This window comes from Ranitomeya imitator, chromosome 4, assembly GCF_032444005.1.
Source record: "Ranitomeya imitator isolate aRanImi1 chromosome 4, aRanImi1.pri, whole genome shotgun sequence".
Classification (NCBI taxonomy): Eukaryota; Metazoa; Chordata; class Amphibia; order Anura; family Dendrobatidae; genus Ranitomeya; species Ranitomeya imitator.
The window spans coordinates 626,377,119-626,521,297 of NC_091285.1; the positions used below are offsets into that span (position 1 = coordinate 626,377,119).

At 45.2% G+C, this 144,179-nt stretch overlaps 3 protein-coding genes across 4 annotated transcripts; 1 reads left to right on the plus strand and 2 right to left on the minus strand.

Annotated features, from left to right (window-relative positions):
• The first annotated feature begins 46,869 nt into the window (after window positions 1–46,869).
• LOC138676945 (pneumococcal serine-rich repeat protein-like) lies at window positions 46,870–51,006 on the plus strand. Of its 2 annotated transcripts, XM_069766662.1 has the most exons (6): window positions 46,870–47,356; window positions 48,182–48,243; window positions 48,330–48,416; window positions 48,572–48,767; window positions 48,914–49,073; window positions 49,846–51,006. In XM_069766662.1, the coding sequence occupies exons 2-6, from the start codon at window positions 48,199–48,201 to the stop codon at window positions 50,945–50,947; spliced, it is 1,590 nt and encodes a 529-aa protein (XP_069622763.1). In that variant the 5' UTR covers window positions 46,870–47,356; window positions 48,182–48,198; the 3' UTR covers window positions 50,948–51,006. The 2 variants fall into 2 exon arrangements, with proteins under 2 accessions (XP_069622763.1, XP_069622762.1); XM_069766661.1 differs by having other exon boundaries at window positions 46,870–48,243.
• A 1,851-nt stretch (window positions 51,007–52,857) lies between these two features.
• Window positions 52,858–54,823, minus strand: LOC138676946 (uncharacterized). Its single transcript, XM_069766663.1, has 2 exons — window positions 54,101–54,823; window positions 52,858–53,949 (listed from the first exon to the last, which is right to left on the minus strand). The coding sequence occupies exons 1-2, from the start codon at window positions 54,445–54,447 to the stop codon at window positions 53,064–53,066; spliced, it is 1,233 nt and encodes a 410-aa protein (XP_069622764.1). The 5' UTR covers window positions 54,448–54,823; the 3' UTR covers window positions 52,858–53,063.
• A 30,493-nt stretch (window positions 54,824–85,316) lies between these two features.
• SLC25A37 (solute carrier family 25 member 37) lies at window positions 85,317–120,081 on the minus strand. The gene is made up of 4 exons (XM_069766664.1): window positions 119,736–120,081; window positions 92,992–93,220; window positions 91,983–92,039; window positions 85,317–86,538 (listed from the first exon to the last, which is right to left on the minus strand). The coding sequence occupies exons 1-4, from the start codon at window positions 119,913–119,915 to the stop codon at window positions 86,036–86,038; spliced, it is 969 nt and encodes a 322-aa protein (XP_069622765.1). The 5' UTR covers window positions 119,916–120,081; the 3' UTR covers window positions 85,317–86,035.
• Window positions 120,082–144,179: the final 24,098 nt, after the last annotated feature.

The following is a 144,179-nucleotide window of genomic DNA, read 5'->3' on the forward strand; positions in this document are numbered from 1 at the left end:
ATGTGCTGTTAGCCGCTTGCCATGAGTGCCCACATCAGTAATCTCACGAGTTATGGTAGGAGAAGATATCCAACAGCTGGAACTCATAAGCTCATGCCAAACTGCTGCCCGCTGGCAATTTACCTTCTATTTGTGGAGGTAAAGGTCAGAAAATACAAAGACCTCTGTAGACTAATCCTGCCATATTTTTGTAGGCAATGCCTGCTGACAGAGATGGCAGAACAAGAGTGACACAGGGTGTGTCCAGAAAGAAAGTAACACAATGCCATCTGTGGATTCACGAGAACAGAATATACAGGACACATATATACTGAATCAATGAAATATATCTTTCAAAATGCTGCACTCAGAGGTGTTGCTAGGGTTTTGGTTCAGGGGGGCGAAACTTCTGAATGGGCCCCTAACCAGGTAACCTTAATTACAACTCAGTGACGCACCCTAATAGTGGATGTAGGAGATGACCGCGCAGTTACTGAAAATAATCTCAATATAAGGACCAACATGGATATTACCGCCATATGGTCAGTGGTAGATACCAGTCCTACAGAACATATAAGAGATCACAGCACAGTTACAGATAATGTCTTACCGCTGACGTCCTTTCTGATGGAATCGTTCACTTTTCCCGTCTTTTCCATCTGGCCCAGACCGACATGACAACTTCTTCCAGCCACGACTCGGCTGCAGAAAATACAACAAAGACATATTTCACTTCTCATATTCCAGCCCCATCACCATCTATCCCCAACCTGCACAAACTCCTCATCCTGCTGATACCCCAATACTGAGCCCCTGCTGCCGTATGTGTCCCTATTACTGCACCTATTTGTTGGTTCTCTGTGCCTTCTAAATTTTAAAACAGCCCTATAGAATATAGTAATGTCGGGTGTAAGTGCCTTAGAAAACAGTGCCCATATTTTGTCCCATATAAAGTAATATTGCCCTCTGTGTGCCCCTTTCACAGTCACAGAAATCTGAGTTCCCCTATAACAAGTGCCCACTTTACATTTAATAATGTCCTGAGTCTCCCCTCTGTACAGCTCCCCTATACACAGCATGATGCTCTCTTATATACAGTATAATGCCCCTTCTCTGTAATACATACTGACCCCTTAGTATCCCCCAAACTGATGGCTCCAACACTGTATGATGGCCCCCTCACTGTAATCTACACACTGTATGATGGCCTCCTAGATAGTCTCCATATAGTATAATACACCAGATGATCCTCAATATAGTATAATGCAGCCCCCATAGGCAGACTCTATATAGTATAAGGCAGCCCCCCCATGAGCAGACTCTACAGTATAATGCAGCACCCCCATAGGCACACTCTGCTGTATAGTGCAGCCCCCGTAGGCAGACTCTATAGTATAAAGCAGCCCCCCATAGGCAGACTCTATAGTATAAAGCAGCCTCTCATGAGCTGACTGTAATATAAGACAGTCCCCCATAGGCAGACTAATATAAGGCACCCCCAGGCAGACTGTAATGTAAGGCACCCCCATAACAGACTGTAATGTAAGGTAGCACCCCCCATAGGCAGACTAATGTAAGGTAGCATCCCCCATAGACAGACTGTAATGTAAGGCAGCACCCCCATAGGCAGACTGTAATGTAAGGCAGTACCCCCATAGGCAGACTGTAATGTAAGGCAGCACCCCCCATAGGCAGACTAATGTAAGGCAGCACCCCCCATAGGCAGACTGTAATGTAAGGCAACACCCCCATAGGCAGACTAATCTAAGGCAGCGCCCCCCATAGGCAGACTGTAATGTAAGGCAGCAATCCCCCATAGGCAGACTGTAATGTAAAGCAGCACCTCCCATAGGCATACTGTAATGTAAGGCACCCCCCATAGGCAGACTGTAATGTAATGTAATGCAGCAACCCCCCCTAGGCAGATTGTAATGTAAGGCAGCAACCCCCCCATTGGCAGACTGTAATGTAAAGCAGCACTCCCCATAGGCAGACTGTAATGTAAGGCAGCACCCCCCATAGGCAGACTCTATAGTATAAAGCAGCTTCTCATGAGCTGACTGTAATATAAGACAGTCCCCAATAGGCAGACTAATATAAGGCACCCCCAGGCAGACTGTAATGTAAGGCACCCCCCATAACAGACTGTAATGTAAGGTAGCACCCCCCATAGGCAGACTAATGTAAGGTAGCATCCCCCATAGACAGACTGTAATGTAAGGCAGCACCCCCATAGGCAGACTGTAATGTAAGGCAGTACCCCCATAGGCAGACTGTAATGTAAGGCAGTACCCCCATAGGCAGACTGTAATGTAAGGCAGCACCCCCCATAGGCAGACTGTAATGTAAGGCAGCACCCCCATAGGCAGACTGTAATGTAAGGCAACCCCCAAAGACAGACTGTAATGTAAGGTAGCACCCCCCATAGGCAGAATAATGTAAGGCAGCACCCCCCCATAGGCAGACTGTAATGTAAAGCATCACTCCCCAAAGGCAGACTGTAATGTAAGGCACCCCTCATAGGCAGACTGTAATGTAAGGCAGCACCCCCCCATAGGCAGACTGTAATGTAAGGCAGCAATCCCCCATAGGCAGACTGTAATGTAAAGCAGCACCCCCCATAGGCATACTGTAATGTAAGGCACCCCCCATAGGCAGACTGTAATGTAATGTAATGCAGCAACCCCCCTAGGCAGATTGTAATGTAAGGCAGCACCCCCCCATAGGCAGACTGTAATGTAAGGCAGCAATCCCCCATAGGCAGACTGTAATGTAAAGCAGCACCCCCCATAGGCATACTGTAATGTAAGGCACCCCCCATAGGCAGACTGTAATGTAATGTAATGCAGCACCCCCCATAGGCAGACTGTAATGTAAGGCAGCAATCCCCCATAGGCAGACTGTAATGTAAAGCAGCACCCCCCATAGGCATACTGTAATGTAAGGCACCCCCCATAGGCAGACTGTAATGTAATGTAATGCAGCAACCCCCCCTAGGCAGATTGTAATGTAAGGCAGCACCCCCCCATAGGCAGACTGTAATGTAAGGCAGCAATCCCCCATAGGCAGACTGTAATGTAAAGCAGCACCCCCCATAGGCATACTGTAATGTAAGGCACCCCCCATAGGCAGACTGTAATGTAATGTAATGCAGCAACCCCCCCTAGGCAGATTGTAATGTAAGGCAGCAACCCCCCCATTGGCAGACTGTAATGTAAAGCAGCACTCCCCATAGGCAGACTGTAACGTAAGGCACCACCTCCCATAGGCAGACTGTAATGTAAGGCAGCACCCCCATAGGCAGACTGTAATGTAAGGCACTCCCCATAGGCAGACTGTAATGTAAGGCAGCACCCCCATAGGCAGACTGTAATGTAAGGCAGCAATCCCCCATAGGCAGACTGTAATGTGAGGCAGCACCCCCCTATAGGCATACTGTAATGTAAGGCACCCCCCATAGGCAGACTATAATGTAAGGCAGCTCTCCCATAGGCAGACTGTAATGTAATGTAAGGCAGCACCCCCCATAGGCAGACTGTAATGTAAGGCAGCAGCCCCCATAGGCAGACTGTAATGTAGGGCACCCCTATAGGCAGAATGTAATGTAAGGCAGCAACCCCCCATAGGCAGACTGTAATGTAAGGTAGCAACCCCCCATAGGCAGACTGTAATGTAAGGCAGCAGCCCCCATAGGCAGACTGTAATGTAGGACACCCCCATAGGCAGACTGTAATGTAAGAAAGCACCCCCTCCCCCATAGGCAGAATGTAATGTAAGGCAGCAACCCCCCATAGGCAGACTGTAATGTGAGGCAGCACCCACTATAGGCAAACTGTAATGTAAGGCAGCCCATTAAAAAAAAATCCAATACTCACCTTTCTTCCTCCTGGCTCCTGCTCATCTCCTGACAGCAGGCCCCGGGTAGTGACATCATAGCACCCACTGTCAGTGTCTGCGACTGCGTCAGATGCTGACGCTGACAGGGGGATCATGGGAGAAGGAGCATAACGCTCCTTCTCTCATCAATTCGGTCAGCTGTATAGGCATGTAGCCAATACAGCTGAACCTGCGATGATGGGAGGGGGCCCACTGCCTGCACCGCCCCCCACCTGCTCAGGGGCCCCATAGAGGTCAGGCAGCAAATCAGGGAGATCGATTCTCCCTGCTCTGCAGCAGAATGTAACTGTATGGGCGCGCTGTGCTAGCCGATACACTTACAGTAGTGTAGCTCCGGGTGGGCCCCCACAGAGCGCGGGGCCCGTGGCCACTGTCCCCTTTGCCCCCTCCCGGTAGCTATGCTACTTGCTGCACTGATATTTAAAGGAGTTATCCAACACTATTTTAGTTTTTTTTTTTAGATGTGCATATAAACTAACAGACAGGTAGTTGCTAACTGCCTGTCTGTTCTACACGGCACCGACTCAGAGTGGTCACCGACTGCTCCTGCCGGTGATTCAGCGGTTCCAGGTCAACAGAACAACTCTTCTTCTTACTGGCTGCTTTGTCGACAGGGCGCGACTGTCGACGTCATGCTGATTGACAGCTGGCTCCCCGCAGTACATGTAGCAAGAAAATCTCATAGAATCCCATTAATTCCACTTTATACTTAATTTTGGGGCACCCTGTTCGGAGAGCTGCAGTAGAAAAGTCATCTATCTGGTGGACAGATAGAATAATTTGTCTCTTGGCTTATGGTGATATTTCAATATATTGTCTGTTTTTATTTTGTTCTTTTTTTTTGCATAGGACTGCGGATAAATGTTACAATATCCTAAGGAGCATGATCACTTTCAGTGGCGTAACTTGAAGGACATGGGCCCCAATGTAAAAGCTCCAATGAGGCTCCCAATTATTGCAAGTTTTTAATACCATTGGTCTTTTTATATAAGAAAAAGGACTTTTGGGGGACCTTAAACTCTGTGATTGCAACGCCTGCACCTATTGTAGTTACACCCCTGATCACTTTCAACCATATATATTGCTCTGATGCATGAAAAATTAAAAAAGAACCAACTCTAGAAATAGTCTGATTTAAAGAACCCCCCCCCCTCCCAGCGAAGTTTTCATCCTCTTAATATATTGATGTCATCATATTATATAGCACTGTGCACTTACAATTGCTCATCTTATCTTTCTACTCAGTTAATTCTTCTCTTTTCTCTGGTCTATGTAGAAACAGGAAGTCTCTTTTCCCTGCGTTTATCATTCCCCTGTTCAGCTGCTCATCCTCCCCTCCTGACAGGAACTTTTGCATTGATTTATGATACTACAGGGAAAATTTACTCCTGTTTCTGCATAAAGCTTAGAAGAAGTCAGCTAGTCAGTTTTCTTAATCATGTGATGTCATAAACCTAACGGAAAAAAGAAAACTTATCTGGGTAGAAAGGCAAAATGAGCAATTGTAAGTGCACACTTCTATGTAATATGATGACCGCAATATATTAAGAGGATAAAAACTTTGATGGGAAGATGAGGAGGACTGCTGCTTTAACATCTACTGTTTAGCATTTACAGCTCCTATGCAGACTTATGTGTTTCCTTAGAAAACATCTGTAAACAAACTGCATGCTATGACCCTGTAGTCCTAGTTTCTTTTATTTCATTTGTTCCCTGCCATCAGCTAACCTACCAACAGTAAAAAAAAACACACAAAGGGCACTGATTCATCATTTGAATTTTTAAGTCACTTTGCGTCTTTATCTTGTGATGTTCATTGCTGTTTTTTCAAACAAAAAAGGCAGCACTCCATAGTGCCAAAACTTGCAAACATGAAATATGAAAATTGAATTGCATTACTGCACTAGAAATATGAAAAATTGAGAAAGTTTAGTGCATAAATTGGCCAATTCATGTGTACCTGGAAGCCACGTTAAGGTATTTCTCGTTTCCAGGACCTATCAAAGCCTTTCTTCGCTTAGAATAAAGTCTTCATCTGTATGGGAGCATAAATCCCCTGTTAGACTAAAATCTCTCCCTCTGTGGAGGGGTAGTGGTCCTGCTGGGATTAAAAACACCTGTGGCTAAAAGGCGGAGTGTTCAGTCAGAAGGCTAATGAATACAAATTTCAAAAAAATGACTGTCACATCCAAACATAGACTAAGTGTGAACAGGTACTGAACCTAGAGTCACCAACTCATATAATCTCAAGCAAAAAAGGCAGCACTCTGTGGCGCCAAAACTTGCAAACATGAAATATGAAAATTAAATTGCATTACTGCACTAGAAATATGAAAAATTGAGAAAGTTTAGCGCATAAATTGGCCAATTCATGTGTACCTGGAAGCCACGTTAAGGCATTTCTCACTTCCAGGTACACATGAATATATATAGAACGGGGGCCCCGTTTATATATATATATATATATATATATATATATATATATATACCGTATATATATATATATATATATATATATATATATATATATATATATATAGCTGAATGTGTGTGTGTGTGTGTGTGTGTATGTATGTGTGTATGTCCGGGATTGGCATCTGCACCGTCGCAGCTACAGCCACAAAATTTTGCACAGTCACACTTCTGGACCCCGAGAGCTTCATAGGCTATGTTGTGAGGTGAAATTTTAACCCCGCACTTTCCAAACGTTTCACCAAACAATTTTGCCCCTATCTACATAATGGGGAAAAAGTGAAAGGAAAAGTGTTGGAGGCAAATTGACAGCTGCCAGATGTGAACAAGGGGGACTTAAAGAATGAAAGCGATGGCGCCAAAGAGTATATGCGATACAGTTGCTAAGGTGGGGCCCCGACATGGGATACTCACCACACACAAGGATATGAACACACACACACAAAATGCGCCATACACTACCACGTGCTTGAACACATATACCACCCTCAGCACACCTTTCACCACACATACACCAACCTCGCCACATAAAAGTCAAAGCACAAAAGTCACCGCTCAAAACTCGCCATGCGCAAAACTCACCACATGCAAAACTAGACTCATGCAAAACTAGCCACACATGCAAAACTCACCTCATGGAAAACTCGCCACATACACAAAAGTTGCAACACATGCAAAACTTTCCCTCACACAAAACTTGCACATACTCAAAACGCACCACACATAAAACTCGCCACGCGCAAAACTCACCTTGCACAAAACTTGCTGCACACAACTTGCTACACTAACCTGTCACATGCAACTCGACACACAAAATTTGCTACACACATGTCGCCATGCAAAACTCATCTCACAAAAGTCGCTACATGCATGTCGCCACACGCAACTCAACACACACAACTTGACACATGAAACTTGCCCTAAACACACACAAGTCTGGTATTATCCTTCAAAAATAAAAATCTGATTAATAAGCAGACAAACTACAAGAGCAACAAATGTACCATATAGGAAATACGGCAGCTGTCAGTCACATGACTGTCTATTATGTGTATGTGTGAGCTAATGTATACTGCCAGGGGGGAGGGCTTCCTGTTCGCTGGGGATTTATCAGGCTGCCAATTTAGCTTAAAAATACTGACCAAATAACGTTTGAACGAGGTCTAATACAGGAGGAGATGACATACAGGTACATACTATAAATAGGGGAGATGACACACACGTATATACTATATACAGGAGGAGATGACTTACAGGTATATACTATATACAGGAGGAGATGACATACAGGTATATATACTATATATAGGAGGAGATGACATACAGGTATATACTATATACAGGAGGAGATGACTTACAGGTATATACTATATACAGGAGCAGATGACACACAGGTATATACTATATACAGGAGGAGATGACTTACAGGTATATACTATATACAGGAGGAGATGACATACAGGTATATATACTATATATAGGAGGAGATGACATACAGGTATATACTATATAAAAGATGAGATGACATAGGTATATAGAGGAGGAGATCACATACAGCAGGTATATACTATATACAGGGGAGATGACATACAGGTATATACTATATACAGGAGTTGACAAACAGGTATATACTATATATAGGAGGAGATGGCATTTAGGTATATACTATATACAGAAGAGATGACATACAGGTCATACAAGGAGGGAGTGAGAGAGGGAGTGCAACAGGCAAGACGACGACAGCCGTTTCGCGCTAATACCGAGCGCTTCCACGGGACCCACTAGGGAATAAACAATGTAGTCCCTGGTCTCCTGGGCGTCACAATTGGCGTCACGAACAGGATACGAACCTGTGCGGGGAAACCCCATTGGGACCGGGGTACCCAGCACCGGACCAATGGGGTCTGTCTCTTGAGGGAGATGTCACGGGTGGCTTGACCTGGTGCTGTGGCCTCAGGCAATGCACAGTGTAAGGGGTATCATGAGGGAACAGGCACTTACTTGATCAGCAGCAGGTTCTCTCAGCGGTGATGATCCTGATCCTGGATAGATAGCTATTGTCCAAATGAAAGTCTGAGGCACTGAAACGTTTAACCAGTTTACTTCAACATAAAGGGATTTACAACCAGTCCTGTCACCGGAGTCTGTATGGGAACTCTGAGTTACTTTGACCCTGCCGGGGTCTTCGCCTCTTATTGTACGCAGTTTCTGTGTGGCCCTGCTGCTGTATGTGAACTGGCTGCCAGCCCAATCTGTCCCCTCCGGGTCCTGGTTCGACGGGCAACCCGAGTCCTTTTATCGGCTTACCCCCTCCAGGAGTACCGCTGAACTCTGTGTCTGTTGCTGCGTCCGGCCCTAGTGAAGCTGATATCACCTCACGTTTTTCCGGTTGCTGTATTATATATAATGAATACAGCCACGGATTCGGTATCCGTCTTTGCGCCTGTTCTGGGTAGTGATTAATGCTACCCGGTTCTCACAATGTCCTTTTTCTCTGTCCCTTTTCTCCTCAGGCCGGTGATTTGGGCCTGGAAACCGTCATAGGGCTGTTAGAAATTCAGCTGTATGACCTCTCACTTTCAGCTCCTTAGCCCAACTGCCCAACTGCCAGTTCTTCTCTCAGACCAGAATGGATCAAGGGGAGTCTCTGGAGCTCCCCCTTCTGGCCGGAGGTGGTAGTGCAGTCTTGCTATTTTAGTATTTGTATTCAGTGTCAGTAACTATATTTGTGGCAAATACCTCTAGGGGTGCCCCATTAGGGTTAGGGCTAGGGTTAGGGCTAGGGTTAGGGCTAGGGTTAGGGTTAGGGTTGGGGCTAGGGTTAAGGCTACAGTTAGGGTTGGGGCTAAAGTTAGGGTTAGGGTTTAGATTACATTTACGGTTGGGAATAGGGTTGGGATTAGGGTTAGGGGTGAGTCTGGGTTAGAGGTGTAGTTAGGGTTAATGTTGGGATTAGGGTTAGGGGTGTGTTTGGATTAGGGTTTTAGTTATAATTTGGGGGGTTTCCACTGTTTAGGCACATCATGGGCTCTCCAAATGGCGTCCGATCTCAATTCCAGCCAATTCTGAGTTGAAAAAGTAAAACAGTGCTCCTTCCCTTCAGAGCTCTCCCGTGTGCCCAAACAGGGGTTTACCCCAACATATGGGGTATCAGCGTACTCAGGACAAATAGGACAATAGCTTTTGGGGTTCAATTTCTCCTGTTACCCTTGGGAAAATACAAAACTGGGGGCTAAAACATAATTTTTGTGGGAAAAAAAAAGATTTTTTATTTTCACGGCTCTGCGTTATAAACTGTAGTGAAACACTTGGGGGTTCAAAGTTCTCACAACACATCTAGATAAGTTCCTTGTGGGGTCTAGTTTCCAATAAGGTGTCACTTGTGGGGGGTTTCTACTGTATAGGTACATTAGGGGCTCTGCAAACGCAATGTGACCCCTGCAGACCATTCCATCTAAGTCTGCATTCCAAATGGCGCTCCTTCCCTTCCGAGCCCTCCCATGCACCCAAACAGTGGTTCCCCCCCACATATGGGGTATCAGCGCACTCAGGACAAATTGGACAACAAATTTTGGGGTCCAATTTCTCCTGATACCCTCGGGAAAATACAAACCTGGGGGCTAAAAAATAATTTTTGTGGGAAAAAATGTTTGTTTTATTTTTACGGCTCTGCATTATATACTTCTGTGAAGCCCTTGGTGTGTCGAAGCGCTCACCACACATCTAGATAAGTTCCTTAGGGGGTCTACTTTCCAAAATGGTGTCACTTGTGGGGGGTTTCAATGTTTAGGCACATCCGTGGCTCTCCAAACGCAACATAGCGTCCCATCTCAATTCCTGTCAATTTTGCATTGAAAAGTCAAACGGCGCTCCTTCCCTTCCGAGCTCTCCCATGCGCCCAAACAGTGGTTTACCCCCACATATGGGGTATCAGCGTACTCAGGACAAATTGTACAACAACTCTTGGGGTCCAATTTCTTCTCTTACCTTTGGGAAAATAAAAAATTGGGGGCAAAAATATAATTTTTGTGAAAAAATATGATTTTTTTATTTTTATGGTTCTGCATTATAAACTTCTGTGAAGCACTTGGTGGGTCAAAGTGCTCACCACACATCTAGATAAGTTCCTTAGGGGGTCTACTTTCCAAAATGGAATCACTTGTGGGGGGTTTCAATGTTTAGGCACATCAGGGGCTCTCCAAACCCAACATGGTGTCCCATCTCAATTCCAGTCAATTTTGCATTGAAAAGTCAAATGGCGCTCCTTCGCTTCCGAGCTATCCCATGCGCCCAAACAGTGGTTTACCCCCACATATAGGGTATCGGTGTACTCAGGACAAATTGTACAACAACTTTTGGGGTCCATTTTCTCCTGTTACTCTTGGTAAAATAAAACAAATTGGAGCTGAATTAAATTTTTGAGAAAAAAAAGTTAAATGTTCATTTTTATTTAAACATTCCAAAAATTCCTGTGAAGCACAAGAAGGGTTAATAAGCTTCTTGAATATGGTTTTGAGCACCTTGAGAGGTGCAGTTTTTAGAATGGTGTCACACTTGGGTATTTTCTATCATATAGACCCCCCAAAATGACTTCAAATGAGATGTGGTCCCTAAAAAAAAATGGTGTTGTAAAAATGAGAAATTGCTGGTCAACTTTTAACCCTTATAACTCCCTAACAAAAAAAAATTGTGGTTCCAAAATTGTGCTGATGTAAAGTAGACATGTGGGAAATGTTACTTATTAAGTATTTTGTGTGACATATTTCTGTGATTTAATTGCATAAAAATTTGGAAAAATTGTGAAATTTTCAAAATTTTTGCCAAATTTCGTTTTTTTCACGAATAAACGCAGGTAATATCAAAGAAATTTTACCACTGTCATGAAGTACAATATGTCTCGAGAAAACAGTGTCAGAATCACTGGGATCCGTTGAAGCGTTCCAGAGTTATAACCTCATAAAGGGACAGTGGTCAGAATTGTAAAAATTGGCCCGGTCATTAACGTGCAAACCACCCTTGGGGGTAAAGGGGTTAAATAAAAAATAGATATATTGTTCCCATAAATACATTTCTTATCTAAATAATAAAAAAAAACAATAAAAGTAAACATATTTAGTATCACCGCGTCCGTAATGACCCCTCCTAAAAAACTGTCCAGCTAGTTAACCCCTTCAGTAAACGCAGTGAAAAAAAGCACAGCAAAAAACAACGCTTAATTATCGTACCGCCAAAGAAAAAGTGGAATAACACGCGATCAAAAAGATATAAATAAGCATGGTACCGCTGAAAACATCATCTTGTCCCGCAAAAAATGAGCCACCATACAGTATCATCAGCAAAAAAGTAAAAAAGTTATAGTCCTCAGAATAAAGCGATGCAAAAATAATTATTTTTTCCATAAAATAGTTTTTATCATATAAAAGCGCCAAAACATAGAAAAATGATATAAATGAGGTATCGCTGTAATCATACTGACCCGAACAATAAAACTGCTTTATCATTTTTACCAAATGTGGAATAGTGTAAACGCCTTCCCCCTCAAAAAGAAATTCATGAATAGCTGGTTTTTGGTCATTCTGCCTCACAAAAATTGGAATAAAAAGCGATCAAAAAATGTCAAGTGCCAAAAAAAAACGTCAACTCGTCCCGCAAATACAAGACGTCACATGACTCTGTGGACCAAAATATGGAAAAATTATAGCTCTCAAAATGTGGAGACGCAAAAACTATTTTTTGCAATAAAAAGAGTCTTTTAGTGTGTGACAGCTGCCAATCATAAAAATCTGCTAAAAAACCCGCTATAAAAGTAAATCAAACCCCCCTTCATCACCCCCTTAGTTAGGGAAAAATAATAAAATTTAAAAAATGTATTTATTTCCATTTTCCCATTAGGGTTAGTGCTAGGGTTAGGGCTAGGGTTAGGATTAGGATTAGGGCTAGGGTTAGGATTAGGGCTAGGGTTAGGATTAGGGCTACGGTTAGGGTTGGGGCTAGGGTTAGGGTTTCAGTTAGAATTGGGCATTTCCACTGTTTAGGCACATCAGGGGCTCTCCAAACGCGACATGGCGTCCGATCTCAATTCCAGCCAATTCTGCGTTGAAAAAGTAAAACAGTGCTCCTTCCCTTCCGAGCTCTCCCGTGTGCCCAAAGAGGGGTTTACCCCCACATATGGGGTATCAGCGTACTCAGGACAAATTGGACAACAACTTTTGGGGTCCAATTTCTCTTGTTACCTTTGGGAAAATAAAAATTTGGGGGGCTAAAAAAATAATTTTTGTGGGAAAAAAATTATTTTTTATTTTCATGGCTCTGCGTTATAAACTGTAGTGAAACACTTGAGGGTTCAAAGTTCTCACAACACATCTAGATAAGTTCCTTGGGGGGTCTAGTTTCCAATATGGGGTCACTTGTGGGGGGTTTCTACTGTTTAGTTACATAAGGGGCTCTGCAAACGCAATGTGACGCCTGCAGACCAATCCATCTAAGTCTGCATTCCAAATGGCGCTCCTTCCTTTCCGATCTCTGCCATGCGCCCAAACGGTGGTTCCCCCCACATATGGGGTATCAGTATACTCAGGACAAATTGGACAACAACTTTTGGGGTCCAATTTCTCCTGATACCCTTGGGAAAATACAAAACTGGGGGCTAAAAAATAATTTTTATGGGAAAAAATAGTTTTTATTTTCACGGCTCTGCGTTATAAACTGCAGTGAAACACTTGGGGGTTCAAAGCTCTCACAACACATCCAGATAAGTTCCTTAGGGGGTCTACTTTCCAAAATGGTGTCACTTTTGGGGGTTTCAATGTTTAGGCACATCAGTTACTCTCCAAACGCAACATGGCGTCCCATCTCAATTCCAGTAAATTATGCATTGAAAAGTCAAACGGCACTCCTTCCGTTCCGAGCTCTACCATGCGGCCAAACAGTGGTTTACCCCCACATATGGGGTATCAGCGTACTCAGGACAAATTGCACAACAACTTTTGGGGTCCATTTTTTTCTCTTACTCTTGGAAAAAAATTTGGGGGCGAAAAGATAATTTTTGTGAAAAAATATGAATTTTAATTTTACGGCTCTGCATTATAAACTTCTGTGAAGCATTTATTGGGTCAAAGTGCTCACCACACATCTAAATTGTACAACAACTTTTGTGGTTCATTTTCTCCTGTTACCCTTGGTAAAATAAATCAAATTGAAGCTGAATTAAATTTTGTGTGAAAAAAAGTTAAATGTTTATTTTTATTTAAACATTCAAAAAATTCCTGTGAAACACCTGAAGGGTAATAAACTTACCGTACCAATTGAATGTGGTTTTGAGCACCTTGAGGGGTGCAGTTTTTAGAATGGTGTCACACTTGGTTATTTTCTATCATATAGACCCCTCAAAATGACTTCAAATGAGATGTGGTCCCTAAAAAAAATGGTGTTGTAAAAATGAGAAATTGCTGGTCAACTTTTAACCCTTATAACTCCCTAACAAAAAAAATGTTGGTTCCAAAATTGTGCTGATGTAAAGTAGACATATAGGAAATATTACTTATTAAGTATTTTGTGTGACATATCTCTGTGATTTAAGGGCATAAAAATTCAAAGTTGGAAAACTGCAAAATTTTTAAAATTTTTGCCAAATTTCCATTTCTTTCACAAATAAACGCAAGTCTTATCGAAGAAGTTTTACAACTATCACGAAGTACAATATGTCGTGAGAAAACACTGTCAGAATCATCAGGATCCATTGAAGCGTTCCAGAGTTATAACCTCATAAAGGGACAGTGGTCAGAATTGTAAAAATCGGCCTGGTCATTAACGTGCAAACCACCCTTGGGGCTTAAGGGTTTAAGGGAATGAATTACATGCATTTACATTTTTTTAAAACAACTATTAATACCACATGCAAGGGACAAATATCACACCATGACCAGACCACATATTACCACCACATAGTGACCGAAAAATACCACACAAAAGGAACAAATACCGCCACACCTTATTACATATTACAACATATTACCACCACATAGTGACCGAATAATACCACATACATGGAACAAATAGCGCCACACCATGACCAGACAACATATTACCACCACATAGTGACTGAATACTACAATACCGATCATTTATTTAAAAAATGAAAAAAACACAATGCTAAGTGCCATTGTGTAGAGGAACTCTGTATTTACTGTCAGTGTACAGGTAATAAAGCGATCACTCGTGACATTATACACAGAAGCTCTGTATATAATGTCAGTATACAGGTAATACAAGGATCAACAGTGACATTATACACAGGACCTCTGTATATAGTCTCAGTGTACAGGTAATACAGTGATCACCAGTGACATACACAGGAGCTCTGTATATAGTGTATAGTGTACAGGTAATACAGTGATCACCAGTGACAATATACACAGGAGCTCTGAATATAGTATACAGTGTATAGTGTGAGTGTACAGGTAATACAGTGATCACCAGTGACAATATACACAGGAGCTCTGTATATAGTGTCAGTGTACAGGTAATACAGTGATCACCAGTGACATTATGCACAGAAGCTCTGTATAAAGTGTCAGTGTACAGGTAATATGGTGATCGCCGATGATAATGTACACAGGAGCTCTGTATATAGTATACAGTGTATAGTGTGAGTGTACAGGTAATACAGTGATCACCAGTGACAATATACACAGGAGCTCTGTATATAGTGTCAGTGTACAGGTAATACAGTGATCACCAGTGACATTATGCACAGAAGCTCTGTATAAAGTGTCAGTGTACAGGTAATATGGTGATCGCCGATGATAATGTACACAGGAGCTCTGTATATAGTGTCAGTGTACAGGTAATACAGTGATCACCACTGCCAGTGACACAGTGACATTATACACAGGAGCTCTGAATATAGGATACAGTGTATAGTATCAGTGTACAGGTAACACACTGACTCACCAGTGACAACTCTAGCTGAAGTCCTTCATCTTTGCTTTCCTTTTTCATCCAACACAGACCATCATCACTTCTTCCAGCCAGTACTCGTCTCTGCATAAAATAGCACAGTTACCTAGAGCACCACTTCCAGAGCACATTCCCCACTTTTTCCCTTTCTTCTACACTACTCATCTGAATATAAAGGTGCACCCAAATCAATATAATTGGTTATTATGCAACCCACCATTACAAATATAAATTATAATCCACCACTGTGCACCCACTAACTATAAATATCCACTTTCCCCATTTAATACATAAATTAATTCACACCTGTACTCTTTCCCTGAATTCATTACCAGTCACTTCATCCTCAACACCCCCCACTATGTACCTCCCGCTCTATCCCTAACCCCGATTCATTATATTTACATGCCCCTCCCACCCCAATTCATTGTCATGTCTTTCTCTCCCACCCTCTATTCATTATCAACTGCTCTACCCAACATTCAATACATCATTTACTCCCCCACCCTCAAAATTCATTATTTGTTACCCCTAGATCATCATTTGCTCTCCACAGTCCCCAAATTAAAATCATCATTTGCTCTCCCCACCCCTATCTTCAATTAAATTGCTGTGTCCCATCACTCACAAAGAATTCATCATTTGCAGTCCCCCGTCCTCTCCCCCACTTCAACATTTGCAGCGCAACTCCATCATGTGCAGCCCCACTCCCCCCACTCCATCATGTGCAGCCCCACTCCATCATGTGCAGGCAGCCCCACTCACCCTACTTCATCATGTGCAGCCCCACTCCCCCCACTTCATCATATGCAATCCCCCTTACTCCCCCCACTTCATCATGTGCAGCCCCACTCCCCCTTCATCATGCGCAGTCCCCTTTACCCCACACTTCATGTGCAGCCCACTCCCTCCACTTCATCATGAGCAGCCCCACTCCATCATGTACAGCCCCACTCTCCCCACTCCATCATGTGCAGCCCCACTCCCCCCACTCCATCATGTGCAGCCCCACTCCATCATGTGCAGCCCCACTCCCCCCACTCCATCATGTGCAGCCCCACTCCATCATGTGCAGCTCCACTCCCCCCACTCCATCATGTGCAGCCCCACTCCATCATGTGCAGCTCCACTCCCCCCACTCCATCATGTGCAGCCCCACTCCATCATGTGCAGCCCCACTCCCCCCACTTCATCATGTGCAGCCCCACTCGATCATGTTCAGCCCCACTCCCCCACTCCATCATGTGCAGTCCCACTCCATCATGCGCAGGCAGCCCCACTCACCCCACTTCATCATGTGCAGCCCCACTCCCCCCACTTCATCATGTGCAATCCCCCTTACTCCCCCCACTTCATCATGTGCAGTCCCCCTTATCCCCCACTTCGTGTGCAGCCCCACTCCCCTTCGTCATGTGCAGTCCCCTTTACCCCACACACTTCATGTGCAGCCCCACTCCCTCCACTTCATCATGTGCAGCCCCACTCCATCATGTTCAGCCCCACTCCCCCACTCCATCATGTGCAGCCCCACTCCATCATGTACAGGCAGCCCAAGTCCATCATGTGCAGCCCCACTCCCCCTACTCCATCATGTGCAGCCCCACTCGATCATGTTCAGCCCCACTCCCCCACTCCATCATGTGCAGTCCCACTCCATCATGCGCAGGCAGCCCCACTCACCCCACTTCAACATGTGCAATCCCCCTTACTCCCCCCACTTCATCATGTGGAGTCCCCTTTATCCCCCACTTCATGTGCAGTCCCACTCCCCTTCATCATGTGCAGTCCCCTTTACCCCACACACTTCATGTGCAGCCCCACTCCCTCCACTTCATCATGTGCAGCCCCACTCCATCATGTTCAGCCCCACTCCCCCACTCCATCATGTGCAGCCCCACTCCATCATGTGCAGCCTCACTCCCCCTACTCCATCATGTGCAGCCCCACTCCCTCCACTCCATCGTGTGCAGCCCCACTCCATCATGTGCAGCCCCACTCCCCCCACTCCATAATGTGCAGTCCACTCCATCATGTGCAGGCAGCCCCACTCCATCATGTGCAGCCCCACTCCCCCCACTCCATCATGTGCAATCCCCCTACCCCCCACTTCATCATGTGCAGTCCCCCTTATCCCCACACTTTGTGTGCAGCCCCACTCCCCCTTCATCATGTGCCATCCCCTTTACAAGTCCCCAAGCCTACAGTACAACCTGCAGTAACCACCGATCGACCAAACCACTGCACGACCAGCTCTATCCTCATCTACTGTATCCTCACCCATCCCTTGTAGATTGTGAGCCCTCAAGGGCAGGGTCCTCTCTCCTCCTGTACCAGCTGTGACTTGTATTGTTCAAAATTATTGTACTTGTTTTTATTATGTATACCTCTCCTCACATGTAAAGCACCATGGAATAAATGGAGCTATAATAATAATAAATAATAATAATAATAATGTGCAGCCCACTCCAACATGTGCCGGCTGCCCCACTCCATCATGTGCAGCCCACTCCATCATGTGCAGGCAGCCCCACTCCATCATGTGCAGCCCCAGTCCCACCACCCCATCATGTGCAACCCACTCCATCAAGTGCAGCCCCACTCCCCCACTCCATCATGTGCAGCCCCACTCCCCCCACTCCATCATGTGCAGCCCCACTCCATCATGTGCAGCCCCACTCTGTCATGTGCAGCCCCACTCCATCATGTGCAGCCACACTCCCACCACTCCATCACGTGCAGCCACACTCCACCCACTCCATCATGTGCATGCAGCCCCACTCCATCATGTGCAGCCCCACTCCCACCACTCCATCATGTGCAGCCCCACTCCATCATGTGCATGCAGCCCCACTCACCCACTCCATGATGTACAGCTCCACATTCCCCTCATTTCATCACGCGCAGCCCCACTCCCCGCACTTCATCATGTGCAGCCTCCTTTATGCCCCAAACCAAACTAAACAAAATGTGCAGTCCCCCACACACCTCCCACTTCATAACTTGCAGTTACCCTCACCCACTGAATTCATTTTATAAAAAAAGAAAAAAGTTTTCCATACTTACCTCACAGTCGCTCCCCAGCAGCGCCTCTCTGCTTTCAGAGTCCAGTACATGTCGGCACATGCACGATGAAATCACCTGACCCGGAAGGACTCTCTGTACATGGAGGGAGCGGAAGCTGCGCAGCCGTCAATATTAGATGGCCAGGCACAGCTCCCGGCCCCGACGTGTTAGGACTGTGATGCGGGCGGCTGTGTCTGCTGCCAGCCGCGTCACAGACTGTACAGTGGACACGGCCGCGTACAATTTGCTGTGCGGCCGGCCGTGTACAGCTGCAGGGGGAGCGGGCCAGGGGGCATTGTCCTCTCTGCCACCTGGCCCAGCCCGCCCCTGGAGTGATCTACTAGTGATCGTTCTATGCCCATCATTCCTCTTCAGCAGTGTAAAGAGGCCGGGAAGCAAGCGCCGAACGACTTCAATACTGTTGATTACGCTCGTTTAACTGCCTGAACTCAGCGTATGTAAATACAACCGAAATGTTTCTGTGTGATGGTGCAAAATGTTAGCATTTGGGGTCCCACTTTAAACTTTTGCCCAGGGTCCCACTTTGTCTAAAACCGACCCTGGTTGTTCAATAACAAGATTAATCATCAATAGTGCAAATTGTGCACAGAGTGTATATTTCATTTCCTTACTTTGACACAGACCAAAATGTGGCATCATTCAATGAAATAGACACAATTTGCCGATGCACTAGTCATTAAAAATAAATCACCTTTTTCCAATCTGCATTTAATAATCGGTAATTTGAACATTTTCATTAGGAAAAATGCTGCCGTTAGCTACAAGGAAACTAAGGAGTTTTCTCTTTTCCAGTTATGGCTCTCAGGAAAGCCACGCACTAGGCGGCGATTCCTATCGTACATGTCATTATGAACAATATTTGCCGATTGTGCCGTCAGTGGCTGTTCGATAAATATGGTGCAATCCATCAAATGCAATTTTTCAAAGTTTTCTCCTTTACTAATTCAGCGAATGCGGACATAATCCTAATCCTGGAGTGTAAGCTGTTCGATTCACATGCCCTGCGCCCCATTCTGTACCCAGAGTACATGTCATGTCACAGGTAACGTAACTATTGTACGCTGGTGTTAACTTAATGGCATCCTATTGTATTAATAGCCTTACAAGGGCCTAATTAGAGGGTATAAGTACATATCCTGCGCAAATATCATCACATCTCCTGCGTGGAATAAATATTGACCCCCCCTGTCTCAAGGATTAGTAAGTCATTCTCTGGTAAATGTGGCTGCTAATTGCACATTCATACGGTCTTGGGTTGAGTTACTCAGCCGGCTGAAGCTGCCAAGCACAACTGTACATTAAACAGGATTTGAATATTAACCTGAAGGCAAATATTGGCAAGAGGGAAATTCAAGTTAGTATAATATTTCCTTTTGACAGCTCACACATAGGATGGGTTAATTGAATCAACCTCAAACTGACATCCCCAGCACCGGATGGGAATTTATAGACAACTGTTTAATGGGAACTGGTTCAATAAGGGATTGGTGTTTGGACGACACCTGATTAGAGTGTATGACTTAGTCCATATCTGATATATAATACTGAGAAAATTGTTTTAGGCAGGTGGAGTCAAAATGCTGAAAAAAAAAAATCATAAATATCAGTGTTCACAGTTTATTTTTTATCGATTAACTAAAAAGTTAATAAACAAAAGAGAAATCTAAACCAGACCAATATTTTGTGACCACCCTTTTCCTTCAAAACAGCATCAATTCTTCAAGGTCCACTTGCACAGAGTTTTTGAAGGATCCCAGCAGGGAAGTTGTTCCAAACATGTTAGAGAACTAACCACAGATATTCTGTGGATGTAATTTGTGAAAATCCTTCTGTTTCTTCATTTAATCCCAGACAGACTGGATGATGTGGAGATCAGGGTTCTGTGGTGGCCGGATTGTCACTTCCAGGATTCCATGTTTTTCTTTACACTGAAGATAGTTCTTCATGATATTGGCTCTATGTATGGGGTCGTTGTCCTGCTGCTGAATATATTTGGAGTCAATCAGACACCCCACCTAATGGATAAGTATCTGTAGTTCTTAGCACTAAGCATACCAAGAAATGGGCAATGTTAAGGACCGCAGACCCAGTGGTCGGCCAAGGAGACTTAGTGCAGCAGATGGAAGACACATCATGCTTACTGGTCATCAATATCGGAGCATGTCCAGCAGTGCCATCAGCTCAAAACTTACAGCAACCAGTGGGATCAAACTACACCCATCGACCGTTTGAAGAATTCTGGCCAAAAGTGGTCATCATGAGAGAACGGTGTCCAAAATGCCATACCTTTGACATGGAAACAAGGCCAAACAACTATGCACAAAAGCATAGGAACTGGGGGGTGACATATGTGGCTGTAACAGAAGGCAGTTTGTTGCTGAAGAATGGTACAATATTGAGTGTCTGCAGACATCAGTGAGGCATGCTGGAGGCATCTTACAAGTTTGGGACTGCATTTTGGCAAAAGAAGTTGGGAATTTGGTCAAGACTAATATTGTCCTCAATAATAAATGGTCAACTTCAAATTACCATTCAGTTTGTTAATAACATGTTTCACTGTTGTTATGTCATGGGGAATACATGCCTTTACTATATAGACATGTCAAGGAATTTCACAGCTCCTTTTTTAATATCTTTATAAAAAATATTAAAAATTTAAAGAAATCTAAATGTATTAGGATCCACTTTGGTATGAACAGTGAGTCCCAGTTCGAGAATTTGGGTGAAAAGAATTTTTAGAATTTTGAGAATCTGTGTAATAATACACAAGATCACCAAAATAAGAACACATAACCGCTAAAAGTCAATGTGTACACTCTGTGCTGGATGATATGCACGGTGTATGACATTGTGCATAATATTTACAATGTGACCTGAAAACCTCAGTCCTTAACCCAAGAGAGGCAATGACAGTAGGCTGTACCGTTCTGCTGTGAAAATCCTAATTCCAGCTAAGCTCTTGAAAGGTCTCTGAGACTCTCATCTGGGCAGCAAATCACTGGGATAAAATGTGGTTGCACAACTGCTTCTATTTGAACCATTTTAAGGACAAGTACTTCTGTGACCTATAGCTGGCTTAACCCACACCCCAAAAACCAAAGATGATTGTCGAAACCCATCATAAAGACAAACAAACTACCAGAAGAACTACCGGGTTGGAAAATTGCAGTTTCATGAAGGCCCCATTCAATGTTAATTTTTATGATTGGGTTCTTATAAAGGTGCAAGCTGTAAGGTATATATGTAAAATTCTTTAACACGTTTTCTGGACTGGAGATATGTAAGATAATTAGTTCATAGAGTCTTGCAAGATATGAAATTGCATTTTTTGGCACGATCGCCCTGATCGCCCCAATGGTTATTAGTGATTTATAGTTAACTCATTCTTTACACAAGAGTGTGTATATGTGCTTATTTGTAGATATTGACTGTTGCATCATGTACATAAGCACTGGGCTAGAGAGGGTCAATGCCACTTTTATTGCATATAGCACATAAAAAAGTAGATCATGTTAACTGGGTTTCATTGCTAATTAGGATCTAAAAGCCCCTTTTGAGGCTTTGGACGCCAAGGGCTTGTTCCAAGCTAGAGAGGACTGTTTGGAAGGAAGATTTCTGTTGTCCTGGACTTGATGTAGTCTGGTTGGAACATGTTATGTGTTAATATTTGGGGGGGGGGGTGGCATGGGGGGTGGGGTTAGAACAGTTAAAAATTTAAGAAAGAATAGAGGTGCAGAGAGATACATAAAATGTATGTATACGAATGCCAGAAGCCTCGCCAACAAAATGGACGAATTAGAACTAATGTTGTTGGAGCATAATTATGACATGGTGGTTGATATCTAAGACATGGATGGATGAGAGCCATGACTGGGCTGTTAACTTTCAGGGCTATAGCCTGTTCAGAAATGACCGTACAGCTAAGCGAGGGGGAGGGGTGTGTCTATATGTAAAAACGCCCTTAAAACCCATCCTGCGTGATAATATAGGTGAATTTAATGAAAATGTACAATCCCTGTGGGTGGAGATAAGGGGAGGGGGAAAAAATAATAATTTTGTTTGTTATAAATCTCCAAAAATAATGGAAGCAATGGAGAATATCCTCATAAAGCAAATAGATGAAGCTGCAACTCAAGGAGAAGTTATTATTATGGGGGACTTCAACTACCCTGAAATAGATTGGGGAACAGAAACCTGCAGTTCCAGCAAAGGTAATCGGTTTTTGACAACTATGAGAGACAATTACCTTTCACAACTGGTTCAGGACCCAACAAGAAGGGGGGCACTGCTAGACCTAATATTAACCAACAGGCCAGACCGCATATCAAATATAAGGGTTGGGGGTCACTTGGGTAATAGCGATCACAAAATAATAAGTTTTCATGTATCCTTTAATAAGATGTGTAGTAGAGGGGTTACAAGGACACTAAACTTCAGGAGGGCAAATTTCCAACGGATGAGAGAGGATCTTGGTGCAATTAACTGGGAAGATATCCTGAGACACAAAAATACACAAAGAAAATGGGAGACATTTATTAGCATCCTGGATAGGACCTGTGCACAGTATATACCGTATGGGAATAAACATACCAGAAATAGGAGGAAACCAATATGGCTAAATAGAGCTGTAAGGGGCGCAATAAGTGACAAAAAGAAAGCATTTAGAGAATTAAAGGAAGTAGGTAGTGATGAGGCATTAAATAAATACAGAAAATTAAATAAATTCTGTAAAAAGCAAATCAAGGCAGCAAAAATTGAGACAGAGAGACTCATTGCCAGAGAGAGTAAAAATAATCCTAAAATATTCTTTAACTACATAAATAGTAAGAAACTAAAAAATGATAGTGTTGGCTGTTGTGAATTCTGTTGTCGAACTCCCTCCTGTGGTCGTGAATGGTACTTCGGCGAGTTCTGTCTATGGGCTCCCTCTGGTGGCTTTGAGTAAAGCAGCTGCTTCTGAGGTTCCTTACACAGGTGACGTGGGTTATCCTTTGGTTGGCTGCTCTATTTAACTCCTCTCAGATCGTTACTCCATGCCAGCTGTCAATGTTTTTGCATTCGTTCAGTTCGCTCCTGGATCTCTCTGTGACCTGCTTTCTCCTGCAGAAGCTAAGTTCCTTATAGTCTTATTTTGTTCTCTGTTTTCTTGTCCAGCTGGTTTTCATGATTTTGTCTTGCTAGCTGGAAGCTCTGGGATGCAGAGTGTCCCCTCCGCACCGTGAGTCGGTGCAGAGGTCTTTTTTGCACACTCTGCGTGGTCTTTTGTAGGTTTTTGTGCTGATCGCAAAGTTACCTTTCGTATCCTCTGTCTATTTAGTAAGTCTGGCCTCCCTTTGCTGAAACCTGTTTCATCTCTGCGTTTGTGACTTTCATCTTACTCACAGTCAATATATGTGGGGGGCTTCCTTTACCTTTGGGGAATTTCTCTGAGGCAAGGTAGGCTTTATTTTCTATCTCTAGGGCTAGATAGTTCTTAGGCTGTGACGAGGCGCCTAGGTCTGGTCAGGAGCGCTCCACGGCTATTTCTAGTGTGTGTGATAGGATTAGGGCTTGCGGTCAGCAGAGCTCCCACATCCCAGAGCTCGTCCTGTATGAGGTTTAATTATCAGGTCATTCCGGGTGCTCCTAACCACCAGGTCATAACAGTTGGCCCCCTTAAAAATAGTCTGGGTGAAATGGTGGATGAGGATGAGGAAAAAGCCAATGTGCTAAATGACTTTTTTTCATCAGTATTTACACAAGAAAATCCCATGGCAGACAAAATGACTAGTGATAAAAATTCCCCATTAAATGTCACCTGCTTAACCCAGCAGGAAGTGCGGCGGCGTCTAAAAATCACTTTAATTGACAAATCTCCCGGCCCGGATGGGATACACCCTCGAGTACTGCAGGAATTAAGTACAGTCATTGATAGACCATTATTTTTAATCTTTAAAGACTCCATAATAACAGGGTCTGTACCACAGGACTGGCGTATAGCAAATGTGGTGCCAATATTCAAAAAGGGGACAAAAACTGAACTCGGAAATTATAGGCCAGTAAGCTTAACCTCTACTGTGGGTAAAATCCTGGAGGGCATTCTAAGGGATGCTATACTGGAGTATCTGAAGAAGAATAACCTCATGACCCAGTATCAGCACGGGTTTACTAGGGACTGTTCATGTCAGACTAATTTGATCAGTTTCTATGAAGAGGTAAGTTCCGGATTGGACCAAGGGAACCCAGTAGATGTAGTGTATATGGACTTTTCAAAAGCTTTTGATACGGTGCCACACAAAAGGTTGATACATAAAATGAGAATAATGGGGATAGGGGAAAATATGTGCAAGTGGGTTGAGAGCTGGCTCAGGGATAGGAAACAAAGGGTGTTTATTAATGGAGCACACTCGGACTGGGTAGCGGTTAGCAGTGGGGTACCACAGGGGTCAGTATTGGGCCCTCTTCTTTTTAACATATTTATTAATGACCTTGTAGGGGGCATTCAGAGTAGAATTTCAATATTTGCAGATGACACTAAACTCTGCAGGGTAATCAATACAGAGGAGGACAATTTTATATTACAGGATGATTTATGTAAACTAGAAGCTTGGGCTGATAGATGGCAAATGAGCTTTAATGGGGATAAATGTAAGGTCATGCACTTGGGTAGAAGTAATAAGATGTATAATTATGAGCTTAATTCTAAAACTCTGGGCAAAACCGTCAATGAAAAAGACCTGGGTGTATGGGTGGATGACAAACTCATATTCAGTGGCCAGTATCAGGCAGCTGCTACAAAGGCAAATAAAATAATGGGATGCATTAAAAGAGGCATAGATGCTCATGAGGAGAACATAATTTTACCTCTATACAAGTCACTAGTTCGACCACACTTAGAATACTGTGCACAGTTCTGGTCTCTGCTGTATAAGAAAGACATAGCTGAACTAGAGCGGGTGCAGAGAAGAGCGACCAAGGTTATTAGAGGACTGGGGGGTCTGCAATACCAAGATAGGTTATTACACTTGGGGCCATTTAGTTTGGAAAAACGAAGACTAAGGGGTGATCTTATGTTAATGTATAAATATATGAGGGGACAGTACAAAGACCTTTCTGATGATCTTTTTAATCATAGACCTAAAACCAGGACAAGGGGGCATCCTCTGCGTTTGGAGGAAAAAAGGTTTAAGCATAATAACAGACGCGGGTTCTTTACTGTAAGAGCAGTGAGACTATGGAACTCTCTGCCGTATGATGTTGTAATGAGTGATTCATTACTTACATTTAAGAGGGGACTGGATACCTTTCTGGAAAAGTATAATGTTACAGGGTATATACACTAGATTCCTTGATAGGGCGTTGATCCAGGGAACTAGTCTGATTGCCATATGTGGAGTCGGGAAGGAATTTTTTTTTCCCCAATGTGGAGCTTACTATTTGCCACATGAGTTTTTTTTGCCTTCCTCTGGATCAACATGTTAGGGCATGTTAGGTTAGGGTATGGGTTGAACTAGATGGACTTATAGTCTTCCTTCAACCTTAATAACTATGTAACTATGTAACTAATATGTTCAAATAGATTGCTTCTTCTTTAAGAATTGTTTGTCTTGTACTAGTGGGACTGCAGTGGTACAAGGACAATCCAGTCCTGTGCACCATGTGTGCTGGAGGATGTAGTCTGGATGGAGCAGGACAGTATGACAATGGAGGTCTGATGCCACTATTGGATTTGGAAAAATTAATCGGAGGAGAAGTAGGCACTATTGAGGGGGATTTTGGCATGTTTCTATGTGGCACATCATCCACCTATTTTGTTGAGGGTGTGAGCCACCACTCAGAGACGAGAGTTAAGACCCAAATTCAAGATATTCCACATTTTCTTAAGATATTCATACACATTAGATGAAAATGGACTGACAAACATTCATCGATGACTGAAAAAAATGTATCTAAGACTGCATCATCAAATATTTTTGAACTTTTTCAGCTGATAATGCGACCAGTGCTGATCACCATTCAGAACATTAACATGCCAGAACAATGCTTTTAAAAAGTAACAAATGGTTGTGTGCCGCTAGTCACTACAATCAGACGGAAGTCAAGAGGTCAGAGGTCAAAAGCCAGGAGGGTGTCATAGACAAAGGGGTGAGACAAAGGTATAGTCAGGTCAAAGTCCGGGGTCAGAATTCCAAGTAGGTAGTGGATCACGAAAAAAGTGCTAGGCAAATGCAAGGTCAAAGGCAAATCCAAGGTGGAGCAACAAAGATCACAAATACAAGACTGGAAGCTCAGAGCACAAACACACCTCTTGAGCAAAGCTACAATTAGCAGTAATCTAGGGTAGAGAGCTTGCTAAGTAGCCAGGTAATTACTTAGAACAGGCGATACATGCATGTAGCCCCGGAACACCCTGCGTCTGATAGAACGGCTAAAGTGTCACACAAGATTCTGACAGCTCATCACGCCCCAGCATCCAATTGGATGGCTGAGCTGTCCATCACCATACTGACAGCTTAGCACACCCCTGTCCTAAATTGGATGGCAGACCTGTCATTCACGGCGCCCAGACACACTGATAGGAGGAAGTGTGACAGTACCCCCTTTTCTAGGGTTGCCACCAGACCCCAGGTTTCCGAAGAAGCTTACGATGGAAGGCCCTGACCAGACGATGAGCCTTTACTGAACAAGATGGAACTCAGGATCTCTTCTCAGGTTCCCTCTCCAGTGAACGAGATAATTAAGAGAATTTCGGACCCTCCTCTAGGCCTCGTACTCCAAACCTCCATTGACAGAAACCCGGAGGAGGCGGAGATAAGGCAGACAATATTGATGGGATAAACTCCTTGAACAGGGATTTGTGGAACATATTTGGGATGTGAAACAACAGAAGAAGTCTTAATCTAAAGGCCACCAGTCTAACTACCTCCAGAATTTCATACTGTCCAATACATTTGAGACACAACTGTGCTGATGGTACTTTCATCTTAATATTTTTGTATGATAATCAAACCTTACCACCTACATTGTAGATGGGATTACAGAATCCACAAAACCCTGCAGAAGAATGGAAGATCTAGGTTCTGGAGGAGAAACTGAATCAAGGCTGAGTGATAAGGCATCAGCGCTCACATTCTAGTACCCCAACCTGAACGTGATAGAAAAATGTAATCTTAAAAAAATTAAGGGCCAATTTTCCTGTATGGGGGTAACCTTTTAGCTGATTCAATAAAAGCTAAATTTTTATGATCCATCACCACAGTGACCTGATGAATAGTTTCCTCTAAAAAACGTCTCCACTCTTCAAAATTTAATTTGACAACGAGCAGCTTGTGATTCCCAATGTTATAATTTCTATTCAGGAGACAAAAATTTCCTAGAGAAAAATGCATAAGGACACACATTGGTCAGAGTTTTGGAACCTTGAGATAACACAGCTCTTGCCCCGACCTCTTAGATATCCACCTCTACGATGAATGGTTTCTGGAGATCGGGTTGGATTAAAACTTGAGTGGATATGAAATACTCTTCAATTTATAAAAGGCCCCAAAAGCGTCTAAAGACCAAACCTTAAAATCCAGCCCCCTTACGTGTGAGATCAGTAAGAGGTTTAATGATCTGCAAAAAAACCCTAATAAACTTTCTGTAGTGATTGGCGAATCCAATAAAATGTTGCAATGGTTTAAGGTCACGAGGTTGATCTCAATAAATTATGGCCTGCGCCTTCCCAGGATCCAACTTAAACAATTCAGCCGATATAGTGAATCCTAGGAAGGATATGTCTGGAACAGAAAAAGTACATTTCTCCAATTTAGCAACCAAAAGTTTCCCTTATGCCTTTGTAAAACAAACCACACAAGTTCATAGTGCAAACCCAGATTAGGGGAACAAAAAGAACGTGAACAACGTATACCACAATAAATTTTCCTAAAATATGAGAAAAGATATTGCTCATAACGTTTTGAAAAACTGCTGGTGCGTTGGTTAATCCAAAAGGCATGACAAGATTTTCAAATAGACCCTCAGACATTAAAAATGCTGTCTTCCACTCATCACCCTTCCGGATACGCATCAAATTATAAGCCCCTCTAAGATCTAGTTTAGAAAACCATTTATAGGTCGGGGATGAGTGGAAATGGGTATTTTTAACTGTAATTTTGTTTAACTCATGGAAAGCAAGGTAAGGACGGAGACCCCATCTTTCTTTTTAATAAAGAAAAACCCAGAAGCTGCAGGCGATAATAAAGGATGGAAATGACCCTTCCGTAAACTATCATTTACATATTCTTTCATGGTGGAGCTTTCAGGACTTGATAAACTATATAGGCGAAGTTTAGGTAATTTGAATTAGGGATAAGATTAATAGCGCAGCCATAAGGACAAAGGGAAGATAATATCTCTGCTTGTCTTTCCGAGAACACATCTCCAAAGTCTTTCAGGTGCCCCAGCAGACCCTCCAGACTTGGGCAGCAAACTTTTAAAGCCATGTAAACCCCAATACCAAGCCAGAAATCAAATTATTCAAAACACAGCAGGAGATGGACTCAAAGTGAAGTGTTCCCACTTTAAAGGGGATAACCGGGACTGTTGCACCCGACTCCGGGCATTAACTGCTCCTGCCAGAGACTCCTTGTCAACAGAGCAGCCGTTTCTCTCCCTGTTGACAGGACGAGACTACTGGTGTCATTCTGATTGACAGTCGGAGACCGCTGCCTAATTGGGGGAAGCCAGCTGTCAATCAGCATGACACCAGTAGTTTCGCCCTATGATGGTGTGGACCTAAACCTGTGAGATGCGCCGGAGTCAGCTAATGAGATGTTAGGTCCTCTCGCTTGATGACATTATGACAGTTATGTAACCTGCCATATCTGTTTGCTTTTTGGGGGCAACTCTTGGGAAAATGGCCGCCGCGATCTCCATCTGCGCACGCGCGGCATCCCGCGGCCATTTTCCTGAAACCCCAGGCAGCAAAGGACTCCATATGCGCACGTGCGGCCTCAGGAAGATGGCCGCCCCCACAGATCACCAGGGAAATAGCGCCGATCATGCGTTTTTTCTTCTACTGCCCAGTGGATTCAGAAGATGGGCATGCGCAAACCACTACGCCACCAACGGAAATATATGCAAGATCTGGGGGAAGATACAGCGATGTCGCCACGCCCATCTGACCTGACCAGCCTGATTGACAGGCGAAAACGGCGACTTTGGTAAGTTATTTCGGCAGCTTAGGGGTGGAATCAGGGTACACAAAATACACTATAGTAATGCACAGCTCAGGCCCTATTTAATAGTATTTTTATCTCGTACTGAAAAACCGGGGTGACAGGTTCCCTTTAAGAAGTGCAAACTAGAAAACTGTTCCCATATGTGTTGGGGATTTCCAGAAGATGAGCTGGAAAGCTACAAGTTTTCCTCTGATTCTCCACAGCAAATTATGTTTTAACTGCATCTTCCATTAACAAGTAAAAGATTCTGTTAACTACCTTAGCTCTTAGGCTGCCGTCACACTAGCAGTATTTGGTCAGTATTTTACCTCAGTATTTGTAAGCCAAAACCAGGAGTGGAACAATTAGAGGAAAAGAATAATAGAAACATATGCACCACTTCTGCATTTATCACCCACTCCTGGTTTTGGCTTACAAATACTGATGTAAAATACTGACCAAATACTGCTAGTGTGACCACGGCAGCCTTAAAGTGTTATTCCCATCTTCGTAGATGGGTATAATTGATTAGCACTCCCAAAAAAAACAAACTTGGCAAATAGCTTTGCATTAAAATGTTATCCAATTCTGGGCCCTGGTGCAAAATTTGGACCTGGGCACCCACTTGCATGTTTATCAGATAGTAACATAATTTTAAACCCCTTTACCCGCGAGGGTGGTTTGCACGTTAATGACCAGGTCAGTTTTTACAATTCTGACCACTGTCCCTTTATGAGGTTATAACTCTGGAACGCTTCAACGGATCCTGGTGATTCTGACACTGTTTTCTCATGACATATTGTACTTCATGTTAGTGGTAAAATTTCCTCAATATTACTTGCGTTTATTTCTGAAAAAAAAAAAAAGAAATTTGGCGCAAATTTTGAAAATTTCGCAATATTCCAACATTGAATTTTCATGCCCTTAAATCACAGAGATATGTCACACAAAATACTTAATTAGTAACATTTCCCACATGTCTACTTTACATCAGCACAATTTTGGAACCAAATTTTTGTTTGTTAGGAAGGTATAGGGGTTAAAAGCCAGCGATTTCTCATTTTTACAACTCCATTTTTTTTTAGGGACCACATCACATTTGAAGTCACTTTGAGGGGTCTATATAATAGAAAATACCCAAAAGTGACACCCTTCTAAAAACTGCACCCCTCAAGGTGCTCAAAACCACATTCAATAAGTTTATTAACCCTTCTGGTGCTTGACAGGAATGTTTGCAATGTTTAAACAAAAAATGAACATTTAACTTTTTTTCACAAAAAATGTACTTCAGATCCAATTTGTTTTATTTTACCAAGGGTAACAGGAGAAATTGGACCCCAAAAGTTGTTGTGCAATTTGTCCTGAGTACGCTGATACCCCATATGTGGGGGTAAACCACTGTTTGGGCGCATGGCAGAGCTCGGAAGGGAAGGAGCGCCGTTTGACTTTTTAATGCAAAATTGGCTGGAAGGGAGATAGGACTCCATGTTGCATTTGGAGAGCCCCTGATGTGCCTAAACAGTGGAAATCCCCCACAAATGACACCATTTTGGAAAGTAGACTCCCTAAGGAACTTATCTAGATGTGTGGTGAGAACTTTGAACCCCCAAATGCTTCACATAAGTTTATAATGTAGAGCTGTAAAAATAAAAATCATATTTTTTCACAAAAATGATCTTTTCACCCCCAATTTTTTATTTTCCCAAGGGCAACAGGAGAAATTGGATGCCAAAAGATGTTGTGCCATTTGTCCTGAGTACGCTAATATCCCATATGTGGGGGTAAATCACTGTTTGGGCGCATGGCAGAGCCCGGAAGGGAAGGAGCACCATTTGACTTTTCAATGCAAAATTGGCTGGAATTGAGGTGGGACGCGTTTGGAGAGCCCCTGATTTGCCTAAACAGTAGAAAACCCCCACAAGTGACACCATTTTAGAAAATATACCCCCTAAGGAACTTATCTAGATGTGTGGTGAGCACTTTGAACCCCCAAGTGCTTCACCGAAGTTTATAATGTAGAGTCGTAAAAATAAAAAATCATATTTTTTCACAAAAATGATCTTTTCGCCCCCAATTTTTTCCCAAGGGTAACAGGAGAAATTGGACCCCAAAAGTTGTTGTCCAATTTGTTCTGACTACGCTGATACCCCATATGTGGGGGGGAACCACCGTTTGGGCACATGGCATAGCTCGGATGGGAAGGAGCGCCGTTTGGTATGCAAACCAAGATGGAATGGTCTGCGTTCGTCACGGTGCATTTGCAGAGTCCCTGATGTACCTAAACAGTAGAAACCCTCCACAAGTGACCCCATATTGGAAACTAGACCCCCCAAGGAACTTATCTATATGTGTTGTGAGAACTTTGAACCCCCAAGTGTTTCACTACAGTTTATAATGCAGAGCCGTAAAAATAAAACATCTTTTTTTCCCACAAAAATGATTATTTTAGCCCCCCAATTTTTATTTTCCCAAGGGTAACAGGAGAAATTGGACAGCAAAAGTTGTTGTCCAATTTGTCCTGAGTACACTGTTACCCCATATGTAGGGTAAACAACTGTTTGGGCGCACAGCAGAGCTCAGAAGGGAAGGAGCACTGTTTTACTTTTTCAACGCAGAATTGTCTGGAATTGAAATCAGATGCCATGACGGGTTTGGAGAGCCCCCTGATGTGCCTAAACAGTGGAAACCCACTAATTCTAACTCCAACCCTAACCAGAACACACCCCTAACCCTAATCCCAACCCTAACCATAACCCTTACCACACCCCAAACACGACCCTAACCCTAATCCCAACCACACCCCAAACCCCAACACACCCCTAACCCTAATCCCAACCATAACCACACCCCCTAACACTGACACGCCCCTAACCCTAATCCAAACCCTAATCCCAACCGTAAACGTAATCCAAACCTTAACCCTGCCTCTAGCCCCAACCCTAATCCTAACTTTAGCCCCAACCCTAACCGTAACTTTAGCCCCAACCCTAACCCTAACTTTAGCCCCAACCCAAACCCTAACTTTAGCCCCATTCCTAACTTTAGCTCTAACCCTAATGGGAAAATAGAAATAAATACATTTTTCTATTTTATTATTTTTCCCTAACTAAGGGGGTGATGAAGGAGGGTTTGATTTATTATTTATAGTGGGGTTTATAGCGGGTTTTGTTTGGCAGCTGTCACACACTAAAAGACGCTTTTTATTGCAAAAAATAGTTTTTGCATCACCACATTTTGAGAGCTATAATTTTTCCATATTTTTGCCCACAGAGTCATGTGAGGACTTGTTTTTTGCGGGACGAGTTGACGTTTTTATTGGTATAATTTTTGGGCACATGACATTTTTTGATCGCTTTTTTATTATGATTTTTGGGAGGCAGAATGAACAAAAACCAGCAACTCATGAATTTCTTTTGGGTGGGGCGTTTATACTGCTTCACGTGTGGAAAAATTGATAAAGCAGTTTTATTCTTAGAGTTAGTACGATTACAGTGATGCCTCATTTATATTTTTTTAAGTTTTGGCGCTTTTATACAATAAAAACTATTTTATATAAAAAATAATTATTTTTGCATCGCTTTTTTCGCTATTCTGAGGGCTATAATTTTTTTTCTTTTTTTGCTGATGATGCTGTATGACGGCTCGTTATTTGCTAGACAAGATGACGTTTTCAGCGGTACCACGTTTATTTATATCCGTCTCTTCGTTTGCGTGTTATTCCACTTTTTGTTTGGCAGCATGATGATAAAGCATTGTTTTCTTTAACTAGTGGGACAGTTTTATAGGTCGGGTCGTTACGGACGCGGCGATACTAAATTTGTGTACTTTATTGTTTTTTTTTATTTACATAAAGAAATTTATTTTTTGGGAAAAATATTTTTTTTTTCTTTATTTAGGATTTTTTAAAAAAAATATTTTTACACGTTAATTTTTTCATTTTTTTAAACTTTTTTACATCACAGGGTGGGACATCACTGTATAAAGTCAGATCGCTGATCTGACACTTTGCAGAGCACTATGTCAGATTAGTGATCTGACAGGCAGTGCAGGAGGCTTCCCAGCGCCTGCTCTCAGCAGGCACTGACAAGCCACCTCCCTGCAAGACCGGAAGGACCCCGAGGCCATCTTGGAAACGGGGGCCTGCAGGGAGGAGACCGGAGGAAACCCTCGGAACAACGCGATCACATCACGTTGTTCTGAGGGTCTCAGGGAAGCACGTAGGGAGCACCCTCCCTGCGCGATGCTTCTCGAGGGTGCGGTGCGCTCCTGAAGATTATTAGTTCAGACTAGGGCTCAAAATTGGGCGCTGCAAGCACACGAAGCTTTGTTTCTTCAGTACCAGGAAGACTGAAGCTGCTCAGATCCAACACAGTCCTGCCATCTTCAGAGCAGCACTTGTAGGTTCCTAAAGATAGAGCGTGCACTCCCTGACTAGGAAACCGGCCACCTCCGAGACTGCTGCGGTGGCCAATAACTTATGCAGCAAGCAGTAAACTATACAATGTAAAATCTCTCTTTTCTTGAGAACAGAGGGATTTTAATAAATTGCAAAGGTGCTTGTTTTTAGAAGCCTCCGGTGGTCACATGCCCTGCCTCTCACTCCCAATACTTCAGTTCACCCCTGTGGTTTATGCATCTTTTTACATGCACAGACATACCACAAAAATCTCCACGCTGTGGCAATAAACATGTTTCAGATTCCACACAAATTACCACTGCCCCATAAACAGTGCCTGACACCCTGAACTAATCCTCTGATCACATGGCCACCTACAAAGCTGCTCTGTGACAGGTAATGGTGACCTACACCCATACAGCTAGTAGGAAGTTGGTGCCTAAGACTGGTGAGGCCAGGGGACATTTTTTTTAGAGAAAATTAGGACCTTAACAGCAAGCAAAGGAAAGCCCACTGCTACCCATTTTTTTGGACAATTTCTAAAGCTGCTATGGTCAGACTTGTGGCACTCTGCTCCACTTAGCAGAGTCCAGGGACTCCCTTTTTTTTACCCTTTATATGGAGATCTGATCTTTGCTGTAGGGAATTCTGGCACTGAATATGCGAAACTCAGAAACACCACTGTATGATCAGCAGTACAGACATATTGCAGAAATTGTTGGGGGCATCAATAGGTATTCATAGACAAGTATATAACCAGATATAAGGGCATAATACACAAAGAACAATACAGAAAGCACTATGTCGAAATTTAATCTCTCTGAGTTCTAAAAGTAGGGAGGTTACTTAAACTTACCCCTATAAGGTAACTCGGCCTTACCACAGAGGTTGGCACCCTAAATAAAATTAATAGGTGCCCCTGCTCAATGAAGCCCGATCCGTGACTGACCCTAGTGAGGGCCCTAACAAAAGCAATCACAATCCAAGAGGTAAAGAGTATACATAGTACTATTAATACTATCTCCCTCCAACCTCCAAGTGGGCATTATATACCGACCTCTGGGCCCGGCCACTGCCTTTATTAACCAATTCTCTACCTGGCTTCTTCACTTTCTTTCCACTGACATTCCAAATATCATCATGGGTGACTTCAGCATCCCTACTCATACCCTTCAGTCAACAGCCTCCACACTCCTGTCTTCATCTTTTGGACTTACTCAGTGGTCCTCCTCAGCCACCCACACAGGACATACATTAGACCTGATCTTCACCCGTCTCTGCTCTCTATCTAACTTCACAACCTCCCCTCTCCCTCTATCTGACCACCATCTACTCACTTTCTCATCCCTGTCCTCCTCACCTGTCACCCATGTCCAGCAACTGTGCACCCCCCGCAGAAACCTCGCACACCTAGACACCCACACGCTCTCTGACTCTATTCTACCACGACACAGACAGTGCCAATGTTTTATACAATGCCACTCTCACATCAGCTATTGACATGGCCGCCCCTCTCGTGCATGGCGTAGTGCGACGCATCAATAGACAACCCTGGCACAAAAACATCAATAAGAAGCTCCGGCAAGTGTTCGGAGGTTACAGAGCAGCGTTGGAAGAACACAAATTTGCAAGATGATTTCACTGCACTCAAACAAGCAACACTCGCTTTCAAATCTGCCCTCACTTCTGCTAAACAGGCCTACTTCACAACCCTTGTATCTTCCCTATCCTACAACAAACTCCCTCCTCCGTCAACCATTGCCCCCTCCATCCTCTCTCATCTCTGCTGAGGACTTTGCCACACACTTTAAAAATAAGATCGACCAATCAAGGAAAGTCTTTATTGTTCAACCACCACAACCCCTTTGTATACCAGACCAATGCCCTTCCACCATAACCTTCCTCTCCAACATCACTGAAGGGGAGCTTAATTGTCTCTTCTCCAAATCACACCTGACCACTTGTGCACTAGACCCCATCCCATCCCACACTTATCCCATCCCTAACCCATCTCTTCAACCTATCACTAACTTCTGGTACCTTCCCTTCTGCTTTCAAACATGCCACAATCACGCCTATCCTTAAATAGCCAACCATCGACCCAACCGCTATGTCCAGCTATCGCCCAATATCGCTGCTCCCATTCGCTTCCAAACTCCTGGAGCAGCACGTCCACGTTGAACTTTCCTCCCACCTCTCATCTAACTTGCTCTTTGACAAGCTGCAATCTGGTTTCCATCCCCATCATTCCACTAAGACTGCCCTGACCAAACTTTCTAACGACCTACTTACAGCCAAAGCTAACAGACAATACTCTACACTCCTCCTTCTATACCTGTCCACTGCTTTCAACACAGTTGACCACCGCTTCCTACTACAGATCCCCTCTTCCTTTGGCATCATAGACCTCACCCTATCCTGGATCTCCTCATACCTTTCCAACCGCACATTCAGTGTCTCCCAATTCCACACTACCTCCTCATCCCACCCTCTCTCTGTTGGAGTTCCCCAAGAATCCCTACTCTTTTCAATCTATACACTTGACCTGGGACAACTCACAGTCCCATGGATTCCAGTACCACCTTTATGCTGATGACACTCAGATCTACCTTTCTGGCCCAGATGTCACCTCTCTGCTGTCCAGAATCCCGGAGTACCTATCAGCCATATCCTCCTTCTTCTCCTCTCGCTTCCTCAAACTCAATGTTGACAAATCTGAACTCATCATCTTTCCTCCATCTCACAGATCTTCCTTACCTGATCTATCTATCACAATAAATTACATCACGCTTTCCCCCGTACCTGAAGTTTGTACCTCGGAGTAACCCTTGACTCTGCCCTGTCCTTCAAACTGCACATTCAAGCTCTTTCCACCTTCTGTCTCCTCCAGCTCAAAAATATTTCCAGCATCCGTCCTTTCCTCAACCCTCAATTTACTAAAATGCTTGTGAATGCCCTCATCATCTCCAACCTCAACTACTACAACATTCTTTTCTGTGTCCTCCCTGCTAACACTCTCGCACCTCTCCAGTCCATCCTTATCCCTGCTGCCCAACTAATTCATCTCTCTCCTCGCTACTCCCCTCTGCAAATCTCTTCACTGGCTCCCATTCCCTCAGCGTATCCAGTTCAAATGACTAATACTGACCTACAAAGCCATCCATAACCTGTCTCTTCCATATATCTCTGAATTAATCTCCCGATATCTTCCTTCACATAATCTCTGGTCCTCCCAAGACCTCCTTCTCTCCTCCACACTTATTCGCTCCTCACCTAATCGCCTCCAAGACTTCTCCCAAATATCCCCCATCCTCTGGAATTCTCTGCCCCAACATGTCTGACTATCAACCACATTCGGATCCTTCAGACGGAACCTGAAAACCCACCTCTTCAAGAAAGCTTACAGCCTGCAATGACCCTGCTGCCTCCTCCACCACTACTGGAGGTACAGCCTCACCAACACCGGAGCTGCTGCAACCTCCCAACCAACTGTCTTCTTCCCCACCATCCTGTAGAATGTAAGCCCGCAAGGGCAGGGTCCTCTCCCCTCTGTATCAGTCTGTCATTGTTAGTTTGCTTACTGTAAGTGATATATGTAATTTGTATGTAACCCCTTCTCATGTACAGCACCATGGAATCAATGGTGCTATATAAATAAATAATAATAATAATAATAATTATGCTGTGTCCCACATATTCAAATAGTCGATATGGTATCTACTGTACACAATTGGTACAATGTACACAATCTTGCAAATAAACTGAATGCTCATCTCCTAATCCAAATGGGCTGTATACCGACGCATTTCCCCTCAGACATGTGGAGATTCATCAGGGGTCAAGAAGCACTTTGTTGGTGAGTTTTTGATACAGACAAAGAGGACGACACATAAAAATGTTTATGGCAGAAACTGGCGTAAAACGCTTTGAATAGCAGAAAAATGTTTGTACAACTCAGAGCTGCTCAAAAATCTTTTTCGACATTTGTCATGTTCACCCAAGTTCCCAGGGGTCTAACAATTGCAGTTGGAGAGGGTGAGATTGGGTCCATTCTGCAGGGGTGGCCGACAACCCTAGCTCCTACTTCAGCTGGATGTGCATCCTCGCTGTTGGTGGTTTTTATATGCAGAATGGGGAACATATGTACCTGAAAAGGGTCCAAGATGGGGGACATATATACCAGGATATAACAGGATAGGAGGCATGTATACCAGGAAGGGGTCCAAGATGGGGAGCATACAGTGGTGTGAAAAAGTGTTTGCCCCATTCTTGATTTCCTATTCTTTTGCATGTTTGTCACACTTAAATGTTTCAGATCACCCAAAAAATGTAATTAGTAAACAAAGATAACACAAGTAACCACAAAATGCAGTTTTTAAATGAAGGTCTTTATTATTAAAGGAAAAAGAACCCCAAACATATAGGGCCCTGTGTGAAAACGTGATAGCGCCCCCTCCCCTGTTGTGAATTCTGTTGTCGAACTCCCTCCTGTGGTCGTGAGTGGTACTTCGGCGAGTTCTGTCTATGGGCTCCCTCTGGTGGCTATGAGTGAAGCTGCTGCTTCTGAGGTTCCTTACACAGGTGACGTGGGTTATCCTTTGGTTGGCTGCTCTATTTTACTCCTCTCAGATCGTTACTCCATCCCAGCTGTCAATGTTTTTTGCATTTGTTCAGTTCGCTCCTGGATCTCTCTGGGGACCTGCCTTCTCCTGCAGAAGCTAAGTTCCTGATAGTCATTATTTGTTCACTGTTTTCTTGTCCAGCTGGTTTTCATGATTTTGTCTTGCTAGCTGGAAGCTCTGGGATGCAGAGTGGCACCTCCGCACCGTGAGTCGGTGCGGAGGTCTTTTTTGCACAATCTGCGTGGTCTTTTGTAGGTTTTTGTGCTGATCGCAAACTTACCTTTCCTATCCTCTGTCTATTTAGTAAGTCTGGCCTCCCTTTGCTGAAACCTGTTTCATTTCTGCGTTTGTGACTTTCATCTTTACTCACAGTCAATATATGTGGGGGGCTTCCTTTACCTTTGGGGAATTTCTCTGAGGCAAGGTAGGCTTTATTTTCTATCTCTAGGGCTAGATAGTTCTTAGGCTGTGACGAGGCGCCTAGGTCTGGTCAGGAGCGCTCCACGGCTATTTCTAGTGTGTGTGATAGGATTAGGGCTTGCGGTCAGCAGAGCTCCCACATCCCAGAGCTCGTCCTGTATGAGGTTTAACTATCAGGTCATTCCGGGTGCTCCTAACCACCAGGTCATAACAGTACAGCTGGCCCAAAGTATTAATGCATCTCAATAGAGGGATAAGAGAACTTCTGAGACCATTTTTTTTTCTTTGCACTGTGTTTTGTCTTTCTTTTCCCCTAGACCTTTGGGTGGTTCAGGACACAGGTGTAGATATGGACATTCAAGGTCTGTCCTCTTGTGTGGATCATCTCACTGAAAGGGTACAAAACATTCAAGATTTTGTGGTTCAGAATCCTATGTTAGAGCCTAGAATTCCTATTCCTGACTTATTTTCTGGGGATAGATCTAGGTTCTTGAATTTCAAAAATAATTGTAAACTGTTTCTAGCTTTGAAACCCCGCTCCTCTGGTGACCCCGTTCAACAAGTAAAAATCATTATTTCTTTGTTGCGTGGTGACCCTCAAGACTGGGCATTTTCCCTTGCGTCAGGAGATCCTGCATTGCGTGATGTTGATGCGTTTTTTCTGGCGCTTGGATTGCTTTATGACGAACCAAATTCAGTGGATCAGGCAGAGAAAATCTTGCTGGCTTTGTGTCAGGGTCAGGATGAAGCGGAGGTGTACTGTCAGAAGTTTAGAAAGTGGTCTGTGCTTACTCAGTGAAATGAATGTGCCCTGGCAGCAATTTTCAGAAAGGGTCTTTCTGAAGCCCTTAAGGATGTCATGGTGGGATTTCCCACGCCTGCTGGTCTGAATGAGTCTATGTCTTTGGCCATTCAGATCGATCGGCGCATGCGTGAGCGCAAAGCTGTGCACCATCTGGCGGTATTCTCTGAGCATAGGCCTGAGCCTATGCAGTGTGATAGGACTTTGACCAGAGCTGAACGGCAAGAACACAGACGTCGGAATGGGCTGTGTTTTTACTGTGGTGAATCCACTCATGCTATCTCCGATTGTCCTAAGCGCACTAAGCAGTTCGCTAGGTCTGCCACCATTGGTACGGTACAGTCTAAATTTCTTTTGTCCGTTACTCTGATTTGCTCTGTCGTCCTATTCTGTAATGGCATTTGTGGATTCAGGCGCTGCCCTGAATTTGATGGACTTGGAGTTTGCCAGGCGCTGTGGTTTTTTCTTGGAGCCCTTGCAGCATCCTATTCCATTGAGAGGAATTGATGCTACGCCTTTGGCCAAGAATAAGCCTCAGTAATGGACTCAATTGACCATGTGCATGGCTCCTGCACATCAGGAGGATATTCGCTTTTTGGTGTTGCATAATCTGCATGATGTGGTCGTTTTGGGGTTGCCATGGCTACAGGTCCATAATCCAGTGTTGGATTGGAAATCTATGTCTGTGTCCAGCTGGGGTTGTCAGGCGGTACATGGTGATGTTCCATTGCTGTCAATTTCGCCTTCCACTCCTTCTGAAGTCCCTGAGTTTTTATCAGATTACCGGGATGTATTTGAAGAGCCCAAATCTGGTGCCCTACCTCCTCATAGGGATTGCGACTGTGCTATTAATTTGATTCCTGGTAGTAAGTTTCCTAAGGGCCGTCTGTTTAATTTATCTGTGCCAGAGCACGCCGCTATGCGGAGTTATATAAAGGAATCCTTGGAGAAGGGTCATATTCGCCCGTCGTCGTCACCATTGGGAGCAGGGTTCTTTTTTGTGGCCAAGAAGGATGGTTCTTTGAGACCTTGTATTGATTACCGCCTTCTTAATAAGATCACAGTCAAATTTCAGTATCCTTTGCCGCTGCTGTCTGATTTATTTGCTCGGATTAAGGGGGCTAGTTGGTTCACCAAGATAGATCTTCGTGGTGCGTATAATCTTGTGCGAATTAAACAGGGTGATGAATCGAAAACGGCATTTAATACGCCCGAGGGCCATTTTGAGTACCAGGTTATGCCATTCGGGCTTTCTAATGCTCCATCTGTGTTTCAGTCCTTTATGCATGACATCTTCCGAGAGTACCTGGATAGATTCATGATTGTATATTTGGATGACATTTTGGTCTTTTCGGATGAATGGGAGTCTCATGTGAAGCAGGTCAGAATGGTGTTCCAGGTCCTTCGTGCGAATTCCTTGTTTGTGAAGGGGTCAAAGTGTCTCTTTGGAGTTCAGAAGGTTTCATTTTTGGGTTTCATTTTTTCCCCTTCTACTATCGAGATGGACCCTGTTAAAGTTCAGGCCATTTACGATTGGACTCAGCCGACATCTGTGAAGAGCTTGCAGAAGTTCCTGGGCTTTGCTAATTTTTATCGTCGCTTCATCGCTAATTTTTCCAGTATTGCTAAACCGTTGACTGATTTGACCAAGAAAGGTGCTGATGTGATCAATTGGTCCTCTGCGGCTGTAGAGGCTTTTCAGGAGTTGAAGCGTCATTTTGCTTCTGCCCCTGTGTTGTGCCAGCCAGATGTTTCGCTCCCTTTTCAGGTTGAGGTTGATGCTTCTGAAATTGGAGCAGGGGCTGTTTTGTCACAAAGAAGTTCTGATGGCTCGGTGATGAAACCCTGTGCCTTCTTTTCTAGAAAATTCTCGCCTGCTGAGCGCAATTATGATGTGGGCAATCGGGAGTTGTTGGCCATGAAGTGGGCATTCGAGGAGTGGCGACATTGGCTTGAAGGAGCTAAACATCGCGTGATGGTCTTGACGGATTCCAAGAATTTGACTTATCTCGAGTCTGCCAAATGGTTGAATCCTAGACAGGCTCGATGGTCTTCTCCCGTTTTGATTTTGTGGTTTCATACCTTCCGGGATCTAAGAATGTGAAGGCTGACGCCCTGTCAAGGAGTTTTGTGCCTGACTCTCCGGGTGTTCCGGAGCCGGCGGGTATTCTTAAAGAAGGGGTAATTTTGTCTGCCATTTCCCCTGATTTGCGGCGTGTGCTGCAAAGGTTTCAGGCTGATAGACCTGACCGTTGTCCTACGGAGAAACTGTTTGTCCCTGATAGATGGACTAGTAGAGTTATCTCTGAGATTCATTGTTCAGTGTTGGCTGGTCATCCTGGAATCTTTGGAACCAGAGATTTGGTGGCTAGATCCTTTTGGTGGCCTTCTTTGTCCCGGGATGTGCGTTCTTTTGTGCAGTCCTGTGGGACTTGTGCTCGGGCTAAGCCCTGCTGTTCTCGTGCCAGTGGGTTGCTTTTGCCCTTGCTGATCCCGAAGAGGCCCTGGACGCATATTTCCATGGATTTTATTTCTGATCTCCCTGTTTCTCAAAAGATGTCGGTCATTTGGGTGGTTTGTGATCGCTTTTCTAAGATGGTCCATTTGGTACCCTTATCTAAATTGCCTTCCTCCTCTGATTTGGTGCCATTGTTTTTCCAGCATGTGGTTCGTTTGCATGGCATTCCAGAGAACATCGTCTCGGACAGAGGTTCCCAGTTTGTGTCGAGGTTTTGGCGGTCCTTTTGCGCTAAGATGGGCATTGATTTGTCTTTTTCTTCGGCTTTCCATCCTCAGACTAATGGCCAAACCAAACGAACTAATCAGACTTTGGAGACATATCTGAGATGCTTTGTTTCTGCTGATCAGGATGATTGGGTGTCCTTCTTGCCTTTGGCTGAGTTCGCCCTTAATAATCGGGCCAGCTCGGCTACTTTAGTTTCTCCATTTTTCTGCAATTCTGGTTTCCATCCTCGTTTCTCTTCAGGGCAGGTTGAGCCTTCGGACTGTCCTGGTGTGGATGCGGTGGTGGACAGGTTGCAGCAGATTTGGACTCATGTGGTGGACAATTTGACATTGTCCCAGGAGAAGGCTCAACGTTTCGCTAACCGCCGGCGTTGTGTTGGTCCCCGACTTCGTGTTGGGGATTTGGTTTGGTTGTCATCTCGTCACGTTCCTATGAAGGTTTCCTCTCCTAAGTTTAAGCCTCGTTTCATTGGGCCATATAAGATTTCTGAAGTTCTTAATCCTGTGTCATTTCGTTTGGACCTTCCGGCTTCTTTTGCCATCCATAATGTATTCCATAGGTCGTTGTTGCGGAGATACGTGGCGCCTATGGTTCCCTCCGTTGATCCTCCTGCCCCGGTGTTAGTCGAGGGGGAGTTGGAGTATGTGGTGGAGAAGATTTTGGATTCTCGTGTTTCGAGACGGACACTCCAGTACCTGGTCAAGTGGAAGGGTTATGGTCAGGAAGATAATTCCTGGGTTTTTGCCTCTGATGTTCATGCTGCCGATCTTGTTCGTGCCTTTCATTTGGCTCATCCTGATCGGCCTGGGGGCTCTAGTGAGGGTTCGGTGACCCCTCCTCAAGGGGGGGTACTGTTGTGAATTCTGTTGTCGAACTCCCTCCTGTGGTCGTGAGTGGTACTTCGGCGAGTTCTGTCTATGGGCTCCCTCTGGTGGCTATGAGTGATGCTGCTGCTTCTGAGGTTCCTTACACAGGTGACGTGGGTTATCCTTTGGTTGGCTGCTCTATTTAACTCCTGTCAGATCGTTACTCCATGCCAGCTGTCAATGTTTTTGCATTTGTTCAGTTCGCTCCTGGATCTCTCTGGTGACCTGCCTTCTCCTGCAGAAGCTAAGTTCCTGATAGTCATTATTTGTTCACTGTTTTCTTGTCCAGCTGGTTTTCATGAGGTTTTTTTTGCACAATCTGCGTGGTCTTTTGTAGGGTTTTGTGCTGATCGCAAAGTTACCTTTCCTATCCTCTGTCTATTTAGTAAGTCTGGCCTCCGTTTGCTGAAACCTGTTTCATTTCTGCGTTTGTGACTTTCATCTTTACTCACAGTCAATATATGTGGGGGGCTTCCTTTACCTTTGGGGAATTTCTCTGAGGCAAGGTAGGCTTTATTTTCTATCTCTAGGGCTAGATAGTTCTTAGGCTGTGACGAGGCGCCTAGGTCTGGTCAGGAGCGCTCCACGGCTATTTCTAGTGTGTGTGATAGGATTAGGGCTTGCGGTCAGCAGAGCTCCCACATCCCAGAGCTCGTCCTGTATGAGGTTTAACTATAAGGTCATTCCGGGTGCTCCTAACCACCAGGTCATAACACTCCCCCCCTTAAAACATAAATTAACTGTGGTTTATCACATCTTTGAGTTCAAATTCCCTAGCCGTACGTAGTAAACAAACAACTGTGACAGCCTATGGTGTTTTATAGAGATTATCAATTCACTCAAAGTTACATATGTATAAAGAAAGAGATTAGATACCATAGAGCCACAGTGATGTGCAGACTGATAAGTGGAACTCACTCAAAGGATAAGCTGTACGTAGGTCTGACTACTGCCACACCTGTTCTCAATCAAGAAATCACTTCAACAGGACCTGCCTCACAAAATGAAGTAGACCAAAAGATCCTCAAAAAATAGACATCATTCCGCAATCCAAAGAAATTCTGGAACAAATTAAAAACAAATTAATTGGGATCTATCAGCCTGGAAAAGATTATAAAGCTATTTCTAAATGTTTGGGACACCAGGGAACAACAATGAGAGCCATTATCCACAAATGGGAAAAATCATGGAACAGTGGTGAATCTTCCCAGGAGTGGCCGGCCGACCAAAATTACCCTAAGAGTGCAACAATGACTTATTCAAGACGTCACAAAAGACCCCACAACAACCAAAGAACAGCAGGCCTTACTTGCCTCGATTAAGGTCCGTGTTCATTACTGCACCATAAGAAAGAGACTGGACAAAAATGTCCTGTATGGCAGAGTTCCAAGACGAAAACAACTCCTGAGCAATAAGAACATAAAGGCTCACATCAATTTTGCTAGAAAACATCTTGATGATCCCCAAAACTTTTGGTGGAACACTCTGTGTACTGACGAGGCAAAAGTTGAATGGAACCCTGAATTGTGCTGTCTACCAAAAAATCCCAAAGGAGAATGTCCGGCCATCTGTTCATAATCTCAAGCTGGGTGCATCTGGTGAGTTGCGTCCAAGCTGTGTAGTGAGATAACGAAGAAGATTACAAGCTGGGTCAGAACCAGAGAGCCAGGCCTACAGATAAGATTGATGTAAATACATAGTCAGAAGTAGCCGGGTCACAGTTCAAAGGGTCAATCAGAGTTACCAGCCACAAATTGGGTTAGGGGCCCAGAAGTCAAACTAGTCAAGGCATCAAAGGGGAGGTCAAAAGGTACAGTTGGATCAGGAAACAGAACTTTGGACCAATGGTGCATCTGGCTAGTAGGTATACAATAAGCTGGCCCTTGTGACGGCACATAGGGGAGTGCCGGGAGCATGTCCTCTGACCAGATATTGCAATCGGCTGGGAAGCTGTAAGGATAAGGACATACTGCCCACATTTCCCTCTTAAAGGCACAAGTTTATTGCTGTAAATCTTATGTGATGCAATTTGAACTATGATGTATAATGTGACTTTTAATGTGGGACTAGCCCAGTGTGGAATGAGTAAGTTGCAGTAAAAGTGATAATTTCCTGTCAGACAGTCAGATAGGGCCTGGAGTGCATAGGATGTGGACCAAAAGGTCAAAGGTGAGCAGTGACACATTTTGGGGTGTCCCTAAGTGAGAGGAGACCAAAGTAAAACGATAGCGAGATTTGGAGCAGAAGTGATTAGGAGACGGAGTGTCCTTCTGGAGATGGGTCCTGGGAGAGGATGCCTAGCGGAAAGGCCTAGAGATTGCAGCTCACAAGGTAATGGGCCTGGTCAGAACTGAGTGTGAGATACGAACAGACTGCCCAGGCAGGAATTCCAGAGTGTCAGGGGTGAGTAAAGGACTCTCGTTAAGAAGGACTGTCAAGTTAAGGCTGGGTGGCGATGAAGTAGTGAGGAACAGTGGAAACAGAAGACCAGTAGCAAAAGCTTCCTTCATTGAACTGTAAAACATCTGGTCCTGGCAAAAAAACAATATTGGTTACATGTAGCGCCCTCACAGCACAAGTCTACACACCCACGGCTACCTCCCCGAACCACATTATACAGGAATATCACCTAATTAATTCAAACTACTGACAATTGTGTGAGCTAGACCACCGCTTTCACCTGACAGAGGTGATTACCGCCACATACAGTAGTAGCCATGTAATGCTGTACAAATTATACCCCAATACAATAACCCCATAATATCGCATATACAGATGACATAATACTGCCATATAGATCAGCCGATGCTGAAGCCTCAGGACGAGTAATGTATAACACTAATTATCATGCCTTGTAGCTCACTACTTTACTAAATTATAAGATCAAAGTAATAATTGCACTTTCAGGCAGTATACTAAAGTCAAGTTTCTTCTCCCCGGTAAACACATCGCTCAGGTCCCTTGCAGCATGACCTCATGTCTCTAACATGTTAAATGGTTTATTTGAGTAGGAGAGGACGCGTTTCACATGCTTCTGCTTTAAATCTGAGATTTGCACATTGTTTGACTATTTCTTATGCTAAGCTGATTAATACTCCATAAACTGCTGTCATTTCCATTCCACCATGACTTGCCTGGAGAGCACTGCCATTCCTCAGCTCATTATGTGACCCATGAAAAGGTTAAAGCAGACTTAAGATACAAAAAGAAATCATATTGTTTGTCTTAGAGCAAATTAGATTTGTTAAAAAGTTAATACCTGTGCCCCGTCCGTAAAGAGACAGAAATCACCAGATACACGTCTAATATAAGCTCTTTGGCTCAGAAATTCAATATACTGCATGGCAGACAGGGTTAAAAGGATTTTCCCGAGATGGACATTTATCCCCTGGGACCTCCATGATCTCTAGATAGAAGGCCCCATGCACCTTTCTTAGGCTACGTTCACATTAGCGTCATGCGACGCTGCGTCGCCGACGCACGACAACGCATGCGTCATGCGCCCCTATCTTTATCATTGGGGACGCATGCGTTGCGTTGTCGTGCGTTTTCAGTAAAACGCACGACGCATGCGTCGTAACACCGCACCTGGGTGGCGTCGGAGACGCTACATGTTGCATTTTCGGAGCGCCAAAAAAACGCGCGCGTCGCTCGTGCGTCGTCAATGCGTTACAATTTCCCATTGAAACGTATTGACGACGCACTTGCGTCGCGGGTGTGCGTCGTGCATGCGTTGTGCGACGCATGCGTCGTAACATAAAATGAAACAAAAAAGTGTCTAGACAGTGTCTAGACAGTGCAAACAGTGAGAAAAACATCCCCCATATATAAAGAAAATGTAGGATTGTTTGTCACTTCTGCTGCCGGCTACACAACAGGCAACATCAGACCAGACACATCAGAGCAACTGTCTTCTCATCCGCTGTCCAGAGATGTAAGTATAGAATGATTATGTGCATTTTCTACATGTTTTTACAATTATTTTTGCAAGTAGTGTTTTATATTCTGCACTGTGGCTAAAGATATTGTGGTCTTTTTGGTCTGGTTTTGATGTACGGCATTGTGTATAGGATGGCGTTTCATTGTCTGCGGCCTTGATTAGTGTTCTTTCCAAGATTGATTTTGAGTTTCCATTTTTTGGTTTGGTGTTGTTTTTGTATTCAGTTGTGCTGTTTTATTCTTCCGTTATATGATGGCGTTTCATTGTCTCTGGCCCTGTCGGTTGTTTTGTAAAGTATGGTAGTATAGAATGATTTTGCGGCCTTTTATTACATTTTTATTGCAATTTGTGTATTATTTTCAGCACTGTGGTTGTGTAAATACATAGTTGTATGTTTCTGGTTGCGATGTATGGCGTTGTATCCCCTTCTATTTTCTCCGGCACTGTTGGTTTCATTGTAAAGTATTTATGTTTCTGCCCTTATTTTTTTTCGTGTTGAAATATTTTTTATTACAACCACATATTGTGTTTTTTGTGTTGATCCGTGCATACTGTAATTTTTCTTTTTTAAAAAAATCTTTTGGGATTACTACATTGTGTACTTGTTAATTTTCTTATCTTTAGCCTTTTGTACTCTGGCATTGGGTTGTCTCTGCCATTGTTTCTTTAATCTAATCAATGTGGCAGTGTAGTTTGCTCATCGTTAGTTCAGTTGGAGTGCAATGTTATTTGTGGTTTAAATGCCTTTTTTTTTTAATATTATTTATTGCATGATAGTGCATAGGAGCATAGTCAATGTTATTTTTTTGTTAATTTCAGAACTGCTTTAATTAGTCATGGCCAGCGGCAGTGATTCCGGCACCCCACCGCTGAGGAGTCCGGTGAGTACATGATCTACTATTGCTTGCTATATTTTCGCTGTCATTTGTAGATGGGTCACTCAACTTTTTGTTAAACTATTTTGCAGGCTTCTTCAAGTGAGGAGGAGAACCAGGAGGAAGAGAGGGAGCAGCAGCAGGGACCACGGGGCCAAGCTGTGGTTGTAGGACGGAGCGTAAGTATTTATTTCAAACCTTTATTTTTTTTTTTTTTTTACGGGTATTGGGGGGGTGGTGGTAGGGTGTGGTGTTGTGTGTAGTAGGTGTTGGTGGAGGAGATAGGGACAATTTTTTTCTCTTTCAAACCTTCATATTTTCCATTCTTTTCTAGGTTTCACAACGGGCCCTGGATGAGCCACTTAACATTGACCTAATGGTGGCATCAATAGAAGCACGGGGCCCGTTGTGGGACAGCCGTGACCCCCAGCACGCGGACCAGGGCATATTGCGGCGTCTGTGGTTGGAGGTGGCACAAACGCTGTGGGATGGCTTCGACAGCGCTAACGCCAAGGCCAAAGCCAGTTTCCGTAAGTATTTAAAAAATAGTGCTGTGACCCATCATGCCAGGATTACACAACCGTCTGTGATGTCTTTGATTGGGATTGCACACGGTTGCGTAATCTTTTTCGATATATTATCTAAAACCTTTTTTTTTTTTTTTTTTAATACACAGTTAAACAATTGAGGACCAGATGGCGCTCCATGAAGGACCGTTTCAAGAGGGGCCTGAAAAAGGAGGGACAGGCTCGTAGTGGTGCTGGCGCTTCAAGGACCTCGGTGTACAAGCATAACCGTATACTGCAGTTCTTGCGACCGGTCCTTGAAAGCAGAGAGTAAGTATAGTGCCTATTCACACACCTAGTTTTCACAACATGCATATTCACATACTACATTCCAGTCACGTTGCTTATTGCCCAGCCATTTATTTTGCCAAGTACCAAGTATATAAATGAAGTAAAAAAAGGCTAGTTCACAGAGTTGTGCAAAAATACATACTTTTCTCCTCTTGAATCATAAGCAGAGGATCAAACATCAGCACAATACAATAGACTCTATCTACGTGTTTCAGGTGACAGGGAACATCAGACCTGAAACGCGTAGATAGTTTTTTTATTGTATTGTGCAGATGTTTCATCCTCTGCTTTTGATTGAAGTTAATAATTTTTTTTTTTTAAACTTTTCACCACTCGTTGACCTTGAATTTTTTATTCATTTCTTATCTTCTCACACTTGCCAGGTGTATCTACGATTTTTTATACATAATAAAGTTAAATATAATAGATACGGCATACATTCCACTGCAAAGCTGGTTAGGTTCCCATGGTTGCTCAGCTCGCAGGACCTGTGATGACGTCTCGTTCACATGACCGTGACGTCATGGCAGTTCCAACCTAAGCATAATTGTCTGGCGTTGCAAACTAAAAACATGGGTGACTCTTTAGAATTAAATAAATACCGTTTGTTTAATATTGATGGTGCATATGCAGTGTCAATATTAAAAATAGTGTAATATTAATGGCGGTAATGGATACCTGGCGGTAAAATGTTCTGACGCATGTGAAATGTGATATTTTTTATACTAATGGTTTCCTTATGTTTTCACAGAACACACAGCAGCACCCGCGAGACTGTCCAATCCTCAAGACGACCCTCAAGAGCGGTCCTTTGTGAAGCGCCATCTGAACTGTCGCGGCCATCCCACAGCGAGAGCAGGTCTGCAACAACACAATCTGGCGAACCGGCAGCCGGTCCATCAGATGTTCCTCTGGCCGAGGCCTCTGTTGCTCCGTCCTTTGGGTCTTACCGACAGCGTCAGCGGGCCTCGGACAGGGCGCCCATGTCCGAATTTTTACATCTGAGTACCGTATTTCAGAATGGTTTCAAGGCGCTGTGCGATAAAATGTGCAATATCGAACGGCGTCTTGAAAACATCGAAACGGATCTCTCGAGGCCGGCAAAACATTTCTTTAGTGCCATTCACAACGGCATGGTGGAACATCTTACGCCGGAACTCCAGATTTCGTTCATGCAGGGCTGCAACAATTTATATGTCAGTGCTCTGCAGCAGGCTCGGGTCATGCAGTCAGCGACAAATATGCCCGCAGTACCATCGCTGGCTGCCATGACTCCGACTCCTGCTGCAGAGCACCACCACAGAGGTCCGCGTGCCGAGGGCCACCGCCGCCGCCACCGCCACCACAGAACTGAGCCCCAAAGTTCCGAGCCTGACAGGCCTTCAAGGGGGCACAGACGGGAAGCCGACCCCCACCCAGAGGGAGAGAGGAGGAAAAAGAAGAAGAAGAAGACCATGACGACCACAAGCACTACGTCCTTGGCTATGGCTGCTCCCCAAAGTACCACCAGAACACAGCCTGGGTCGACCCGGAGCACACCAAGTACCCAGGCTGGGTCTACACGGAGTACACCCACTACCCAGCCTGGGTCAACCAGGAGTACACCATCTACACAGCCTGGGTCGACCCAGAGCCGGAGTAGCCAGCCAAGGACACTGGTCGTCCCTCCTCCTCTCTCACCTGCTTCTGTTGCAGTCTCGCCACCACCATCCACTGGCTGGACTGATGTCGGCATCCCGTCTAGTGTCATAGAGTATGCTGCTTCCTCCCCCTCTTCCTCCTCCTCGGTCTCCTCATCACAAAAAACTGGGGGATATGAATCCCCTTTGGTTGCGGACATTGGCACCCCTTAAAACCGGGTTCCCTTTTTTTTTTTTTTTTGTAACACAAAATAAATTTGTTATATTTTTTTAAAAAAAAATTTTGGTTTTTATTGTCTCAAATAAAGTTTGCACCAAATCACACCTTGCGCCGTACACACAAATCGTGTCTTTGTAACACCAGATGTGCAATGTGTGACAATATTATCTCTATTTTTTTTAACATTTTCTTATATGGCTGTCGTTCATTGTACTCAGATGTTACAAACACAAACAGCATTGCTCAATATGTCACGTTTACAAAGTACCATCACACAACGATTTCAGTATGGATATAGTTGTTTTAACTTTGTCTTTTCTGAAATCGTAAAACGATTGAGCCCCTGCTGTGATTTTTTGGTTATCAGCAAATGATTTGGAATTTTTTTTGGGTAACTTATCAGAAGCTGTCATTGTTGGATTGGTGAGTTCACACCAATCCAGCGATGTCTTTGTTTTAAACAAGGGAAAATTGGGTAGTGCACTGTTTTAATCACTGAAATAAAAAGTTTACAATACCCCACTAATATAAAAAGGTGTCTACCAAGTCCCTCGCCGTCATCTTTCCGCACTGACACTGTGATTCCCGCCCGTAAAGCTGAGCACACCGTTGCCTTAAACGCTGTGCTGTGCTTTAGGGCTGGCACAGTACGGGAAGCTGACGGCGATGGACGTTTCACACACCGTAGTGTAAAGGTACCTTCACACATAACGATATTGTTAACGATATCGTTGCTATTTGTGACGTAGCAACGATATAGTTAATGAAATCGTTACGTGTGACAGCGACCAACGATCAGGCCCCTGCTGGGAGATCGTTGGTCGCTGAATAAAGTCCAGAACTTTTTTTCGTCGCTGGACTCCCTGGAGACATCGCTGGATCGGCGTGTGTGACACCGATCCAGCGATGTCTTCACTGGTAACCAGGGTAAACATCGGGTAACTAAGCGCAGGGCCGCGCTTAGTAACCCGATGTTTACCCTGGTTACCATGCTAAAAGTAAAAAAAACAAACACTACATACTTACCTACAGCTGTCTGTCCTCCAGCGCTGCGCTCTGCACTCCTCCTGTACTGTCTGTGAGCCGGAAAGCAGAGCGGTGACGTCACCGCTCTGCTTTCCAGCTCACAGACAGTACAGGAGGAGAGCAGAGAAGCAGAGCGCAGCGCTGGAGGACAGACGGCTGTAGGTAAGTATGTAGTGTTTGTTTTTTTTTACTTTTAGCATGGTAACCAGGGTAAACATCGGGTTACTAAGCGCGGCCCTGCGCTTAGTTACCCGATGTTTACCCTGGTTACCGGCATCGTTGGTCGCTGGAGAGCGGTCTGTGTGACAGCTCTCCAGCGACCAAACAGCGACGCTGCAGCGATCCGAATCGTTGTCTGTATCGCTGCAGCGTTGCTAAATGTGAAGGGGCCTTAAGGTTTTTTTTGTAATTAACATTACATTAACAATAGTAAATATCGTGAGTGTGGCATTACACAGATTGCTCTTTTTTTGTTGCTGGGGAGCTGTATGTGTGACAGCTCTCCAGCAACCATGCGACAACTAAACAACGATCTCGGTCCAGTCGTATCACTGGTCGGTATCGGTGGATAATAGTTTTATTAAATGTACCTTAAGAATATTGTTCAGGTGAGATGGAAGCAATGTTGACAGTGTCACCACTATTTGACTCTGGACGTATTATAGCATCCTGAGTACAATAGTGTTCACTCTGTAGAGTTTAGCAAACATGATCGTCTCCCTCCTTGTCAAGCCTTGTTCCATATGCAAATAGTCTGCAGGATTAAAAATGGTTGACAAGGTGGGAGCCGATTATGTTATGCCTCAATACTATGAAACACACAAATTTTGTGGCACACACATTAGTACTTTCAATAAATTCAATAAATTTCAATAAATTAGGATTTTTTAAATTTTATTAATATGTATAAACGTATGAATTTTTTTTTTTTAAAAACTGAAAGGCTCAAGAAGTGTATTTGAAAACACAACACATTATACATCCAGGGAACATTAAAACAATAACCATAGAATCACCATACATAGGATGGTTAAATGATGAACACAACAGTGTTTACATGACATCATAATAAAACATACAGAATTAGACCATTTCATCTTGCCATGAAACACGGCCAACATCGGAAACAAAGTATGCAGCAAATTGGTCCCTCATATGAGCAATCTCCACAGTTGTCCGCAGAGGATGATCTTGATAATCAGGCAATGGATTTTGTATGTGTTCATCGAGTTCCACGTTGACTCTCTCTTTATCAATAATAAAATTGTGGAGAACCACACACGCCTTCACCACCTCATCCACTGTCTCAATTTTCAAATTTATAGCGGATCCTAATATACGCCATTTGGAGACCAGGATGCCAAAGGCGCACTCCACAGTTCTTCTGGCCCTGGACAGTCTATAATTAAATATAGTTTTGGTATGGTCCAACCCACGACTGGAGTACGGTTTCAGTAGGTTGCCACTCATTTGAAAAGCCTCATCACCAACAACAACAAATGGCAGGTCCGGGCCGTCAGTGTTGGGAAGAGGTCGTGGATGGGGGAAATTAAAATTGTTATTGTACAATCTTTGGCCCATATCAGACTCCTTAAATGTCCGTGAATCATTTGCACGACCAAAGGCTCCAATGTCCACAGCGAGAAACCTGCAGTCCGCACCAGCAATTGCCATCAGCACAGTGGAAAAGTATTTTTTATAATTATAAAAAAGAGATCCACTTCTTGACGGCTTGGTAATCCTAATGTGCTTCCCATCCACAGCTCCGATACAGTTAGGGAAAGAACAAACTTTGTGGAATTTTTGGGCGTTGGCATGCCATATTTCTTGTGTAGGGATGGGCAAAAATTCCTCCCGGAGGTTGTCCCACAATGCGCGGCATGTGTCTGCAATAATACCCGACAGTGTTGAGACTCCAATCCGAAACTGGAAATGCAGTGATCTCAATGTCTCTCCGGTAGCCAGGAAACTGACAAGAAGAAAAATAAATAAATATAATTAATTTAATTGTTATGAATGAATTTTCCATTTTTAATTACAATCCCCCACCCCGCAAAACAAAAACATGTTAATTTAAAAAAGGGCTAGAACATATAAATCCTTCACATTCCATTACGTACCGTAGAGTCACCAGCAGACGCTCCTCAGGGGAAATCGATTTACGGAGCTGCGTGTCCTGCCTGGAAATGGTTCCTTCCACCAGACGCAGCAGATATCGAAAGCTGTCTTTTGTCATCCTGGTGTATTCTAAGTATTTGTCCTGGTTCTCATTTAATTCGCCAAAAAGACAATGGTACGCTCCACGACTCTCTCGGACTTCCACTATAGGGTGAAGCCAAAAACGCCGCCGACTCCTTCTCCGTAGTTTGTCTCTTCTCCTCTGTTCATGACAGGCAAAAGCATAAGCTATAGCAAGGGCTAATTCCAGCTCAAAAGTGAGGTAGATACTCTCCATGGAACGATCCATCTTGATGCTGTATGGTTGGAAATAAGGTATGCGGGGGTATATATACCACTATGACATTAATACCCACCTCCATCTACCCATTGGTGTCATTATCGATTGTCTAGACACTAGACCCACCCTCTTCTATTCATTGGTGGTGTTATCTAGTGTCTAGACACTAAATTGTGGCTCAAGATCCAATCAGTGTTTGCCAACGCATGCGTCGTAAAACGCTGCGTTTTTTGGTAAAACGCACCAAAAACGCACCGAAAACGCTGCGTTTTACGACGCATCCGTCAGACGCTTGCGTCATAAAAGTTGCGTTTTGCGTGCGTTTCCGATGCGTCGTGCGTTGCGTCGGCGACGCAGCGTCGCATGACGCTAATGTGAACGTACCCTTACCCGTGTCTAGTATATGGCACTGATAGAGTGCAGAGCTTGGTTGTTTCCACACAATAAGCATTGAATTGAGCTGAAGGACACGTGTGGGACCACCAATCTGCTCAAGTTCTTCCTCAGCATGGTTGCATAGTAAGGAAGTGCTGAGGGTCCGAGAAGTGAGAGCCCTGAATGATCAAAACATTTGTCATATCCCGTGTGCAAGGTGATCAATGTCCATCTTGGGAAAGCCCCATTCCTGTTGGTGAGGCCTCTGGGCAAAAAGTGTGGTTGGGGAATAAGTATAAAAGTTGGGCCCCTTATTAACATTCAAAGCTAGAATTTCCCATACAACATGGATAAACAGCGTTTGACATTGGTGCTGAAAAGCAGAACCCCGTAGTTCAAAGGGAACCTGTCAACTGAATTTGGCGGGCCCTTTTTCGGTCCGATGGGCGGTGTTTTCGGGTCTTTTATTCACCCCTTCCTTTCCCGCTGGCCGCACGCTGGCCGCAATATTGTCTTGAAGTTGATTCGCCTTCCTCCGTAGAACACGCGTGCACAAGGCAATCTTGCCTTGCGCACGCGCAGTATGCTTTGCCCAACTGCAGGCAAAGTCGAAAAGCATTAGTGCGCATGCGCCGGCGCACTATGTCTCGGAAGTATTTTGCTGTGTTCTGGGACAATAGTGCACCGGCGCATGCGCACTAATCCTTTTCGGCTTTGCCCGCAGTTGCATTGAGTTGAATAGGAAGAGTATTTGAAATGGTTTTGGAAGAAGATGTAAAAGTGGGTCTGCTTCAAAATCCTCCTTAAAAAAAGCTTAGTGTGAACCTAGCCTAAGGGGTTAAACAAATTAATGAAGGAAATCAAACTGTGAAGTGGTAATGTGTTTGAGAGCATTCACTTAGCCTGGTACTTAATACAAGTATAAAGGAACTTTTGTCATTCATCAATAGCCTAAGAAAGTGTGACCGCTTCAAATACAGTAACTGTATCGGCAACATAATGCCTTCAGCCGTTTACGGCTTGTGGTTTGTGCCAAAGAACAGGCCACGAAGAACAAAAGAAAATTGCGCAGTCCAGTCTACATGCTCTGCTGAGAATTTCGACGCTTCTACGTTCAGGGTGACGGAGTCAGAATGGCTGTTTTGGTTCTTGAGGAGGTAACTATGATACCAATGAATTATTCGTTTCCCACTATTAAGTGTTTATTTAGTAATAGCCTATTATAGGCCTCATTTCCCAGCAGTCAAGAAATACCCGTTACTTCTGTCACTCCGCATGGCATGTGCCAAGATGTTCGTGGGGAAGCTGGCAGAAGACCAGCTTTACCGTAAGAGAAAAAGCAATGTTTCTAGCAATAATCACGGCAGCGTGAGAAGGTGTTAAATTTCAACACAACACCTGAGAATCAGCACGTCTGAAAACTTATCAAGAGAGAGGACGCCAACAGGGCAATTTACTAGAATTATTGCTTACACCGGCTTCATAGACCCTTATTATGTGCCAACCAATTGGTTTCCATTGGAGGTCGGCTTCTAATCTGACCAAGGCAACATCTGTTTGGAGTATGCATCTTCCATCCATCTTTATTGGGTTCCTTGATTTTCTCATATTTTTGTAAAATCATGCCAATTGTTTAATGGTTACCATGGAAAATCGAAATGTGGTTTCTGGAGAAATCAGTGTTTCTAACCACTAAGGTCATATACACACAGTGAGTATTTGGTGAGTTTTTTACCTCAGTATTTGAAAGCCAAAACCAGGAGTGGGTAAAAAAAAATGTAGAAATGGTGACGTGTTTCTATTATACTTTTCCTCTGACTGACCCACTACTGGTTTTGGTTTACAGATAAGGTGGTAAAAAACTCACCAAATACTGAATGTGTGAACGTGGCCTAACAGCCTCCCACAGAAGAAGACTGGAGAAGATTGTAAGCATCTGACCGCACCTACCTCTCAAAGCTTCAGTAACAACTTGTGGGACAAGGTTTCTATTTTTTTTCATTTTACAAAAAAATTGAAGTCCAAATTTTCCAACACTGGTCTCAAAATCATTTATGACCACAGGACAGATATTGTAGTATAATTACGACAAACTTACGGGAGGCTCCTTGAAAAAGGGAATCCTAGATGTGCTGGCAAAAAAGTGTTAGCAGACTTGTGAATCCTTACATCACACACACTGTGCACTGTGTGGATTCTCCGGCGCTGGCAGCGGCAGTGGGCGGTCATAAGACTGCAAGAATGCGATTTTCATACTTAAGACCACATTCTAACTAGACGTGTCCGGCCTTGTTTAGCACACTTGCATTGAGTGAGGCCGCACACGTCTAGTGGGCACATGACCGCATGTACGCAAAGCACATACTTGGGGTCACGCATCCGCTGCTCCTGGAACCGGCACCAGAGAATCCACACAGTGCGCAGTGCATACGATGTGAGTATTTACAAGTTTGCAGTCACATAGAGCTCATACATGGCTCCAGTCACTTGCTCCATATCCAGTAGGAAATCGCTGCATTCTGACAGAGTCGGCAGACATTGTGCAGAACACTAGGCTCCATACTAAGAGAACACTTGAACTCATTGATGCACATTCTCACAGGAAGAGGGTAAGAGATGATGCCAGGGAGAAGCGGCATTACACTTGTAGGAGATCCATTACTGTGCGTTGTGTAATGCAAACATGGCTCAACAGCGATGAGAGAATCCTGATTATTATCCTGCCAAGCGTAAAACGAGAACAATGTACTAATCAGCCTTGTCACTCACCCACGTAGATCTGGGAGCCCGCCAAAAGCGCCGACTGTGACCATTAGGACTCCAACTAAATGTTCTTAGAAATATTGTGGGTGAAACAATATAATTAAAATTAGTGTTCATAAGTGAGTGGAGATGGAGGTGCAGGAAAAAGGTGGAGGGGCAAGAATACAGGTGCTTCTCCCAAAATTAGAATATCATCAAAAAGTTAATTTATTTCAGTTCTTCAATATAAAAAGTGAAACACCAGCTTGAAAAATTATTTTAAAATCGAAATGTTGGCCTAGAGAAATGTATGTTCAGTAAATGCACTCAATACTTGGTCAGGGCTCATTTTGCATCTATTACTGCATCAATGTGGTGTGGCATGGAGGCGATCAGCCTGTGGCACTGCTGAGGGGTTATGGAAGCCCAGGTTGCTTTGATAGCAGCCTTCAGCTCATCTGCATTGTTGGGTCTGATATTTCTCATCTTCCTCTTGACATTACCCGACAGACTCTCTATGGGGATAAGATCAGGCGAGTTTGCTGGCCAATCAAGTACGGTGATGCTGTTGGTTATTTACCAGGTATTGATACTTTTGGCAGTGTGGCCAGGTGCCAAGTCCTGCTGGAGAAATAAATTTCTATCTCCAAAGAGCTTATCGGCAGAGGGAAGCATGAAGTGCTCTAACATTTCCTGGTAGATGGCAGCGCTGACTTTGGTCTTGATAACACACAGTGGACCTACACCAGCAGATGACATGGCTCCCCAAACCATCACTGATTGTGGAACCTTCACACTAGACCTCCAGCAGCTTGGATTGTGGCCTCTCCACTCTTCCTCCAGACTCCGGGATCTTGATTTCCAAATGAAATGCAAAATTTACTTGCGTCTGAAAACAACACCTTGGACCACTGAGCAACAGTCCAGTTCTTTTTCTCCTTGGCCCAGGTAAGACGCTTCTGGCATTGTCTATTGGTCATGAGTGTCTTGACACAAGGAATGTGACACTTGTAGCCCATGTCCTGGATACGTCTGTGTGTGGTGGGTCTTGAAGCAATGACTCCAGCAGCAGTCAACTCCTTGTGAATCTCCCCCAAATTTTTAAAGGTCTTTTCTTAACAATCCTTTCAAGGCTGCGGTTATCCCGGTTGCTTGTGCACCTTTTTCAACCACACTTTTTCCTTCTACTCCACTTTACATTAATATGCTTGGATACAGCACTCCGTGAACAGCCAGATTCTTTGGCAATGACCTTTTGAGGCTTACCCTCCTTGTGGAGTGTGTCAGTGACTGCCTTCTAGACATCTGTCAAGACAGCAGTCTTCCCCATGATTGTGGAACCTACTGAAACAGACTAAGGGTACCATCACACAGTGGCATTTTGATCGTTACGGTGGCACGATTTGTGACGTTCCAGCGATATATCCGTAACGTTCCAGCGATCTCGCTGTGTCTGACACGCTCCTGCGATCAGGGACCCCGCTGAGAATCGTACGTCGTAGCAGATCGTTTGAAACTTTCTTTCGTCGTCTAGTGTCCCGCTGTGGCGGCATGATCGCATGGTGTAACAAAGGTGTGCACGATATTGTATACGATGTGCGCATAGTAACCAACAGCTTCTACATCACACATACGTCATGAAATTATCGCTCCAGCGTCGTACATTGCAAAGTGTGACAGCAGTCTACGACGCTGGAGCGATATTGTTACGATGCTGGAGCGTCACGGATCGTGCCGTCGTAGCGATCAAAATGCCACTGAGTGACGGTACCCTAAGGGACCTTTTTAAATGCTTAGGAAGCCTTTGCAGGTGTTTTTGTTAATTATTCTAATTTACTGAGATAATCAGTTTTGGGTTTTCATTGGCTGTAAGCCATAATCATCAACATTAACAGAAATAAACACTTGAAATAGATCACTGTTTGTAATGACTCTATATAATATATGAGTTTCACATTTTGTATTGAAGAAATGAAATAAATTAACTTTTTGATGATGTTCTAATTTTGTAAGAAGCAGCGTTAGGTGGCCATGCTGGTAGGGGTACTATGCTTATAATAATGGGAAAGTATACATTGTTTTATTTCCATTACAGAACCCATGTTCCCACACAAATTAATTGAAATCACTGAATACACACAGTAGGGTTAGGGGCCGATGCAGTAGAATATCCCTTTTTTTGGGATCATGGGGTGATTAAGAGTTGGCTGATGGGATTTATGGCATAACCCTCTTCATAATCTCCAGTTTAGGGGAAGGTTCATATTCAGTATGAATAACCCATTATTTTATATATACAGCCTTGATATAACTGAACATCGAACTAGACATGTGGGTTAATATAAATTTTAGTTTCAAATAGGGTGAGGAACTATAGGTAACAGCAGAGGAATAAAAACAACAGTTTTCATTACCTGGAGCTGGCTTGCCGGTGTGTTCCTCCTGTTCAGCTCCTGGACGTCAACTCATTGTTTCTTCGACCTCCATTTTCTCAGAGTTGAGTCCGCATAGTCACTTTCCCATTGGCTCTGTAGACATGACCTGAGAGATCCCCGTTTCCAAAGAAAAATCACAAGCAATGGGGAAAACACCACAAAATTCATTATGCCCTTCTCTGTAAAAGATATGAATAAGGAGGACAAGTGGGTAGACAAGCTCTGGGCCCTACAGTCCTAGGAGGGAGGAGAGGGATGGCACCAACCAGAGCATGCAGGGACATTACTGTGGCTTTTGCTATTGGGATCTTCTATTTTATGTAATTCTCAAAGATCTACTTTTTTTTTTTGCACAAAATAAAAAAAATATAACATTTGATTTCAGATATAAAAGATAAATAATGGGATAAATAACCCTACGGGTTCCTCTAGGTCAATTGTAAAGTGCTTGGCTCAGGGGAAGCGTACAGAACACTTGTAAATACAATCTACTTGTAAATACAATCTACTGGCATTATTAGGAGAAAAAAAAGTTTTTTAAAGGGTACGACCATCTTTGAGGACCATCTTACAGCTTTGGCTCCTCTATCGGCATCTTAGGTTTCACTTTCCTTCTGCTGTTATGTAAGAAAAAATATCCGACAGCTGGACAATGTTATTGAACATGACAATAATTAGTAAAAACATAAAAATTATAAGGTACTACATGATTGGACAACACATGGCACATTTAGGTAAGAAGTGGTATCAATAATATCACAAAAATTTTTATCACATAATTGTTCTCATAAACGCCATCTTCAGTGTGCAAGTAAGAAACTTTATATAATGTTTACCCACATGGGAAAAAAATAGAAACGGAAGAAGAGGATGTATTTATATGTCTATAATTGTAATATAGAATTTTGCTCAAAACTCCATTAGATGATCATATATACAGCTCTGGCAAAAATTAAGAGACCACTGCAAAATGTTCAGTTTGTCTGATTTTTCTCTTTATAGGTATATTTTTGAGTAAAATGTAAATTGTTCTTTTATTCTATAAACGTCTGACAACATGTCTCCGAAGTTCCAAGTAATAAATTTCGTATTTATTTTCTGAAAATGAGAAATGGCTGAAAATAACAAAAAAAAAACCCAAAACAAGTTCATAATCATTTAGAAACAACAATACTAATGTTTTAACTCAGGAAGAGTTCAGAAATCAATATTTTGTGGAATAACCATGATTTTTAATCACAGCTTTCATGTGCCTTGGCATGCTTTCCACCAGTCTTTTACACTGCTTTTGGGAGACCTTATGCCACTCCTGGTACAAAAATGTAAGCAGTTCTTCTTTGTTTGATGGCTTGTGACTATCCATCTTCCTCTTGATTACATTCCAGAGGTTTTCAATGGGGTGCAGGTCTGGAGATTGGGCTGGCCATGACAGGGATTTGATGTGGTGGTCCTTCATCCACACCTTGATTGACCTAGCTGTGTGGCATGGTGCATTGTCCTGCTGAAAAAAACAGTCCTCATAGTTGGGGAACATTGCCTGAGCAGAAGGAAGCAACTATTTTTCCAGGATAACCTTGTATGCGGCTTGATTCATCCGTCCTTCGCAAAGATTAACCTGCTCAATTCCAGCCTTGCTGACGCATCCCCAGATCATCACCGATCCTCCACCAAATTTCACAGTGGGTGCAGGACACTATGCCTTGTACGCCTCTCCTGGTCTCCGTCTAACCATTAGACGACCAGGTGTTGGGCAAAGCTGAAAATTAGACTCATCGGAGAAGATTACCTTACTCCAGTCCTCTATGGTCCAATCCTTATAGTCGTTGGCAAACTTCAGCCTGGCTCTCCTTTTCGTCTCATTGATGAAAGGCTTTTTTTTCATTCCTATTACTTTTGGGATATTACTAACACTTGTTTTGCCATCCAGCTTGTCCTATTGCAAGAGGATTGTCAACACCACAGCAGTGTTTTTTTAGACTTTCCTTAGTTATATAAGATTTGGTTCAGGTGATCACCGAATCAGAAGCACATTAAAGGGAAAATATCACCCCCAAAATGGAAGGTGAGCTAAGCCCACCAGCACACCAGCATCAGGGGCTTATCTACAGCATTCTGTAATGCTGTAGATAAGCGCCCGATGTATCCTGAAAGAGGAGAAAAAGATGTTAGATTATACTCATCCAGGGGCGGTCCCGCTGCGGTGGGTGTCGCGGTCCGGTCTGGCACCTCCCATCTTCTTACAATGACATCCTCTTCTTGGCTTCATGCTGTGGCTCCGGCGCAGGCGTACTTTGTCTGTCCTGTTGAGGGCAGAGCAAAGTACTGCAGCGCACAGCGCCGGGAAAGGTCAGAGAGGCCCAGCGCCTGCGCACTGCAGTACTTTGCTTTGCCCTCAACAGGACAGACAAAGTACGCCTGCGCCAGAGCTGCGGCGTGAAGACAAGAAGAGGACGTCATCTGATGAAGATGGGAGGCCCCGGACCGCAGCGGGAGCACCCCGGGGTGAGTATAATCTAACCTCTTTTTCTCCTCTTTCAGGTAACATCGGGGGCTTATCTACAGCATTACAGAATGCTGTAGATAAGCCCCTGATGCTGGTGGGCTTACCTCACCCGCGATTTTGGGGTGACAGGTTCCCCTTAAGTAGAATGAGGTGTCATCTGGTTGGAATTCAACTGACACTGGAATGGAATGGCTGTCAGACATGTAGAGAGGCTGATTTTTATAAAACTGTGCAGTGGTCTCTTAATTTTTGCCAGAGCTGTATATTTATTGCACTGCCATCTAGTGGCAACAAAAGGAATAGTATCCTATTAACAATTCAGAGTAAAAATTCTATTTCTCAAACCTCCCTGAAATTCTTTATATGCGTGCTGAGAAGAGTGCCAAGCACTTTGTACATAATCATGCTACAGTGCTAATAAAGTGCATGCAAAAAGAGTTCCCGTAATACAGAGTGCAAAAATTCAAAGTACAAAAATAGTGCAAAAAAGTGCTACATTAATGCTAGGCAACTCTCATATCAAAACACATATAAGCGTCAAAACGACATACTACAAATTCAGTACAATGGACCATGGGTAGAGACCCCCTAACGCGCATTTCGCATTGTTGCTTCTTCCCAAGGGATGGCAGTGCTATAAAAATATATATATATGGAGTTTTGAGCAAAATTTGATATTACAATTATAGACATATAAATGCATCCTCTTCCTCCATTTCTATTTTATCCCATGTGGGTAAACATTACCGGTATATAAAGTTTCCTACTTACACACTGAAGACGGCGTTTATGAGAACAATGTGATAAGAATTTTTGTGATATTATTGATATCACTTCTTACCTAAATGTACCATGTGTTGTCCAATCACGTAGTACCTTATAATTTTTATGTTTTAACTAATTATTGTCATGACTAATAAAGATTTGTTGATTATTATCTTAAAACAGATCTCTAGCTTTTGATAGGATGATGTCATGTAAGAAAGTGGACAAGAGAAGATGTAGAAGTAGAGTTGATGCCTAGCTGAGTAACTGCAAGCGAACATTGCCATCTGGTCAAAGGCAAGAGTGAAAGTAAAGGAAGAATTACAGCAGTAGGAACCTAATAGTGGGAACCTATGTACCCACAGGAAGAGTTTTGATGATGACACCAAGTCAGGTGATACTTGTGTCACAGTTACCAATTATGAAAGTGCTGGCTGGGCCGAAAAGAGGGAGTTGGCTCCAGAACCTGTACTAGGATAGGTCGTGTAGCTGTGAGGAAGTTCCACACCCCATGCCAGTAGAATATCCATACCCAGTGCCAGTAAAAAATCCGTACCTCACGACCTCACGCCAGTAGAAGGTCCACACCCAGCACCATTAGATCAGTACCCTGCACCAGTAGAAGATCTGTACCCCACGCTAGTAGATCTGTACCGCTCACCAGTAGAAGATCCATTAGAAGAGTCCAGAAGGAAAAAAGTAACAGCAGGAGTTAAGATATATCAGGCAACTACTTTACCCACCACCATAAGTACATTTCTGCTCCGTCTGAAAGACACAACGTTGCAGACATGTGGTGGTGCATAAACCAATTTTATGCTATTTCTAAAGTCCTGGTACTGAAGTTTTTATGATTCTGGACACTACGAAGGATTGCTCCAACCATGTGGTAACATGCACGTGGCCCATCTATTGATGAGTCTAAGGCCAATAGACGTCCATATATCACGGTCCAAGTACGGACTGGCCACAAGTCTCCTGATCTGAACTCAATAGCTTCAAGTCAGTGACATACGGAAGTTTGAATTCGGCCATAGGGCTCGTGCACAGTCGTATTCCTGGTTCGAGTGCGATCCGTCAAAACATCGCCCTCGCCCATACAAGTCAATTAGTCCATGGAAACCATTGGACTGCACATGGATGACAGCTGAGTGCAGTCGAATTTACACGGACTGACAGAAGATGGATACATTTTTTTTCTAAATTTTCTCCTTATAGGGGAGAATCAGATCACATTGATCAAACTTAGACCCAATTCTGTTGGATGTAAGAATACACAGTCATTTGCAACAGGCCCCATTTACACGTGGCGTCAACTGGTGAACAAGCATTCATAAGAATGCACATTCCGGACTATCGGACCATGTACACATTCTTGAGCAGAATGCTGTCATAACCTGATTCAATCCATTCATACGGGCAATTAAATCATCAGAAGCTCATTGACCCATCTAAGGGAAGAGTCAGATGGGTGTATAACTCGGACGATGATCGCTACCCAATTCTCAGACTGCCTATCAGTTCTCCCAAGCCAACTGTGACAGCTGCATAGAAATACATGCTGCCATGCTTGGGTCAGGGAAGCTACGGCCAGTCCAAGCATTGCATTGCAATCTATGTCTGAGCTATAAGTTCATCTGACTCTTCCCTAAACAGAAGATTTGCTGCAGACAACATGCATTTCGTATGGTGAGAGACCGATATGAACGGGCCACTAATGATGGTGAGAGACCGATGTGAACAGGCCACTACTGATGGTGAGGGATCGATGTGAACGGGCCACTACTGATGGTGAGTGACCGATGTGAACAGGCCACTACTGATGGTGAGAGACCGATGTGAACAGGCCACTACTAATGGTGAGAGACTGATGTGAACTGGCCACTACTGATGATGAGAGACTGATGTGAACGGGCCACTACTGATGGTGAGAGACTGATGTGAACGGGCCACTACTGATGGTGAGAGGCCGATGTGAACGGGCCACTACTGATGGTGAGAGACTGCTGTGAACGGGCCATTACTGATGGTGAGAGACCGATGTAAACGGGCCACTACTGATGGTGAGAGACCGATGTGAACAGGCCACTACTGATGGTGAGGGATCGATGTGAACAGGCCACTACTGATGGTGAGAGACCGATGTAAACGGGCCACTACTGATGGTGAGAGACCGATGTGAACAGGCCACTACTGATGGTGAGGGATCGATGTGAACAGGCCACTACTGATGGTGAGAGACCGATGTAAACGGGCCACTACTGATGGTGAGAGACCGATGTGAACAGGCCACTACTGATGGTGAGGGATCGATGTGAACAGGCCACTACTGATGGTGAGAGACCGATGTGAACGGGCCACTACTGATGGTGAGAGACCGATGTGAACTGGCCAGTACTGATGGTGAGAGACCGATGTGAACGGGCCACTAATGATGGTGAGGGATCGATGTGAACGAGCCACTAATGATGGTGAGAGACCGATGTAAACGGGCCACTACTGATGGTGAGAGCCTGATGTGAACGGGCCACTACTGATGGTGAGAGACTGATGTGAACAGGCCACTACTGATGGTGAGAGACCGATATGAACGGGCCACTACTGATGGTGAGAGACCGATATGAACGGGCCACTAATCATGGTGAGAGACCGATGTGAACGGGCCACTACTGATGGAGAGGGATCGATGTGAACAGGCCACTAATGATGGTGAGGGATCGATGTGAACGGGCCACTACTGATGGTGAGAGCCTGATGTGAACGGGCCACTACTGATGGTGAGAGACAGATGTGAACGGGCCACTACTGATGGTGAGATACCGATGTGAACGGGCCACTACTGATGGCGAGAGACCGATGTGAACTGGCCACTACTGATGGTGAGAGACCGATGTGAACAGGCCACTACTGATTGTAAGAAACCAATGTGAACAGGCCACTACTGATGGTGAGGGATCGATGTGAACAGGCCACTACTGATGGTGAGCGACCAATGTGAATGGGCCATTACTGATGGTGAGATACCGATGTGAACAGGCCACTACTGATGGTGAGAGACCAATGTGAACGGGCCACTACTGATGGTGAGGGATCGATGTGAACAGGCCACTACTGATGGTAAGAGACCAATGTGAACAGGCCACTACTGATGGTGAGGGATCGATATGAACAGGCCACTACTGATGGTGAGGGACCGATGTGAACAGGCCACTACTGATGGTGAGAGACCGATGTGAACAGACCTCTACTGATGGTGAGAGACCGATGTGAACAGGCCACTACTGATGGTGAGGGATCGATATGAACAGGCCACTACTGATGGTGAGGGAGCGATTTGAACAGGCCACTACTGATGGTGAGAGACCGATGTGAACGGGCCACTACTGATGGTGAGAGACCGATGTGAACGGGCCACTAATGATGATGAGAGACCGATGTGAAGGAGCCATAGACGGACGAAGGATCTGTCACAAGAGAAAATGGAATTCATTGGACTAAAATAATAACAACTTAATTTTACACAATGATGGTTGTCTAAAATACTGTTTAATCTTAATATTTCACAAAGTTTACAGTAATGGGTCCAAAACATTGATGGCGAGTTCTTTTGTTTTTTTCCCCACTCTTACGGCTCGTTCTGACACACACATTTGCATGTTGTGCTGTCTATGTGCCCACGGACCATTTGTAGCTAATGTGCTAATTGACTCCACATGAGGAAAAAATAAATGGCAGCGTGCACGACTCTGGTCTGTAAAAGGGACCAGAATTGTGCATGCAACAGAAGGCAGCTCTAGAATCCATCCACAATGCGGACCAGGATATGGAGCCGACCAAATCTGAAAACATGAAAAGACCAATTTTTCTGTGGCACAGACCCCCTGACAGCCTCTTGAAGACCTCGCCTGTCCAAGACATCATACACTCCTTTATTATTAAGGAATCTGTGAACATTTTCAACAAGTTTATTGATTCATGCAAATATGATTTGTTGGCTGTAAGGTGATAGGTTTTCTTTATCGCATGTAACATTTTCAGATCTTGGGCTTATTGACTTATTATTGGTTTATCTCCACATGAAAAGCAAGACTCCCAGAGCAAACAGTGGGTGCAGCGGTTTGGCCCAGCGCTCGCTTGCGCAGTTGGCAGCCGGCTTACTTCTCCTCCTGCCTGTCACCGAGGTGTGAAGTGTTCGGTACCACACACACAAACCTCATCTGAAACAAAACCTTTCGCAGCAATTATATCCACCGCAACTGTGACCGGTCCATGGAGTCCGAGTCCTGCGCTTCTCAAAATCTGTAGACAGTGCGGTATTGAAATTCCAAAATAGAAACTCTACAATGTAAGATAATATTCATAAACTTACTTTTCAAATGAACTTTTCTCATAAACTGGATTGTATCCGACAGGGGTGGACATATCATTGGTGCAACCTGTGCAGCTGCACGTGGGCCCAAGAGGTAAGGGGGCCTATTTTTACCTCCAAATCAGGTGCAATTTTGCATTATTAGGGCTGCAAAAGGCCCATATACTGATGCCAATACCAATACAATAATAACATTAATGCAAAATACAGCAGTTTTTCAGCCAAGTACTGTTAATATATTGATGTATTGCAGCTACATAATTAGATGACTTATGCACATATCATATAAAATTATAAATAATAAGTAATGCAGTTCACAGATTAATAAAGTGCCAGTGCTCAAACTATATTTTTTTTATAACTACATGATTAGATAAATACAATATTTGAATAAGAGAAATGCATAATTAAATGTATCCCAGGATTGAAAAATAACAGATATAAAAGTGCTTAGTAGTGATGGGTGAGCACTAAAATGCTCGGGTGCTCGTTGCTCGGGTTGAGCAAATTGGAATACTCAGGTACTTGACCCGAGCAATGAGCCCAATGTAAGTCTATGGGAAACCTGAGCATTTTTACCGCGATCCCCCCAGGGGTCCTTTTAAGGTCTAAAAACGTCTGAAAAAGATGGAAACCCTGCTCAAATGACAAGGAAACATCATGGGGATCACCCCTGGAAGCATGTTCTTGCACATGGGCCTGTGGCGCCCGAGGGTCCAGTTGCCACAGAGGTACTGCACCTCAGCCAGAGGTGTGGTACTGCGCTCTCGGGTAAGGAGGGGGCACTACCTAGGACCCATACACTAGCACCCAACACTAGACCTCTCTAGGCCAGGGAGGAACTAGGTAGAGGGTGTGGGTGGAGGAAGTAGGGGTTGTCATGGAGACAAGAGGGAGGAGTTAGTCAGTCAGAGAGAAGTCAGAGGGAGTTGGGGACTTGAGGAGGAGCTCGTCCCAGCACCAGAGGACAGAGAGTGAGAAGAAGAAGGGGTCCTAGGGGCATGGGTAGTGAGGAATTCACCCATGGGGCCCGCATCCACGCCGACCGTAGTCGGGTGGAGGGATCAGGTTGCAGCAAAGGACCACCCCTAGACTAGTGGAGAAACTGAGGACTCAACTAGCAAACCGTGCTGCATGTGCTACAGCCACAGCTGCACACATTCGCTGAAAAAGCAGCCATATAGGGTCAAGGGGACCAAGAGGATGTCACCAGACAGGATCCGCGGCTGCTGGCTTGGGACACTGTGAAGGCGCATGGCAGGAAAGGCGTGAGCCAGTGCAGAGAGATGGCCAGGGAAGGAACATAAGAAGAGGCTCTGGCAAAGTGTTCCCCAAATTACCTGCTGACTGGACCACAGACCCGAAGGACACAGCACCCTACTAGGAATTGCACATCAGAACTGTGAGTAAAGTGTGGAAACTGCACCCTGCTGTGTCCTCTGAATTATTGCTGTGACCTGCCCTGCACTGCAACATTCACCATCATTGACTTTAACACTATAATTGCCCTGTAGCCCAGCTCTACCCATGGAGAGCCATAACAACTCTGCTGCATCACCATCAGCTCCAGCGGTCCCCTTAAGCAGCATTGGCCACTCATTGCCGAACACCACGGGTGGCGTCGCAAACAAATCCCCTATAAACTTTATTCCCCTTTCACATCACTTTTCATTTGACACCCAGGGCCACGGACTGGGTCACTGCTGCCATGACCACCCCCCTTAAGAACAGTCTGACCCAACCCGAGTGCCCCACGGCCCTAGTGGGTGTATCCGCCAGTGGTATCAGGGGTGTCGCTGGGGACCTCCGGGGCATGCGTGGTTGCAGGAAGAGGTGCCAACAAGCCATTTTTCTACAGCTTTCGCTCAAGGAAAATTAAAGGTGATGTCCAAGGCTTTTTTTCTTAGTTGCTATCTACCTGCCTGTTCTGCCCTGCACCAATCTAACTCTGCTCAAAGTGGTGACAGCGATTCTTCTGCTTCCTGTGATGTTCTGCTTGACTGCCTTCATGTTGAGTGACAGCTGGTTCCCAGCTGCATTAGGCTGAGCTGGCTGTCAATCAGCATGACATTGGCAGTGACAGCCCAACGACAAAGTAAAGCAGAAGAGGAGGAACTGCTCTATCGATGTGACATCACAGGAAGCAGGAGACTCGCTGCCAGGAGAGGTCGGTGACTGTTCTGAGTTGGAAGAAATCATCACACGGCAGAACAGGCAGGTAATTTGAAATTAAAGAAAAAAGTCCTGGATAACACCTTTAAACATTACATGGTGCCCATACAAACAAATGAGATGTCTCAGCAATTCGGGACAGGTCCTTTACATTTGCACCCAGTGAAAAAAGTCTCCAGGAGCTCAGACTTTGGATTGTGCTTAATGCCATCGGATACCTTGGCCGGGGGTCGCTTCTGTGTCTCAGGACAGTAAAGAAAAAGGGGTCTGGCTGGATATGGTGTTACCTTTAGCATACACCACTGCCTACTGCATGCTGCCGCTTGACATGGCATGTCAGGACCAGAAGAAGTAGAGATAATTGAGTGCAAAAATAAAACATTCCTTTACTAAACCGTGAAACATATACACTGCTCAAAAAAATAAAGGGAACACTAAAATTCCATATCCTAGATGTCACTGAATGAAATATTCCAGTTGTAAATCTTTATTCATTATATAGTGGAATGCGTCGAGAACAGTAAAACGTAAAAATAATCAATGTAAATCACAACTAATATCCCATGGAGGTCTGGAGTTGGAATGATGCTCAAAATCAAAGTGGAAAATCAAATTGCAGTCTGATCCAACTTCAGTGAAAATGCCTCAAGACAAGGAAATGATGCTCAGTAGTGTGTGTGGCCTCTACGTGCCTGTATGACCTCCCTACAAAGCCTGTGCATGCTCCTGATGAGGCGGCGGATGGTCTCCTGAGGGATCTCCTCCTAGACCTGGACTAAAGCATCCGCCAACTCCTGGACAGTCTGTGGTACAACGTGATGGTGGATGGTGCGAGACGTGATGTCCCAGATGTGTTCAATCGGATTCAGGTCTGGGAAACGGGTGGACCAGTCCATAGCTTCAATGCCTTCATCTTGCAGGATTTGCTGACACACTCCAGCCACATGAGGTCTGGCATGGTCCTGCATTAGGAGAAACCCAGGGTCAACCGCACCAGCATATGGTCTCACAAGGGGTCTGAGGATCTCATCTTGATACCTAATGGCAGTCAGGCTACCACTGGCGAGCACATGGAGGGCTGTGCAGCCCTCCAAAGAAATGCCACCCCACACCTTTACTTGACCCACTGCCAAACCAGTCATGCTGAAGGATGTTGCAGGCAGCAGATCGCACTCCACCGTGCCTCCAGACTCTGTCACATCTCTTACATGTGTGAACCTGCTTTCATCTGTAAAGAGCACAGGGTGACAGTGGCGAATCTGCAATTCCTGGTGTTCTGTGGCAAATGCCAAGCGTCCTGCATGGTGTTGGGCTGTGAGCACAACCCCCATCTGTGGACGTCAGGCACTCAGACCATCCTCATGGAGTCGGTTTCTAACCGTTTGTGCAGACACATGCACATTTGTGGCCTGCTGGAGGTCATTTTGCAGGGCTCTGGCAGTGCTCCTCCTGTTCCTCCTTGCACAAAGGCTGAGGAAGCGGTCCAGCTGCTGGGTTGTTGCCCTCCTATGGCTCCCTCCATGTCTCCTGGTAGCGCCTCCAGCCTCTGGAGACTACGCTGACAGACACAACAAACCTTCTTGCCACAGCTTGTATTGATGTGCCATCCTGGATGAGCTGCACTACCTGAGCCACTTGTGTGGGTTGTAAAGTCTGTCTCATGCTACCACAAGTGTGAAAGCACAACCAACATTCAAAAGTGACCAAAACATCAGCCAGAAAGCATTGGTACTGAGATGTGGTCTGTGGTCCCCACCTGCAGAACCACTCCTTTATTGAGTCTGTCTTGATAATTGCCAATAATTTCCATCTGTTGTCTATTCCACTTGCACAACAGCATGTGAAATCAATTGTCAATCAGTGTTGCTTTAAGTGGACAGTTTAATTTCACAGAAGTTTGATTTACTTTGGAGTTATAGTCTGTGGTTTAAGTGTTCCCTTTATTTTTTTTGAGCAGTGTATATCGGATAGCAGGCACTTACAGAATAGATCTACTGCACAATCCAGAGGCAGGAACTGCATGGATACATGGGGTAGTACATTTGATGTTGCATTAACAAGCAGATTGTTATTTGAGCCTCCATCTTCTCTTGTGAGGAGCGCCCTGGTCGAGATGTGTGTCGCTGCAGCCCCTCACAACTATTCTCAACTTTCCAATCAAATGGGCCACACCGCACCTCTTGGCGTCTCACTGCATCTTAGTACCTATTCATACTTATTGCAATCTCCTTAGGAGAACACGTGTCAACCTGGCCAATTTTTACTATCTATGATCCTCAGCTCTGACGACACTTTAACTACTTATTTACTTATTTAGTATAGATGGTGGATGCTTTCCTGAAGCGGAAAGTACTTGCAAGCAGCATAATACAAAGAATAGCAGGTTTACCCAGAATCCTTTGCAGTAGGCAGAGCTATGCAAATCATCTCTTTCCACCCCAGTCTAATCCACAGCGCTTGGAACCGCCAAGCGTGCAATGCTGCGGATTAGTTTCTAAATTTACACAGCCAACCAATTCCTACCTGTGGACACGTGTTTCGGGCTTTAGGCCCTCATCAGCACAGGGCTGGAATTGGTTGGCTGTATGGTGTGGGGCTCGGTGAGCAAGCAATATACAGGTCCTTCTCAAAAAATTAGCATATAGTGTTAAATTTCATTGTTTACCATAATGTAATGATTACAATTAAACTTTCATATATTATTGATTCATTATCCACCAACTGAAATTTGTCAGGTCTTTGATTGTTTTAATACTGATGATTTTGGCATACAACTCCTGATAACCCAAAAAACCTGTCTCAATAAATTAGCATATTTCACCCATCCAATCAAATAAAAGTGTTTTTTAATAACAAACAAAAAAACCAACAAATAATAATGTTCAGTTATGCACTCAATACTTGGTCGGGAATCCTTTGGCAGAAATGACTGCTTCAATGCGGCGTGGCATGGAGGCAATCAGCCTGTGACACTGCTGAGATGTTATGGAGGCCCAGGATGCTTCAATAGCGGCCTTAAGCTCATCCAGAGTGTTGGGTCTTGCGTCTCTCAACTTTCTCTTCACAATATCCCACAGATTCTCTATGGGGTTCAGGTCAGGAGAGTTGGCAGGCCAATTGAGCACAGTAATACCATGGTCAGTAAACCATTTACCAGTGGTTTTGGCACTGTGAGCAGGTGCCAGGTCGTGCTGAAAAATGAAATCTTCATCTCCATAAAGCATTTCAGCCGATGGAAGCATGAAGTGCTCCAAAATCTCCTGATAGCTAGCTGCATTGACCCTGCCCTTGATGAAACACAGTGGACCAACACCAGCAGCTGACATGGCACCCCACACCATCACTGACTGTGGGTACTTGACACTGGACTTCAGGCATTTTGGCATTTCCTTCTCCCCAGTCTTCCTCCAGACTCTGGCACCTTGATTTCCGAATGACATGCAAAATTTGCTTTCATCAGAAAAAAGTACTTGGGACCACTTAGCAACAGTCCAGTGCTGCTTCTCTGTAGCCCAGGTCAGGCGCCTCTGCCGCTGTTTATGGTTCAAAAGTGGCTTTACCTGGGGAATGCGGCACCTGTAGCCCATTTCCTGCACATGCCTGTGCACGGTGGCTCTGGATGTTTCCACACCAGACTCAGTCCACTGCTTCCTCAGGTTCCCCAAGGTCTGGAATCGGTCCTTCTCCACAATCTTCCTCAGGGTCCGGTCTCCTCTTCTCGTTGTACAGCGTTTTCTGTCACATTGTTTCCTTCCAACAGACTTACCATTGAGGTGCCTTGATACAGCACTCTGGGAACAGCCTATTTGTTGAGAAATTTCTTTCTGGGTCTTACCCTCTTGCTTGAGGGTGTCAATGATGGCCTTCTTGACATCTGTCAGGTCGCTAGTCTTACCCATGATGGGGGTTTTGAGTAATGAACCAGGCAGGGAGTTTATAAAAGCCTCAGGTATCTTTTGCATGTGTTTAGAGTTAATTAGTTGATTCAGAAGATTAGGGTAATAGGTCGTTTAGAGAACCTTTTCTTGATATGCTAATTTATTGAGACAGGTTTTTTGGGTTATCAGGAGTTGTATGCCAAAATCATCAGTATTAAAACAATAAAAGACCTGACAAATTTCAGTTGGTGGATAATGAATCTATAATATATGAAAGTTTAATTGTAATCATTACATTATGGTAAATAATGAAATTTAACACTATATGCTAATTTTTTGAGAAGGACCTGTAGATGGATAGATGGACATTTGCTGTAGGCCTCCACCACCATGGGCTGGTTTCCAATAGTTAACCCTGTCTGCGGGCTAACTATGTGGTGAACGCTACATACTAGTTAAAACAACACATCAACAGCTCCTCCACTCTTTTACAGTGCCTCATAAGAAAGCAATATCATCTTATCTATATAATAGTCTAAGGGTCACTTCCATCTGTTTGCCTGTCACGGAAATCCCGCGTCGCTGATTGGTATCGGCCAGCCGGCCGCGACGGGCAGAGTCCAGCCGCGAATTCACCCTTCCCTACTCCCCTCCAGTCAGTGCCCCCATTGCGGTTCAGAAGTCCTTTAAACAGACTGCGTTACACCGCAGCATAACGCGGTGTAACGCAGTCCGTTAACGCTGTGAGACCAACTTTTTACTATTGATGCTGCCTAAGCAGCATCAATAGCAAAAAGATCTAATGTTAAAAATAATAAAAAATAAAAATAAAAAAAAATCATTATATTCTCACCTTCCAGCACCTTTCACCCTCCTCGAGACGCTCTGGTCCCAAGAATGCATTGCGGCAATGACCGGAGGTGACGTAGCGGTCTCACGAGACCGCTACATCATCACGTGTTATTGCCGCAATGCATTCTAAACGCCTGGGCTGGATCCGGGGGCCACCGGAAGGTGAGTATATAACTTTTTTTATCTTAATTCTTTTTTTTTTTTTTTTACAGAGATATGGTGCTAGGTTATATACTACGTCTCTGTGCTATATACTACATGGGCTGTGCAATATACTACGTGGGCTGTGTTATATACAGCGTGGGCTGTGCAATATACTAAGTGGATGTGCTATATACTGCGAGGGCTGTGCTATATACTTCTATACATATTCTAGAATACCCGATGCGTTAGAACCGGGTCACCATCTAGTACAGTATAATCATCCTTCAAATGACCATTGGTACCTATCTGCCCCGGGGGCTCCTTATGGTGCCACAATGATGCAGTCACACTGCCCTCAAGGGAAATTATTTTATAACTAGTATATATTTATGGTACTTTTGGAGAAAAAGGCCAATACATTTATCAACCAATGAACCAAATTTTCATTAGTTAGAAGGTACCAGTGTTACCACAGAGGCAGAGATCATCATCGTGAAGTTAGTTATTAGAGTTGAAAAAAAAGAAAAAGATACGCCCATCACGTTTATCCGAGGAATGTGAGAATAAAGGAATGGGTACACAGTGAGGAAAATAGGTATTTGATACACTGCCAATTTTGCAAGTTTTCCCACCTACAAAGAATGGAAAGGTGGAGTAAGCCACCAGGTAGTAGTGTAAAATGCAAATTTTATTTGAACAGTACATTAAGAACATACTGAATACACAAATAAGTAACAAAAATCATGAACTATGGAGGAGACAGAAGTAGGCAAGGAGAGGGTGGAGGTCCAGTGAGACATGGGAAGGCAAAAAGAGGAGTCACCAGAATGTACATAGGCAGCACCAGACGTATGAGAACATACCCAGATCAATGCTGGGTCATAATGAGCCCTGTACACTAAAATACATGAGCTGCCATGGAATCACATTTGCTTACCCATAGTTAGTCTGGACCACTGCAGCCCTCCTTGCTACCCATGACGCGCCTTCCGCATGCCTGCTTTATCGAAGGGGTATAGATGAGTGTCCTACCTCAGATGTTTAAAGGGACACTGTCACCTGAATTTGGAGGGAACAATCTTCAGCCATGGAGGCGGGGTTTGGGGGTTTTTGATTCACCCTAGGCATGTACTACAGAGGACAGAGAATGAACTTCAATCCAATATTGCAGCCAGCATGCAGCCAGCGGGCAAGGAAAGGGTGAATCAAAAACCCCAAAACCCCGCCTCCATGGCTGAAGATTGTTCCCTCCAAATTCAGGTGACAGTGTCCCTTTAAATATATTATCACCTCCTCGGTTGCCGTCACTGCATGGTGCACATGCCGGCGAACTCGCCCCCGGTGACGTCATTGTGTATGTGCACGATGCTCGGTCAATAGCCGCCGGAAGGGTGACGTGATGGTGGATCGCCCCCAGACACAGGGCCACGAGTTCTCGGTACCGGGCCTCTCTGGTTCGGTGCGGAGGCTGTCACGGTGGCTAGACCCGGTCCGCGACCCTGCTAAGGGGCGTCCAATAAAGGTGATAGTACAGTCTGTCAGGGGTTCGTGACGCCACCTGTGGTGTTCAGTCAGGGTGACCGACGCTGCTGTGGGGTCCGCTGGGGTGATGGAATGGCAGCTGGATGTTATACCTTCCCACAGGTAAAGTATGTCCCCAGGGCTTCCCAGTAAGGTGGATGGTGATGGTGTGAGGTGCAGGCAATAGCGAGGACACAGGGTTGCAGTCTCTTTACCTCTTTACTGAAGACTTCAGGATCCTCAATCCAAAGTACGTTTAACAGGGCTATCAGACACCGGCCGGTCCGATGGGCACATCCAGAGTTTCCTTCGCAGATGGGAATCGTTGCCCACCACTAGCGCCTGTGTGTTGTAGTCCTACCCTGCTGAGCATTCGGAATAGTCCTCACAACTGCTGTTCTCGTTCGTTCGTTCTCTACAGCTCTCTCGTTCTTTGGTTCCAGATGTTGCTAGTTTCTAACGTCCCTCAGGTATGTTATGGCTAGGACGCCACCCGTATGACGGGAAGGCTCGAAGCTCTTCTGGGACCCTAGAGACGCCCCTCTCCACGCGTTGCCCCCTATGTCTTCGTAGGTGTAGTAAGGTAGACAGCCAACCTATGATTAACTGTCCGGCGGAGTTCGAAGTAAGGCCTGAAGTCAGTTACTTCTGCGGTGTTCCGGCCACACGCCTCAGTAGGATGTTGCCTCTGTCTCTCGGCACGACTCCTACTGGTACTCCTTTGTGCTTGATCTCGTTTACACTGTTCCACAATATCCTTCCCTTCGTGTCTCTCTCCTGGATACCACAGCAGGGTGTGCAGGCGCGGGTCCGTTACGTTTTGTTCGCTAGGCACCTGCCAGGTTCCCACGCCTGACAGGGACCCCCCTGTGCCTTCTCCTTGCAACACCCCCTGCCACAGGATGTTGCCTGAATCCAACCCAGTCAGCTTCTGACTAACTCCCTCCCCAGCCCCTAGTTTTACCAATGTGAGGAGTGGCCCAATAAATAAAGCCTTTTTCTCCCCCTAGTGGCCAGAGTGTGAAGTGTAATGTGTGCTGGTGATACCTGGTCAGGAGAATTCCTTCAGTGCCATCAGACGTACCGCTACTCCCCTTAGCGGCAGAGTGCCATACTGCAACGACCAGGTCTCTGGCGCCCTGCAATGGAAAGTCACAGCGCGCACTATCGGCGATCATCTTCATGGAGACTGTGGACGCGGCCATTTTGGAGGGGATTTAAGTGAGTGCATAAAGCTTAACCCTATACAGGAAGTCAATGAAAATACAACCCTGGAATAAATACTGGATATCGATGTCTTAGGACTGATAAATATAAACGAGAAAGTGAAAATAAAGTGCGACGTGCGGGGAAGTGAAGGAAATAGAATTGATGAGCCAGGGAACAAGTGCTCATGGTGAGAGGGAACACTGGGAACAGGTAATAGTGTGGTTACTCCAAAGACATAGGGAATTTAGATTGTGAGCCCCAACGAGGACAGTGATGATAATGTCTGTAAAGCGCTGCGGAATATGTTAGCGCTATATAAAAATGATTATTATTATTACTCTGTGCATAAAAAGGGGCAATATATAACGGGCCTTAACTGTGACAAGATTAACAGCAGTAGATATGCCAAAGTGCGAAGCGCAAGGATAAGGAAGGTTATAAGATGGTGGCCAGGCCAGTTGCCCAAAGACAAAGAGCCTATTATGAACAATTAAGGCAACCAGTTTGTGCCAGTGAGCAACAGAAAAGCCATTCTTGGGCATAGAGATTTAGGATCATCCATCGGTAGAACATATTGCATTTCATATGGAATAGAAGGTGTATGGGACTATAGATGGGAAAAACAGTCAAAACACGTAGGTAACCATCATCAAAAGTTAGTCCAAGAATATATGTGCAGTCCAGTAAGAGCAATGGCTGAGAGTGAAGCTGAGATGGGCAAGTATTGCCGAGTCACAATACGGTTCTTACAAAATGGTCATCCATTCTTATAACTCCAACGAGGAGGAGAAGAGGGAAGTGCATCCTGAATGTATGACGAGGATCCAAAGAGGCTTCAGAGTATCACGGCACACAGGATGGTAACCTGCAAGAAAACAATTTAAAAAAAAATGGACACGACAAAAGTAAAAAAAACAAAACAAAAAAAACTGAATTATAGAGAAAAACCAACCAAATAAGGACACTAAGGTAGTATTCGGCGGAAAGGAACAAGCGAACCGTATTGGGCATGAATGGGGTCCAGTCACAGAAGAGGGACAAAGCTTAGTTTTTCATTAAAGGGAACCTGTCACCTGAATTGGGCGGGACTGGTTTTTGGTCATATGGGCGGGGTTTTCGGGTGTTTGATTCACCCTGCATGCTGGCCGCAATATTGGATTGAAGTTCATTCTTTGTCCTCCGTAGTACACGGCATCGGCCATTTTCTTCTGATTTTTGTGGCTTTCTGCCATAATTCTTAACTAACTGATTTGTCTTTGGGTCCACCTCTGTTTTTATATGCCATCACAGACTTCAGTAATATCTTCTAAATGACTTTTTTTTTTTTTTTTAATCAAACATATCAGTGGAAAACCATCACTGGCAGGAATCCATGAGAAAATCCCAAACTAAAAAACAAAAAACTAATAGTAATAAATAAAAAATTTAAATTAAAAAAGGAAAAATTCTGATCCAGCCCCATACCACACTGGGTAATGCCTCTTTTCATCTATAGTCATCTTTGGAGGCAGATTCTCAGGGAGATCTACGTCCGGCCCATAGATCTTAACAGCTCATTTACATATTAAGAAAAAAGTGGATTTCTCTGGATTAAGACACCGGATCGCAGACATCAAGGTATCATTTTATTCAACTCTATGACCTACATGCCCATATAGGCGGCTTAGAAAAGTTGATCCTACGGACAGGCAGGAGCGGAGGCTTCTCAGATCTGGATCATTAACACAAATGTTAATGACTTCTACCCTGTCGCTGATGATATCACAGTAAAAATAATTACATGGAGCCCATTGACATAAAAGGGAATCATGATCATCGCTAATAGTAATAGATCCACCGTCTTAAAGAAAAAGTGTAAAATGTGATTTCTAAGCTGTACAGATGGATTAAACACGTGGCGCGACGGGGCATTTTCACGGTAATTTTCTGTCCAAACCCAAACAATCCTTTATTTTCTAAGTACACAAATGATTTGCATGCAAATGAGCGGAGGACAGAAGCGGCCGCGACTGTTTATTGTGACAATGCGGGAAGGAACACAACGGAGCAGTCACACGGGATATCAGCGCCACCTAGTGATCAGGAGGGGAATGTGAGGAAAAATAAACACCCATGATCATGGGAAGAGAGGGGTCATCATCACCCTCCCAACAAATGGTCCTGCAGAAATAAAAAAAACAAAAAAAACAAAACACTTCCAACATTTCAAGAATCGATTTTATTTTAAAGCTCCAGTGTCCAATATTAGCAGCACAAACATTACTAACATACAAATTACAAAATTCATATTCGCCGGCAGTGACGACTGTAGAGGGATTCATCAAGAAATATCAACAATGGAGAAACCCTTAAAAAAAAAAAAAAGTCATATTGCAATGTATCAACCCAGATCTGAGAGAGGAAGCAAAAATAAATAATCTATATAGTTACGTATAGGGCTGCGTTCACATGGGCCAGAATGCAAACCCAACATTTATTTAGTACAAGGATTGATTGATTCCGACATGGATCTGCTCCATTGTGATGTACCGGGGCCAATCCTTGACTTTTCCGTGCATAATCCAAAGGAAATAAATGAGAAGTTACTTATTTTTTTGTGCTATATCCCCCCTTCCCCCAACAGCAGAGCTGAAAACTAATGCAGAGATTTTCTGCTGCGTGTGAACGGGGGACGTAGAAACTTTACATTCATGGGATGGCGACCGTCTTCCGTTTTGATGCGGATTTTAGCGCAGAATCCGCAGCAAAATCCATTTCCAATCTGACCCTATGGACTCATTCAGGCACCGGTCACAATTCGGTGTCCACATTACGGCTCCAAACCCCCCCTGGATCTCCCATGGTGAAACTAAAGAGATCCACGGTGATGGAGTCAGAGGGCCACATGGCGGCCGTCTGAATGAGGCCAGTGTCAAAGGAAAAGGCTTAGTTGCCCAGAGCAAGCAGATTTTGGCTTTCCTTTCCCAGAACTGAGCTCTGAAGGTCAACTACGAGGAACACATTTTCTGGTTCCCATCTCCTATCCCAATATATAGTAGATGTAACAATAATATAAGCAAATACCAATATGTACTAGGTGTAATATTAGCAAATAGCTCCAATTAGTAAGGTAGTATAGTTCTTCTGATTCGCTAGGTCGCTTACCCCATGTGCAGGGCATTGCAGTAGCTTAGGTATCCAAGGTTACGATGACAAGCAACTGTTACTGTACGAGTGGTCGCAACCACGGATATCTAAACTACTGCAATGTCCTGCACACGGGGTAAGCAACATAGGTTGTAAGAAGAACTATACTACATTTCTAATTGGAGCCATTTACTAATAATATTACACCTAGTACATAATGGGATAAGATCTTGGGAGATGGGAATATCTCATTATAGTCTCTTGAACCCTTTGTAGAAAGAAAAGGGCAAAATGACATAATTTCATTAGATATTTACAGCAAAATATTTCGCAAAGAAAAAAAAAATATCAAGCAATAGTTTAAAAAATATATATTCCTAATATTAAAAATATATAAAAACCCATAAAAAGGCCAAAAGTGACAAATTTCAGCAATAAGGCACACAAGCTTCTGATAAAAGAACTAACCTCTGTCCTCCTACCTACAGACAAGGGCGATAAAGCTCGGGAATGGGAAGAGTGGTTTAATTGAAAGATTAGAGACTGTACTGTTGCTTTAATTTTTTTATTATTTTTAAATTTACCATTACGATCCGGAGAACAGGGACTTGAAACGACCCGTTGGAACGGAGACTGTGTGGTTCCATTCATTGTTTGCGGGACTGTTGGAGATGAACAGCGCCCGGCCATCCCCGGCCGATCCATAGAGAAGTGGTGCCAGGCCTATGTATGACCCGGGGCGTTTCACATCCCTTCCCCCGAGGATCAGTGGGGATCCCAACGAGTCCGCAGGTTTCGCCAACTTCCACCTAAGGTTATGCACACGGCCATATTGGATCCCTGCTATGCAGTAGTAAGACACCCACGCACGGCGTACCGTACAGCCCCTCATCATACACTTCAATCTCATCTTATTGACCGACATCAATCATACTGGAAATATTTTGGTAGTTGTAATTTCAGATATATAAAATTCTCCAATCATTAAATATTTGCCCATCGTCACCAAAAATTAAACGTGATGTGTGCCGCCATATAGTGCCTCCAAATAATGCCGTGTTATGGGGTTTATACAGAACAGCGTCTGACGGAACATTTTCATACGTTCACCCCTCTGTATGTGCTCCAAAGGCATGAAGGCCCATAGAAATCTACGGGCGCCGTGTTACTCCGCCATACAATGTGGCATATTTATGGAGCCAGAATACTTCTACTTTGAAAGCAGACACACTTGGGTGGTACTAGTGTCACATTTTTGGAGTAAAGGGGGGATTAAATCCCTTATGGTCCCTAGGCTAATAGCACATACCGGGGTTTTCCAAATTCGGAGGATCAATTCATAGATCTGAGAATAAAACACAAAATGCAACTCGATGTTTCCCCAACGTCTTCTGTCAAAGAGGCTGGAATTTTACCTGCATAACTGTTTCGCCCAGGAAATAAGCTGCATCAGGGGTGACCGACAGCCGCTCATGTCTGCCATAGGAAAAACAGCTGAACAGGCACAGAAACGGGATATCTAGTAACAGAGGTCACAGATTTTATAGGATAACCCCATGTTCTACATGTCACACCTTAAACTACAAATTCCCAAATAGCTTCTAATCCTTCCCATTCCACTTTCTGCCCTTCTTTCTCACCACAACTCCCATCACATACTGCTAAGGTAAACTACTGCATTAAAAAGAATCTGTCGGCATGCAATCTGAGAGCAGCATGATGTAGGGGCAGAAACCCTGATTCCAGAGAGGTTTTTTTTTTTTTTTCATTAGGAGATTATCACAAGAACTTTTTATCTCGTGCCTCCAGGTCCAACCACTGATTGGCAGCTTCCTGTAGTGAACGGTCAGAAAGCAGCCAGCCAATCAGTGGCATGGGCGGGGCTATTAAACGCTCAGCATTTGAGCTCTGCTAGATCTGCAGCAGAGAAAACTGGGATTCTATCACAACTGCTGCACCCAGTAAAGTGACACATCGCCGGAATCAGGGTCTCTAGCCCTACATCCTGCTGCTGGCAGATTATATATAGCAAAAACCTGCTGACAGATTCCCCTTAAATGCAGTTTTCAAATAAAATAAATAAAAAATTCCCAGATGGCTAAATAGCAAAAATAAGCGCTGAATCTGTAAAATGACAGATGTCCAGAAAACGGACAAAGCGAGAGATTTTTTTCTTTTTTGCAATTTTTTTTTAGACTTCTATTTTTAAAATAAATTAAACTATCAATCATGTTTCTTTTCAATGTGGTGTATTTCAGATTTTAGTTCAAAGCACTACATTTTCCGTTTAGTGTCACTAAGGGTTCTTTACCAAGTAAACGAGTATTGATTGACAATATCACGAGTTAAACAACAAAAGTTGCCCGCTGTCCCTGGATGTAATAGCCACAGTCCAAACAGCATCCATCGTTATGCAATAATACCCCCTCTTAATCCATCAGCACCCTTGAATTTTAGTGTATAAGTATTCCATAATATCGCCTATTTAACCTCTTGCCGCAAAACGTGCAGTAACCAGCAGGGGGCAGCGTTGTCACTACAATGACATGAAGGCAGGAGGGCGGCCATAAGGCAGCGGTGCGGATGGGGGTCATGTAATAATGGTGTTAGGAGGATGCTGACATGTTGCGGTGACATTTAAGGCATTTTTAGCTTTACAGGGTGATAAATGATTGAAGATGAAGATGATGATGATGAAGATGATGATTGATGATGATGATGATTCGCAGCATGCAGGACTTTAAAGCCAGTCTAGGAAGGGTTAAGGAATGTAGAGATCTCTCTACAGCAGCAGGATGCAATATAACAGCACTATAACCCCCATCATCAGTGGTCAGACACTAGATATAAAGACTTGGTAATGAATGAAACAAAAACACTTCTTTAAAAAATGAACAGACTGCAAGTCCAGGGAAAGAAGGATCAGGGAAAACCTCATTGCACTGACGTACCTACAGCCTTACTAGCCACTTTCTGAAAAATCTATAAAGTGCACCCCATGGCAACGAAGCCCTAGGCAACTGCCTACTCCTTGCCCCTGGTACTGGGCAGACAGAAGAAACGATGGATTCAGGACTAAACTATAGAGTTAGTTACCACAGATACGCATCAGTCTGCGCAGGAGCTGTAGACACAAAACAAGGCTAAATAAAAACAACTTGAATGGTCACATGACATGTATATATATACTTGCATTATATAGCACCGTGTACTTACAATTGCTCATTTTCCCTTTCTACCCAGATAATTATTCTCTATGTAGAAACCAGAAGTCTCCTGTCCCTGAATTTATCATTCCCCTCTTCACCTCCTGAGCCACCTGCTCCGCTGTTCCCTATGCCGGGGACTTTCGCAGTGATTTATGACTCTTACAGGGAAAATTGACCTCCTGTTTCTGCATAGAGCTTAGAAGGATTCAGCTAGGCAGTTATACATCACAGACCTAATGGGAAAGAAGAATTTTCTGTGTAGAAAGGAAAAATGAGCAATTGTAAGAACACAGTGTAATATAATATGATGATTGCAATATATTAAGACAGACCCGGGCAAAGTGCGGCTCGCGGGCCACATCCGGCCCTATGGCTGTCTCAGTCCAGCCTGCGGACCGAGACAGCCATGGGGCTGGAAACCAGAGGTGCACAGGCCGCACCGTGCCCGTTCGCTGTCTATCTGTGCCGCTGACTCCTTTGGTGGTGGAGAGGCTTCCGGCCACTTCCTCCACCAATCAGCGTGTGAAACAGCTGACGCCATGACATTTCATCGTGTCAGCTGTGTACTGTGGAGAGTCGGCGCACCGAAGGCAGGGAGACCAGCAGAGCGCCGGGGAACGGGACCGAGGTGAGTATGTGGTGGTCATTTTGTTTTATTTTTATGTGTGTGGGATGTTTGGGTGGGTATGGGGAGGCTGGGAGGGGTGACAGTGCAGCACACATGGGGGGAGTGACATGGTGCTGTGCATCTGGGGGGGGTGACATGGTGCTGCACACATGGGGGGGTGACATGGTGCACATGGGGGTGCATATAGGGGCGACATGCAGTGTATATAGGGAGGCTGTGTGGGGCACATGCAGCGTATATAGTGAAAATTAATTGCCCACCCCTGTATTGAGGATGGAAACAGAGGAGGAAGGGGAGGAGGAAGAGGAAAGGAAGGAAGGGGAGGAGGAAGAGGAATGAAGGGGAGGAGGAAGAGGAAAGGAAGGAAGGGGAGGAGGATGAGGAAAGGAAGGAAGGGGAGGAGGAATGAAGGAAGGAAGGGGAGAAGGAAGAGATAAGGAAAGGGAGGGCGGAAGAGGGAAGGAAAGGGGAGGAGGAATAGGAAAAAAATGAAGGGGAGGAGGAAGAGGAATGAAGGGGAGGAGGAAGAGGAAAGGAAGGAAGGGGAGGAGGAATGAAGGAAGGAAGGGGAGAAGGAAGAGATAAGGAAAGGGAGGGCGGAAGAGGGAAGGAAAGGGGAGAGGAAGGAAGGGGAGGAGGAATGAAGGAAGGAAGGGGAGAAGGAAGAGATAAGGAAAGGGGAGGCGGAAGAGGGAAGGAAAGGGGAGAGGAAGGAGAAGAGAAAGAGGAAGGGGAAGAGAAAAAGTGCTTCTATAAACAAGAGCGTTACTAAAAATCCATTATACTCCACTGAAAGAGTCAAGCACACCAAAAAAAAAATGTCAATATGGGGCAGAGGGTTAGCCACCAGGTGAGTTGCATTATTTTCAATTTCTCTCTGCATAGGCAAAAGCATATCAAGATGAGCCAAATGTGCGAGGTTTTTTTGTAATTGCTTTTGTTTGTTTTTTAATGAAATTCCCCTGGACCACCAACTAAAAATTACATCAAGAGCTTGCTTCTCCATAACGTTAAAAGATACACCTCCCAGCATGCCCCAACAGCTGCAAAGCATGCTGGGACCTATACCTTGACAATCCGGGGGGGAATTTCCTCTTAATTAGTACACGATCCCATTTTAAGATCTGCGCCCACATAACACATTCACACCCAGTATATTAACCCTGTCTGTTCCACAACTTAAAAAAAAATAAGAAATTTACACATTAAAACAATTTTACATTTTCAAAATAACCTCACACAATATTAATATATTCTCTGGAATAAAAGTGTCGGACTTGTGCGTCTTCTTGTTCTCGGCATTCCACGGCTCCGAGAATAGCATAAATAAATATAGATTTATATATAAAATCGGACTTGTGCGCAGTCATCTTGGCCGCTATAGAACTCTCTGTATAATAATATATCCCTGTATGCTGTTACAGCAAAACTACAAGCCAGCATTGCTGGTCACCAGTGTACCCGAGGACGAGCCGTCAGAAGTCAGGAAGGTCCAAGACACAAATGGCACTTAATTTGGTGGAGGTGACAGGCACCAAAACCGTGGCGTCCTTCACGGCTTTGATCAGAGTATCAAATAAATGGATTTTTTTAGATATAAAATACGGATTCCCAGACTCGGCTCCATCAGTAATGGCTTCTTCTTCTACCGCAGTGTATGTTTGTAGACCTACTGTTTCTTTTTGCTCAGGAAGAACTTGAAGAACTCGTACACGGACCACGCGATGGCGGTAGAAGGCATCTGATAAATGACCCGAGCCTGCACACCCTTGAAATACCCGCCTACCCCTCCGAGTTGGTACACCGTCCTTACGGTATTGGCCAGGCCCGAAAGATGTCCGCTGATGTTTACAGAGCTGAGGGCCATGTTCTCTTGAGTGTTCAGTAACGTCTTGCACACGTCTAGTGGGGTGGTGGCTGCGGCGGCCACGGCCCCGGCGATGGCTCCGGACACGATGTGAGAGCCGGGGTGGTACTGCCGCTGCGGGTTCAGCTGCTCTTGGGTGAACTCGTAAGTGATGAAGTGAATGGCCTGGAAAGGGATGTTCATGAGGAGCTGGGTGGTGTAGCTGCGGTAGAAGGCCCCCACGCCCTCCGTCCGCCTCACCGTCCGGATGCAGTGCAGCATGCTCCTGTAGGGGGAGTTGTACATCTGCATTCTCTGCTTCACCACTAGTGACGGGAAAAAAAAAAAAGTATATAAATCAGTTATTGGAGTATGACAAAGCTCGACAATATACTTTTATGAGTAAATTTACAAGCCATGACTTTCTGCTACATCAGCAAAAAAAAAAAAAAATCTTCACCATTGTAAACTTGTAAAAAAGTCACAAACAAAGTTCTTACTTTTACAAGTTTACGATGGTGATGAATTTTTTTTTTTAATGTATTTGTTTTTTTGTTTTTTTTTTAACATGCAGCTTGTCACATGGACACCTGAACCTGTATGATTCTTACCTAGGCTAAGCAGCCCGCACCCCAAAGAAGACACAGGACGCACAGTGTATTCATGAGAAACAGCAGACTATGGGGCAGACACCAATCACTTTCACAACAACTATTTTCATTTAAAAAAACAAAAAAAAAACGAACTGTACTTGTACCAATAGGGAAGTGTAGATGAGCGTTTTTTTGGGGGTTTTTTTTTTTTTTACTACTGACAAAAGTTGCAGCAAGCACTAGTGTCTTCCCTATCAGTTGAGACTCACTCAATTCAAGTCTATGAGAGCGTAAAAAAAAAAAAAATACAAAAAAAAAAAACCTAAGGCTATGTGCACACGTTTAGGATTTTTCACGTTTTTTCCGTCCGTTTTCCGCATGAAAAACGCACACATAAGCATCCCATCATTTTTAATACATTCTGCAATTTTTGTGCACATGATGCGTTTTTTTTCTGCGAAAAAAAAAAAACAAAAAACACATTGCGGTAAAAAAAAGAAGCAGCATGTTCATTAATTTTGCGGATTTTTCGCGTTTTTCCCCCACTATTTAATGCATTGGGAAGCTCTGGGGAAAAAAAAAAAAAAAAAAAAAAAACGCGCAAAAAAATGCATGCGGATTTCTGGCAGAAATGTCCGATTCTTGTCAGGAAATTTCTGCAAGAAATCCTGAACGTGTGCACATAGCCTAAACAAAAAAAAAAAAAAAATCATAGACACAGTAAAGCATCAGGTTTTTACGGATACATTGCAATTCTATAACATATGAAACTCTAAATGATTAATAGCTGCTGTGAAATAAAAAAATAAAAAATAAAAAAGACGGTTTACAAATGAGAAAAAATAAAAATCATTACTTTTCTGGAAGAAACGCGGTTTCTTTCCCCCCCCCCCCAACAACAATCGTATCACCCTACCCACCCAAGGATGCCAGGCAGGGCAATGGATACACCCAACTATGGGGCAGATGCCCCGAGCCTTGCTTCTTGTACACCAGTCTAGATCCAGGGCGCGTCGAGGTCACATGTACGATTCAGGAGCCTTTTTAATAAATTTGGCGCATCTTTCAGCTGTCCGTGCTGCGCTCATAGGCTAGATTATATTTCCATCTTTCCACCATTTTTGTGGTTTGGTTGGTGGAGCCGGAGTAAAAAAGCCAAATATTGCCACACTTTGGCAAAGCCACAAGCTTCATTATAATTTTGCAGCTTTTCAAGGAGTCACCGCATGCCGGATCGGCCCATATACGTCCGGATTATTCCCACATTGCTCCCATTAGCCTAACAATATTTTTGGTGACGATTTAGCTAAAAGGCGAGAACAGCGGCCCCCGGGCTCCTCCGTACTCATTGCCGGGAATAGCCGCCCCGTAGGCAATGAATGGCGCAGTGGCCGAGTGATCACTACATTATCCCTTATCCCATTGTGGGAAAAAGACTCCAACTATACAGAGAAATTCTTTATATACTGCTCAGTTTATAGTGCTTTCTGCACTTCATATATTGCCAGTGTTTTAGTTGGAGTACGAGAAAACTTGACAATATACTTTTATGGTAAATTTACAAGTCATGACTTTCCGCTACATCAGCAAAAAAAAAAAAAAAAAAAAAAAAATGATTCGCCATCGTAAACTTGTAAAAAAAAGTCACAATTTTTTCGCTTTCCCTTTTAAAACGTGCAGCTTGTCACTTCTATACCTGAAGCAATCGCAGAAATAGAGAAAGCCGAGCGGCACTGGCGATTCACAGAGCCGATCCCATCAGCGGATCAAAAACGCTGCAGGCAGAAAAACTATTTCTTTCCTTTCAGGTGCACAGCAAAGCTGAGTGCATAATCCAAAAGAAATGAAGAGAGGCGGCACTCACCGGAATACAGTCCACACTTTATTGCTCAAAAAAAAGGTTTAACATCTCAGGCAGGTGGGGGGCTGGAGAGCGCAAGGACGACGGCCGTTTCGCGATTCACCCGCCGCTATTAACTAGTTAAATGCCGCTGTCAAATGCTGCGCATCACCGACCCGTCACATGATCGGGGGTCAGCGATGCGTCAGGATAGTAACCATAGAGGTCCTCTATGGTTAATGATGCAAACCTGCAAATCAGCTACAGAGCAGCGATCTGATGATCGCAGCTATGTAGCAGAGGCGATCCAGTTGTCCCAGCATTTAGCCTCACATTGAGGCTATTGAAGCATGGCAAAAGTAAAAAAAATAAAATAAAAAATAAAAAAATGAAAATAATAATAATAATAATAATAATAATATAAAAGTTTAAATCACCACCCTTTCGCCCCATTCAAAATAAAAAAAAAAAAAAAAAAAAATCAAACCTACACATATTTGGTATCGCCGCGTTCAGAATGGCCGATCAATTAAAAAAAAAAAAAAAAAAAAAAAAATGATTAACCTCATCGGTTAACAGCGTAGTGAGGAAAAAAATTGAAACACCAGAATTATGTTTTTTTGGGACTCTGCGACATTGCATTAAAATGCAATAATGGGCGATCAAAAGAACGTATCTGCACCAAAATGTTATCATTAAAAACGTCAGCTCGGCACACAAAAAATAAGCCCTCACCCGACCACAGATCCTGAAAAATGGAGACGCTACGGGTATCGGAAAATTGCGCACTTTTTTTTTTTTTTTAACAAAGTAGGGAATTTTTTTTTACCACTTAGATAAAACGTAACCTAGACATGTTTGGTGTCTATGAACTCGTAATGACCTGGAGAATCATAATGGCAGGTCAGTTTTAGCATTTAGTAAAGCTAGCAAAAAAGCCAAACAAAATGAGGCATTGCACTTTTTTTGCAATTTCACCGCACGTGGAATTCCTTTCCCGTTTTCTAGTACACGACATGCTAAAACCAATGATGTCGTTCAAAAGTACAACTTGTCCCGCAAAAAAACAAGCCCTCACATGACCACTGACGGAAAAATAAAAAAAAGTTATGGCTCTGGGAAGGAGGGGAGCGAAAAACGAAAACGCAAAAATGGAAAAGGGCCGCAGCGTGAAGGGGTTAATGTACACTCTTGACTGAAAAAAAACAAAAAAAAACCAAAAAAACAAAAACAAACGTAGAAATTTTTTGCAAATTTAATAAAGAAGAAAAACTGAAATATCGCATGGTCATAAGTATTCAGCCCCTTTGCTCAGTATTGAGTAGAAGCACTTTTTGAGCTAGGACAGTCATGAGTCTTCTTGGGAATGATGCAACAAGTTTTTCACACCTGGTTTTGGGGATCCTCTGCCATTCTTCCATGCAGATCCTCTCCGGTTCCATCAGGTTGGATGGTGAACGTTGGTGGACAGCCATTTTCAGGTCTCTCCAGAGATGCTCAATTGGGTTTAGGTCAGGGCTCTAGCTGGGCCAGTCAAGCATGGTCAGAGTTGTTCTGAAGCCACTGCTTTGTTATTTTAGCTGTGTGCTTAGGGTCATTGTCTTATTGGAAGGTGAACCTTCGGCCAAGTCTGAGGTCCAGAGCACTCTGGAAGAGGTTTTCATCCAGGATATCTCTGTACTTGGCCGCATTCATGTTTCCTTCAATGGCAACCAGTTGTCCTGTCGCTGCAGCTGAAAAACACCCCCATAGCATGATGCTGCCACCACCATGTTTTACTGTTGGGATTGTATTGGGCAGGTGATGAGCAGTGCCTGGTTTTCTCCACACATACCACTTAGAATTATCACCAAAAAGGTCTATCCTCATCTCATCAGACCAGAGAATCTTATTTGTCATAGTCTGGGAGTCCTTCATGTGTTTTTCAGTAAACTATGTGGGCTTTCATATGTCTTGCACTGAGGACAGGCTTCCGTCGGGCCACTCTGCCATAAAGGCCCGAATGGTGGAGGGCTGCAGTGATAGTTGACTTTGTGGAACTTTCTCCCATCTCCCTACTGCATCTCTGGATCTCAGCCACAGTGATCTTGGGGTTCTAATTTACCTCTTTCACCAAGGCTCTTCTCCCACGATTGCTCAGTTTGGCTGGACGGCCAGGTCTAGGAAGACTTCTGTGGTCCCAAACTTCTTCCAAATAAGAAATATGGAGGCCACTGTGCTCTTAGGAACCTTGAAATTCTGTGCCTTGCCACAATTCTGTCTCTGAGCTCCTTGGCCAGTTCCTTTGACCTCATGATTCTCATTTGGTCTGCCATGCACTGTGAGCTGTGAGGTCTTATATAGACAGGTGTGCGCCTTTCCAAATCAAGTCCTATCAGTTTAATTAAACACAGCTGGACTCTAATGAAGGAGTAGAACCACCTCAAGGAGGATCACAAGGAAATGGACAGTATGTGACTTGCATATGAGTGTCTAAGCAAAAGGTCTGAATACTTATGACCATGTGATATTTCAGTTTTTCTTTTTTAATAAATTTGCAAAAATTTCTATATTTCTGTTTTTTTTTCAGACAAGATGGGGTGCAGAGTGCACATTAATGAGAAAAAAAAACATCTTTTTTGAATTTACCAAATGGCTGCAATGAAACAAAGTGAAAAATTTAAAGGGGTCTGAACACTTTCCGTACCCACTGTATGCCTGTAGGTTTGAGTCAGGTGACCTGCGGTCAATCCGTGCACCGAGGTCTGTATTCAGCCATCTGAACAGTGCCCAATATCAAAGACATTTTTCTCTTAACATGCGCCGTTGAGGAGAGTCAGGACATCCACATACACTTTGGATGGTCGGCCGGTCTTGCCAAATTCAATTGATCATCTTGTGTATATAAGGTTGTATGGGGTCATCCAGACGCTCCCCGACAGCAGATATAAGGCATGTTAGATTTTAATCACCGGTCCACTTGTTTTCATGAGGAATAAGAAATTACCAGTCATGTCTGACAGCAGCGTTCTCCACTTTTCACATAGAAAACACATGCACGCTCGCCCAAATTGAGCAGGCATGTACATTTGCGAGTTTATGTAGAGAAATTGCCGTCGGCCAAATGAACGCTTTGTGCTTAAGACCAACCATATAACATTGGGGGGACGTCACCCAACCACAATGTTTAGCATTACTTATATAGCGCCAGAACCACAGACCAAGATTTTGAAAAAAGAAAACAGATCATGTAAATCGAAAAATGTAAGAAAAAAAAAGAAAGAAAAGGAAATGGGTCCAAGAGCCGGAGTCTTAGCACATAGGCAGAGGGGGATGGAGGGATGGAAATGTGAATTACCTTCCGCTGGGTTCATGATGGCATCGTGCAGCACCGTGGCCAGACTTCCTGCCACTCCTGCAGACAGATGAAGAACTAGTCATATGGGGAATGTGATGCAACAAGAACAGAGACAGTACATGGACTTTTTTTTTTTATAGCAAAGGGAATCAAAATTCTGTGCACATTATTTCTGACTTTATAACGGCTTGTGCTCAGGTTTTCCTTTTGAAAGCACAGATTATGGTGGCCACACTCCGTACATACATGCCAGTCACGTGGCCGGCAGCGGACCCTACCTCCCCCCATGCACACTACACTTAGGGGAGCGTGCATGCTTTTTTTTTTTTTAATGGGTTAAGGAGGGTAAACCGCAGCAGAAAGTCTCCTGTCAGAGAAAAATATTGGAGAGGCCGAAATCCAACATCCAGGTCCCTTCTTCTGACATCCACCATCAGGGAAGACGGGAGCAAGACGATACACGCGCCAACGGGTTCAGCAGACCGCAATCCAACATGTGTGGCCAGATTTAGACTTAACGGGGTCGTCCGCTACTTTGAAACTAATGACCTATACTTCGAATAAGTCAATATCAGGTCTGACGCCCAACACCCCCATTATCACCTCCGGCAGTGTCTGATGGAAATGGTAGCTCTGTATCCTGTGTAGTGGCCGTTCTTAGGTGCTGCAGATCAGCTCTTACTGAACTGAACAGCTGATCTGCAGGACCCAGGAGCGGCCACTACACTGAGCATAGACAGGACGGCTCTAAGAAATTGTTTCACCCGACAGCTACTGGAGGCGATATCAGCCGAGTGGTGGTGGGTGCCAAGTTTTGGACCTTCAAGATATACTGAATGTCATCAATATCAAAGTAGTGGACAATCCCTTTAAGAGAGAACATTCTCACTAGCAGCAGTCACCACTAGGGTGACCCTGTGCGAATAGGAAGAGACCTGTCAGTCATTGGTCAGGCAGAAACCGCCGAGGACCCACCAGCCGGACGCATGAGGTGGGATGGGGACCTTACCATTAGCCACGTGGCTGTTGCCCACATGATTAATCATGCCTCCTATAGTGGTCTTCATTTTCTCATAGCAGGCGAAGTACAGCGCGTGTGCCGGCCCGGCCCCCAGCACCGTCACGTTGATTCCTCGCAAGGGGGTCAGCAGCCCTTCGCTGCGGATCATCTTCCTCAAAGCCTCCATGACTCCCCGGTACTGAGCGTTGGGGTCGGGCTGCAAGCTCTGCATTCTGGTCTGAAAAATAGCAAAAAAAAAAAGGCACAAAGATTAGCGAGTTAAACCAGGTCTGAACGTTAGACAGCCGCATTTTACCATCTCCACAATCTTAGGTCTATTATGCAAACTAAGGGCCCGATTAATCTCTTGCACTTTAATTTTCTGTCCTCGTTGACTTTTTTTTGTGCCCAATTCTTCAAAATGGGGCTCATGACTTTTGTAAAAAATAATTTATTATCTCTCTTCACCCAGTTTTGTGATACTTTAGTTAAAAAACAAACAAAAAAAAACACCACATGTTCTTCTAAAATGACGCAAGATTGGCACTAGCATTACAAATGCGCATACTCCAGGCAAAGGGGGGGAAATTGAGTAAATCTGCGGCAAAAATATATTCACTTTTACAGAAAAACATTGTTTTCAATTTTATTTCATAAATCAATAGTACACATGAAAATGAGGAACTTTGAAATCTGCTTCTTTCCCTTCTTGGACTGATCCTTCACTCTCAATTCACAGGTGAAATCTGCATTCAGTGAAGACATATTCCCATCATTGAACAAGGAAATGACAGTTGGTGCAAATAAAATTCTATGTAGAGAGGAGGAGCTAAAGTGAGAGCTCCTCCCCCCAGATACATGGAACCTTATCAGCACCAACTCATCTCCCATCTCAGTGATGGAACCTTCTGTATTCACTGAAAACAGGTTCACCCGGGAATTGTGACAATGAATGATCAGAAAGTGGAACAAGCAGAGTTCTCTGATAAGAAATATTACAACGTTTGTGTACTAATGATTTATGTAAAAAAAAAAAAAAAAAAAAAGTTAATACATTGGGTTCGGTTTAAAAAATTCTAATAAATCAGCTGCAGACATATGGAAGCATCAAACCCACCCACAATGATGTCAAAAAGAAAACACAAAATGGACTAAAAAAATAAAAATAAAAGATCAAAAACTAGAAGAAGCGGGTGCAAATGCAATAACGAATCTGTCTCCGAGTCTGATTGCATAGTTATTAAGGTTGAAGAAAGACTTTAAGTCCATCTAGTTCAACCCATAGCCTAACCTAACATGCCCTAACATGTTGATCCAGAGGAAGGCAAAAAAAAAAAAAAAAAAAAAAAAATAAAAAAAAAAAAGGGCAAAGAGTAAGCTCCACATTGGGGAAAAAAAATTCCTTCCCGACTCCACATACGGCAATCAGACTAGTTCCCTGGATCAACGCCCTGTCAAGGAATCTAGTGTATATATACCCTGCAGGGTGGATAAAAATCAATGTTTTAAAAAAATAAAAAAAAATATCGGATTTTTTTTATTTAAATCAGATTTTTTTTCAATAAACTGCTTTTTGAGGAAAATATTTTACCATCCAAAGGTTCTTCCATCATGAGATAAAGCGGAGTTGTTTAACTCAGTAGAATAAAGGCTGTATATGTGTAACATTCACAATGCCATGCTCTTCCAGAGGTTTCTGTAGGATTAGCGGGCAGTTTCTCTCCTATATTATCACAGACGCTCGCTTTACTTACGCAGTTCTCAAAACTGAATTTGACTCCGCAGAGGTCCCAGCCTCTTCTTCACGGCAAAAATGTTACAACATGAACAGAGTTGAGAAAAAGACCTTAATCCTATTGTTCTACAAACCTATGAATACAGAATCAACCCCTTCAGTGCCAAGTCCAAGAAGTTAGACAATATGTTTCTGATTGTTTGGAGTGGAATAGATCTGCACAACACAAGAAGAATGTGAATCTAAGTGTGAGGAGGAGGAAGGGCAAGCAGACAAGAAAATGAAAGTGAAACTTTGAGCACACTACTGCAGCATAGCCACAGACAGACAAGTCTGGATCTGTTTGTGTGTACGATCTGAGGTTTATTACATTATTTCCTTAAAATGGCAGCAGGCCGTAAAAAAGACCCAGTTTGGGAATATTTTAATGAAGCTCCTTCGCCTATCGGTAAGGCAGGCATGCGTGCAAAATGCAAACGATGCAAGGCCTGGTGGCGCGAATGAGGCAACATCATGAGAAGTGCGGTGATGAATGTTGCCTCATTCGCACCACCAGGCCTTGCATCTCTTTGTTGCATCGTTTGCATTTTGCACGCATGCCTGCCTTACCGATAGGCGAAGGAGCTTCATTAAAATATTCCCAAACTGGGTCTCTTTTACGGCCTGCTGCCATTACAAGGAAATAATGTAATAAACCTCAGATCGTACACACAAACAGATCCAGACTTGTCTGTCTGTGGCTATGCTGCAGTATTGTGCTCAAAGTTTCACTTTCATTTTCTTGTCTGCTTGCCCTTCCTCCTCCTCACACTTAGATTCACATTCTTCTTGTGTTGTGCAGATCTATTCCACACCAAACAATCAGAAACATATTGTCTAACTTCTTGGACTTGGTACTGAAGGGGTTGATTCTGTATTCATAGGTTTGTAGAACAATAGGATTAAGGTCTTTTTCTCAACTCTGTTCATGTTGTAACATTTTTGCCGTGAAGAAGAGGCTGGGACCTCTGCGGAGTCAAATTCAGTTAGGTAGAAACTTTGATTTAAATCACTGATTTAAATCAAGCCTTACTGACTAGTGATTTAAATCAGTTAGATTTAAATCAAATCCACCCTGATACCCTGTAACATTATACTTTTCAAGAAAGGCATCCAGTCTCCTCTTAAATTTAAGTAATGAATCACTCATTACAACATCATACAGCAGAGAGTTCCATAGTCTCACTGCTCTTACAGTAAAGAACCTGCGTTTTATTATGCTTAAACCTTTTTTCCTCCAGACGTAGAGGATGCCCCCTTGTCCCTGTCTCAGATCTATGATTAAAAAGATCCTCAGAAAGGTCTTTGTACTGTCCCCTCATATATTTATACATTAAAATAAGATCACCCCTTAGGCTTCGTTTTTCCAAACTAAATAGCCCCAAGTGTAATAACCTATCTTGGTATTGCAGACCCCCCAGTCCTCTAATAACCTTGGTCGCTCTTCTCTGCACCCGCTCCAGTTCAGCTATGTCTTTCTTATACACCGGAGACCAGAACTGTGCACAGTATTCTAAGTGTGGTCGAACTAGTGACTTGTATAGAGGTAAAATTATGTTCTCCTCATGAGCATCTATGCCTCTTTTAATGCATCCCATTATTTTATTTGCCTTTGTAGCAGCTGCCTGACACTGGCCACTGAATGAGTTTGTCATCCACCCATACACCCAGGTCTTTTTCATTGACGGTTTTGCCAAGAGTTCTAGAATTAAGCACATAGTTATACATCGTATTACTTCTACCCAAGTGCATGACCTTACAATTATCCCCATTAAAGCTCATTTGCCATTTATCAGCCCAAGCTTCTAGTTTACATCAATCATCCTGTAATATAAAATTGTCCTCCTCTGTATAGATTACCCTGCAGAGTTTAGTGTCATCTGCAAATATTGAAGTTCTGCTCTGAATGCCCCCTTCAAGGTCATTAATAAATATGTTAAAAAGAAGAGGGCCCAATACTGACCCCTGTGGTACCCCACTGCTAACCGCTACCCAGTCCGAGTGTGCTCCATTAATAACCACCCTTTGTTTCCTATCCCTGAGCCAGCTCTCAACCCACTTACACATATTTTCCCCTATCCCCATTATTCTCATTTTATGTATCAACCTTTTGTGTGGCACCGTATCAAAAGCTTTTGAAAAGTCCATATACACTACGTCCACTGGGTTCCCTTGGTCCAATCCGGAACTTACCTCTTCATAGAAACTGATCAAATTAGTCTGACATGAACGGTCCCTAGTAAACCCGTGCTGATACTGGGTCATGAGGTTATTCCTCTTCAGATACTCCAGTATAGCATCCCTTAGAATGCCCTCCAGGATTTTACCCACAGTAGAGGTTAAGCTTACTGGCCTATAATTTCCGAGTTCAGTTTTTGTCCCCTTTTTGAATATTGGCACCACATTTGCTATAGGCCAGTCCTGTGGTACAGACCCTGTTATTATGGACTCTTTAAAGATTAAAAATAATGGTCTATCAATGACTGTACCCAATTCCTGCAGTTTTGTCAATTTTAGTGATTTTTAGACGCCGCCGCACTTCCTGCTGGGTTAAGCAGGTGACATTTAATTGGGAATTTTTATCACTAGTCATTTTGTCTGCCATGGGATTTTCTTGTGTAAATATTGATGAAAAAAAGTCATTGAGCATATTGGCTTTTTCCTCACCCTCATCCACCATTTCACCCAGACTATTTTTAAGGGGGCCAACAGTATCATTTTTTACTTTCTTACTATTTATGTAGTTAAAGAATATTTTGGGATTATTTTTACTCTCTCTGGCAATGAGTCTCTCTGTCTCAATCTTTGCTGCCTTGATTTGCTTTTTACAGAATTTATTTAATTTTTTGTATTTATTTAATGCCTCCTCACTACCTACTTCCTTTAATTCTCTAAATTGCTTTCTTTTTGTCACTTATTGCGCCCCTTACAGCTCTATTTAGCCATATTGGTTTCCTCCTATTTCTAGTACCGTATATACTCGAGTATAAGCCGAGATTTTCAGCCCATTTTTTTGGGCTGAAAGTCCCCCTCTCGGCTTATACTCGAGTCATATACCCGGGGGTCGGCAGGGGAGGGGGAGCGGGGGCTGTGTAGTTATACTTACCTGCTGCGGTGCGGTCCCTGCAGTCCCTGGCTTCCCCGACGCTGCAGATTCTTCCTGTACTGAGTGGTCACATGGCACCGCTCATTACAGAAATGAATATGTGGCTCCACATATTCATTGCTGTAAATGATCGGTAACTGTGACCGCTCAATTACAGGAAGAAGCTGCAGCGCCGGGGAAGCCAGGGACTGCAGGGACCGCGCTGGGAGCAGGTAAGTATATGGGGAGCGCAGCGCTGCGCTATATTTACCTGCTCCTCGCTCCAGTGCGGCTCAGTCTTCAGCGTCCTCTAGCAGTGACGCTCAGGTTAGAGGGCGCGGTGACGTAGTCAGTGCGCGCCCTCTGCTGAGCATCAGTGCTGGAGACGGAGCCGCACGAGGAGCAGGTAAATATTGAAAGCGCAGGCGTCCTGAGCAAGAGAGGTGAGTATGTGATTATTTTTTTTTTATTATTGCAGCAGCAGCATTCCATATAGCACAGCTTTATAAGGAGCATCTATTGGGCCATAATCAACGGTGCAGAGCATTCTATATAGCACAGTTGTGTATGGAGCATCTATGGGGCAATAATGAACGGTATGGAGCATCTATTTTTATTTTTGAAATTTACCAGTAGCTGCTGCATTTCCTACCCTAGGCTTACACTCGAGTCAATAAGTTTTCCCAGTTTTTTGTGGCAAAATTAGGGGGGGGTCGGCTTATACTCGGGTCGGCTTATACTCGCGTATATACGGTATGTTTATTCCCATACGGTATATACTGTGCACAGGTCCTATCCAGGATGCTAATAAACGTCTCCCATTTACTTTGTTGTTGTGAATTCTGTGGCCAAGCTCCCTCCTGTGGTCGTGAGTGGTACTGTGGCTGGTTCTGTCTATAAGCTTCCTTTGGTGGATGAGAGTGGTACTGCGGCTTCTGAGTTTCCTTCCTCAGGTGATGAGGTTAAGTCGTTAGGTGCTGCTCTATTTAACTCCACCTGGTGCTTTGATCCTGGCCTCCAGTCAATGTTCTAGTATTGGTCTTGCTTCCTCCTGGATCGTTCCTGTGGCCTCTCTATCCTGCATAAGCTAAGTTCTGCTGGTGTTATTTTTGTTTGCTACATTTTCTGTCCAGCTTGCTATATTGGTTTTTCTTGCTTGCTGGAAGCTCTGAGATGCAGAGGGAGCACCTCTGTACCGTTAGTCGGTGCGGAGGGTCTTTTTGCCCCTCTGCGTGGTTGTTTGTAGGTTTTTGTGTTGACCGCAAAGCTATCTTTCCTATCCTCGGTCTATTCAGTAAGTCGGGCCTCACTTTGCTAAAATCTATTTCATCTCTGTGTTTGTATTTCATCTTTACTCACAGTCATTATATGTGGGGGGCTGCCTTTTCCTTTGGGGAATTTCTCTGAGGCAAGGTAGGCTTATTTTTCTATCTTCAGGGCTAGTTTCTCAGGCTGTGCCGAGTTGCATAGGGAGCGTTAGGCGCAATCCACGGCTACCTCTAGTGTGGTGTGATAGGATTAGGGATTGCGGTCAGCAGAGTTTCCACGTCTCAGAGCTCGTCCTATGTTTTTGGTAAATGTCAGGTCACCTTGTGTGCTCTGAACTTCAATGTCCATTGTGATTCTGAATTGCCTGTTCATAACACTTTGTGTATTTTTGTGTCTCAGGATATCGTCCCAGTTAATTGCACCAAGATCCTCTCTCATCCGTTGGAAATTTGCCCTCCTGAAGTTTAGTGTCCTTGTAACCCCTCTATTACACATCTTTTTAAAGGATACATGAAAACTTATTATTTTGTGATCGCTATTCCCCAAGTGACCCCCAACCCTTATATTTGCTATGCGGTCTGGCCTGTTAGTTAATATTAGGTCTAGCAGTGCCCTCCTTCTTGTTGGGTCCTGAACAAGTTGTGAAAGGTAATTGTCTCTCATAGTTGTCAAAAACCGATTACCTTTGCTGGAACTGCAGATTTCCGTTCCCCAATCTATTTCAGGGTAGTTGAAGTCCCCCATAATAATGACTTCTCCTTGAGTCGCAGCTTCATGTATTTGCTTTACGAGGATATTCTCCATTGCTTCCATTATTTTTGGAGATTTATAACAAACCCTTATCAGTAATTTATTATTTTTCCCCCTCCCCTTATCTCCACCCACAGGGATTCTACATTTTCATTAAATTCACCTATATTATCACGCAGGATGGGTTTTAAGGACGATTTTACATATAGACACACCCCACCCCCTCGCTTATCTGTACGGTCATTTCTGAACAGGCTATAGCCCTGCAAGTTAACAGCCCAGTCATGGCTCTCATCCAGCCACGTTTCAGATATCCCCACCATGTCATAATTATGCTCCAACAATATTAATTCTAATTTGTCCATTTTATTGGCGAGGCTTCTGGCATTAGTATACATGCACTTGATGTTCCTCTCTGTACCTCTATTCTTTCTTAAATTATTAACTGTTCTAACCCCACCCCCCATGCCACCGCCACCCCCAACTTCCTTATTTGTGCCCAGGTCTCTGTCTGCACTATCTTCCCCTCCTATAAAATGAATACCCTAATCCCTAGTTTAAACAATCCTCCAACCTTCTAGCCATTTTCTCCCCCAGCACAGCTGCACCTTCCCCATTGAGGTGCAGCCCGTCCCCAGCGTAGAACCTGTAGCCAACTGAGAAGTCAGCCCAGTTCTGCAGGAACCCAAACCCCTCCTTCCTACACCAATTCTTGAGCCACTTATTAACCACCCTAATCTCCCGTTGCCTCTCTGGCGTGGCACGTGGTCCGGGCAGTATTTTGGAAAATACCACATTGGAGGTCCTTGCTTTCAGATTGCAGCCTAATTCCCTGAAATCATCTTTAAGGACCTTCCACCTACCTCTAACTGTCATTTGTGCCAATGTACACCATGACCGCTGGGTCCTCACCAGCCCCTCCCAGTAATCTGTCCACCCGATCAGCGATGTGTCGGACTTGAGCGCCGGGTAGGCAGCACACCGTTCAACGATCCCTGTCTTTGTGACAGATTGCCCTATCTGTTCCCCCAATAATTGAGTCGCCCACTACCAGCACCTGTCTGGCCTGCCCTGCTCTCCTATTCCCCTCCTTACTGGAGCAGTCACTCCTCCGGCTTTCAGAGGACATGCCTGGCTGCAGCAGTGCTACCCCTGTACTGGCACCCCCTCATCTGCCAACTTAGCAAACTTATTAGGGTGTTCCAGATCAGGACTAGCCTCCCTGGCACTCTTCCCTCTACCCTGCTTTCTATCTGTCACCCAGCTTGCTACTTCATCATCCTGCAGCTCCATCCCACCATCCCCCCCTCATCTGTCTTATTGAGTGTCTGCTCCGTGAGCAGAAGACTCCTCTCCATATTGTCTATGGATCTCAGTGTTGCCAGCTGCACATTTAGAGTCAGAATCTGGGCTTCCAAATGCACAACGTGCTCACATCTCGCACAGCAGTATGCACCCTCGACCAAGGACTGCATACATGTGGCAAGATGTGCACTGGATGGCATTAACAATAGTGGAGCACATTTCCTAATGGGGATTGCACCAGACAGAACCATTAAATAAAAAAAAAAAAAAAAAATGCAAAGTATCAATAAAACACAGACAGCAATTCAGTAATTCCTCCCTTGGAAACTCCCTGAATCGAAAGTCACTGAATCACAAGTCACACTTACCGCCGTCCACACTTACGCTCAGATCACACTCAGCTCATTCACACTTGCCAAGATGAAGATTAAGATTTTTTTTTCTTTTTCCCCTCAGCTGCAATCCACCTTGCTGTTCAATGCACTTCCCAAAAAAAAAAAAGGAAGTGATATCCCTGAGATAAGAAGCACCAAGACTCCCAATTGCCGCTTATCCCCCAATTAAAATACCATGTGTGTTCAGCCGCGGGTGCGTGTTACAGCGAATGGCAAGCACCCAACTAATGTCGAATAGGATTATGAGTCTCAGCGATAAAACTCTGAACCTTGTGCATTATGCAAACCAGATTACACAACCCTAGTGAGAAGAATTAATCCTCGATCTGCTGGTTATCCGAGCGCATCAGCGCCACCTCAACACACGGAGGGTCACCCGGAGGAAGGCTTCCTGCTACCGGGCATGTACATACTTGACAGGGTTTGTAAAGGCATCCGCTAAAGACTGGCACAGAAAGTGACAGCTGGCGGGAAGACAAGCGGGGTGGGACCGGCAATTCCTTTCCACCACTGACACCCCCCGTTGGCTCGGCTCCCTGGATGGTAAAGATGCAGGCCTTGAATGGAAGCCACCGAGGTCGGGACATCCACATCTGCCCTCTTCGGTGCCTGCTGCTCATAGACAGGATGAAGAATGCTGGTAACGGCACTTGTGTTGCGTTTATGGATCCACAAGACGCTGCTTCAATATCCCAGACACTCCAAGCCATAGGGACGGAGACTCTAATGCTAGACATGGTCCCGGATCATAAAGTAGGCCGTCTGTACTCAAGCCTTGAAGAAGAGTCCACCAGAAAAAGAAGTACCAAACTGATTAGTACATGTGCACCACTTAATGCGCATCTCTCAGCTGCCATGCACCACCGCAAGTAATGTTCTCCATGGAGTCTGTCGAATTTAGTCCCACTTTTGGGGGGTAATGAGCGATGAATTTGTCAGGTGTGCCCATCACAACACATCCTGGGTAAGCGCCGACAACTTTTCATTAAGTTGCCAGATCGCATTGTGACTGTCCAAAGCTTTTGCGTCATTTGAAAATAGCTTTACGACAAAAGTCTAAAAAAATAAAAATTGCCACTTTTGGAGTTTTCCCGACAAAATCATTAACGTTTTTTACATATTGGATAGCGTTTGGCCAGGCAGGATGGAGGGTGTTCAAGAACAGCCAATTAACACATTTATATATTATGCTGGGGAAATTAAAAAAAAAAAAAAAAAAAAAAAAAAATGAATGAACCGCACCTTTAAAAATCATATAATGATCTAAAGCCACTAGGCAAATATATATATAACTGAACATGAGGTTTTTAGTTTAACATTCTGATCAGACTGTACGAAGCCCACTGCCACGTCACGGCAAACCTCGCAGTGGGTCCTACCGCCCTAACGTAGCGGAGTCATGCGCCGACCACATCGGCAATGCACCAGCAGGACAGACGGCCTGGTGTCCCACAGCACCAATGCTGCAAGACTGAGTCCCCATGACTCCAGACCGCGCCGCCCCGCCAGCACAAAACCGCAGCATCAATGGCCGCCACACAGCACCCACCCCAAATGGGTCGGCGACCGTCTCCGCTCGGGCGTTAGTACCCACTACGAAGTTTGTCGTGACACGGCAGTGGGCTTCATACACTCTGATCAGAATGTTAAACTAAGAACCTCATGTTCAGTAATATATATCAAAGTAGCGCCCCTACCCTCGAGATCACCGCTTGCAGTCAAGGTAAAACTTCAGATATAAATTTGTCCTGGACATGTGATGACGGACAACGAGCAGCCATGACTTGTGTCACCGAGTGTTATACATTGGGGGAAATCTAAAGATAACGACCACTATATATAACCACAAGACCATGACCTTCATGAAAATGACATCAGAGGAGCTTTGCATAGTACCCTAAGGACATAAAAAGCTACTGACCTACTAATCAATCTCTCCATGCTGAGAGTCAATGGACCTGCTCTAAAAGTCTATGGAAGTCAAATGGCACTGCGGAGACAATTTTTGCAAAATTTAGCCATGTTCCTCTTCTCTTCAGATGTGCAGTTAGCTGGTAATCTTACATGAAGTCCCTTATACATTTAGAAGGTGCCACGTCCCTCCGATGCTGGACATGCAGAGGAGAAAAAGCGATTGTTGGCCAATTCTGCCTGATGTAATAAATAGATCTAGTTGTGTAAAGTGCCTATCGGCGAGCAGATGAGATTGCGTCGCTCCTTCCTCATCCTCTCCTTTTGCAAGAACTTCATTATATATATACACACTGCTAAGAAAGAAAAATGCTGGGGACACTTGTACATCACAGTATAACCCCCAGTCAATAAATCTCAGGGAGCCACTGAGTCCATTCCACCTGCTTTGGTGTAAATGAAAGACAACAGGAGCACAGGAGAAGGACAGAGATAATAAGGGAATGGTTTTCAGGTGGTGGCACAAAATTATTCTTCTCTTATCCTTTGACTGATTCTTCTCTAGTTTTGCATTTTGCTAGAGTCCTTGTCGCTAGTGGCATAAGGTGGTACCTGCAACCCATTAGGGTTGCACTGGCCATCCAGTTCCTCCAGGATGGCACCGTTGCATGATGGTTTCCTGGTTGTCTCGGCACAGTGTCAAGAGCTTCTAGCAGATTTCATATCACAAACAATTACACAAAAATATCTGGACAGGAGGACCACAGAAGGGCATCAACCCAGCAGCAGGATAAGCATTACGTCCACTGTGTGGGGAGGAAGCCTCGGCTCACAGTACCGCACCATGCGGCTCAAAAGGCATCCGCCTGAGACCACCAGAATTTGCAGGTCCGCCATTGTCACCTCATTCTCTTACCAGATAAGCACTGGTTCACATTGTGCACGTTACAGAAGTGGAAGTATGGTGACGCCGCGGTGACTTTTGTGCTGCCGGCAACATCATCCAGAATAACCAGTTTGGAGGTGGGTCACTGATGGTCTGAGGAGGTATCTCCTTGAAGCGTTGCACAAACCTCCACATGATAGGTGATAAGTACCAGGAGGAAATCCTCAGAGCTATTGTCAGACTTTACAGAGTAGCCCTGGGTTCCTCTTGGTGCAGCGCAATGCCCGACCTCATGTGGTCAGGGTATGTAGGCAATTCTTGGATGACAGCCATTGATGCCATTGTCAGGCCCTCACCTTCCCAGACCTGAATACAATGGAGAACCTGTGGGACATTAGGTAACCGTTCAATCAACGCCATCAAGTAGAGACACATTTCTCCAGGACCCCATCGTCATCTCATCAGGAGCATGTCCAGACGTTGTCGGGAGTCCTTACAGTTGTGTAGGGGCATACATATAATAAGAACTCACACTATAGCTTTCTGTGTTGAATTTCACACAAATTAGATCCACCGGTGAATTTAATGTCTTAACTCTGATCTTCTGGGTTATTTGGAATCCAGCCCTCAATTGGCTAATGATTTATGTTTCTATTGATTTATCATCAATGAATAACACTCTTTTTATACTAGTGTAATTGAAATCTAAAACTAAATCTAAAACTAAAAAGGGGAAAGTTTTCAGGTGTTACAAAAAAACAAAAAACAAATTCTGCTGAAGGTTCATATATAAATGATTAAGAGTTTTTGGTTGAGCTCGAGTCCTGCTGCCATCAGTCATCCCGGCCAGCAGATGAACAGCAGAACTTTCCACAACATGGAAATCATATATTAAAGCTGTTTTTTTGTATTACGTCTGAGCGTCTTTTCTTCTTTTCTATGCATGCTCTACGTACGTCAATTTTGGTTTTACGCATCTCCTACGCACTTCTGTACAAGTCTTAAAAACCACTAAAAATAATATTTAAGTGCTCAAAAAAAATTTTTTTTAAAAATCACTTGAGAGGTCATAGTATGAATTTAGAAGTTTAGATTGTTGAGGATCCTGGTACTCTGCCCCCATGGTCACTACAACAAGGGGCAGGAGCCTTTAGCTGACCATTGTGCTCTAGGCGGAATTAGAACATCTGTGAGACATAGTCAATGTATGGACAATGATCTACGGGACTGGTCACGGGCCAAAAGCATACATGAGGCGGTGGAGTGCGGGTCGGGAGACTTAAAGCCCGTATGTACATTACAGTCTGTACATGGACCACGTGTCTCGGACGTTCAAGTTCGTTCTAAGCCCAAAATCAAATGAGCAAATGTAAAGATCGTCCTTTGTTCTAGATGAAAACCTGACTATTTTTCCATCCGCATGGTATCAACAAATAAAAGTCAAAAACAGTAGCTATGTTAATTGGTGACCCGTTTAAATCCGATTTCTGTGCGCCCATTGACTTATGAGGGTTTTTTTTTACGAGTTGACCATCGGTGCGCATATAGAACCGGTCATGTGAATTACACCTTTGCATTGGTCACTGTGCGGTCCCTTAGGCTAGCCGTTTTGGTTACGGGCAGTACACGGATCGATTGTATGATTGTCTGAATAAGCCCATACCCTGCGTCTGCCTCTGTTGATCATATAAAAACAAGCAGAGCGGTATACAACACTTTCTCCATTTCCAAGGATCAGGTGAGCCGTGGGGGACACAAACGAAGTGGCAGAAGGATCAGCTGAATGCTTACGGCCCCTCATTATAGTCAATAGTGGGAGACTCAGGAGCCAGATCCCCACTTATCAAACTGTCTAATATGTTGCTAAAAGCTTAGTTACAATTGAATCAGATTTTCTTATCTTGGAGATAGGAGATATAGATAGATCTACATCATATCCATCACTCCAGATTTTGGAAAAAAAAAAAAAAAGTGGGGGTCTACAGGCAAGTGGACAACATTCAGCCACACTAGTTAGAGAGGTGGGCAACACAAACCTATCAAACATTGCACGGGCCCAACACGTCACCAAGTCATAATCCACAAAGAAAGCAGCTACATCAGGCTCTGCTACGTCTGCTCCACACTGATACCATGCCACAACGTTCATCAGTGAACACCAGGAATGACATAGCACTTTTTCACCTCTGTCATTCGGCCAAACAGCCTGGGTGTGGAAGTTATATAAGCATTTAGCAAGATCCTGATATTAGGCCTTCATGAGGAGACGTCCAGCCCTGGCAGTGCCGCCGAGACTCTCGTGTGCTGCATAAACTGCACGTTTTATGAACTCGCTGTGAATGTTACCACTAAATAAGAGCGGCCTGCCAGCGCTGGTTTATGTACCGTGCATGCCACGTGATGGACGCTGTCCCTGCTCACTAGACTAATCTCCAGAGTAATTCTGGAAATCCTCCACATTACAAGATACACGCTGCTTACCACAAGACTTCAAGGAAGTTTTGGGATTTCGAAAGCTGGTATCTTGTGCGACTGCCAGAAAAGTTCTCGTTTCCCAGTACAATAATATACAAGCTGAAGAGTCGCTCTCTCCCCAGAGGGTGAAACGCTCTACATTACTTCACTATATCCTGTTGTCAGGATGCGACAAACCAAACGTCATTAATAAACTCCTGTCATTTAGATTTTCTAGACTGGACAGTGGGAGAATGAACAGCGCAGAGCAGGTCCGAGCCCACTAGAGAGAAAAAGCACAAAAAGAGCAGAGCAGGCCCGAGCCCACTAGAGAGAAAAAGCACAAAAAGAGCAGAGCAGGCCCGAGCCCACTAGAGAAAAAGAACAAAAAGAGCAGAGCAGGCCCGAGCCCACTAGAGAAAAAGAACAAAAAGAGCAGAGCAGGCCCGAGCCAGCGAGAGAGAGAAAGAACACAAAAAGAGCAGAGCAGGCCTGAGAGAGAGAAAAAGCACACAAATAGCACAGAGCAGGCCCAAGCCAGCAAGAGAAAACACAAATAAACACAAATAGCACAGAGCGGGCCCGAGCCAGTGAGAGAGAGAAAAAAAAGCGCAAATAGCACAGATCAGGCCCGAGCCAGTGAGAGAAAAAGCACAAAAAGAGCAGAGCAGGCCTGAAAGTGATGAGCGAACATGCTTGGATAAGGTGTTATCCAAGCATGCTCGGGTGCTAACAGTATCGTTGGCGTGCTTGAATACTATGCTTCGACAGCCACAACACATGAGGGACTGCCTGCTTGTTAAGTAATCCCTGCATGTGTTGTGGCTATGTTACGTGTTACGGAACCACTCAGCACACAGAATATGTTGTGCAGTTATATGTATAATAGGTTGTGTCGGCTATTTTCCCCACTACCTGGTAGGGCCCCTGCCATGCAGCTTGGAACTTGTTCTGCCTAGTGGGCTCTAACACCAGGACCTTCTGTCCTATTTTCAAGGTGCGCTCTCTGGCCCTCCAATCGTACCATACGCGCTGGCGCCGCTGGGTCACCTGCATGTTCTCACGTACAGCCTGGGTCAGCTCCTGTAGGCAGTCCCGGAATTCCACACATAGGGTACAATAGGTACCCCTTCTATGAGGCCCTCCCCTTCCCAGTGTTCTAGCACTAAGTCTAGGGGTCCCCTTACCCGTCTCCCGTATACCAGCTCGAACGGGGTGAACCCCGTGGATTCTTGGGGCACCTCCCAATAGGCAAACAGGAGGTGTGGCAAGAATTTCTCCCAGTCCCTGTAGGTCCTGGTAAAAGTCCCAATGAGTTATTTTAACGTCCCGTTAAAGCGTTCACACAACCCATTGGTTTGCGGGTGGTACGGGGCGCTTCTAATGGACTTTACGCCGCACAGCTTCCACAGTTGGTTGGTTGGTCACCTCTGCTGTAAACTGGGTACCCTGGTCCAAGATAATCTCCCGGGGAAATCCAACCCGAGAGAAAACCTGGAGCAGGGCGGCCGCCACCGTCTCTGCCAGTATGTTAGGTAACGCAACTGCCTCTGGATGCCATGTGGCATAATCTACCACTGTCAATATATACCTTTTCCCTGACGGACTGGGTTTGGCCAACGGCCCTATCAGATCGACCGCTACTCGGCTAAATGGTTCCTCCACAATGGGGAGGGGGCGTAATTTGGCCTTGCATCGATCTCCCCTCTTGCCAATGCGCTGGCAACTGTCACAGGTCTGGCAGTACTGACAAACATCATAGGTTACTCCCGGCCAAAAGAAATTTTGTGTCAGACGATGCCTGGTGCGACTGACACCGAAGTGCCCGGCCAAGGGTATGTCATGAGAGATTCGCAGTGACTCCTGCCTATACTTCTTGGGAACTACCAGCTGTCGTTTTATAGTGGGGCTCGTCCATGTGTGGTGCTGCTCTGATCTGGTAGAGGAGTTCCTGCTTCCATATAAACTGTTCCCCTTCCAGTACCCCTCTCCCCTCCTGTGCCTTCCCACGATATCCCTCCAATGAAGGATCCTCAAGTAACTCCCTCTTAAATTCATCTGGGGTGGGCCAAGAAATGTGTCTGGCTATGGGAATACGTGTAGGGCTGGGATGTCTTACCTGGGCCTCCTCTGAGTGTGATTCCGCCTCCGCAGCTCGAGCTTGTCTCCAGGTGGTCACAGGATATCTCTCAGCCAGAGGGGCAACCGAGAAGGCAGTCAACATGGGCCCCAAGTCATTTCCCAGCAAGACGTCTGCAGGCAAATCCTCCATCAAGCCGACCTCAACAAGGCCATCCCCAGTTCAGGTGAATCCTGGCAGTGGGCAGTCGATGTATAGCTCCCCCTGCCCGGTCCGTCTTATCTTGGTCCTGGACGAGATGAGGCTTCACAAGGTTCAAAGTTGCCCCAGAATCTTAGTCCCTGCATACGTTTCCCATTAACCCACACGACCTGTCGATGCTGTTGTCGATTATCTGCCCGGGCTGCCTGCACGGGGTCTACTTCATGCAGCACTTCCTCCCCTTGGTTAGTCGTAGCCCCAATGCCGGGTCAGCTTCGCCTTGGTAGCAGTGTACAGTAGCCCGGCTGAAGGTAGCTGTTCCCGCCTTTGGCCACTGGGTATGCCGAGTCCGGTTGGGACATTGTCTTTGCAGGTGGCCCAGCTGACGGCAGGTGTGGCATCGCGCCCCAGGGGGACTGTGGTAGGCTGGGTTTCTAGCTTGTCCCCCTACAGTCTTCGTGGGTTTGGGGCCCTCCAGGTCCATGGACGGACCCCTAGTGACCATCTTTGATCCGGACAACTGAGGCCTCCTGGCTTCATGATGTTCATCGGCCAGACGAGCGGCTTCCTCAAGAGTCGTTGGCCGCCTGTCCCGAAGCCATTCCTGTGTCTCGGGGGTTAGTCCACTAAAGAATCGTTCTAACAAGAAGAGCTGGAGGACGTCCTCCTTAGTGGTTGCTTGGCTCCCTTGTACCCACTGTAGCAGTGACCGCCGTAATTTACAGGCCCGCGGAACTTTTGGCGGTATGCCTCTGGTGTCAGCGCATACCGGGCCAAGATCACTTCTTTGATCCGCTCATAGTCCATACAGTCCTCAGGTACCGTGTGATAGGCGTCCGCTGCCCGGCCTGTCAGCTTGCTGGCCAGAATCTGAACCCGTTCCTCCGGTTTCACTTGATGAAGGGCACACTGCCGCTCAAAGTCCTGCAGAAAGCCATCAATGTCTTCCTCTACCTCCCCCAACTGTCGGAAGGCATTATACTGGATCTTTTTGTGGCTTACTGTTGAAGGTACCTGGTCGAAGGCCAGAGCTCCCCCTGCTCGCTGACTCTCCTCTCTCCGCTCTGCCATCTCCATCTTGGCCAGCTCCACTCTGGCCCGCTCTGCCATCTCCATCTTGGCTAGCTCTATCCTGGTCCGCTCCGCCATCTTTTCCTTCAGATCAGTACGCACATCAGCCATCACCTCTCGTATGATCTCTACTGCAGGGTTTGGGCCATAGAACGCCAGTCTGTTCTTTACCTCCCTCTGGAATTCAGTCTCCTCCACGTTCACATTGGTGGGGGGCGCTGCACTGTCGTGTTCCATGATGGCTGCTATCAAATCTGCTTTTGTTTTGTTGCTGGCGATCAACCCTCGGGCTTCCACCAGATCTTTTAATGTAGTCCTCTTTAACTTTTGGTAGTTTTCCATTCATTCCTTTTTCTCCTGTAGAAGGGGTATCATATCCCGCTGTCTGCCACCAGTGTAATGGGGTCTACCAAGCTGGGGTACCTCTTTCAGTACCACCCCGCGTTTCAGGAGGTCCACTCTGCTTTGGTTGGAGTCTGAATGAAGGGCGCTGGCTGGAATTGCTTGGTTACATGGGCGCATATAAAAGATCACTGCTTCTCCATGTATTTCCAGTCTGAAAACTTTACTCACAGGATACAGAATATATCACACAGATACAGAGGGCAGGCCAATAGAAAAGTGGCAGGCCAGATATACATTACAATAGCCGCAGGTGGCCGGAGCCTGCCGATATTTACTGTGGGAATTACAAAGGTGGGGGGCGGACAAAAGGGGAATATCGTGTCCCCTCTGCCCAGGGGCGCAGCCTGTGGGCTGATGCATTAGGGACATGCATCTCGCATGGAACCTATTATACATATAACTGCACAACATATTCTGGGTGCTGAGTGGTTCCGTAACATGTAACACTGTCAAACAGCCACCTCCGCCTAGCGGTGTCCCCAAACTATCCAGATTAGTTAAAGGGGTATTCTTGCCTAAGTGTCACGGTGAGGGTCCAACTACCAAGAATCTAAGCAGGTTCTACCACTACAATAGAGTTTCACTAGAGTAGCGCCACATATGCGCTAAAATGGTGCCCTTTTCAAACTCCTCCATGCTACGGTCATGCTACACAGAGAAGAGGAAAGTGCCTCTATTAAGGGACCAACAAATGTTCAAGGGGTCGGACTACCACTACCTTTATCTGTAGTAGTGACCGGGGCACTGGGCACGAGACGTGTGTTTATTGCAGTAAGCATTCGTGAGCTACTAGGGGGTAATACTATTGGTCCAGATATCTAATAACGGAGGTCCTTTCAGCACGATTTCTTACGCCTTTTAATATTGGTCGATCTATTCACCGAGGTAGTACTCTGGGCATGCCATCTTCAGATCTAGATGACAGGGACGTAGTAATCATTCTATGAACAGCACCGCCCTCTCAGTGCATGATCACTTTCAATTGATGGCTTGTTAACTCAACGAAATGTTGCGCTTTACCTTATATATGTCTTGAGGTATAGAAAAAAAGCTCTGAAGAAAACATCCTACATGCGATGCCTTGGATACTACTTAATGTAACACACTAATTGGGTCACAGCTAACAGTGGGGTAGCACAGGGGTCGGTACTGGGTCCTTTTCTTTTTAACAAATTTATTAATGACCTTGTAAAGATCAAGCAGTAGATTTTTCATATTTGTAGACGATATTAAACTCTACAAGTTAATTAACATAAGAAGAAGATAATCTAAAATTACAGAGGGATTTATGGAAGCTGGAGGTTCGGGCTGAGAAGTGGAAACTGAAGTTTAACGTGGATAAATGGAATTATGTACTAAATGGTAAAACGGTCACTGAAAGAGACTTTGATATGTTGGTGGAAAGCAAACTCAACTTTAGTGACCGACCAATGCCAGGTAGCTGCTGCCAAGTCAAATAAAATAATTGGATGCAATAAAAAAAGAGACATAGATGATCATGAGGAGAACATATTGTTGCCTCTATACAAATTAAATATATTACAGGTTACGGGACGTTGATCAAGGGAACTAGTCCGATTGTGAAGTCAGGAAGAAATTTTTCCCCTACTAATCGGGGTCCTAAAGTCCACTGCTTGAATGAAGCATTTGTGACCACTAACATAACTCTTTATAACTCCTATAGATAGTTAAGAGTTGACCACTTAAGAAGTTCACCTTCTTAAAAAGCTAAAAAAAAAAAAAAAAAAACACATACAACAACTTATAGTCACCCCTGGTGTTGCCCCTGTGATGTTGACACCCAGTCTCCCGAGGCTCACACAACATTGTTCTGCCTCACATATTGGGTGAAATATAAAGAAAAAAAAAATGTGATAAATTATTTTCAGCTATTCTTTGTATCTATAGCGGGATGTTAGCCACCTTAACAGACCCCACAAGAGGTTCTCACAACGCTTTCCCAATCTTCAGTTATGAAGCAATCATCACCCCCACACACCATATAGCTTTAAGGCCTCTTTCACAGGTCAGTCTTTGATACGTGTGGTGACAGTTTTCACACATACCGAAGACACTTACACATGTAGACACATTCAAGTGAATGGGTCTGTGCACGTCAGTGTGTTACCACAGACCATGTGCCCGTGGGCAAAATACGCTAACATGTCCATTTTTTAACAGCAGCACGGGCCGCAAAACATCCTGCCCATGTGCACACAGATGACATCCGTATGTCAGTATGACATGCACCGATGCCCGAGAAGCAGCAGTACAGTTAGCGCTGATCCCCTGCGCCGGATGCTGAAGACGGCTCTCATCATTCTCCCCTGCTCTGCCAGCGATCAGCGCAAACAGGGGAGAATGATGAGTTATATTCAACTGATAACAGCAACAGCAAGCGACGGCTGATGGAACTACTACTACCGTGAGATCAGGCGGCGGCCGATTAATACTCCCTATACGACTGCGCAAGAAATATATAAAATAAAAAACAAGTGGGTTCCCCTGTATTTTTGATAACCAGTCAGGCAAAGCTGAGAATTGGGGGCTGCAATCCTCAGCAAGGTTGGTTATCAAGAATAGAGGGGTCCTCACTCATCTTCATATTATTTAAAGAAATCATTTAAAAAAAAAAAAATTGAGTGGGGTCCCCCCATGGTTTGAAAAAAAGCCAAGCTAAAGCTGACAGCTGGTATTCTCAGGCTGGTAAGGGGCCATGGTTATTGATCCCCCGGCCTAAAAATATCAACCCTCAGCCGCCCAGAAAAGGCGCATCTATTAGATGCGCCAATTCTGGGGTTTTGGCCAGCTTTTCCCACTTGCCCTGTAGTGGTGGCAAGTGGGGTTCATATGTGTGGGGTTGATGTCACCTTTGTTTTGTTTGGTGACATCAAGCCCATGGCTTAGTAATACGCTGCATCTTTGCACCGTCCAGGTTGAAAAGTATTTATCCCCAGACATTACGACGTGGGACATGTGGGGATTTTTTTTTTTTTTATAATAAAGAGAAAAAAACGGCACAAAGCCGTAGCCAGCTCACCAACCAGACCATAGATGATTGAGCACGGAGATGCGTCCAGATCGAGACGCCAAGCAGCAGCAATATACGAAAACGTGGAAACTCCAGCTCAAAAAATGGTGAAAATCTTTATTAGTCCATCTTCATTTAAAAGGACATCCTTAAAGGTTACTAAGGACACCAGTGGTTATATGAATGTAGGCCTACATTCATGTAACCACCGGTGTCCTTAGTAACCTGTAAGGATGTCCTTTTAAACGAAGATGGACTAATAAAGATTTTCACCATTTTTTTATTTTTATTTTTTTACTGGAAATGAGGGATTTAATGGAATTAGGCGTTATACTCCCCTGTTTCTTATTTTAAAATAAAAAAGGAAAAAGGGGGTTTTGGTTTGATTTCAAATAACAGACTTTATTCTGGCTGTGTGTTTATTTCCCATATAACTATAGGTTTAGTAATGGAGATGTGTTTTATTGACACTTCTCCATTACCAAGCCGTGGGCTTGATGTCACCTGACAATACAAAGGTGACATCAACCCTACAAATATTACCCCTTTGCCAATGCCACAGGGCAAGTGGGAAGAGCCTGGCAAAATGCTAGAATTGGTGCATCTAATAGATGCGCCTCTTCTCGGCGTCTGTGGGCTGCTATTTTTAAGCTGGGAGGACTAATATCCATTGCCCCTTAACAGCCTGAGAATACCAGCCCTCAACGGTCTGCTTTAGCAAGACTGGTTGTGAAAAATGGACCCCCCAAACCATTAAAAAAAAAAAAAAAATTATATTATATATAATAAATTATATTATATTATATAATTTATTATTCAGAACTGACTGAATGCAGCGTATTCATCTGCGTCACAGCTGATGTCAGAAACAGAAGAAATGGCGCATCCGGCTGGTAAAATGACAGATCCCATCTCATGCCGGAAACCCAGAAAATCCAGTTATGGTTAGTGAGGACCTTGGGGCGCTGTTGATCTGATGGATCCAGCACTGCATTTTTTCAAATTTTTTTTTCTCTCTCATGTAAAAAAAAAACAAAACAAAACAAAAAAAAACCCTTAAGGGTATGTGCACATGCTGCGGATTTTGCTGTGGATCCGCAGCGTTTCTTCAGCTGCGGGTCCGCAGCAGTTTCCAATGAGTTTACAGTTCAATGTAAACCTATGGGAAACCAAAAACGCTGTGTACATGCTGCTGAAAAACGCGTGGAAAATTATATATATATATATATATATATATATATATTTTTTTTTTTTTCATAATATACATTTTTTTTAAGAATGTAAATTCTTAGTCCACACGAAAAAACAAAAAATACTGAACAGCCAAGCAGGACGTCTGCTCATAATCACGAATCACACAATTCACCCACAGGAGACACAGGCAAAACTAACAGGACTCAATTCATCATTTGTGTTTTTACTTTTATCCTAAATCATCTTCTGCCATGTCTTTTGGCCCACAAATGTTGGATACAATTGGCACAAATTATAAATTTCTAATTTAATAATTCATTTAATTAATTTTATAATCATTTAAAATGATTTTTTTTATGCACATTTCACCAATGTAGGCTTTTTTTTTTTTTTAATTAAAATGACGCACATTGGACAGACTTTTATTCCCTTTCTAGGATCCTCAAATTTCAAAAAGTCTCAAATGATGAATTACCAAAAACATCTGGGCAAGTGAACCATGGCCAAAGTGTTGAGCAAACCTCCAAAAATGATGAGGACTGGCAAAAAAAAACAAAACAAAACAAAAAAAAAACACACACTAGCATAAAAATGTTGCAAAAGCCATACCAAATCTGACGCAAGCATAACAAAAATGCCTAAAACCAAACCAACCTTTTACAGCATAAACAAGGCGCAAAAAGGATGAAAATCGGGGCTTGAATCTTTGGAAATGTAAGACTTTAATGGGCAAAACTAGAATGCAAAACTGTCCACATCCCCTCTTTATGTGTACTGGGCACTGCCAGCACGACACAAGGGCGTCACCCACTACCACCCAGAACATATTCACCCCTTACTAATATCCTAAATCACTTCTCCTTCCCCTGCTCTACACGTGCCGACCTGACCCTTTATAAATGACACCAAGGGTAAAGGACAGATAAGGACAAAGATCAGCAGCGAGGGAGGGGGCACAGCCATGAACTACTACCTACAGGGCAAACGTCACTTTATTATACCGGCACGGCTCTGCGCACAGCGAGTATAGTCACCATGGAATAAAAGTTATACCCGGAGGAGTTATTAATGCACGCAGATCATAAGAGGCCAGGCACGTCTCAAGACGCGGAGTCCCACATGCATGTGTCTCATCATATAGTTGGATGCCATGGAACCACTCACCATTCCCACAGCCGAGGATTCTTTACAGTAAGAGCAGCGACACAGAAGGATCAGATGGTCTTTATCACATGCAAACAGCACAAATAAAGCCTCCCTGCGGATTAAGAAGGGGCTCCAATATAATGGTGGGGAATTCTTCACTTTTTAGGAAGAATGACCTTACAGTGCGCACAGCAATGGGGGCTCCATCTGTGTACTAGGAATTTGGCCATCAAGTCAGACCAGTGACCCATCCACACAAACACAAAAATGACGGCATCTCGCTAGGATCTGACACCCCTTCCCAATTCATACGAGTCTATATAGAAAAACCTCCACTGGGCCCAGAATATAAAGACACAAGAAAAGTCCTTTATGAACATTGAGGAGCATATACTGTAAAAGCCCCGTCCTCCCCGCACATCGGAAGGGGTCCCGGAAAGTCGTAGAGATCCTATTAACATATAATCTATGGGGGTTGGAAGCCTCCATTAACCCTTTCCCAGTACAGGACATACTATTCAAGCGCTTATCACTTAAACAAGCGACGTGAAGGCCGCCATATTGGTACTCCAGTCCAGCCTGGCGAGCGGAGACCGAGGACGGGGGTACAGCGCTATACAGGCAATCAGACCATCACAGGCTGAAGACCCCCAATGAGATGAAAAGAAAATGACAATGTGAAGTAGGAAACAGGTTTTGAAAACTTTATTACAGTCGCTCCCCATATTTGGTTTCTGTGTTTGTGTTAGAAACACATCATGGTCGGAAGAATAGAAACAACAAGGTAAAGAGGAAGAGGAGCAACACGATGGCTTCATACTATGAAGAGAACGGCAGAGAAGACCCAGGTGGACCTATCTGGGCTCACACAAGATCGATCATCTTACAGATCAGGTCTTCCAGCCGTTGAATAATTTCTGTACGAGTCTGATCAAAATATAAAAACACCAGAAGGAAAAAAAAGCAAAAAAAAATGCAGTTCTGGATTTTTTATTCACCCAAAAAATGCAATAAAAAAAAAAAAAAAGATACTAAAATATATACGGTACCAATAAAAACTACAGATTACTATGCAGAAGCCCTGCTGGGCTCCACTGACCGGGAGAAAAAATATATATGGGTCTTTACACAAGAGGAGGAAAAAACAAACTGATGGCTCCTTAGAAGGATATAGGGGTTTTTTCTCCCCATAAAGGAAATGTGATAAAAGTAGTGTGTGCAGCTCACGGCCCGGCCTATGGAAAGTACAGCTAAGGCATGCGCTACTTGAGGACCCCCCAACTCATACGCTTTTGTGGACCCCCGCACCCCATACACTTTTTTTTTACCTCCCCACTCCATACGCTTTTGTGGACCATAAGGCTGTGTGCACACGTTGCGGAATGGGGTGCAGAATTTTCTGCACAAAATCCGCATCGTGTGCGGAATAGATGCGGATTTTCTGCGGTTTTCACCACTGCGGATTTCTATAGTGGAGGGTGCAGAAACGCTGCAGATCCGCACAAACAAAGTGACATGCACTTCTCTTAAATCCGCAGCGTTTCCTCAAGGATTTTTCCGCACCGTCCGCACAGCTTTTTTTTCACATTGATTTACATTGTACTGTGAATCACAGTGCGGATCTGCAGAGTTTCTGCGCGGAATAATCCGCTGCGGCTCCGCACTATATCAGCATAGTGTGCACATAGCCTAAAGCCCCCGGCTGCCCCCCAACCTCTGTTTCTGCAGACCACCCACCAACAGGCGCAGACTTCTTACTATATTGGTTCTCTCCAAGCTGTGGCTCACTTTGACACTACAACTCCCAGCACGCCCTACCAGCTTCAGACATTAATAGCATGCTGGGAGTTGTAGTATTACCAGCCACAGGTCACCAATAGCCCCATTAGAGACCTGTCCTGCACTGGTTATGGGGTGGGTACTACTCCCTCTGTGGGGGTCCCTGTCCTGGTTATGGGGGGGGTACTGCTCCCTCTGTGGGGGTCCCTGTCCTGGTTATGGGGGGGGTACTGCTCCCTCTGTGGGGGTCCCTGTCCTGTCCTGGTTATGGGGTGGGTACTGCTCCCTCTGTGGGGGTCCCTGTCCTGCACTGGTTATGGGGTGGGTACTACTCCCTCTGTGGGGGTCCCTGTCCTGGTTATGGGGGGGGGTACTGCTCCCTCTGTGGGGGTCCCTGTCCTGTCCTGGTTATGGGGTGGGTACTGCTCCCTCTGTGGGGGTCCCTGTCCTGCACTGGTTATGGGGTGGGTACTGCTCCCTCTGTGGGGGTCCCTGTCCTGCACTGGTTATGGGGTGGGTACTGCTCCCTCTGTGGGGGTCCCTGTCCTGTCCTGGTTATGGGGTGGGTACTGCTCCCTCTGTGGGGGTCCCTGTCCTGTCCTGGTTATGGGGTGGGTACTGCTCCCTCTGTGGGGGTCCCTGTCCTGATTATGGGGTGGGTACTGCTCCCTCTGTGGGGGTCCCTGTCCTGTCCTGGTTATGGGGTGGGTACTGCTCCCTCTGTGGGGGTCCCTGTCCTGCACTGGTTATGGGGTGGGTACTGCTCCCTCTGTGGGGGTCCCTGTCCTGCACTGGTTATGGGGTGGGTACTGCTCCCTCTGTGGGGGTCCCTGTCCTGCACTGGTTATGGGGTGGGTACTGCTCCCTCTGTGGGGGTCCCTGTCCTGCACTGGTTATGGGGTGGGTACTGCTCCCTCTGTGGGGGTCCCTGTCCTGTCCTGGTTATGGGGTGGGTACTGCTCCCTCTGTGGGGGTCCCTGTCCTGCACTGGTTATGGGGTGGGTACTGCTCCCTCTGTGGGGGTCCCTGTCCTGTCCTGGTTATGGGGTGGGTACTGCTCCCTCTGTGGGGGTCCCTGTCCTGTCCTGGTTATTGGGGTGGGTACTGCTCCCTCTGTGGGGGTCCCTGTCCTGTCCTGGTTATTGGGGTGGGTGCTGCTCCCTCTGTGGGGGTCCCTGTCCTGCACTGGTTATGGGGTGGGTACTGCTCCCTCTGTGGGGGTCCCTGTCCTGGTTATGGGGTGGGTACTGCTCCCTCTGTGGGGGTCCCTGTCCTGTCCTGGTTATGGGGTGGGTACTGCTCCCTCTGTGGGGGTCCCTGTCCTGATTATGGGGTGGGTACTGCTCCCTCTGTGGGGGTCCCTGTCCTGCACTGGTTATGGGGTGGGTACTGCTCCCTCTGTGGGGGTCCCTGTCCTGTCCTGGTTATGGGGTGGGTACTGCTCCCTCTGTGGGGGTCCCTGTCCTGCACTGGTTATGGGGTGGGTACTGCTCCCTCTGTGGGGGTCCCTGTCCTGCACTGGTTATGGGGTGGGTACTGCTCCCTCTGTGGGGGTCCCTGTCCTGTCCTGGTTATGGGGTGGGTACTGCTCCCTCTGTGGGGGTCCCTGTCCTGGTTATGGGGTGGGTACTGCTCCCTCTGTGGGGGTCCCTGTCCTGGTTATGGGGTGGGTACTGCTCCCTCTGTGGGGGTCCCTGTCCTGTCCTGGTTATGGGGTGGGTACTGCTCCCTCTGTGGGGGTCCCTGTCCTGCACTGGTTATGGGGTGGGTACTGCTCCCTCTGTGGGGGTCCCTGTCCTGCACTGGTTATGGGGTGGGTACTGCTCCCTCTGTGGGGGTCCCTGTCCTGTCCTGGTTATTGGGGTGGGTACTGCTCCCTCTGTCGGTCCCCTGGGAGGACACACTGTAGGTGATGTGCAGTGACAGCCAGCCGCCCATCACTGTCCTGTCACAGCCATGCTCCATGCACAGCGCCATGACACCTGTCACCCGGCCCCGCCCCCTCCCGGGCTCTCACCTTGACAGAGTCCACCGGATACATGACTGTGTGCTCCAGAATCCCAGCCACAGCCCCGGCCGTCATGTGCGTCAGCGGAGAGACTCCCTCCGGTAAGCTCTCGTATTCGTCACCATCACCCGGCAAGGCGGGAACTCCCTCCCGTGCTTCCATTGAGAGACCGGGGCTTCGTAACTCCATGGAGTTGACAGACGCACGAGAGCAGCCCCCTCCCTGTAAGTGTAGCGAGCAGGCCAAGCTCTGCCCGCTGACTGAAGCCAAAACTCTCCTCTCCAACCTACTAGTTCCCCGTGACGTCACGGAGAGGGCGGGGCTACCTGTTGGTCCGCTGTCCTCGGCCGCAGCGTCCTCTCTCTACCTTGGAGACCGCAGTGAGGGGCGTTCCTGATTGGCTCCTGTAAAGTTACAACTTTTACTCTTGCCACGCCCACTCTGGTAAGGGCACGAGCGTGTCACGTGAGCACTGCCTGGGATGGAATGCGGGAGAGATCAGAAAACTCGTTTTCGCTTTCCTTACGACATGGGATAATCCATCAGTCAGTGGCGGAGGGGGAGTCAGGAGTCAGCAGAGCACAGGTGCTGCTCACTGGTCCTTGGGGATGAAGTTCACCTTTAAGTACTTTCTGCCTTCTAATTCCTATGCAGGCAGAGGTGCGGAGTCTCCATAATAATGATTGAGATAGGCCCCGCCCACTGCCACACCCCTAACCATCAGGCAGTTGTCAGAAGTAGGTACTTTCCCTTTAAAATTTAGAGGGGACAGACGTGTAAAATAATAAACTTGTAAGCTGCAAATCTACATTCCTCACTCCATGGCTGTCACGGGTCGGACCCCTCCATGTCTGTCTTTACACGACTAATTCAGAGAACATGGCATCTAAATCTGGGGACGTCCTGGTGGCAGTGTAGTGACCAGTCTGTATTACGCCCCTAAACCTCTTCTGCCCGTTCTGCGGATAAAAATCTGATGCAACTTATTAGAGGACCATTTAGATCAATGACTTGATGCAGCATCGTCGCCATCATCAGGCTTCCTCCATGCCAGCCCCTGATCACTAGCTGTACTTTTTTCTAGTATCCATTCAAAATGCTCCCAAAAAGTAGCAGACGGATGGCAAAACGATTTCAGGATCCGACTATACAGGGTTTATTTGTAATCTGTTACTATGGAGACACATAGCTCTGCACAAGGTCTATAGACAAAAAAAAAATATGACAATTATACTATATGTCCACTGTTAAGGGATCGTCTAAGGTCCAGATGGGCACACGGGCGTCGGTGCAGCAGGTTGGTGAGTCCCATGGAAGTCAGGTAATAGATGTACTGGAGACCATCGGTGCACAGGAGACTGGGGACAGGTAGCTGAAGTATTGGAAGCCACAGGCAGACAGCTGAGGTACTGGAAGCCGCAGGCAAACAGCAGAGGTACTAGAAGCAACAAGCAGACACGTATCTGAGATACTGGAAGCCCCAGGTAGACAAGTAGCTGAGGCACTTGAATCACGTAACTGAGGAACTGGGGGCAGCAGGTATTCACAAAGCTGAGCTACTGGAAGCTGTAGGCAGACATGTAGCTGAGGTATTGGAAGCCCCAGGTAGACAGGTAGCTGAGGCACTTGAATCACATAACCGAGGAACTGGGGCAGCAGATATTCACGAAGCTGAGCTACTGGAAGCTGCAGGCAGACACGCAGCTGAGGTACTGGAACCGTCAGGCAAACATGTAGCTGAGGTACTGGAAGCTTCAGGCAGACACGTAGCTGAAGTACTCAAAGCTGTAGGCAGACACATAGCTGAAGTATTGAAAGCTGCAGGCAGGCACCTTGCTGAGGTACTGGAAACCACAGGCAGACACGCAGCTGAGGTACTGGAAGTCACAAGCAGATATGAGGCTGAGGTACTGGAAGCCACAGGCAGACACAAAGCTGAGGTACTGGAAGCCGCAGGCAGACACAAAGCTGAGGTACTGGAAGCCGCAGGCAGACACAAAGCTGAGGTACTGAAAGCTGCAGGCAGGCACATCTCACCTTCCCCTTACTGTAGGGGTTCCTCAAGGATCAGTCCTAGGCCCCCTCCTTTTCTCTTTGTGTACTGCCCCTACTGGACAAACAATCAGTAGATTTGGTTTCCAGTGCCATCTCTATGCTGATGACACCCAATTATACACTTCTTCTCCTGTTATCACGCCGACCTTTTTAGAAAACACCAGTGATTGTCTTACCGCTGTCTCTAACATCATGTCCTCCCTCTATCTGAAACTGAACCTGTCAAAAACTGAACTCCTCGTGTTCTCTCCCTCTATTAACCTACCTTTGCCTGACATTGCCATCTCTGTGTGCGGTTCCACCATTACTCCAAAGCAACATGCCCGCTGCCTTGGGGTCATCCTTGATTCCGAGCTTTCATTCACCCCCCACATCCAATCACTGGCTCGCTCTTCTTACCTGCATCTCAAAAACATTTCTAGAATTCGCCCTTTTCTTACTTTCGACTCTGCAAAAACTCTTACTGTTTCACTTATTCATTCTCGTCTGGACTATTGTAACTCTCTACTATTCGGCCTCCCACTTACAAAACTCTCCCCGCTCCAATCTGTCCTGAATGCTGCTGCCAGGATCATATTCCTCACCAACCGTTACACCGATGCCTCTACCTTGTGCCAGTCATTACACTGGCTACCCATCCACTCCAGAATCCAGTACAAAACTACTACCCTCATCCACAAAGCACTCCATGGCTCAGCACCACCCTACATCTCCTCTCTGGTCTCAGTCTACCACCCTACCCGTGCCCTCCGCTCCGCTAATGACCTCAGGTTAGCATCCTCAATAATCAGAACCTCCCATTCCCATCTCCAAGACTTTTCACGTGCTGCGCCGATTCTTTGGAATGCACTACCTAGGTTAATACGATTAATCCCCAATCCCCAAAGTTTTAAGCGTGCCCTAAAAACTAATTTGTTCAGATTGGCCTACCGCCTCAATGCATTAACCTAATGTGTGGCCCATTCAAAAAAAAAAAAAACAAACTTAAACCATAATCAGGTTCCTCGCATCATGTTCTCATACACTTTATGCAGTTAATAGCCCTCTGTGTCTGTACTGCTACATACTTAGGCAGATAACTGGTTCATGCAGCTTTACATGAACACCCGAGCCTTACACTATGGCTGGTCCGAATAACTAAAGCAATTGTTACCATCCACCTCTCGTGTCTCCCTTTTTCCTATAGTTTGTAAGCTTGCGAGCAGGGCCCTCACTCCTCTTGGTATCTATTTTGAACTGTGATTTCTGTTATGCTGTAATGTCTATTGTCTGTACAAGTCCTCTCTATAATTTGTAAAGCGCTGCGGAATATGTTGGCGCTATATAAATAAAATTATTATTATTATTTGTTGCTGAGGTTCTGGAAACCACAGGCAGACACACAGCTGAGGTACTAGAAGCCACAGGTAGATCCGAAGCTGAGGTACTGGATGCCGCAGGCAAGACACATAGCTGAGGTTAGAAAAGGGAGGGTTATATTCAGCTTACCATGCCGTGTAATGCAGAGTCTTGGTGGAAAGCGATTCCTGGAGCGTGCTGATCCTACCGGTGATTGCGGCCAAATGGAAACAAGGAAGGAGTGGGTGAGCACAGCCATTCAGGTATTGTAAAAAAAAGACTTTATTTAATTCTCAAAACATAAAAAAAATGAAGGGTATAAACAACCTGACACGTTTCTGGCACATCAGTGTCCACCTATGAGTAAAGTGCACTGATGTGCCAGAAACGCATCAGGTTGTTTATAACCTTCACCTTTTTATGCTTTAAGAATTAAATAAAGTCTTTTTTTTACAATACTTGGATGGCTGTGCTCACCCACTCCTCCCTCCTTCCTTGTTTATGTAGCTGAGGTACTGGAAGGCCCGGGCAGATACGTAGCTGAGGTACTGGAAGCCGTAGGCAGATAGGAGACGTCCTGGAGACTGCAGACAGGGAACTGTGAAGAGACAAACTAAAAGTCCTCACACCAAGACATAGGTCATCCGGGCCATCTGCAAAGCCCTACGTGTAGCACAACAGAGTTTAATGGATCGGGATGTGGGAAGCAAAACCCGGATATGGGACAGATGAATAATATCCATCTTTAATGGGTAAAGCCAGGTCACAATGTGGCAAGATTTCGTCATGAAAGGAGTCTTTGTTCACGTCTGAGATGTAGTTTGGATTTCCCTGGAATTTGTGCACCGCACATACAGAAGAGCGCACAGCTCCATACGTGACCGTCCACATTAATAAGGGTGGGAGCTTCTGTCTGCTGGAAATTGTGGCGTCACTGACTGTCCTAAGGAGAAGCCCCCTAACATTTAAGATTTAATTTGCAGCCTGTCTTGGCCATACTATTAATTTTTACAACAAACTAATAGCACAGTGAGGATCACTATTCCTGTGGTCAAAAGACAGATGTTAGGCTAACCTGGTGAGGAGAATACTCAGAACCCAAACTACAGGTGGACACACAGGTGACGGTGCAGCAAGCAGGTGAAGCATGCGAAAAATAGGTAGCAGAGGTCCTAGAGACCGCTGGCAGACAGGAGACCGGGAACAGGTAGTAGAGATTCTGGAAACTGCAGGCAGACTGGTGACTGGGAACAGGTAGCAGAGGTCCTGGAGACTCCAGGCAGACAGGAGACTGGGAACAGGTAGCAGAAGTTCTAGAGAACACAGGCAGACAGGAGACCGGGAACAGGTAGCAGAAGTTCTAGAGTACGCAGGCAGACAGGAGACTGGGAACAGGTAGCAGAAGTTCTAGAGAACGCAGGCAGACAGGAGACCGGGAACAGGTAGCAGAAGTTCTAGAGAACGCAGGCAGACAGGAGACCGGGAACAGGTAGCAGAGGTCATAGAGACCGCAGGCAGATAGGAGAATGGGAACAGGTAGCAGAAGTCCTAGAGAACGCAGGAAGACAGGAGACCGGGAACAGGTAGGAGAGGTCCTAGAGACCGCAAGCAGACAGGAGACCGGGAACAGGTAGGAGAGGTCCTAGAGAACGCAGGCAGACAGGAGATGGGCAACAGGTAGCAGAGGTATCGTCCACTTAACTTGCCCCTCCCTGACTTTAAGTAGATTAAAGGGGTAATCCGTTCCACTCACATTTGGATCTGGCATTGATCGGATCGGTCACATCACATTTTCAGATATCTGCTGGGTTGTATGCAGGTATCGTTAACTTGTCCTGTTCTGTGGGCAGGGCCAAATTACCCCTTTAAGGTTGTCCATAGACATAAAGAATTTAGTCCTTGTTCATATTTCTTGTGGCCTATTTCTTGGGAAAACAAAGCGTCTGGAGCTGAAATTCAGCCTGACTGATCCAAGTCCCACTGACTGAAGAAAGTCAATAGTTCAATGGGACTGCTGAAAATAGCTGAGTATATTGCTTTTCTTTCTCCAATAGTCCCATAGACAATGACCCACTTTCATCAAAGCTTTTATGTCAGAATTCTGGTGTAAAAAGCTTTGAAAAGTCACAAAATTTTAGCTCAACGTGAGGCTGCTCTAAAATTTGGAGACTTTTGGTGGTCTCACACCATTTTCACTAAGCTCCAACAAAGTGGTCAAAGCTGGGTCGGGATGTGGGTATGGCAATCCCCACTCGTTAAACTCATGATTATCAGTGGCATTCCTTATTCCATAAATCTTACTCCAGTCAGAGATTAGAGTAAGATTTGCGGTGAGGAGACTGTCACTTTTCAGACGCACCGGATTCATTAAGAGACGTGCCTCTTAATGATTAAGGAATGTCTGACTCCAGCACCTCCTCATCAAGAATGGAATGAGAAATGCCGGTCTTGATTCATTGGGGTCAATGAATGGACCAGATATCATGCATGCGCACTTCCGCTTGATTCAAGGTGGGGCTGCAGAGTTCCATGCTTGGGGTCCAAGAGCCCAGATCTTGGGATTGATGGGGACTCAGTGGTCAGAATAACCCTTTAAAGGGAATTTGGGGTGGTAGGGATTATGGGCCGGGGTTGGGGTGTATATTTACTTTTGACTTACATACGATTGACTAGCTGACACGCGACTTATCGCAAGAAAACAGCAGAAGGTACAGCAATAAACAATACATACATTCTGAAAGGGCTGCACAAGCCTGTTTCAGGATACTATTACTATGTTCCGAAAAATTCATCTTGCAGACCTTTAAGGTTGGGCTCTCCATTTTTGTGTTTTCTTTCCTGGCTACAAGCCCCACATTTCGATTCTGTAATACGCCCAATTCATGACGCCTTGCAAGCCCTGATATCAGGAGAATGAAGACACCGGCACACTGAGATGGAGCTGCCCAAAATGTCTGCTCAGATAAAGGCCCCTTCACATTAAGCGACGCTGCAGCGATACCGACAACGATCCGGATCGCTGCAGCGTCGCTGTTTGGTCGCTGGAGAGCTGTCACACAGACCGCTCTCCAGCGACCAACGATGCCGGTAACCAGGGTAAACATCGGGTAACTAAGCGCAGGGTCGCGCTTAGTAACCCGATGTTTACCCTGGTTACCATGCTAAAAGTAAAAAAAAACAAACACTAGATACTTACCTACAGCCGTCTGTCCTCCAGCGCTGCGCTCTGCTTCTCTGCTCTCCTCCTGTACTGTCTGGGAGCCGGAAAGCAGAGCGGTGACGTCACCGCTCTGCTTTCCGGCTCACAGCCAGTACAGGAGGAGAGCAGAGAAGCAGAGCGCAGCGCTGGAGGACAGACGGCTGTAGGTAAGTATGTACTGTTTGTTTTTTTTTACTTTTAGCATGGTAACCAGGGTAAACATCGGGTTACTAAGCGCGGCCCTGCGCTTAGTTACCCGATGTTTACCCTGGTTACCAGTGAAGACATCGCTGGATCGGTGTCACACACGCCGATCCAGCGATGTCTCCAGGGAGTCCAGCGACGAAATAAAGTTCTGGACTTTGTTCAGCGACCAACGATCTCCCAGCAGGGGCCTGATCGTTGGTCGCTGTCACACAGAACGATTTCATTAACGATATCGTTGCTACGTCACAAATAGCAACGATATCGTTAACGATATCGTTATGTGTGAAGGTACCTTTACTGTCACACTAGACGATATCGCTAGCGATCCGTGACGTTGCAGCGTCCTCGCTAGCGATATCGTCCAGTGTGACAGGCAGCAGCGATCAGGCCCCTGCTGTGATGTCGCTGGTCGGGGAAGAAAGTCCAGAACTTTATTTCGTCGCTGGACTCCCCGCAGACATCGCTGAATCGGCGTGTGTGACACCGATTCAGCGATGTCTTCACAGGTAACCAGGGTAAACATCGGGTAACTAAGCGCAGGGCCGCGCTTAGTAACCCGCTGTTTACCCTGGTTACCAGCGTAAAAAAACAAACAGTACATACTTACATTCAGCTGTCTGTCCCTTGCCGTCTGGTTCCTGCCTTGACTGCTTGCCATAAAGTGAAAGCAGAGCACAGCCACAGCGGTGAGTCACCGCTGTGTGACTCACCGCTGTGCTGTGCTTTCACTTTCACTTTACGGCAAGCAGTCAGTGCAGGAACCAGACGGCAAGGGACAGACAGCTGAATGTAAGTATGTACTGTTTGTTTTTTTACACTGGTAACCAGGGTAAACATCGGGTTACTAAGCACGGCCCTGCGCTTAGTTACCCGATGTTTACCCTGGTTACCGGGGACCTCGGGATCGTTGGTCGCTGGAGAGCTGTCTGTGTGACAGCTCTCCAGCGACCAAACAGCGACGCTGCAGCGATCCGGATCGTTGTCGGTATCGCTGCAGCGTCGCTAAGTGTGACGGTACCTTAAGACTTTGGAGATAATGTGGACACTTCAACAGAAGAATTTCTGCCAGTCGCAGCAGATAGTTCCAAGACTGCTATAACGGTCAAGAAAAGGCTGAAAATGGGATATTTCTCAAAATAATTTTTGCTTCATGTCCTTAAAGCCTGTATGGTGATATAATAATGATTTTATATATATAGCAATAGCACCAACATATTGCTGATGCCAGTCGTAAAACATGAACGGACATGGATTGGGTGATAGAGGTTGTGCTGGTTTCTACAAAGAGTCAGTCCAGGTTTCAGTTATGGCGCCTGTCTTGTTCAGAGGCTAGAAGTAAATAGATGCAATACCAGGAGTAGCCAATGAACAAGAGTGGTGCTGTTTCTGAAAAATTAGCTGACGTTATTTTATACTGACCCCAGAGTTCTAAAGTGGTGGTACAAGATAGCAACCCATTTTTTATTGTATAATAGCCCAGATTTTTGAAACCCTGCAGGTTCAAATGCAACATCATTCACCTGCACTGTGTGGCGTCAAGTAACAATTGGCCACGTGACCTGTGTGTAGCCAAAGTTGTCGAGTGGCCGCAGCCTTAGTGCATACTGTGGTGCAAAAATCCTGCAAGGTTGGACTTCTGCTACTGTCAGGTCGAGCACCGCAACCACCTTCACTATTAGTTGCGATGTTCCCCAATATTGTGATCTCGCGTCGCAGCTGTGAGGCAGTAACTGGCATCACATGTGAGGGTCGCTGTGTGTTTCCCCCATGATGCGCATGGATTGAGGCCATGGGAGTGCATTGCAGTTACAGGCGTAGCTGTGATTGCAATGCAGAATAAAAGTAAGTGTGGCGCCCCAGGGTCCTGGTCTTCACAGTAGCATTGCTTTCCTCACAGGGAGAGTGATGTTACGCTTGGGGGCAAGAAGGGATAACTACAACCAGGTACCATAAACATGCAACACATTCACACTCCAGGCCACCAGGGGGTGCTTTTGATTCTACTTGCTAGGTGACTCCCCATATATAAGGTAGTTTTGGAGGGAAAGTTAGTCAGTTCCTGCCAGAGACACAGAGGGAAAGGAGAGTTCAGTCTTGCCAGGAAACAGACTGGATCAGTCTGAGGCAGAGGTAGGTTTATGGAGCTGTGCAGCCGCAGTGCAGCAGTTCCTGGAAAGAGACATTTAGAGGGCCGAATTTATTGCAGCGAACGTGCAGGAGAGCAAAGCACAGGAGAGAATTCCAGGGGGAGACCAGCCCCAAGCAGGCTGCCTCCATCTGAGGCACAGAGACCGGTAGCCGGAACACCGAGGTTGTAAGGACCTCTATGACTTAGATCAGAGACCAGCAGGAGAGCTGAACTCCAAGTTACCTGTCCAACCTAACACCCAGGAGGCATGGTGGCACCCCTCAAAGGCCGGGGAGTTCTAGAGTCCCTATAAACAGCCTCAAGCCACCAGTCATACGGGTTATGTCGTATCCTATCCGGGGGACAGAGAGAGATAACATCTGTGAGGACCTTATATGAAGCTTTAAGCAGTAAGGGACTACACCACCACGGTGCTAGAGGAAGGCCTTTGATTTCCACCAGGGTAAGGGGACTCCTAACTTGCCTTCAAGCTGACTAGACCCTGCCTGCCCTGTCATCTGATGCTCTGGACTGTGGATGCTGAAGTCTTCAGTAAACCAAGGTAAAGAGACTGCAACCTTGTGTCCCCATTCTTTACTGCACTCCTCACCATCTTCCATCTACACCTATGGGAGCCCTGGGGATACACTTCACCTGTGGGAAGTTATACCATCTAGCTGCCATAACATCACCCCAGAGAACCCCTTAAAGCAGCGTCGGTCCCCATTGACCGAACACCACATGTGGCGTCACAAACATAAACTTTATTCCCTTTAAAGACCTTCCCCTTTTACTTGGGCGCCCTGGGCCAAGGACCGGGTCGCCACCATGACATGCCCCTGTGAACACCGAACCCGGTACCGAGTACCCCACGGCCCTGGCGGGGCAACTCAATCTTGACGTCATAAACAGGATGGACTGACCAAGCAAATAGAGTCTTGTGTGCCTTAGAGACCAAAATTGCCACCAAAACCGCTGCCATTACAGAGCCACGAGGAGCGCCGGAGAAGAAGGGCGTGCCATCATGGGCGGGTCCAGCAGAACGGCGCGAAGATCATGCCCGCCCCCTGCCAGCACTGTGATGTGATGGAGGAGGCAGAACCGGAAATCACAATGGCGGAGGGAGGTGAGCGGACGCCGGAGTGTGGGATGGAGCAAGAGGACTTTCCCAGCCGGGACCTGCAAGAACTGTACCCGACATCGTTGATTGAGCCGGACCTCCTGCGGGAAAGAAGATCCGGCGCTCCGGAGCCAGATGGAGCCGCATTGCTGAAAAGGATGGCGGCGCCGACGAAAGACCTGCAGCCCGCACCTTTGACCCCAGCGGAGCCGGAAAGTGAGACGCTGCTGAGGGAGATGACAGCACTGCAGCCCTTCCAGTGACCAGCAACTGCAGCTTTAGCAGCGGAGCAGACCGGCACCGGAGGGACCGCATCTGAAGCAGGTATGAAGAACGACCCTGCCACATTGACCGCTCCCACCCCAGTGACCATTCCCACTCCAGCGACTGCTCCTGCCCCAGCTACTGACCCCGCTCCAGTGACTGACCTTACCGCAGCCACCGACTGTGCCATGCTGCAGACCGACGAATCACTGGTAGGCCCGCACCCAGCACCATCAGTTCCCCGACCTGGTTGGGGCCATTACAATGTTCCCTGGGACCAGGGATCTGGGATGGAGAAGCACATGAGAGCACTGCTAAAACTCACAGGCGCACCACTGGAGATGAGCACAGAGGAGGACATGATCATGCTCCAAGGGGAAATCCCCATGATAACCTGGCAGGAGCGCTGAAAATGTCAGGAGAAGCAGGGAAGGCAACCATCCCTGGCCAGACAAGCATAAGAGAAAGTAAAGAGTTAAAGAACTTGCTGAGAATTTAATATGACTGTACATAGTTAAAAGTTCACCCATTGCAAGTTTCTAAAATAACTGTTAGAAAATTTTTTGTTAAACCTGAACAGGGTTTCTACTTAAAGGGGTCCCACATTTAAAGGGATCCTATGTTTACCAAAGTTGCATTTTTGCTTAAAAACACTTGAGTCATGGACAGTGAATGGCTCACAAACTCTCCATTGTAAATAGTTTTGCACCTGCTTAACCCCTTAGCGACCGCCGATACGCCTTTTAACGGCGGCCGCTAAGGGTACTTAAACCACAGCGCCGTTAATTAACGGCACTGTGGAAAAAGTCCATAGCGCCCCCCAGAGGCCGATTTTCTCCGGGGTCTCGGCTGCCGAGGGTAGCCGAGACCCCAGAGAACATGATTCGGGGGGTTTTTAACCCACCCCGCATTTGCGATCGCCGGTAATTAACCGTTTACCGGCGATCGCAAAAAAAAAAAAAAAAAAGCGATCTCTTTTTAATTTCTCTGTCCTCCGATGTGATCGCACATCGGAAGACAGAGAAAAGGGGTCCCAGGTGGCCCCCCAATACTCACCTAGCTCCCCCGATGCTCCTCGTGTCTCCCGGTGGGCGCCGCCATCTTCAAAATGGCGGGCGCATGCGCAGTGCGCCTGCCGGCCGGCACCGGGAGAATCTTTGGGGTCTCTGCTGCCGGGGGTAGCCGAGACCCCAAAGAGCATGATCGGGGTCGGTGTTACCGACCCCTGTTTTGCGATTGCCGGTAATTAACTGTTTACCGGCGACCGCAAAAAAAAAAAAAAAAAAAAGTAAAGTGTAATTCTCTGTCCTCTGATGTGATCGCACATCAGAGGACAGAGAAATAGGGGGATTCGGGGACCCTAGCATACTCACCTAGGTCCCTGGATCCTCTTGCTGCTCCTCCTGGCCGCTGGCAGCAGAACATGGCGGACGCATGCCCAGTGCGCCCGCCATCTGTCTCCATCTGCCGGCCGGCAGGAGAACAGCAGTTGGGGCTAAAATTAGGGGTAGGGTTAGGGGTACGGGTAGGGGTAGGGTTAGGGCTAAATTTAGGGTTAGGGTTGGGGCTAAACTTAGGGTTAGGCTTCTTTCACACTTACGTCGGTACGGGGCCGTCGCAATGCGTCGGCCCGACATACCGACGCACGTTGTGAAAATTGTGCACAACGTGGGCAGCAGCTGTAGTTTTTCAACACATTCGCTGCCCAATCTATGTCCTGGGGAGGAGGGGGCGGAGTTACGGCCACGCATGCGCGGTCAGAAATGGCGGATGCGACGTACAAAAAAACGTTTCATTGAACGTTGTTTTGTCCCGACGCTCCGCCAAAACACAACTGATCCAGTGCACGACGGACGCGACGTGTGGCCATCCGTCACGATCCGTCGGCAATACAAGTCTATGGGCAAAAAACGCATCCTGCGGGCACATTTGCAGGATCCGTTTCTTGTCCAAAACGACGGATTGCGACAGAATGCCAAACGACGCAAGTGTGAAAGTAGCCTTAGGGCTAGGGTTAGGGTTGGGGCTAAAGTTAGGGTTAGGGTTGGGGCTAAAGTTAGGGTTAGAGCTGGGATTAGGGTTAGGGTTTGGATTAGGGTTGGTATTAGGGTTAGGGTTGGCATTAGGGTTACGCTTGGGATTAGGGTTAGGTTTGGGATTAGGGTTAAGGTTAGGGTTGTGATTAGGGGTGTATTGGGATTAGGGTTAGGTTTGAGGTTAGGGTTGAGATTAGGATTAGGGGTGTGTTGGATTTAGGGTTTTGATTAGGGTTATGGTTAGGGTTGACATTAGGGTTGTTTTGGGGTAAGGGTTGTGATTATGGTTAGGGTTAGTGATTAGGATTATGGATGAGGTTGGGATTAGGGTTAGGGGTGTGTTGGGGTTAGGGTTGGAGCTAGAATTGGGGGGTTTCCACTGTTTAGGTACATCAGGGGGTCTCCAAACACGACAGCCAATTTTGCGCTCAAAAAGTCAAATGGTGCTCCCTGCCTTCTGAGCTCTGCCGTGCGCCCAAACAGTGGGTTACCCCCACATATGGGGCATCAGCGTACTCTGGATAAATTGGACAACAACTTCTGGGGTCCAATTTCTCTTGTTACCCTTGTGAAAATAAAAACTTGGGGGCTACAAAATCTTTTTTGTGAAAAAAAAAATATTTTTTATTTTCACGACTCTGCATTCTAAACTTCTGTGAAGCACTTGGGCATTCAAAGTTCTCACCACACATCTAGATAAGTTCCTTGGGGGGTCTAGTTTCCAAAATGGGGTCACTTGTGGGGGGTTACTACAGTTTAGGTACATCAGGGGCTCTGCAATCGCAACATAATGCCCACAGACCATTCTATCAAAGTCTGCATTCCAAAAAGGCGCTCCTTCCCTTCCGAGCTCTGCCGTGCGCCCAAACAGTGGTTTACCCCCACATATGGGGTACCAGCATACTCAGGACAAATTGGACAACAACTTTTGGGGTCCAATTTTTCTTGTTACCCTTGTGAAAATAAAAATTTGGTGGCTAAAAAATCTTTTTTTGTGGAAAAAAAAATATTTTTTATTTTCACGGCTCTGCATTATAAACTTCTGTGAAGCACTTGGGCATTCAAGGTTCTCACCACACATCTAGATAAGTTCCATGGGGGGTCTAGTTTCCAAAATGGGGTCACTTGTGGGGGATTTCTACTGTTTAGGCACATCAGGGGCTCTCCAAACGCGACATGGCGTCCGATCTCAATTCCAGCCAATTCTACATTGAAAAAGTAAAACCGCACTCTTTCTCTTCCAAGCTCTGCGGTGCGCCCAAACAGTGGTTTACCCCCACATATTGGGTATCGACGTACTCAGGAGAAATTGCACAACAACTTTAGTGGTCTAATTTCTCCTGTTACCCTTGTGAAAATAAAAATTTGTGGGCAAAAAGATCATTTTTGTGTAAACAAAAGCGATTTTTTATTTTCACGGCTCTACGTTATAAACTTCTGTGAAGCACTTGGGGGTTCAAAGTGCTCACCACACATCTAGATAAGTTCCTTAAGGGGTCTAGTTTCCAAAATGGTGTCACTTGTGGGGAGTTTCCACTGTTTAGGCACATCAGGGGCTCTCTAAACGTGACATGGCGTCCGATCTCAATTCCAGCCAATTCTGCATTGAAAAAGTAAAACGGCGCTCCTTCACTTCTAAGCTCTGCGGTGCGCCCTAACAGTGGTTTACCCCCACATATGGGGTATTGGCGTATTCAGGAGAAATTGCATAACAAAATTTATGGTTACATTTCTGTTTTTACACTTGTGAAAATAAAAAAAATGGTTCTGAATTAAGATGTTTGCAAAAAAAAGTTAAATGTTCATTTTTTCCTTCCACATTGTTTCAGTTCCTGTGAAGCACGTAAAGGGTTAATAAACTTCTTGAATGTGGTTTTGAGAACCTTGAGGGGTGTAGTTTTTAGAATGGTGTCACACTTCATTATTTTCTATCATATAGACCCCTCAAAATGACTTCAAATGTGATGTGGTCCCTAAAAAAAAAAATGGTGTTGTAAAAATGAGAAATTGCTGGTCAACTTTTAACCCTTATAACTCCCTAACAAAAAAAAATTTGTTTCCAAAATTGTGCTGATGTAAAGTAGACATGTGGGAAATGTTATTTATTAACTATTTTTCATGACATATCTCTCTGATTTAAGGGCATAAAAATACAAAGTTTGAAAATTGCAAAATTTTAAAAATTTTCGCCATATTTCCGTTTTTTTCAGAAATAATCGCAAGTAATATCGAAGAAATGTTACCACTAACATGAAGTACAATATGTCACGAAAAAACAATCTCAGAATCAGCGGGATCCGTTGAAGCGTTCCAGAGTTATAACCTCATAAAGTGACAGTGGTCAGAATTGTAAAAATTGGCCTGGTCATTAAGTACCAAATTGGCTCTGTCACTAAGGGGTTAAAGGTGCTTCCTACTGGTTTTACAAAGGAGCTTTTAAAAAGACTGCTCTAACTTTACGGCGCAAGTTGCTTTGTTTTCTAGAATACATTTAAAAAAAAAAATGACCGTCACATCCAAGCATAGACTAAGTGTGAACAGGTGCTGAACCTAGAGTCACCAACTCGTATACCGTTGTTACGCTCACGCCCTGACTGGTGGGCGTGAGCTCGGGGGTTTTGTGGCCCCACTGTGCCACAAACCAGACTACCCTGGAAGGGGCGTGACTATGACAGCTGCCTGGGTTTTCACTGGAGCCTCTGATGGTGAGGACAGGCTTGTGCAGCAGGCAGCTGCCAGGTGCTACTCCAGGGTGGTGTCTGGCTGTGGCTGCTGATCCCACTTGGGAGACAGGAACACCAGGATCGGTGCGGGCATTAGGCAGGACTGGCAGAAGAACACGGCTGGAACACAGACGAGTAGGCTGGCACGGCTGAGACAGGGCTGGCAGAGACACGGCAGAGAACACAGGGCTGGCAGAGACACGGCAGGAAACAGGACTGGCTAGGACAGCAGGAACACAGGACTGGAAGGCAGGGCAGGAACGGCAGGACTGGCAGGAACACAGGATTGGGAGGCACGGCAGAGAACACAGGACTGGTTGATGTGGTATATGAAGGAACAGGTAAGGGCCCGTTCACACTGGACGTGCAGGTACAGATATGTAGTTTGGAACACAGGGCTAGCTAGGACGGCAGGAGACACAGGACTAGCTGATGAGATATTAGAATCAGGCTGCACTCAGATGACACCCGAGTGCAGTCCAATTGTGAGTGAGATGAAGGAACAGGTAGGGATATATAGTTTGGAGGAACAGGTAGGGACCTGTTCACACAGGAGAGGAGTGAAAGACTGCAGATAGGAATGGAAAAGCAGCAAGCGGTAGCGTAGCGACAAAAGCTGAGCAGAGCCACAAAGAATGTGGAGAGAAGCTGCAGCAAGAGATACTGCAGAAGCTAAGCAAAGTGGAACCGCAAGGATTGCAGAGAGGAACTGCAGCAAGAGGTTTCTGCAGCAACGGGAGCGGAGCAGAGCAAGACGGAGCAGAACCGCAGAAGTGCGGAGCAGCGGTAAAGCCACCAAGATACAGAGCAGGCAGAGCCGCAAGAGTGCGGAGTGCAAGCAGACCGAGAACACAAGGAAAGACACAGCAGGGAAGGAAGGCACACACAAGGAGACCGAGATAAGACTAAGTACAGACAAGGCAATGGAACAAGACACAAGGACAAAGACACAGGGACAAAGACACAGGGACCAGGATATTCTGCCTCCTGGAGGGCGGACAAAGATAAAGGCAATAGCACAGAGAAAAGCCTCCAGAGAGGGAGCAACACAGAGCAAGGCCAGGCAAACTCAGCAGCTAAACACTAACTGAGCAAACACATTGCACAGGCCCAGACCACAGGGTGGAGCTGCACTATATACAGGAGGCCTCTTGATAATTGGTCAGGAACTGATTAGACAGGTGCACCTGATTCCTATAAGAACCAGAGAGTTCAGGCGCCGGCCCCCTATACACATAGCCATGAGGCATGCAGAGAGCAGAGGAACAGACTATGGAGCTGGCCAGAAACAGAAACCACATCATGACCTGGAGCAGTGGGTAAGATTGTGTGAGAGATGTGAGGCCATGCCGTGATGCCAGCAGAGTTGTTACAGTACCCCCCCCCCCCTTTACGGCCCCTCTTCAAGCCCGCCAGAATAACCTGTAGAAGAAGGATAGGAGCACACATAGTCATAGCCATCACAACATTCCTCTCGTAGAATGAGGTATTTGAGACATTAGAGATTTCAGGATGCTCAGTCTCTTTGAGTCCAGTACGATCAGCTTCCCACACAGAAGACACAAGGGACAGGACTTCTTTCACCTGGTCAACAGAAAGCAGGGACTTGGAAGCTTGCGATTTGACCACAACATAATGTGATTCCTTGGAAACTGAAGACACGTTCACTGGATCCAACTTAAGCCCATCATTACAAGAAAATTGGACCTTCTCCTTTAGACCGGTGGGAAGCAGAGATGAGAATACTTCTGTCTTGGGATCTTCACTAAATAGCCAGATGGAAACTGGAGGCATACATACAGGAAACATCTTCAGCCTGGTACCCTGAAAAAACTGGACCTCCTCTTCTAGATTAGAGGATGAGTAAGTCTCTGTCTTAGTATCAAGTAGCCACTTGGAAGCAGAAGACATACATTCAGGAAGCCCCATCAGCTTGTTACTCAGACAAAACTGGACCATCTCTTCCTCCGGGCTGGTGAAGAACAGAGATGCAAGAGCTTCAGCTTCAACTTCTTCATCCACCTGCCACATGGAATCTGAAGGCATCATTACAGGAAGCATCTTCTTCCCAAAGTTCAGGGAAAATTTTTTAAGTGACAGGGATGTTCCTGGGAACTGGTCACTGGAGGTGTGCGGAGAGGACGCCACTGCTTTCTTTACTTCAGTGAGGTCAGCACACCGTGACTCAATAGCCAGCTGTTTAGGTGGCGAAGATATCAACACTGTAGATTGACCTAGCAGTTTAGGAACAAGAAACTTCTGGAGAAATGATAGTTCCAAACGCAGAACCACGCTGGGTCTTTGGACCGGAACGGGCAGCAGAGTATCCGTTTCAGAACGACCGACGGGCGGACTGGTCAACCAGTGGAAAACAAATCTCTCCGCATACAATGCTCCGATTTGGAGCTGTAGTTGTCCCTTCAACACTGGACTGTTCATAAGTAGGACTCGGCAATCACCAAACACCTTCACAGGATTCTGGAGCAGTGGAACAGGAATCACACTTAGACTCCGTCTGGTTAGCAGCTTTAACACATCTGCAGGACCGAAGCTCCCACAAGGCACTGGAACAGACTCAGACTTTAGCGGAAGGGAGTTATTCTCACCAAGGGCAGTCTCTCCTACTGGCCCGAGGTTTTGGAGCTTTAGATCCCCTGGACAGAGGTCTTCCAGGTGTTCCTCACAACAGCAGCAACATAGTAAGCCCTTCTTACGACTGGCCTTAGACTGATGCTTTGCTAGTCCACTCTTGACAGTCTTTTTGGGTTCTATTGGAGTAGCTGCTTTAACGGGTAGAGGAACTGGAGGATCACAGACGGTCATGGCTTGACGTGGAGGTTTCTTCATGGGTTTCGCCCGTCTGGAGCGCCTCTCGGATCTAGATGGGGAAGACTTCACAGGAGCAGCAGGACGAGGCTTGTCAAAGACTTTACGGAAGGCCACCAGGAAGGCCCCAAGACTCATGACGATAGGATCCCCTGCTTCCCAGAGGGGACAAATCCATAATAACGCATCTCCTGCTAGGTAGGACATGATGTAGGCCACCTTAATCTGGTCAGAGGGAAAACAAGCTGCATTCTGCAGGATGTAGCGCAAGCACTGTTCCAGGAAGCTTTGGCATTCTTCTGGATTCCCATAGAGCCTAGGTGGGTCTGCTGGGTTGTGCTCTTCCTCATAGGCCCGGAGTTGATCGTAGAGAGCGTTTGAAATTATGATTGGGCCCGAGGTCTCCTCAATTGGAACGACACAGGGCGGAACAAATTCTTCAGCTTGCTCATACCGGTAGACAGAAAGTTCATCATGCTCTGAGAGCGGTAGGACATGGGATACAGCGGAGGCCATGGCCTGTGCAAACTGTTATGCTCATGCCCTGACTAGTGGGCGTGAGCTCGGGGGTTTTGTGGCCCCACTGTGCCACAAACCAGACTACCCTGGAAGGGGCGTGACTATGACAGCTGCCTGGGTTTTCACTGGAGCCTCTGATGGTGAGGACAGGCTTGTGCAGCAGGCAGCTGCCAGGTGCTACTCCAGGGTGGTGTCTGGCTGTGGCTGCTGATCCCACTTGGGAGACAGGAACACCAGGGCATTAGGCAGAACTGGCAGAAGAGCACGGCTGGAACACAGACGAGTAGGCTGGCACGGCTGAGACAGGGCTGGCAGAGACACGGCAGAGAACACAGGGCTGGCAGAGACACGGCAGGAAACAGGACTGGCTAGGACAGCAGGAACACAGGACTGGAAGGCAGGGCAGGACTGGCAGGAACACAGGATTGGGAGGCACGGCAGAGAACACAGGACTGGTTGATGTGGTATATGAAGGAACAGGTAAGGGCCCGTTCACACTGGACGTGCAGGTACAGATATGTAGTTTGGAACACAGGGCTAGCTAGGACGGCAGGAGACACAGGACTAGCTGATGAGATATTAGAATCAGGCTGCACTCAGATGACACCCGAGTGCAGTCCAATTGTGAGTGAGATGAAGGAACAGGTAGGGATATATAGTTTGGAGGAACAGGTAGGGACCTGTTCACACAGGAGAGGAGTGAAAGACTGCAGATAGGAATGGAAAAGCAGCAAGCGGTAGCGTAGCGACAAAAGCTGAGCAGAGCCACAAAGAATGTGGAGAGAAGCTGCAGCAAGAGATACTGCAGAAGCTAAGCAAAGTGGAACCGCAAGGATTGCAGAGAGGAACTGCAGCAAGAGGTTTCTGCAGCAACGGGAGCGGAGCAGAGCAAGACGGAGCAGAACCGCAGAAGTGCGGAGCAGCGGCAAATCCACCAAGATGCAGAGCAGGCAGAGCCGCAAGAGTGCGGAGTGCAAGCAGACCGAGAACACAAGGAAAGACACAGCAGGGAAGGAAGGCACACACAAGGAGACCGAGATAAGACTAAGTACAGACAAGGCAATGGAACAAGACACAAGGACAAAGACACAGGGACAAAGACACAGGGACCAGGATATTCTGCCTCCTGGAGGGCGGACAAAGATAAAGGCAATAGCACAGAGAAAAGCCTCCAGAGAGGGAGCAACACAGAGCTAGACCTGGCAAACTCAGAAGCAAAACACTAACTGAGCTAACACATTGCACAGGCCCAGACCACAGGGTGGAGCTGCACTATATACAGGAGGCCTCTTGGTAATTGGTCAGGAACTGATTAGACAGGTGCACCTGATTCCTATAAGAACCAGAGAGTTCAGGCGCCGGCCCCCTATACACATAGCCATGAGGCATGCACAGAGCAGAGGAACAGACTATGGAGCTGGCCAGAAACAGAAACCACATCATGACCTGGAGCAGTGGGTAAGATTGTGTGAGAGATGTGAGGCCATGCCGTGATGCCAGCAGAGTTGTTACAACCGTCATGTAAATCAGGCAGCACACTGCGGCGCTAAAACATGCAAACATGAAACACGAAAATTTAACTGCATTACTGCACTAGAAATATGAAAAATGAGAGCGTTTAGCGCATAAAAATGGCCAATTTTATGTGTACCTGGTAGCCACCTTAGGGCATCTCTCTTATACCAGGTCCTACACTTTCCTTACCTAGCTGAGAATAAACGTCTCCATCTGAATGGGTACCTGTGGACACCCCAGAGAACCCCTTAAAGCAGCGTCGGTCCCCATTGACCGAACACCACAGGTGGCGTCACAAACATAAACTTTATTCCCTTTAAAGACCTTCCCCTTTTACATGGGTGCCCTCGGCCAGGGATCGGGTCGCCACCGTGACATCCCTCTGTGAACAACGGACCCGGTACCGAATACCTCACAGCCCAGGGCAGATTTAAGAAAACCTGCTGGGCTTTTATTTTTTAAATGGACTACAGGATGTTGGTGGGGCAGTCCATTTCCATCCTGGCTGGGTTTTCCATGTGGCCCATGGCCACAGATTCAAGTTAAAAACCCTGCAGTAAAGGGTTTGTGTATGTCAGAGTCAGTGTTAGTCTTGTGTTTGCAGGAGTACAAAACAGAAGGCTCTGCAGAGCTCCACCTGGGTGAGGCAACACAGGCAAGCGGAGCCAAACAGCCAAGGTAGTTGAATGGCCTGGCACCCACAGTGTACACGGCGGTGCAGTCACCCACGGCAACAGGTCACGGAGGTGGACTGTTTATTGGCTGCAATCTCACAGACTATCATGTTTCCCGGCTGCGATCCGGAGGATATCCTTTTGTTTTCTACTTTGTGAGTACACTGAACATTAAAGAGACTTTTGTTTTGCACTTTACTGTGGTCACTGCCTGTCTATCACACTGCACCAACCCACAGCTGCACTGCACAGTGTAATGGATGTGCACTGGTCTTTATGAGAGCATTTGATATGTGTGTCAGGTGTTAGACGGCTCCTATAAATGCTCCTGGCAGACGCACCCATGCCATACAGGTTGCTGCAACTTTGCTTTAGCTAATAATACTGTAAGTCATCTAAGATTGTCATGAAAAACAAAAATGTTCAAATTATATAATACTAGTGTCATGATCCATTTTTGGATTTGTGGCAGCTCTGGTTCCAATCTGTTTTAAAAGTAGCTTTTTTCCTTTCAGGACCATCGGGGGTTAATGTCAGTTTTTCCCTTGCTGGCAATCTGGTGTAACTGCAGTGCTGCTGAATCAGCTGATGGGGGTGGTGACCACTCCCACCATCCATTAAATGGTCACCTGATACATCAGCTGACTGTTGGTAATAGAGTTTCTCTGGAGACCAGAGATATGTGAGGTGCTCTCTGGCGCCAGCGTGTATCAACTGTTTGAGGTCCTGGTGTCGTATCCTACGCTGAGTGGAGTTTGGAGTCTAGCTTCAGTGTCATCTTCGGTGTGGAGCTTGGCAGCTGAGTCTGGAAGCTAAGTGTGGTGTTTTTTCCTCATCCCTTTTGGGTTTGTCACTATCCCCTGTGTGGTACCATCTGCAGTGGTGAGGCTAGCGCTCCTTGCCGGCCAGTGCTATAGCCTTGGCAGTGTGAGGTGACAACTAGGGTCGAGGTTCTTGACGGCGGTGGGGGGAAGGACCCGCTTAGGGTGTTAAGGGAGTGCAGGGACAGGCTCAGGTTTGAGCAGGGGGTGACCATTCCTTCATTTCCCTATTGATAGGGCCTTCCTCCCCTTTTTCCATCCCGTTGTGAGTTTGTTGTGCCATGCGTTTATTGACCCCCATTGGGTCGCAATACGTATTGTGACAACTAGTATACTCTACACTACTATACACTCCCTGACAGAAGTTATGTCGCTTATACACGTTATGTAAATAAAAGCTTATAACCTGACGTTAAATTCATCCATTGGTTGTATAAATTATTCTTTTGAAAGCTGAAACCCTCCGAAATGTGGTTTAGGTTAAGAAAATAAATTGGCATCAATGCAGAAATATTGATCAGTTAATGGACATAGAATGGTCAGATTTTGGCAAAACAAAAGTTTTGTCGCCCACCGAAAGTAATGAGATATTCAAACAAATAATTAACTTAAAATACAAATATATGTTGCATAACATTGTTGAATGAAGCTGAGGTGCTTTTAGAGTCATATTTAATATTTTGTGTGACTTCCATGAGCTTGAAGGACGGCATCCATGCGGTTCAACAATGATTCATACAATTTATTAATGAAGTCACCAGGAATAGCAAAGAATGCAGTCTCACATGCCTCCCAGAGTTCATCTAGATTATTTGGTTTTGTCTTCCAAGCTTCCTCTTTCATCCTACCCCAAACATGCTCAATGATATTCATGTCTGGTGACTGGGCTGGCCAGTCCTTGGGCACCTTGATCTTTTTTTGCCTGGAGGAAATTTGTTGTAGAGATGGATGTATGATATAGAGCACCATCCTACAGCAGAATTTGACCCCTTTTATGATTTGGAATATAAGGTAGCTAATACTTCTTGATATTTTAGGCTATTGATATTGCCTTCCACCTTGCAAATGTTTCACACAACCCCATACTGAATGTAACCCCAGACCATGATCTTTCCACCACCAAATTTAACTGTTTTCTGGGTGTATTTTGGATCCATACAGACTCCTGTAGCTCTCCTGCAGTATTTGCGGCGGCTGTGGTATAATTCTACTGAAGATTCATCAGAGAAATCCACTTTGTGTCAATTTTCCATCTGTTTAGCAGGCTGTGGGACTTTGCAAATGCCACACGGTTTTTTATTTGCCTTTTGTTTAGTGCTGGCTTCTGGGCACTGATTCGACCATCGAGGCCATTTCGAGACAGAATCCTACAAACTGTTCTAGTTGATACAGGGACTTGAGGTGACCAGGCCTGTTGGAGCTCTGCTGCAGTGGAAGAGGGGCTTGCTTTGGATTTTCTAACCAACAATCGTTCCTCCTGAGCAGTTGTCTGGCGGGCCTGGGCTTGTCAAACACATCTCCAGTCTCTTCAAATCTTTTTTTAATTCTTTGTTAGGGGCGCAATAAGGGACAAAAAGAAAGCATTTAGAGAATTAAAGGAAGTAGGTAGTGAGGAGGCATTAAATAAATACAGAAAATTAAATAAATTCTGTAAAAAGCAAATCAAGGCAGCAAAGATAGAGACAGAGAGACTCATTGCCAGAGAGAGTAAAAATAATCCTAAAATATTCTTTAACTACATAAATAGTAAGAAACTAAAAAATGATAGTGTTGGCCCCCTTAAAAATAGTCTGGGTGAGATGGTGGATGAGGATGAGGAAAAAGCCAATATGCTAAATGACTTTTTTTCATCAGTATTTACACAAGAAAATCCCATGGCAGACAAAATGTCTAGTGATAAAAATTCCCAATTAAATGTCACCTGCTTAACCCAGCAGGAAGTGCGGCGGCGTCTAAAAATCACTAAAATTGACAAATCTCCGGGCCCGGATGGGATACACCCTCGAGTACTGCAGGAATTAAGTACAGTCATTGATAGACCATTATTTTTAATCTTTAAAGACTCCATAATAACAGGGTCTGTACCACAGGACTGGCGTATAGCAAATGTGGTGCCAATATTCAAAAAGGGAACAAAAACTGAACTCGGAAACTATAGGCCAGTAAGCTTAACCTCTACTGTGGGTAAAATCCTGGAGGGCATTCTAAGGGACGCTATACTGGAGTATCTGAAGAGGAATAACCTCATGACCCAGTATCAGCACGGGTTTACTAGGGACCGTTCATGTCAGACTAATTTGATCAGTTTCTATGAAGAGGTAAGTTCCGGATTGGACCAAGGGAACCCAGTGGATGTAGTGTATATGGACTTTCAAAAGCTTTTGATACGGTGCCACACAAAAGGTTGATACATAAAATGAGAATAATGGGGATAGGGGAAAATATGTGCAAGTGGGTTGAGAGCTGGCTCAGGGATAGGAAACAAAGGGTGGTTATTAATGGAGCACACTCGGACTGGGTAGCGGTTAGCAGTGGGGTACCACAGGGGTCAGTATTGGGCCCTCTTCTTTTTAACATATTTATTAATGACCTTGTAGGGGGCATTCAGAGTAGAATTTCAATATTTGCAGATGACACTAAACTCTGCAGGGTAATCAATACAGAGGAGGACAATTTTATATTACAGGATGATTTATGTAAACTAGAAGCTTGGGCTGATAAATGGCAAATGAGCTTTAATGGGGATAAATGTAAGGTCATGCACTTGGGTAGAAGTAATAAGATGTATAATTATGTGCTTAATTCTAAAACTCTGGGCAAAACCGTCAATGAAAAAGACCTGGGTGTATGGGTGGATGACAAACTTAAATTCAGTGGCCAGTGTCAGGCAGCTGCTACAAAGGCAAATAAAATAATGGGATGCATTAAAAGAGGCATAGATGCTCATGAGGAGAATATAATTTTACCTCTATACAAGTCACTAGTTCGACCACACTTAGAATACTGTGCACAGTTCTGGTCTCCGGTG

Bases quoted from the DNA above. Each gene is read 5' to 3' on its own strand.
- LOC138676945 (XM_069766661.1), top strand. From the start codon at position 48,199: ATGGCCAGCGGCAGTGATTCCGGCACCCCACCGCTGAGGAGTCCG. The intron at 48,244-48,329 runs GTGAGTACATGA...ACTATTTTGCAG, and splicing joins CCCCACCGCTGAGGAGTCCG to GCTTCTTCAAGTGAGGAGGA. The intron at 48,417-48,571 runs GTAAGTATTTAT...ATTCTTTTCTAG, and splicing joins CTGTGGTTGTAGGACGGAGC to GTTTCACAACGGGCCCTGGA.
- LOC138676946 (XM_069766663.1), bottom strand. From the start codon at position 54,447: ATGGATCGTTCCATGGAGAGTATCTACCTCACTTTTGAGCTGGAATTA. The intron at 53,950-54,100 runs GTACGTAATGGA...TCTTCTTGTCAG, and splicing joins CGTCTGCTGGTGACTCTACG to TTTCCTGGCTACCGGAGAGA.
- SLC25A37 (XM_069766664.1), bottom strand. From the start codon at position 119,915: ATGGAGTTACGAAGCCCCGGTCTCTCAATGGAAGCACGGGAGGGAGTT. The intron at 93,221-119,735 runs GTGAGAGCCCGG...GCTATTTTTCAG, and splicing joins ATCCGGTGGACTCTGTCAAG to ACCAGAATGCAGAGCTTGCA. The intron at 86,539-91,982 runs GTAATTCACATT...TCCCGTCACTAG, and splicing joins CATCATGAACCCAGCGGAAG to TGGTGAAGCAGAGAATGCAG.